This window comes from Alexandromys fortis, unplaced genomic scaffold, assembly GCF_014885135.2.
Source record: "Alexandromys fortis isolate MF-2015 unplaced genomic scaffold, M_Fortis_MF-2015_v1.1 scaffold_48, whole genome shotgun sequence".
NCBI classification, from domain to species: domain Eukaryota; kingdom Metazoa; phylum Chordata; class Mammalia; order Rodentia; family Cricetidae; genus Alexandromys; species Alexandromys fortis.
The window spans coordinates 957,500-1,090,422 of record NW_026067947.1 but is presented as its reverse complement, the minus strand read 5'-3'; the positions used below and the strand labels follow the sequence as shown (position 1 = coordinate 1,090,422).

The 132,923-nt window shown below is 41.5% G+C and overlaps 4 protein-coding genes and 1 non-coding gene across 7 annotated transcripts in view; 4 read left to right on the top strand and 1 right to left on the bottom strand.

Annotated features, from left to right (window-relative positions):
• The window catches only part of Arl6ip5 (ADP ribosylation factor like GTPase 6 interacting protein 5), a 22,697-nt gene extending 15,135 nt beyond the window's left edge, over positions 1 to 7,562 (bottom strand). Inside the window, exon 1 of the mRNA XM_050149337.1 lies at positions 7,297 to 7,562. Coding sequence (XP_050005294.1) covers positions 7,297 to 7,472 — 176 coding nt within the window. The 5' untranslated portion in view covers positions 7,473 to 7,562. The remainder of the gene's footprint in view (positions 1 to 7,296) is intronic.
• Positions 7,563 to 15,200: 7,638 nt separating this feature from the next.
• Uba3 (ubiquitin like modifier activating enzyme 3) lies at positions 15,201 to 33,593 on the top strand. Of its 2 annotated transcripts, XM_050149335.1 has the most exons (18): positions 15,201 to 15,264; positions 15,452 to 15,493; positions 17,093 to 17,213; positions 18,812 to 18,892; positions 21,270 to 21,352; positions 23,454 to 23,534; positions 24,963 to 25,006; positions 25,566 to 25,630; positions 25,930 to 26,085; positions 27,789 to 27,891; positions 27,993 to 28,106; positions 30,807 to 30,860; positions 31,275 to 31,311; positions 31,402 to 31,483; positions 31,793 to 31,893; positions 31,990 to 32,053; positions 32,136 to 32,190; positions 32,743 to 33,593. In XM_050149335.1, exons 1-18 carry the CDS (start codon positions 15,245 to 15,247, stop codon positions 32,826 to 32,828), a joined length of 1,389 nt encoding a protein of 462 aa, XP_050005292.1. In that variant the 5' UTR covers positions 15,201 to 15,244; the 3' UTR covers positions 32,829 to 33,593. The 2 variants fall into 2 exon arrangements, with proteins under 2 accessions (XP_050005292.1, XP_050005293.1); XM_050149336.1 differs by lacking the exon at positions 15,452 to 15,493 and having other exon boundaries at positions 15,229 to 15,264.
• Positions 33,594 to 36,795: 3,202 nt separating this feature from the next.
• Positions 36,796 to 63,042, top strand: Tmf1 (TATA element modulatory factor 1). Its single transcript, XM_050149323.1, has 17 exons — positions 36,796 to 37,062; positions 39,486 to 40,690; positions 42,389 to 42,492; positions 43,381 to 43,507; positions 45,553 to 45,658; positions 46,322 to 46,464; positions 46,957 to 47,123; positions 47,569 to 47,725; positions 51,116 to 51,208; positions 51,772 to 51,928; positions 55,286 to 55,478; positions 56,262 to 56,331; positions 56,538 to 56,630; positions 58,177 to 58,278; positions 58,527 to 58,679; positions 59,639 to 59,764; positions 60,720 to 63,042. Exons 1-17 carry the CDS (start codon positions 36,921 to 36,923, stop codon positions 60,861 to 60,863), a joined length of 3,282 nt encoding a protein of 1,093 aa, XP_050005280.1. The 5' UTR covers positions 36,796 to 36,920; the 3' UTR covers positions 60,864 to 63,042.
• Positions 53,222 to 53,352, top strand: LOC126506115 (small nucleolar RNA SNORA36 family). The gene has a single exon (XR_007593111.1). It is a non-coding gene; the product is annotated as a small nucleolar RNA SNORA36 family (small nucleolar RNA).
• Positions 63,043 to 66,615: 3,573 nt separating the features above from the next.
• Positions 66,616 to 103,121, top strand: Eogt (EGF domain specific O-linked N-acetylglucosamine transferase). 2 transcript variants are annotated; one of them, XM_050149332.1, is made up of 16 exons: positions 66,616 to 66,753; positions 68,883 to 69,106; positions 70,302 to 70,402; positions 71,240 to 71,348; positions 79,039 to 79,133; positions 79,769 to 79,873; positions 82,544 to 82,650; positions 86,103 to 86,206; positions 90,992 to 91,084; positions 91,663 to 91,734; positions 91,825 to 91,911; positions 92,961 to 93,029; positions 95,863 to 95,924; positions 99,257 to 99,376; positions 100,375 to 100,477; positions 100,958 to 103,121. In XM_050149332.1, the coding sequence occupies exons 2-16, from the start codon at positions 68,897 to 68,899 to the stop codon at positions 101,102 to 101,104; spliced, it is 1,584 nt and encodes a 527-aa protein (XP_050005289.1). In that variant the 5' UTR covers positions 66,616 to 66,753; positions 68,883 to 68,896; the 3' UTR covers positions 101,105 to 103,121. The 2 variants fall into 2 exon arrangements, with proteins under 2 accessions (XP_050005289.1, XP_050005290.1); XM_050149333.1 differs by lacking the exon at positions 66,616 to 66,753 and adding an exon at positions 67,011 to 67,152.
• Positions 103,122 to 132,923: the final 29,802 nt, after the last annotated feature.

Below are 132,923 nucleotides of genomic sequence, written 5' to 3'. Positions count from 1 at the left end.
CCCTTCCCTTCCCTTTCTCTCTTTCTGTTTCTTCTCTATATAGCCCTGGCTGTCTTGGAACTCACTCTGTAGACCAGGCTGGCCTCAAACTCAGAGATCCCCCTGCCTCTGCCTCCCGAGTGCAGGAATTAAAAGTGTGCACCACCACTGTTGTAGCTGTATATTTCTGGAGGCTTGGTTGTCTTGTATAAAAATTAATTCTGACCTTTTCAGCATTGTCTTACCACCCCTCTATACCTTAAACTCGGTAAAGGAATCATAATGCCCCATTGCTAAATGCTTCCCGCTCTGTGGAGTGAATGAATGACATGACCCCACAAGAATCTCATCATAAAACTGCTGACTCTGACTAATTATTTTTTTCAAATCATTTACTTTTATTTTATGCACATTGGTGTTTTGCCTGCATGTATGTCTTTGTGAAGAGGTCAGTTCTTGGAATTACAGACAGTTGTTAGCTGCCATATGGGGTGCTTGGAATTGAACCCAGGTCCTCTAGAAGAGCAGTCAGTGCTCTTAACCACTGAGCCATCTCTCCAGGTCCAAAATCTAACTAATCTTAAAGCATAAACAGACCGCCATTTATTTGACTTGCAAATGACTATGAAAAGAATTGTTATTAGTTTCCATTCCATATCATTCTTAGCATTACTTGCACAGTAGTATGAAAAGTTTTAAAAAAATCAGCAAACAAACCTGCCAACATAAACTCACAATACACACAGGGCCAGTGAACAGGTGAAATGGGGACAGGCTTGTGAAAGGCTCACGGATAAACGGCAACAGACAGTCTGAAAAAATTCCCGTCTTTGGTCTTATGGTCTGCCTTTCACAATTAAACAAAGCAAAAGAACAACAACCCGATGAGGGAGGGGGACTTGATTGGGGGAGGGGGAGAGAAATGGGCGGCGGTGGGGAAGAGACAGAAATCTTTCATAAATAAATAAATAAATAAATAAATAAATAAATAAACAACCCGAAGATGATCAGATTTACCTCTTCAAAGTCAGGGGAAAGGACAGTAGCTGAAAGGGAGCAAGAACTTAAAAAATGCACGCCAAGGGCTATTTAGAGGCCAGCAGTGGGAGGACCCAGATGTCAAGCCTTTTCTTCCCACAGATGTTTAAATATATCCCATGCAGGGCACCCAGGAATTTCTCAGCTCTTTCTTCTCTCACCAACTGGCAACCAGTTCTTTCTCCTTGCAGCATGTTAAAAGCACAAACTGCGTGAGCATTCTTAACGCCAGATGCTGACAGCCATATGCCTTAGGCATGGACAGAGTCATACTTCTTTTGAAAAGAATTACCCTAATACTTTTTTTCCAAATCTATAATTACTAGCCTTCTAGAAACTTCTACCTGACCAGCCAGCATCATAAAGTAGCAGCTGTTGATCCCACCCTCTTTTAACACTCCCACAGGCCAAACCATCAGGACACAGAGTGACTCCTGCCAAGAAAACCTAGGCTCATTCACCCAGCAGTGACACCACTCTGTTAAGGTGGGGGCGGGGAATGTGAGCAAGTGCCTTGCAAGCAAGAGGAAGCATTTATGAGTTGCAAATACAGGGTGTGGTTGGTGACTCTGAGGCCACACCAGAAAATAGAAAACATGAGTTCTGATGTCAGGAAGGAACACGGGAAGTTAGCATAGCACTAGAACTGTAATCTTCAAATGCTCAGTTAAATCTAATTAAGCAGGAACTTTACCCAATTTACCATATGGTTTGATTGAAAAGCTATTTCACCTGCTAGTAATCGACCCAGCTACTATTAGAAATTTGGGTTTCAGTTAGCTGCACGACCTCAAACTTTCATATCTTTAAACATGTGGTCACTAGCTCTCATTCAGATTTGGGGTATACATATTGCAATCACTTGGGGAGTCAGAAGGGGAAACCAACAGATTCCTGAATCTAGAAACAAACACAAACAAACAAACCCAATACAAGTAGAATCTCTAAAAGTGACATTGGCATATGATATTTGAAGTTTTAAGTCCTGTCAGTGTTTCTATTGAGTTAGACTAGACCAAATTTTAATGTGCGGATGAATCCTTTGAAACCCTTATTAAAATATCGAGCCAAGAGGTCAGAAATGGTCCAGAGGGTCTTCATTTCTGATGAGCTCCCAGGTGCAAGTTCCTATTGCTCCTTGGCTCAGTGGCTTGAATAGATTTTCCAGTTCATATCTGCAGGCACTCCACCAGGCACTCCACCAAGCACTCAGAAATCCTCACCCACAGATAGAGAACAGCACAGGCAGAACACGAAGGTTTCAAGTGTAATTAACTGTTGCCTGTGTTTTTTACTTTGAAAAAAAAAAAAAAAGCAAAGACTTCCGTGGTGGGTTTGAATGAGAGAGGCCCCTATAGGCTCAAATATTTGGGTGCTTAGCTACCAGGGAGTAGAAATCTTTGAAAGGATTAGAAGGATTTAGGGATGTGACCTTGTTATAGGAAGTATGTCAGTGGGGGTGGATTTTGACACCTCAAAGCCCGTGCCAGGCCTAGTCTTTGTCTGTCTGTCCCTCCCTTCCCCTCTTCTGCAAGCCTGTGGGGTAGGGTGCAGCTCTCAGCTACTGCTCCAGCACGATGTGTGCTTTCCGTGCCCCCACCATGATGATAATGGACTGACCCTCTGAAACTGCAAGCCAGCTCTCAATTAAATGTTTTCTTTTATAAGAGTTGCCTTGAAGTCAGGTGGTGGTGGTGAAAGCCTTTTAATCCTAGGCCTTGGGAGGCAGAGACAGGCAGATCTCTGTGAGTTTGAGGCCAACCCGGTCTACAAAGTGAGTTCCAGGACAGCCATGGCTGGTGCACAAAGAAACCCTGTCTCAAAAACCTTTAAGAGAGAAAGAGAGAGAGAGAGAGAGAGAGAGAGAGAGAGAGAGAGAGAGAGAGAGAGAGAGAGAGAGTTGCCTTGGTCAATGGTGTCTCTTCATAGCAATAGAACATTGGCTACGACAACTTCAGTTGATGTGTGTGATGTAAACACAGTATTTTAATGTATTGATGGCTCCTGTGATGGATAGGAAGATAGCTTCTGGGCTTTTATCTTTGACATTTTTCTCCTCTTGTGTGTCCATGTATACACAAAAGACTGTTGGGTAACAGGAAAGCTACAAGGACAGATGTGGGTTTCAGTCAACACAGGCAATGAGAGACACTGTGGCAGGGTTTGTCCTATAGGGTGAAACCAAAGCTGAGTCTTGCAGAAGTGGGAAAAGAGATCAGGGCTGGACTTTGACCGTGGAAGTCACTAGTCTAAAGACGCTGCCTTTCTAAGCTATCTGGTTGGTAACACCAACAGTGGTAAGAAAGGAGTAACGTTCCATTGTAGCGAAACTGAGGAAGCTGGCACTGTTCTCAAGGCAGTACCTGTATGAGACTGGTTAGTCTTCACAGCAGGCCCATGAGATGGGCACTGTTATTACTGTCATTGTGTAGTTGGTGAAGATGAGCCAGTGTGGTCATGCAGCTAGCAGCTGGCAGTTGGGATTCCAACACACTTAATTTGGCGTCTAACTACTAACTTACACTACTCAAAGAGACAGACAAAAATAAAAAGTGTAGGAAAATCTATAAAGCTGGGCGACGCACATCTGTGATCCTGACACTCCAGAGTGGGAGGATCTTGAGTTCCAAGTCAGTCAAGAGGTACACTGTGAGACCTTGTTTAAAACAAGCAAACAAACAACAACAACACCAAAAAAAAAAAACAAGAGAGGGCAGAAGGAGAAGTAAAGTGGGAGAAGGAGGGTGGAAAGAGGAGAGAGGAGGAAGAAGAAATGGAAGAAGAGAGAAAGAAGCAGGGAAAGGTAGGAGGGAAAAAGAGGAGGAGGGAGAAGACTAGCAGCCAGGAGCTCGCAGGATCTGAGGTGCACAGTGTACCCACTACATGGAAGACATGGACTGAGTAAAACCATCGTTTTAGGATGAAGACCAAACTTCCTCCTTCTTCTCCTTTTCTTTGGGGAAGTCTTGTTACCCAGCATCAAACTCACTATTTAACTCAGGCTAGCCTTGAACTCACTATCCTCCTGCCTCATCCTCTCACTGGGATTAAAAAACAAAACAAAAAACAAATAAAAAAAATCATGCACCGCCATGCCTTGCTTGAAGACCTAACTTCTATCTCCAAGGCCTTCCTGAGCAGGACCCAGTCTGGACCTGTCTCTATCTTACTTCTCTTAATCTCCATCTTGGGCTAGTGCTTCCTAGTGTTCTGGAGCTGTATCCCATCCTCCGATCTTCTCTCCCCTCATGCTGAAATCTGGAAAAAACCAGCCCTTGTCTGTCCGCAGCCAAGCAAACTTGAAACACTAGAGGACCTTAAGAGTCATCCATTGTCCCCAGGGGGACTCCTGGCCACTGGGATGGACTCTCTGAACAATCTTCACCCTAGGTAATGTGCCTTATTTGCACATTTCATCGTGAGAAACTATCACCCACTAGCAGAGGGTCCTGATAAGCATCTTCCAGCAGTGTCCAGACTCACCCATCCACTGCAGCACCCAAAGACAACAGTGTTGTTTAGAATGGGGAACGTTCCAGAATCAGCCAAGCTCTCTGACCCCAAAGGTATTGAATTTCTTCCTCCTTTCAGGCACTATAATTCTAAACCTCCTGACTCCTAGGGAAGATTCCGCAGTAGTTAAAGAGACAAGCCCAGGTCTGTGGTTGTAAGTATGTCATTCAACTTTTCTGAGCATCTGGTTTAATAACAAAAATAATAATAGTTTAGCTATGGGGCCATATGACAGAATGCAAGAAAATACATAAGAAAACTTAACACACAATACTTAGCCCTCAATATATGTTTATTATTATTAATTATAAAGAAAATAAGAATTTGTGGGGAAAGCTAGAAAGTAATTAGAGATGCACAGAAAAAAAAAAGGTTACAAGCCCAAATTTATGCTGGGATATAGAGAAAATTTTATATTTTACACACTAATGTTTTTGGTTTTTTTGGAGACAGGGTTTCTCTGTAGCTTTGGAGCCTGTCCTGGAACTAGCCCTTGTAGAGCAGGCTGGCCTCAAACTTACAGAGATCTGCCTACCTTTGCCCTGCGAGTGCTGGGATTAAAGGCTTGTACCACCACCGCCCAACATGCTCATGTTTTTGCATAGCTGTTGCAGAGTCTCATATTGTAGTCCTAGCTGGCCTGGACCTCATGGTTCAGTCTCTTGAGTGCTAGCTAGGTATGAGCTATCATGCCTTGCCTGGCTTTTTGCTAATCTTTAACGACAACAATAACAAGTACTTTTCTCTTTCCCCTTCAAAGACACCACTAACAATTGAGATTTCTGTGTGGAATGAGAAGGGTCAAGACGCCCGGACTGCCTGGGTTAGTAGTGACCTGAGATCATAATGAAAGACCTATATTTAGTTAAAGAGCTGACTATGAAAATTAAGTTCTATGAAGACGACAAGGTGACTAAGCCTGTGCTAGAGCCTGGGCACATACTGCCTTTGGGGGAGGGGGATTGTTTTCTTTGCATGTTTGATTGACCTATGTCAAAACTTTCTTTCTATTTAAGATAAGAAAATTCCTGCCTGGTGATCCTAGCACTTCGGGAGGCCGAGGCAAGTGGATCTCTGGGAGTTTGAGGTCAACCTTGTCTACAGAACTAGTTCCAGGACAGCTAGGGCGATTACACAGAGAAACCTTATCTCGAAAAACAGAACAAAACAAAAATTAAAAAAATAAAGAAGAAGAAAAAGATAAGAAAAGGAAAATTCCCCAGTAAACTATATAACCACAAAAGAGGAAGAAAAGAAAATGAAAGTAAGTCAAGATAGGTAAACCCATTGGATTCATTATTAGTTATTTTATTTTAAAAATATTTTTCCATGCAGTTTTTCGCTAGGAAGAAGCACAGAGTTTGGGGCAGGCTTAGGAACAACTGCCTCAGGCCTTCTTACTGACTAACGGTTCCTCAGCTGCCAATTTAGTCAGAGTCCACCAGTGCCCGTGTCCTCTGCACACCAGGCCATCCCTAGAGTTGGCAGTTCCTTCAGTCACACACAGCAAGGATCCCACATGGAGCTTGCTTTTGGGAACTGGTGCCCACTCTGAACCACGCCCAGGATGGGGAACCCTGCCAGTCTCCTCTGAGCCGTGCGAGTTTGCTCCTTTGGAGGCTCAGCAAATACCATGTGTCCCTGGGCTAGGGCTCAAGTCTGATTCATCTTGGTGTGCTCGGAACTTGGCACGGGGTCTGGTGCCCAGAGGTAGCTCAGTAAATAAAGCCAGCTAACCTCAGGCCAGCTTAAGCCACCACCTTCTCGCTCACCCCTTCCTATGTCCTCCAAGTGTGAGTCTCTCTTTTTCGTTTTATCTGGTAGCTTTGTCTCTCTTTGGGTTTGTTCTGAAAGAGAACCCTCAGACAAGAACTTCTTTTACGACACGCGAGTTCTTAGTAAATTCTTTTATTTAAATCCGGGTAAGAGATAATAAACAAGATGGTAAATATAACCACTTATTTTGTAAAAGGTGGGAGAATCATTTCTAAAGGGTTAAACTACAAGGAAAGGCAGCTTCTAAGGAAACAGGTGCAGAAATGTGTGTGTGCCCTCAAGACCACGTAGACCTTAGTTAACACACAGCAGTTCTTAACTATCAACCATTGAAAAGACTTTCAGAGACCTCAAGCTAAGGTGCAAAGCTAAATTGACCACATCTGCCAACTTCTAGGAAGAAAAACAAAAACAAACAAACAACAACAACAAAAAACCCACACTTGTCAGGGGCCTCATTCCCAGAGTCACCTCACAGGGGAAGATGCGCCACCAGGAGACTCGCACCCTCTGGAGCCTAAGCTCAGCTCTCCTGTACAGGGCGTTGCGGAAATTAGGCAGAGGAGTCACTTAAACACCGCCCAGGGTCCACACCCTGTCACTCCGGGCTTCTCTAGGCAGCCCCAGGACAAGGTTACAACACCACATATTTCTTATTTTTAAAACCACACAGCGTGCTACAAACATCTGACAGGCATCTGACCTCGGCACGGAGGCGGGGGAGAGGGTAACTTTTATAGCCCCAAGTTCCCAGCTCTCCCCTCATCTTGTCCCTCCCAGGGTCCTAGTCAAGTCTCAGCCTCTGGAGCAGAAAGAGAATGGGACCCCAGACAGATGCGGCCTCGCCTCGAGAACAAGTCTCCACTTGGCTACTTCCCGAGACCCAGGGCAGGCGCTCTGCGTGACCTAGTCTTGCATCTCATGGTTTTGACCCCGGAGTCCCTGCGTCCCCACCGCGGACAGGTGTCCCGGGCGGGAGACCCCACTTACCCCACGACCGAAATCATCATGGCAGCCACCACCAGGTAGTTGGTCTGGTAATAAAGCAGATTGCTCACTACACGGTTGTTCCATTTGGAAATGTCCCTGAAGTCCGGCCGGGCGAAGCGATCAGAGCCCGGGAAGAAATCGTCCCAGGCACGGAGCGGGGCGAGAGCCACGTCCATGTTCCTCTCTTTCCAGTGCTTCGCCTCCGGAATCTGGAGAAGGCGGCAGCGACAACCTAGATCGGTGAAAGAGGACAGCGGCTCCTTTGGATTGGCCCTGAGGTTAGAGCACCACAAGACGCAGGAAATTAGGTTCGGGCGGGTGGATTTGCCTGTCCGTGATTGGCTGGAAGTGGTTAGTGTCAGAAAGGGCCTTCTACTGAGCAAAGGACCAAAAAGAACAGAGTATGGACAGAAAGTAACCAGAGGAAATCCCCTGCCTGAAAGTGGTGTCAGTTCTCTCTCTGGCAGTTTGAATATACACCATCTCTTTTTAGACGCCTTTTGTAAGTGGCCAACGTAGGACTGTGTGTTCTCTGACTTGGCGGGGAAAAAAAAGACAGCTGTTCAGATGTCAATCTAAGTGGAATGGAATGGAAGACGACCTCAGAGCTACTCGAAGTCCAGTATTGCTAAGCTCTCCACATATGCATGCAATTCTCATGAGTCACTTTGCATGAAATCAGGCTGGAAAAATGGGAGCAAGGGTTAGTTAGATTGAAATCAACGGCTGACTGTGGCTTCACCTTTTGCTTGACTCTCCATTTTTGCTGTCATAAATAGACGACCGAATGGATGCTGGATGACTTCCCTTTCAGCTGAGTGTGCTCTTAGCCTCGGAGCAAACAACTGCCTGCAGTGGTCCACGTTTCTGGGTAGAATCATGGATTCCACACCAAAAAACTTTCTTAGGTTTATTCCAATATTAACCCAATAACACTTACTTAAGAAAACAGTGTCTTTTTAAAAAATTCTTTTAAAAATTATGGGCATGGATATGTACACATATGAATGGGATGCCCTTGGAGTTCAGAAAAGGCCACTGGACCCCCTGGAGTTGGAGTTATAGGTGGTGTTAGCTACCCAGTGAGGGTGTTGGGGACTGAACTCAGGTATTCTGCAGGAACCCTATAGGACCTTAACCAAGCCGTCTCTCAGCCCAAGCACACAGATCTTAATAGATAAGGAGACATTTTCATCCCACCCCAAAGCTATAATGGCGACCACTGTTTTTCTTCAAAGGCTCATTTTTTTTTTTGTTCCACTCTCCCTTGAAGGCAACATATTTGATTAGGATAACTTCCTAATCCCCACCCCATTTAAAGTAAATAAGATCTCACTTTGTAGCCCTAGCTGGCCCCTCACTCTCTATGTAGACCAGGCTGGCCTTGAATTAACAAGAGGTCCTCCTGCATCAGTCGCCCAAGTGCTGGGACTAAAGGTGTGCACTATCACTCCAATAAACCCTTTATACCAACTACACAAGAACAAGGTACGATCCTCTTCGTGTCCATTAGGAACCTCCCTAGATGCTTCAGCTCTTCTATAAATGCTATAGCGTGTACACACAGACCCCGTGCTATAGTGTGTACACACAGACACTGTGCTATAGTGTGTACACACAGACCCCGTGCTATAGTGTGTACACACCGACCCCGTGCTATAGCGTGTACACACAGACCCCGTGCTATAGCGTGTACACACAGACCCCGTGCTATAGTGTGTACACACAGACACTGTGCTTTAGAGCACCTCCAGGTTATGATATCCAATGCCACTTGAGTAAGATGCAAATAACTGTGCTGAGTTAGTTAATAATGGCAAGGAAAAAGTCTGTACAATTTTCCTAAAAGATAAAACATTAAAAAAAAACTATTTTGCCCAAGTGGTTGGTTTAATCAATGAATGGTAGTAGGTTGAAAGATAGATAATAGCTATATTTTAGTTAGTTCCAGATAATGGCTATATTTTAGTTAGTTCCTAAGGTGGAAGACAGACTTTTTAAAATTCTTCTCTCATACAATACATTCTGACCACAGCCTCCCTCCCTCCAGTCCTCTCAGCACTTCCCACACACATCTCTCCTCTCCCCCAGATCCACTCTTTCACTGTTTCCCTTCAGAAAAGAGCAGGATGCCCAGGGATATGAACCGAACGTGGTACAACAACATGCAATAGGACTGGGCACAAACCCTCATATCAAGACTGAATGAGACAACCCAGAGGGAGGAAAAGAGTCCCAAGAGCAGGCCAAAGAGGCAAAGACACCCCCATTGTTGTGAGTCTAATAAGAACACGAAGCCACACAATCATAACTTATATGCAGAGGACTTAGTTCAGACCCAGATAGGGTCTGCCTTGGTCCCTTCAGTGTCTCTGAGTCCCTGTGAGCCCTGTGTGGTTGATTCTGTGGCTGTTTTCTCATGGTTTCCTCTACCACTCTGGCTCCTACAATGGAAGGTGGATTTTAAGGTGATCATCTAAGGCAACCATGTTTCTAAATTTGCAAGTGATAATTTTTAACCAATCTCAATGTGCTCTACTAAGACCACCAACTTTCCCTAAAATAATGAGTAAGAAAAGACAGCTAATACTCAGTCAAATCTGGTTGTCCTTGCTGATTAGAAAGGCAGCTGAGGGAAATTATGGTGGTTTTTAAAGAAATTCCTGCTGCCACCGGTGTTTAGGAGAGCTTGGTAGCTGAATCCAGCCAGAGCTAGCTAAGATATACCAAGTTCTTTAATGGAGTTTAAAGTGTGAAAAATACTGAGTTCTCATAGTTTCTTGGCCCTGGAAGAGATAGGAAGCCATAAATACTGGAAAATAAAAAATTATATTTCCAGATCCTCTTTATCTGGCAAGTGACTCTGGAGAAATTTCTTTTAAAAATTATTTATTTATTGTGAATGACTATTTTGACTCTATTATGTATGCGCACCATGTATATGCCTTGTGCCTGCTGAGATCAGAAGAGGGTGTCAGATCCCGTGGAGGTGAAATTATAGATGGCTGTAAGCTGCCAATGTGGGTATTGGGACTTGAATCTGGGACCTCTGAAAGAACAGCAAGTTCTTTTAGAACTGAGTCATCTCTCCAGCCCCATGGAGAACTTATTTTTTTTTTTTTAACTTTCCCCAGCCTTACTTTCTACATAGGCAAATTGGGGCTAGTAGAAAATCTGCCACAGAGGTGAGGCTAAATGAGGGATGTTTGGGAAGTGCTTAGCATATACATAGTATACATAAGCATTCACAGATTTTACAGTTATCAATAACAATACAAACTTGGCCTGGTGAGGCAGACCTGGAAACCCAGCTACTCCAGAGACTGAGGCAGGAGGATTCCAAGTTCAGTGCTCGCTTGGGCTGCAAAGTGAATTCCAGGTCAGCCTGAGCAATTTGGTGAGACTCCATCTCAACATAAAAAGCAAGAAGAGGGCTAGATATATATAGTTCAGTGATCAACGCTTGCCTAACATGGAACAACATTGGTCCTGTATTCAGCTCCCATTATTGCAACAAAAAAAGAAAGAAAGAAAGAGAGGAGAGAGAGAGAGAGAGAGAGAGAGAGAGAGAAGAGAAGAGAAGAGAAGAGAAGAGAAGAGAAGAGAAGAGAAGAGAAGAGAAGAGAAGAGAAGAGAAAAGATAGTATAATCCATGATTTACCTGGTCGATGTCTACAGTGTTTTAACTTGTTTTCTACACTTTTATAGCAAACATCTAATGACATTTCTCCATCATGCTGCCACTGATCGTTGTGGCTGTGTCTTTACAGAGAAGGTGGGAGAAAGATGTGCGACAGCTTAGTACCCTGCCAACCGATGCTCTAAGTCCCTTCCAGGCTCCATGAAAGCACTGTGGGGAGGCAAACAGGGGAAGCGCCTGCCTGCCCTACTCTGCCTTCAGAGAACCCGCGATGCAGGAAACACTCAACTAGGAGACAGTGAGCGGAGTGCTACATGTGCCAAGCCTCCGTCCAGTCCCAGCAAGTCAGAGGGCATGGAGGAATTCCCAGAGCCAAAGACACTTAAGAGGCAGCAGTGTGGGCAAACTGAGTGAATGATCTTAGCCCACTGGCAGGGGAGGGGATACAGTGCAGCACCTGTTAGAGAAATTTGTGAGCATTGAGAACTATAAGGAAGAGCTTCCGCCTTCCAGCTTCTCAGTAGTGCGTGAACAAAGGCTGTCAAAAATGGATCAATAACATCACCACTACTCCATCACAGGCAATCCATAGTCAATAAACACTAGCTGGTTATATTTTTATTTGTTTAAGCCTCCAAAGACAGTTGAGGGCAGTGTTGTAAGCCTCCTTCCTCATCTCCTTGGAAGACTGAGGCAGGAGGATTGCTAGCATCCTGTTTGTATAACTTAGTTAGACTCTGTTTCAAAATAAAAAGAAAATGGGTATGGATGTAGCTCAATGGCAGTTTTTCTAGCATGCACAGATCCCCTGGGTTCATCACTCATTACTACAAATAAAAGAGAAAGAGAATCCAAAAGAGTCTAGTTTTTTGTTTGTTTTTCTGTTTATAGCATGAGTCAGTCCTTATCCTTCTCTCTGAAAATATTGAGTATGTTTCTATCGTTGGATTATGGGTAGGTTTTTGTTTGTTCACTTGTTTTTATTTATAAATATATATGATTTATATTTTATAATATAATTATGCTATATATCTATTTCTATATATACCATGTCATCCAACCATTTTAAATGAGAGTGGCCACACACTGAATCAACTTTGCTCCAGTAACTGTTTAAAAGCTACTTCTAGCAGCTCTTTGTCACTGTTTTTAGTGTGGGGGGAGTAGGAATGAGCAGATTCATTGTAGAAGTCTCTTACAACAAGGGCTGGAGAGACGGCTCAGTGGTTAAGAGTGCTTGCTGTGGGGCTGGAGAGATGGCTCAGCAATTAAGAGCACTGGTTGTTTTTCCAGGGGACCTGGGTTCAATTCCCAGCACCCACATGGTGTCTCACAACCATCTATAGAGGGATGTGATGCCCTCTTTTGGCACAAAGGCATACATGTAGATAGAGCACTCATATACATAAATTTAAAAAAAGAGTGCTTGCTGTTCTTTTCGAAGCCCCACATGAAATGGCTTTCAATGGCCTGAAACTCCAGCTCCAGGGTATCTGGTACTTTATTTCTGGCCTCTGTAGGCATACACATAATACATACATATACCTATACACAGGGTACATACACATAAATAACCCCCCCCCTTTTTTTTTGAAGTCTCTTGTGGCTTTTCCACAGGGACTTAAGCTTTAGTAAGTACCACCCTGAGTATTCTTCTGTCTGGCCATATACTATAGCAAATGTCTAATAGTTTATGATGATGTGCTCTGTCATAAATGCAAATGAAATGAATCCACTGAGGATTTTGCTCACATCCCACTGTTACTGTCAGCATGAGCAAATGGAGATGGCGCTTTCTTTCTTTCTTTCTTTCTTTCTTTCTTCCTTCCTTCCTTCCTTCCTTCCTTCCTTCCTTCCTTCCTTCCTTCCTTTCCTTCCTTCCTTCCTTCCTTCCTTCCTTCCTTCCTTCCTTCCTTTCTTTTTCCTTTCTTTTTTTTTGGGGGGAGTTAGAGATAGGGTTTCTCTGTGTAGCCCCAACTATCTTGGAACTCGCTTTGTAGACAAGCAAGTTAGAACTGGGCTCGAACTCATAGAGATCTGCCTGCCCTCTGCAGTGCTGGGATTAAAGGCATGAGCCACACCACTGCCTGGATAGATGACAATTTCTAATCAGCTGATCTAATAATGGGATGTCTGGTGTCAGCTGTCAACATGGTGAGTCAAGGTGTCACTCAAGACACAGCGATGCAAGACTAAGACTTTTGTAGGCTTTTTTTGGGGTGTTTTGTCTACATGAACATCTATCTGTACCACTTGTGTGCTGGTGCCCACAGAGTTATGAGCTATTGTGAAGTACTGTGTGGGTACTGGGGATCCAACCCGCGTCCTCTGGAAGAGCAACAATACTCTTAACTGTTGTCTCTCCAGACTTTTTTCTTAGATATTCCTGTCTTATTTCTAAGGCTCAGTATCTTCCTCTGGGACATAGATGGCCAATCTCTGTTAGTTTTTATTCTCTGAGGGGACCAAAATATTTGTTGTCATGAATCAAAGGCCCACCCACAGAAATCCCTTCTTGGCCAGAAATGATTTCATCTTAGTAAGGTCCATGTGTGGAATTGTCTGGGCAAGAAAAGAAAAATGTCTGAGTTGAACTTGAGATATGTGACTTAGGAAGAGGTGGGTGTCTCCTGGTGTCACCCTTGAATTCTCCTCTCCCACTTGCTGCCTGGCTCTGACTGATTTTTTAGCTCAATGAATGCTATTGATGAACATAGCCGGGGGCTCATAACAGACAAGCTTTCTCTAAGGCTCAATGAAGAAAAGGACAAAGAATAGATGAGATGCCACAAGCGGGGAACAGCCCCTACTTTAATGAGCCCCTGAAAGCTTCAGCTGGGGCACTTTATTGATTTCCAAACAACACATCCACAAAACCCCCTATTATAAAACGCAAAAAACTGGCATTTTAAACACTCAAGTGATTCTGATCAAGGACCATATTTGAGAATCACCCAGGATTTCACTTAATTTTCAATATTAATTGGTAAATATTGTATTTTTACTTTAAAAATGGGGGTCTGGAAATGTCCAAGGTCTCATAGCTAGTAGCTGGGTAGTAAGGGTTTAAATTTAGCTCAGACTCCATTTTAGATTTCTTAATCACCTCAGTAAAGGAGATAAATTTGTGTAGAGAGATATTTAAAACATATGAATATAATTTTTTTCCTTTTCTTGTCTAGTCTAGTGACTGTCACTTGCAGACAGTATGTGACTATGAAGGAAAAAGTCAATAGTTCACAATTTTTCCAGTCAGTATCCCTCCCTTTGTAAAATGTTTTATTTATTTTTTTCTGAAAGCTAAAATATTTATTCTATGTTAAAAAGTATTAAGAGCCCTATTAAGTAAAAATTATAAATTAAAACTGTTTATATGTAATTAAAATACTTTCTCTAAGAAGAAAAAAGAATCAAAACTTCATTGGCATTTATTACCATCTCTAGGTAATGGATTATACAGTACATTTCTCTATTTTTCATATCTATCACCTATCTCATCTATCAACCATTCAGTTACCTATCTAGTATATGGATATATTTATGATTAACCGAATAGTTTTTTGACAGAATGATGCGAAAGTAAAATATTAATATAGATTTTCACAAAGAAGATACGACTCTCCACCCTACTTCTTTTTAATGTTTTAAATTGCCTATAAAGACAACGATTTTGAATCTTCCTAAATTATGGAAAACGGAAATTCTTCTCACTATTTTTCCCGGAGAAGAGCACTGGCATATTAGGGTGATTCTTTTAGCTTTTAAATAGAACTTACCAACATTTTATGCAATTTTTGTTACCATACAAGTGTATAAATAAATAGCACCTAAGTTCATGCGGCGTGGCAACATTATAGATGGCATAATATTATTTAAGTAGGTACAATTAATCAAGATTTTAATTAGTGTGAAATGCTTAAAAGGCCCAAGGGAGCCTTAGTAGCCTACCCAAGGCTACCCTCGGTTCAGCTTGCGTCCCCAGACAGCCCTGGCCCTCCCTCCTTTCCCTGAAGTCGGGTCCCCTGTACTGGCCCCGCCCCTCGTTCCTCTTCCTTGCAACCTCATCTCAACGCACGGATCCGCCCCTCGGCACCTGCAAGACTTTCTCCTCCCGCCTTAAATCTCGTCCTCCAAATGCCAGCTCCGCCCTCCCTTGAAGCCACGCCCCCGACCTGCCTTCTCAATTCCTCAGCAGCAGCCTTCCTCCCGCCCTGGCTCCGCCCCCTCTCCTGCCATTTACTTGCAGTCCCGCCCCCCCCGGGCGGGTCCACCCGCCGCGAAGGCCCCTGGGAAGAGGCGGGGAACAATATGGCGGATGGCGAGGAGCCGTAAGTGTCGTGGTTTTGCCGGAGCGCCGGGTTGGGCTGGTTTGTGAGTGAGCGCGGCAGTGGGCGGTCACCGCTGCCACCCGGGGACTCCCCAACCCCCGCCCCGTCCCCTCGTCCCCCCCATACCCTTGCGGCGCCCTCTGTGGAGCTTGATGCTGACCCTTCTTTTATTCTCTCTTTCTTTTAGGGAGAAGAAAAGAAGGAGAATAGAGGAGCTGCTGGCTGAGAAGTTAGTGCTGCCGGGAGGCCGGGGTCCTCTCCGGAGACCCCCGCCTCCCTTCAACCCCAGGCCTAGGGGACCAGCCGCAGCGGGCCCGGGGTCTGGGAGGGGGGCACCCGGAGCAGGCCGCGCGGCCTCACCCCTGACCCTGTCCCCATCCCGGGCCACCGACCGGTCGCTCCCCGGTTGTGCTCCTGCAAAAGCCGCCCGGTGGCCCCCTCTTCCTCCAACCCAAATTGTTAGAGCTGGGACCTTGTGGCAAGTGAATCCAATTTAAATCTAAATGGACGCGAGGCCTGTTTTGGGTCCTTAATACACATTATAAACTTTTTATGAACACTGTGCGTCAAGAATTGTGTTAAAACGTGTCAGTTTTGCAAAGCAATTGGGTCTTACAGGGTATGTCGACCCCAGCACTTGCTCGCTCATTTATCCCACAACCTGTATCAGTTACTTATTTTCTTGATGCCACAGATTTATAGTTCTTTTCATATGACCAATCCTACATGGTTCCCCTCCCTCTGTGGCAGGGAAAAAAAATACTCCTGTAGTGGGTGTGGTGAATTCATAATTTCTGTGTCACTTCTCAGTAGTACTTTGGTCTTTCCCATGTTTCCCTCATGGTTGAATTTCAAATGCAAAAGTTCACATTTCTTTCCCACTTTCTAATTCCCCCTCCCCCCCTTTTTTGCATGAAATGGCAAAGTTTGCATGCTTGCTGTATGCCAAGAGCAGTCCTAAGTCCTCATTGTAGTTGTATCTTTATCTCATGACCATCAGAAGTAGCTGCAATCTACTGTTGAGGTCTCTGACAGTTGAGTAATGTTCTCAAGGTTAGGATGTGCTTGGTTGTGGAATGAAACCCAACTATGCAATACGTGTTGATCTTTTTTTGTAAAAATTTGATATCACTAATATATTTGAGGGTAGAAATTGCACAGTTACAGGAAAGTTATCACAACCAAACATGAATCTATAATTATAAAGTGCACGTGTTTTTAAAGAGGAGTCCACTTTATTTTGTTGCATAGTCTCAAAGATTTCTTGATGGTAATGCTATCTAACTGTGGTATAATTTTAACCTAAACATTTTGTGTATGTAGTGACAGTATTAACAGAGGACTTTAAAAAACATCCTGGAACCTCTAAGGAAAAGAAATGTTGAGAGTTGCTTTTATCCAAAATGTTTTGTAGATCGCACCTGTCCAATTTGGGAGGAGCCACAGATAGTATTAGATTTGAAGCAGCATAGTTCTCAAAGTTTCCCGCACCCTCTTCATCTGCTGACTCCCTACCCAAGTGTACTGAAGGAACAGATTGTGGACTTTCACAGTGACTGTAAATACCACACAGAGGGAAGTCCTTTTCTCACTTTGATCTTTGGGTGCTGAGGAAGCTAGGAAGAGACTGGCTTATTTAGTCAAGTAGGTAAAAAGTGCTTTTTTGTAACAGAAGAGCCAAAATTGGGAAACTATAACCACAGCTCAGTTTTCCTTTTTGTTTGAGCAGGTCTGATGTGATTATGTTTACATCTGGGGAGACCTAATAGTTGTAGGCGTGGCTTTTTCATACTGATCTTTGCAGCGGAATTTACTGTGTTCTATGCAGAATGGCTGTTGATGGTGGGTGTGGGGACACTGGAGACTGGGAAGGTCGCTGGAACCATGTAAAGAAGTTCCTCGAGCGATCTGGACCCTTCACACACCCTGATTTCGAACCCAGCACTGAAGTGAGAAACATTTATTTTTAAATAACTGCTCTAATAGTTTTATATTTCAAAAATAATAAAATGCTTCCTTTTTAATTTGCTGGAATTCAAATCACTAAAGCTGTTTTGTGAAATTAAGTTATTGTGAGTATTGAACTAAATCTTTACGATTGACTTTATGTAAATGACTAGTTATGCATTTTTACATTTTTCATGTAAGTTTAAAATTTTCAAGAGTAGAATAACTTGATGATTTCATATTCTGGTATGCTTAAAATTCTAGTTTAAAAGTATTCCTAAGATACATTTTCCCTTTTGTAGCACTACTATGGTAAATTAATTCTTATAATACTAAGGTATACTTACTTAGGTATTTTAGTTGGAAATCTTTACTTAACATTGACTATAATTAACTGAATGTTAAAAACGTGCTTTCAGTATAATATATATTTTGAACTTTGGCTTAAAGCAGATATTTAATTAGATAAAAATTTGTTTCTTACTACGAAGTAGGAAGAAAACTTACTCTATATAGTGTGTTTTATGTCTTTTGTGTCCATGAAGAGATTTTGAAATAGAAAAATTACTCATTAAGTTGTTGTGTAAACTCTTGAATTTGGCTCAGTAGCTTGTGTAAATGGATCCCTTTCATCCTTTAATGGTGAGCAGAATGCTTAGTATTAATTCTTTCTTTGGATAATACAGTTAAATCGTATTTTCTTGTACTTTGAAAGTGTTTCTGTACACTAGCTTAAGACTGTCACTTCTCTTAAGCAATTTTTCTAAGTTGTTTTTCTGCTGATTTGGAATTTCCTGAATTTCTACCATTTTATAAGTTTTATTCATTGTTCAAAGGAAACTGTAACTACTCTTACCTCGTTTTTTCTTTTTAGATCTTCAAACACTGATGTCCCTTTATCTTCTGGTTTTGACATTTACATATTTTTTTTTGTTTTGAGAAAAATTAGTTAAGTAATTGATATCTTCCCTAAAATTTAAAAATTAAAAAAACATAAAGAATGGGCGAAGGAAAATAGAAAATACTGTAGTAAGGTTGTTACATTACCTATGAAATGATAAATCAACCATTGAAAAAAAGATAAAAATAACTAGGGGTAGTTTTTAAAATTTTTCTTAGATTTATTTTTATTTTATGATCTGAGTAGTTTTGCCTTCACGTACGTATGTGCACTGTTCGCCAAGTGCTCACTCAAAGGTCAGTAGAGGGCCCTCCATACTCTGGAACTTGAGTTATGGATGGTTGTGAGCCACCACATACGTGCTGGAAACCAAACCTGGACCCTCTGCAGGAGCAACAAGTGCTCTTTTATCTGTTGAGTCGTGTAGCCCCAGAGGTACGTTTTCTGGTTAGAAGTACGCTTTTAATTTCATATAGTCAACTTTAAGTGTTAAGATCGAAACTATGAAATCATTAGGCTTTCAAAATTTGTAATTACATCTCTTTTATAATTTGAAGTAATTGATGATATGCCAGGTGTGTTTCTTATAGATAAATGCCCTTTTTATGCCTACATTAACACCTATCATGTGGCTTGTTGCCTTGTTCGTGGGTCCTGTAGTGCTCGCCTAGCGTCTAATGTGCCTTTCCTTCTTTGCAGTCGCTCCAGTTCTTGTTAGATACATGCAAAGTTCTAGTCATTGGAGCTGGTGGCTTAGGATGCGAGCTCCTGAAAAACCTGGTAATATATCACATATAACATACTGTTCTCTTAGAGATGAGTAAGTCCTCTTACTTTTTTGTCATATGAGAAATGCCTTCATATCATGATTGTTAATTTTTCCTTGTACACTTATTGGGTAAGTTTAGCAGGCCAGGTTCTATACAGTAATTAAAGTACGTAATGTTACTTTGGAACTCTGAGAGGCTTAAAGTCATTTTTTCTTCTCTGCTCTTTTTTGTTGTTGCTTCCTTTTGCCTAATGCTAATTTTATTTCATTGAAGTAAATAACAGAGTAGTTCATCTTTTAATGTGTAATCTCAAATAATTTATCATTTCTTTTGATTTTCCAAATAATCCAGTTAGGTGATATTTTGTGTCATTTTATCCAAAAGGGCATATTGAAGTGCAGCAAAATTAAAAGACTCAGTTTTTCTCCTGGATTGTAGTGAGGTTCTTAGAATCTAATTCAGGTCATCAGTTCTTTCTTTTTCACTGAAGTATTGCATGTCTTAAGAAGGTTGTTCTTGATGACCATATGATAGTGAATGCCAAGATTTGGGATAGCTGAGCCTTTACTAAATCTATTTCTTTCTACTGTTTAGAAATAAATAGTTGTGATGTAATTGCGTTCTTAGAGTTCTTATCACCATGAAGTAGCTTTGTAGAAGTTTCTGTCTGTTTAACAGCTTGAGGAAGGAGAGAATTAATGTAGGGCAGCTGTATGCCTGGCTTCTCACTGTGTAGAAGGTGGATAACTAGAAGATTAAGCAGCTTCTAGCCAGAGACAGGACACCAATAACCTGCCAAGAATTAAATTTACTTACTTACAAGGTTTATTATTTACATTTATAAGTGATTTGCATACATGTATGTATACCACATGGTACTTGCTGCCCAGGGAGGTCAGAAGAGGGTGTCACACTGAAACTGGAATTACAGAAACTTGTGATCCACCAAACCCAGGTCCTCTGCAGGAGCAGTAAGTGCTCTTAACTGCTAAGCCATGTCTTCAGCCCTGACAGCTACACTAATTTGCTAGGAAACAGTAGTATTGCTCCTACCAAAGTTTTAAAATGAAATAGCTCACTCTGTTTAGTGCCTGTGTTAGTTCTGTGGGGATTGTAGGCCACTGTGATCTCTGTCTGCAGTGAATTCGAAATTTGGGGAGATAAGTCTTACTGAAATAAATAACAGTATGTATGGAATAGTGTAGTGTTCCAAAATGGTAGCACCCTCTCAGACTTATACCAGCAGTGTGAAACTGTAAAACTTATAGAAGGGAAGAGTTTGTGGAGCTGGCCATGTTTTTTTGTTCAGGCGTTAGGCATGAACAAGTCCGTTAAAGCTTAACTTTTTCATTTTGAAACCATGATTTACTGTTGCAGTGGATACTGACTTTTAAATTACTGTCATTAAAGATTAGATCTGAGGATTATTCGTCAAGCAACATCAGGGAGTAGTTCTGTTATTAATTTGCAATATTCTGATCTTTTACGCTCATACACAGAATGTAGGCCTTTACTTTATAATTTGTTATTTTGCTTGTATTAAATGTAAGCATAGAAGACAAGGATAATTTTTTTCTTCTTCCTTTTCATTGACTGTAAGCCCCCTAAGGGCTCATTCTAAAAAGTCTAAAAGGGAGACAATGACATTTATATCACTGATTAATCAAATGCTTATTGAGCCTCTTCTTGTAAATGGCAAGCACCATTTAGGTGATTAAAAACTCAAATGGAGTGATATAGACAAGTGATTATTTATGGGAGTCATATTTTTGTTGGAGAAAATGAGAGAGAGAGAGAAAGAGAAAAATGTCAGATGGTAGTAAATGGATGGAGAAGGAAGAGTGAGTAGGCAGCTGGTGGTGAAGGGCAGCGTTTTCAGAAGGTGCAGTTTGAGTGGGGACTGAGGAGTGTGCTAGAACACTGAGAAGGAAAGGTTCTAGGCAGAGAGGGCAGCAGATGGAAAGCTATCTTTGTGAGTTTTCATAGATGTTTTAAACCTGAATGCTTGTGCATTTTTGGCCTTTGACAATATTCATGCATTCTATGCATTGTATAGACTTTATTTTAAGCCAAAGAATGCAATTATATAGAATTTATTACTGTAAATGTATGGATTTGGGACATATATATTTTTAAATATTTATTTATTTATTGTGTATACAATATTCTTTCTGTGTGTATGTCTGCAGGCCAGAAGAGGGCACCAGATCTCATTACAGATGGTTGTGAGCCACCATGTGGTTGCTGGGAATTGAACTCAGGACCTTTGGAAGAGCAGGCAATGCTCTTAATCGCTGAGCCATCTCTCCAGCCCTGGGACATATATTTTTGTTATGTTTTAAAAGAAAGGAAACCCTTGCCTAATTAGATTGTTTTTCTTTCCACAGGCATTGTCTGGTTTCAGACAGATTCATGTTATAGACATGGATACTATAGATGTTTCCAATCTAAATAGGCAGTTTTTATTTAGGTAAGTTTTGATATTTTAAAAGTTCTGATAAACATTTGAATTTTTGTACATTGCAAAACTTTCACATTTTAGGTAAATATTCGAAACTATATTCTGAGTATTTGGAGGATGATTGTTTTATAAGCACATGTATGCATTTTGTGTGCCTTTTCCATTCTGACAAGTTTTTAATATATTAATATAAAATAGACCAAGATGATTGGTTATTGATAACAAGCCACTCCTTTACTTTGTAACTACCCTGATTACAGTAACAGAGGTAACTAATTTGGGCATGGTGCCAGGAAGGGTGACTTGCCATTCTATTTATGACACTGTTTTAGTTGGCAGCAGTTGATTAGTTCCTGATCCTGTAAATTTTGTAACAGTCTTCACTAAAACCACACTGGAGTTTTTTTTGTGTGTGAGACTTGTAAAAGCACAAAAATACATTTAGAAGAATCTTGGCACTCCACTGTTTTCCTCTTCCATATGTGAAGAACTGTCTGCAGAGTGCTTGAATGTGGTACTCAAATCAAGATTTCTGATTTTTAGTCCTTTTTTATGCAAGTAAGGACAAGAATAAAATTGTTGGCAACTTCAAAAGGGAAAAGAATAATTCTCTATTGAAGAAGAGAAAAATGTCTCCTTTAAAATTCTAATTTTAAATAAAATAAAATTTTGATTTGTTATTTTTACTTTTTAAAAAATATTTGGACTGCTGGGTATGAAGGAAATTAGTAAGGGTTCAATGTCTAGGAGTACAAATGTGTTATAGGAAGTTCTAATTAAGCACTAACTCTTACATATGAAGGGTAACTCATTTCCATGAGCACTATGAGGAAATAATAAAAAGAAAATATTCATGTTTGTCCCTTTGTACTTAACATCTAGTTATTGTCAAAAAGTGATGCTTCCAGACTAGTTTCTTAAAAATGTTGATAATGTCTTTGAAATTTATTCTTTCTTTTAAAACAAGGTTAAAGGAGCTGGGCCTAATGCTGCATACCTATAATCTTAACACTCAGGAAGCTGAGATAGGAGGATCTGGGCCAGCCTGGGCTACATAGTAATATCTGTCTCAAAACAAACAGGAAATAACAAACCCCACCATGCTTTAGGGACCTCTGATTCCTATTGAAGTAGGACACGCAGGATGAAGGTGATACCTAGGGGGTTCTTCCTTTCAAAGAGTGAATCTCTTTGTGTATATTTTACTAAGACCAGCATAAAAAAACAGTAAAGCAGGCCGGTGACTTCCAATTGTAATTCCAGCATTTGGGAGGCTGGAGCAAGAGGATTAGTTGGAGTTTGTAATAACCTTGGGGCTATCCCAAGTTATAGAGTGAGATTTCTGTCCTAGAAAACCAAACCATCGAGATTCTGGGATTCAGGCAGTATACTTGGAAGGATCTGGGTCTAGGATATTTTTATATTAGGAATTGTCATGGTTGAAAGTGGCCACTAAACACACTGTTATACTTTGCCTGGGGGTCGGACCCTACTCTTCAATAGTTTATATTTTCAGTTTAGAAATACAATTAGACTTGTCATATTGGGACTATCAGCAAGGGTTTAATAACTCTGTATTTAATTTATTGCTTGTATAAAAATCCTTAGGGGTTGATGGAAAGTTGGCTTATCATTTACGAGCACATATTGTCCCTGCAGAGGACTTAGGTTCAGTTCTTAGCAACAATGTCAGGTAGTTCACATCTGCCTATAATTCCAGCTCCAGGGAGTCTGGGCCAACTGTAGCCTCCACAGACATCTGCCCTCACATATACATACTCACGTGCAGATAGAAATACATGTAATTAAAAAAAATAAAGATATGTAGTTAAAATATTTTTTCTAAGTATGTTGTAAATTGTTTATGTTTGGAAGCTAATTATGTAGACCATCTAAATTCATATTATGGATGATAAGCTAGATGATTTTTTTTTAAATTGTGACAGGGTTTCTCTGTGTAGCCCTGACTGTCCTGGAACTCCCTCTGTAGACAAGGCTGACCTCGTAGTCAAAGAGATTCCCCTCCCTCTGCCTCCTGATTATTGAGTTTAAAGGCATGAGCCCCCACTGCTTGGCTATGGATGACAATTTAATGTAATATTTTCTGTAGGCCTAAAGATGTTGGAAGACCCAAGGCTGAAGTTGCTGCAGAATTCCTAAATGACCGAGTTCCTAACTGCAATGTGGTCCCGTATCCTTTCAACAGAGAGAGTTCTTCTCTAGACTTTTATACTTAGAAATGCATGCATTAAAAAAAAAATCAACTTATTTCTAACCGTCACTCATTCAGAACTCTATTCCATTTAAATGGTGGGCAAGCAGGGACCTAATGCACACTGGAAACTAGGTTGAAGAAAAAACAGGAAGCAGTGGAGGAGTGGCAACTGGGAAACCAGGATGCGGCCCAAGATAGTCTGTCCTGGATGGATGTCTATAAAACAGATTTCCCAGGTCTCAACAGTGGGGCTACATAGAACGTAAATATCCTCCCTTGTAATTCGGTTTCCTTACAAAGAAGCCTTTATTTCCAATTTCATACAGATTTACTTCAGAATAACATTTACAGAAGCTGTAAAGGCCATACAGAGAAGCTGTACCTCTTTCGTGTTTCTGTTAAAAACATGGACATAATTTAGAGCAGTATCATTTGTATTAGAAGTTCCTTTATTAGAAAAATTAAACAAACATATTTTGTACAATGTTTGTCTTTTTTTTTTATTTTTGAGATGGTCTTTTTATGTAGCCCTGGCTGTCCTGGAATTTCCTGTGTACACCAGGCTGGCCTGCCTCCCAAGTCCTGAGATTGAAGGTGTGCAGTTCTTACGTTTTTAAAATGTTAGGTACGATGACTGACTGATTCTCACAGCTAATAGAACAGGATTCATGAGTAGCCTGCAAATACAGGATGATGACCAGTAGTTGCTGATTGGGTGAAAAAAAGACCTCCAGCTGAATTTTATGAGGGGCGGAAAATATCCGCACTTTACTTCAAGGCCCCCAGACCTCTTAAAACCCAACAAACCCATCTGTACTAACAACTAAAAAAGCTATCGGAATTCTCTGTATAGTTTTTATATAAGGCTCCAGTAGTTTGACATTTTTTGATAGTCTGTTTTTTATTGAAAAGAATTTTTTTCTCTCAATATATTTTCATCATGTTTTTCTCCTCTCCCAAGTGCTTCCCACCCCTATCCACTCAACTTTGTCTTTTTTCTCTTTAAAAAAAAGACCCCATCTAACCCCCACTAAAATATAAATCAAATAAGTAAAAGACCAATAATGCAAAAAATGCCAAAGTAAAGCAAAATGAAACAAGTTCACAAAAATGCCATAACATTGTGTGTGTGTGTGTGTGTGTGTGTGTGTGTGTGTGTGTGTGTGAAAGAGAGAGAGAGAGAGAGAAGACAGACAAACAGGAGAGACAGACCTGCCTTAATTTGTGCACTGTGGCATACAAATACATGCATAAGAATAATTTAAAATATTTTTGTCAGAAAGTAGGTTTATATTCATATCAGATTTCTTGAATTCCACATTGATAGATACTTTTTTATGGCATTGTTAACATTACTTCAGAAATTTGAAACTTGGCAACTTAAGTTCCTTTACATGGATTCAGACATTTCAACAAGATTCAAGATTTTAATGATACTTTCTACCGACGTAAGTTGTCCACTTGAAACGAAATTCTTGTTAATTCTTACAGTTTGTTGTGGTTTTTTTTTTCCCCCATTCTGGTTGCTGGAGTGTCCTTTCATAGTTGGTTTCTCTCTGTGGTGTTTTGAGTAAGCTTGTTGGCTAACTGAAATACCACTGTCCTGATTCTTAGTAGATGTCACTAGCTGTTTACTTGAATAAGAATTACTGAAGGATTAGGAGGGTGGGCAGATTCTAATAAAATTAGTTTTGTTTTTTTCTTACATAGTGAATTACTTTGCATAACTGCTTTTGTTTAAATTGATAAACTGTGTTCAAAGCAGTTTTGGAGACACAGCAAAGTTGGATGGAAGGCGGAGAGTTCTGTTGTTGTCTGGAGATGGATCAGATACAGTCCATGGGCTGGTGTCAAACCACTGTTACAGCAGTGCATTTGTAAGCACTAGACTTAGCGGATGTGGTGGGGCCAGCAGTAGGGAGGCTGAAGGAAGAGGATGTTAGACCAGCCTAGGACTATGTAGTGAGACTGGATCAAAAATTACATGGATTTTTTTTTTCCTCATAGAATTTCATATTATTGTATGTGGCCTGGACTCTATCATAGCCAGAAGATGGATCAATGGAATGCTGGTAAACTCTTCAGTGTTGGCATTGTTTAAAGATCTTTGCTGTTGCTTTTGACATAGCCCAAAGCAAAATTGTCATATATTTGTAAAATAAGAATTTGTTTAATTTTAAATTAAGTAGATATACCACTGTTATTGCCTGTCATTGGTTTTCAGTGAGAAATATTTATCCTTAGGAATAATTTCTTCATTCTGATATGTTGCTGAGTCCCAAACTGATTCCTAGAATTTGTTGGAAGCATGCTGCTGCTTTTACCCCCATTTCCTGTACCCTTCTTTAAACCCTTTAAAACCTTTTCCTAGATATCTCTTCTAAATTACGAAGATGGTGTGTTGGATCCAAGCTCCATTGTCCCTTTGATAGATGGAGGGACCGAAGGCTTTAAAGGAAATGCCCGGGTGATTTTACCTGGAATGACTGCTTGTGTTGAGTGCACCCTGGAACTTTATCCACCGCAGGTCAGCAGAAAAACTGCATTTCTTTCTTAGTATCTGGGGCTGTAATTAGTGCTGGTTATTACATTTAGTCAGTGTCTGGTGTTTGTATTGCGGATAAACATATATTTAAAGATATGCTAAGGCCTACGGGTATAGGTTAGTATTTGCCATAATGAGGGCATGGGCTTAAACTTGTGCACACCAGCATCAAAACAAAAGCAAAATCTAAACAAAATTTACTAAGAAGAATAAAGTATGACAGTCTACTGTGAGAGAAGACACTATCTATCAAGATGGTCTTATTTTTATGGTTTCATACTTGGCAGGGTTTTTTATTTTGTTTTGATTATGTCTATGTATATGTGTGAGTATGTAGGTATGTGAATGCAGTGTCCCTGAAGGTCAAAGTTGACAGATTCCTCTGTAGCTGGTAGGTTGGTATGAGCTGCCTAATGTGGGCACTGGGAACCAAGCCCAGGTCTTCAGAAAGAGGACTATACACTCTTAACTGTCTTTCTAGTCCCTTAATGTTTTGTTTAAGAGAAATTACAAAGTTATTCGGGATAAATTATATTCTGTTTTTTTCCCCTGTATACCTGCAATTAATCTGTAGTTTTATTGTCCATGGTTCTAGCTACCTGTAGACTGCAAATATCAAAGCAAAATTCCAGAAATAAATGATTTATTAGATTAAAATTGCCCTCCCCCAACTTTTTAAGTTGCATCCATTTCTGGGTAATGTGAAATTTTGAATCATCTTGCACTGTCACAATATACTTTTAGATTTAATTTTAATTGTTTATTTCGGTGAATACATGTGTACACATGGGTGCAGGTGCATTAAGAAACTGGAAGCGTTAGGTCCCCGGAGTTGTGAGTCACCTGATGTGGGTGCTCCTCTGCAAGAGGGGTTAACATTCTTTCTCTAGTCTCTGAATTCTTTTTTATTAATGTTATTTTAATCTCTTATTGTTCCTAATTTATATGCTGAACTTTATCTTAAGATATAGTGTGTGTCCCTAGGGTTCAGACATTTGTTGGGGTCTTAGGACATACCTTTCTTGAATAAGGAAGGTCTACTGTAATTATTTTAGAGAACAAAAGTACTAGGAAAAGGACTGGTGAGAGATGGCCCAGCAGATAAACGTACTGAGTTCATGGTGGAAGGGGAGAGTCGTAAGTTTCCTTCTGACCTTCACATATATATTGTAGCATGTGCTCCTACACACATACATGCAAAATAAATGTAATGAAAATTGAAAAATAGGATTAAGAGCGATCTTTTCAAGGATGGTTTCTTTAATCTACATACTCATTTTAAAAAATAGTTACAATTTGATTTATAAATGGTAGCAGCCCTGAGTATTAACTTATAATTGATTTAATTCTGATTGTGCTTTTGTGTTGATATGTATTATACCTTCATTTTAAACACAGGTAAAACAAAATCATTCACATTTCAGAATTTATTTAATATTTTTCTTCTCATTGCCAAAAGAACTTGGGTGAATATGCTCCAAAAATGTAGAATGAATGTGTCTCTTTATAGGCAGCTCAACGTAAAGGTGCTGATTCCCTCTTATTAGTATAGCAGTTTGAAGGTTTTATAGTGTTTTGTTATATAAGAGTTGAAATAAATGTTATGAACTAAAGCAGACCTGGACATTGCATTTTAAAATAACTCATTATTTAAATTTTACTAAGAAAGACAAATTGTTTTTTAGGTCAATTTCCCCATGTGCACCATTGCATCTATGCCCAGGCTCCCAGAACACTGTATTGAGTATGTAAGGATGTTGCAGTGGCCTAAAGAGCAGCCTTTTGGAGGTACTTTAACAGTCTAGACTTTAGAAAGTAATATATTATTCATTTTGACATTCATATAAAAATTGCCTTATGGTTATATATGTCTGTCTCCCCCAAAACAGATGGGGTTCCATTAGATGGAGATGACCCTGAACATATTCAGTGGATTTTCCAAAAGTCTGTAGAGAGAGCATCACAGTATAATATTAGAGGTGTTACCTATAGACTCACTCAAGGTGAGTTAGTGAACCGTCGTGATTGTGGGATTGGTGGGGATGCTCTGTGGGGAGGATGCTTGACTAGAGAGTGTTTAGAGATTGCCATCCATTTGAAGTTCATTAAGGAACTATGGAAGTGATAGTTTCCCAGTTACCCGAGGTAGGAGGGAACTGAGTTTAGCAGAATGGGTACTTCTCAGCTAGTGGGGACTGAATGGTATGACCAACAGGTACTTACACACAATTGGAAGAGACCTGGCTTCAAAGTCTGTTTACTTCATCTTTCACTAAAGGGAAAATCATTCCCTTCTGGGAGCAGTCAAAAGTTCTATATTTTAAGCAGGAATCTATGTCTTGTTTGGTTTGAGTTTTGTCCAGTATCTTACACAATCTAGTTGCTTTTTATTTTATTTTTAAATTTTTATGTTAAGAGTGTTTTGCCTGCTTGTATGTACATGCATTTTGTGCATGCTTGGTGCCCGCAGAGGACAGAAGAAGACATTGGATCCCCTGGATGAAGTTACAGAAAAATGTGGGCTTCATGTGGGTACTGAGAACTGAACTGGGGTCTTCTGGAAGAGCAGTAAGTGCTCTTAACTATGAGCCATCTCTCCAGTCCCTAATTCCTCTTCTACTCGTAGTTTCTAACTGTTGAGCACAGCAATTGCATTTTCTCCACATTTGTAATTTTTACCACTTGCAAGTCTTCCTGTTTCCTCAGTGTCACAGGATTCAAGTTTTGGTGTTCTTCCCTGACCAGCATCCAATTATCCATCCTTGGATCTTCTAGGCCTGAGTGCAGCATTTTAGGGTTAGCCTTATCTTTGAAGATGGGTACAGTCCTAAAGGAGAGCCGATGTGTTGCTATCATTTGTTGTTTGTATTGATGTTCTATTTCCATTCTTTGATGTTGCTATTCATTAAAATCTGCATATCTTTTCACCAATGCAGTTGCTAGGCCTTCTCTTCCCCTTTTCTCCATCCTCATTCCTCTTCTCTCACAGAATTCTAGAATTCTAGGATTGTTTATTGAATTTGTATATTGGTTCTGGAGATTGCCTAGGGTCTTAGCAGCCTTTTAGATTTGTCTCGATCAGTTATCAAGTCTTCTTGGGTCTCTCAGACTTCTTCCCTGTCTTTACAAGGAAGCCATGAAAGATTTTTTTAGATGCTCTACAGAAGCCTGGGTGTTCTGTCCTGAGTGCTGAATCAGTTACAGTCCCTGAATGTGTCTCCTCTAACGTGGACTCACAATGAGCAGTCTTCCTGCTCAGCCTTGGTGGCTAGTGTTCCAGCCCCATTTTAGTTCATCCCTTCTGGAGTTTTACTAAATTCTCTAGAAAGTGCTTTGTGTTCTTTTTGCAAGTTTGTCATTTCTCTTCTGTGATTATTTCCTTTTATTTACGCATATTCTAGTATTGTCACTTGAAAGTTCAGTTCATGCCTACTGCCTGTTTTCTCACCTTTCCCTCCACCAGCCTGCCTTGTGCTCCTCCTGCTGAAGCGCTGGGGACACATCTTGCAGTGCTTCTTCACCCTCCAGGATCATGTGGTTTCTTCTAGAGCAAGCAATTCAAGTGCAGTTAGAAGACAGTCTTTCTTTGTACTATAGGAGATGGTTTGTTCATTACTTAGATGACCATGGCGTGCAAATCATAGTCAAAATGAGAACTGTGTGTCGAATTTTGTGTGGTTGGGACTGTAGTGTAAAAGATACTTTTTAAAAGTTGGTTTTTTAAATTGTGGTATTTTGTGAATAGAATGACTTGAACTAGCTAACTATATCAAAAATAATTAGGCAACTTTTTCTTTACACCTATTCAGGCTTTTCAGACTCTAGTACAGTGTATCAGTATATAAGACTAATGTGGGATGGGCATGTGTGGGCCCAACCTATTCCTACATGTATACTAGGGATAGTGTGGATGTGACATTTAGTTTCTCAGCCTTGCTTTCCTTCTGTTTAGAACAAGGATGGTGTGACTAGCTTCACCATGTCAGCAACATTAAATAATATTTACTGTTCACACTTTCACGCTGTCCCTGGAGTATAAGGAAACACTGCTGTGTTACTTCTTTATCTTCATGTAAAACTACAAAGACTATTTCAATACTATTATACTTAATATTTCCAACACACTATAGAATACTGGGAATGTGAAAGAAGATAGTTTATGTTTAAGCTTTTTAGGATTTTAGGGTTTTTTTTGGGGGGGGGTTCATTTGTTTGCTTTGAGATAGCATTTTTCTGTGTAGCACAGACTGGCCTCAAACTCATGGTTCTTCTGCTCCAGCTTCCCAAGTGCTGGGAATAGGCACATGTCACTGAGACTGGCTGTGCCTAATTTCATTTCTTGATTTGAAAGCCTGAAATATCAAGTTTCAGAAAATGGGATTTAACAATCAGGCTTTAAATGATTTAATTCTATTACTTTAACTTAAGGTGACTGTTTATTTAAACAGAGCTAGAAAGATGACTTAGCTGTCAAGAATTCTTATTATCCACAACTGCTTCTACCTCTAACTTCTGGGGATCAAATAGACTCTTTTGGACTCTAAGGACCCCTACACTCACATGTTAACATACCTGCATATGCATGTATGTGTGTACATACGTGCAGACACACGTACTCATGCCCCCACACATAATTGAAAATAAATCTTGAAAGAAACAAAAAGAAAAGAAATGACCATTTTTTATTTTGTGAATTTTTTCAGGGGTAGTAAAACGAATTATTCCTGCAGTAGCTTCTACAAATGCAGTCATCGCAGGTAAAGCAAAAAAGATTTTCTCAGTTTTACTTTTTGCTTTGATATTTGACTTAATATCTAAATTGACATTTTAGTAGTTACTTGTGTTCTAGGAATTTGATATCTTCTTGGGTGTGTTACCCAAACCAAATATGTTACTGTATCCTCTGTATATCTTGTATCATTATCACAGTAAAGGGACATCTTAGCATGTCTTTTTACTCATAGGCCTAGATTTTCATTCATCTAAGAAAGATGAAGGAAAAGGTGCATTGCTGGATTATGTAAAATAAATATAAAACTTGTTCTTTCCTGTGTTTTTAAAATTATGTATTTTAACATCTATTTTTTTTCTATAGAAATTTATCTGATTTATCACTCACTTTCAAAGTATTTAATTTTTGCTGAGTTAAAATGCCTTTATTTTCTCTCTAGCTGTGTGTGCCACTGAGGTTTTTAAGATAGCCACAAGGTAAAACAAGAGTTTTATTTTTAACTTGAATATAGCTCCATGTTAAAACCTTGCTCAATTAGATAAACATCAACATTTTTTTCATTACAGTGCTTATGTTCCCCTTAATAATTACTTGGTGTTCAATGATGTAGATGGACTGTACACATACACATTTGAAGCAGAGAGAAAGGTTAGTAGTGTTAAACTAATGGAAATGTTTTCACTGTTCAGCCCTTGCTTTTATATATTATTAGCTAGGAATATGAAGGTAAATATTCATGTTCTGAGCTACTAAAGCTAATCATATGTATTTTTTGTTGGTTAGCTTAAATAAATAATGTAAAGCAAAATAATTTAGAGGGAATTCTATATTACAAAAACAGACTTTAAAGCAGAAAATATTCCAATATGCATGATGTTAAACAATTTTATTTCTATATCTTTTCTTAGAAAAAAGACTGACATTAGTTTGTGTCCCTCTATTCTTTTATGTCTGCAGGAAAATTGTCCCGCATGTAGCCAGCTTCCGCAGAACATTCAGTTTTCCCCGTCAGCTAAACTACAAGAGGTTTTAGACTATCTGACCAATAGTGCTTCTCTGTAAGTGTTCAGAGTCTTTGTTATTGTAAAAATCATTTAAATTTTAAAATGAGCAAGAATTATTTCTTTCAATAAAATGTTTGCTACTTTATTTAGGCAAATGAAGTCTCCAGCTATCACAGCCACATTAGAGGGGAAGAACAGGACACTTTACTTACAGGTCAGTAGTCTTCAGTTTTACATTTTTTAAGGAAATTGTATTTTTTTCTTAATGTGCTATACATTAAAATATTGTTTTCCAGTCAGTAACATCTATTGAAGAACGAACAAGGCCCAATCTTTCCAAGACGTTAAAAGGTATTTTAAGCAAATGTATATATTAATAGTTTCCTTTTTTAGTAGTAGCAAATGTCTGTGCGTGCTCTTGCTCTCTTTCTCTCTCTCTCCCCTTCTCTCCCTTCCTCCCTCTCTCCCTCTCTCCCCATGTATGTCTGTCTCTCCCCAGTACCAGGGTTCACAATCAGTAACACTTGACTTTTTAGGAAGGTGTCTCATTATTGCTTTCTCCTAAGCCTTTGGTGTTTGGAGATAGGATGCCTTGCTTTTGCTTTAGCTGGTGTTGAACTTGTTTGTAGCCCAAAATTGGCTTTGAAATTATATTTGCACTTAATTAAATATGACCAAGTCATTATTACTTATACTATAAAAGTAATAGAATTTATGGTTCTTTATTTTAATAGAAAAAATATAAAACTCCAAGAAATAAAATTTTATCTCTTTAAAAAAGAATTGGATTTTGAGACATATCTGAACTATACAACTATTATAATTTGTGTGTATGAATATATTCTTTTTGTTGAGGTACTTATTTATTTTTGTTTGTGCTAATGACACTCTTTCCTATTTTAGAATTGGGACTCGTTGATGGACAAGAACTGGCTGTTGCTGATGTTACCACACCACAGACTGTACTATTCAAACTTCATTTTACTTAAGGAAAATAAATCTATAAACAATAGAAAATTCATAGAAATAATATACTTTATGAATGCTAAGAAATATAATTGAAGAGTGGGGACATGAGGCCGAGGGGACATCCAAGAAAGGAAATTTAATTGATGTCATTTTTAGCATTAGTGTTGCTAGAATTTGACTTTTATATATATATAAAATGAGTGACTCTTTTTTAACTTTCTAAGTTTCTCTGGAAGACTGAACTTTGGGGTTGGGCTAGTCAGCATTCTCATTAGTCATATGGAAAACGATGCTTGGAGAGAAAGATTATGAACAAATGTATTGCTTCCTTAAAGGAGGACAAATACTGTCTTTTGTGTGAGTTTGTTATTATGGTCAAAGAACGTATTCCTCAGCTCTCATTTGAGAGTCTACATGCATAGAAATGTATCCTTGAATGGAAATGAGGAATTATGTTATAGGAACATTAAATATTACAACCTGACATCTAAGTATATTAGACATAGGCTGTTTCTTCATTACTACTCATATAATTGTGGCTATCCAAATGTGTATTATTGTAGAGTTTAACTTATCCATAATAATTTGTAAACAGTATTACAGACTAATAATACCTGTGCATGAAAATATGAAGTATTTTCATGTGTTTATTTGCAATGCCATAGAGACCACTATGCACAAACTTAAACCAAGACAATGGCTGTTCAAAGAAAATTAATGTTTAAACAGTTATCACTGATGCTTTTGCACTATTTATTAATAAAACCATACATTGTTTACTTTTTTATTGGAATTTTAAAGTATATTAATAATAAATAGTTCCATAGTGGTGTTGAATAATTTTTAAATATTTAAGTTATTACCAAATTTTTGTTGCATCTAAGTTAAAATTTTACTGATAAATGGGATGGCTAAATTTTTATAATAAATGCCTGTTTTTTTCAAAAATATTAAAATCAAAGTGGAATGCAAATACTAAAAAAAACCAAAAACCTGCTGTTGTAATATTTTAATGTGGGAACAAATAGTACCTGTTTTTTCATTCTTTGTTTTTTATTTAGTTTACGGTATTTGTTTAATTGTTTCATTGTACTTTTTTATTTGTAAGATTTGTGGAATGTTAGTGGATAAAGTCAGTCTGTTTTTCTGGTGTGGGTATGATGCAGGGATAGAACCTAGGACCTCCTGTTAATATTCAGGCATCTGTTCTGGCCTGCCCCTGGGATTCTGATAGGCTATGACCTCAGCTGTAGCCACTAGAGCACCTCCTGTTGCAGGGTCACTGTGTGTAACTGTGTTCCCTTTTTAAAGGGCCCTGACCCTCTTTCCCCCTTCTCTCTCTTCCTCTCCCTCTTCTGCTTCTCCTCCTCCTCCCCTCTCTCCTCCCTTCCTTTTCTCTCTCTCTGCCTGTCTTCTCTTTTGCTGATCCTGTCTCCAAAGGCTGGTCTCTCCTTCCCCTTCCCTCTTTTTACGTTCCCTTTTCCTTAATAAAAATCCCTCCACATGAACTCTGTTGCATGGCGTCTTTCTCTCTTGTGCTGCTTTTTTCTAAATTATAACACCTCCCACATGTTTGTCAAGTGCTCCATCACTGAGCCATACCCCATTTATTGTTCTTTCTAGCTCCATGTTGACAAATCTACTTTCATTATAAAACCATATGGAGAACTAGAGAGATGGCTCTCAGTAGTTAAGAGCACTGGCTGCTCTTCCAGAGGACCCAGGTTCAATTCCCACTACCCATATGGCAGCTCACAACATCTGTAACTCCAGTTCTAGGGGATCTGACACCCTCACACAAACAAATGTGAACATAAAATAAATAATAATGTTCTTTAAAAAACATTATATGCTTAAAAATAAAAGTAGGATCATTGGACAATAGTGGCTCAGGCCTTTTACCAGCAGTCGGGAGGCAGAGGCAGACCTGGTCCACAAAGATAGTTCCAGGACAGTCAGAGCTATTACACAGAGAAACCCTGTCCCAAAAAAACAAATAAAATAAACCACATGGTACATTTATATGTTTTATCCAAAATGTTACAGAGTCAACATAGTTTTTCTTTGTGGTTGTTTCTGGGGTCAGAATTAGGGCTGTGTACATTGCTAGGTCAATGTTCCATCACTAAACTGTATCCCCCAGCAAGTCTTTTTTTGTTTTGGTAAGATAAGGTTTCATTGCGTAATCTATATAGGCTTTGAACTTGTGTCCCTCCTCCCACTGCCCCTTTTGTGAGATGAGAGAGACGGAGGGAGATGAAAAAATAAGAGTGAAGTATCTACAACCAAGGAGAAGGGTTGCCTGCAGAGATGTGACGCTAGGAGAGGCACTCATCAAAGCAGGATGCTTCTACCTGAAGCGCTCAGAGGGCATGAACCATTTCAGACTTCAGGCTCCAAACCAGGGAAATGTTTGTGTAATGTTAAGCCGCTCCGTTGGTGATTGCTACGATAGTCTAGGGAATGTTTTGGAGAATTATAATTACATCATTTCTCCCTTCCCTTTCCTTCCCCAAACTCACTCATATACCCTTCCTTACTCTTTCAAATTACTGTCCCCCTTTCTCATTTGTTCCATACATACACATTTGTGTATACATATGTGTTTTTAGGTACATTAATTTAGCCTGATCACTGTATAATGTTGCTTGTATATGTTTTCTGGGCTGACCATCTGGTATTAGATAACCAACTGGCGTGCTCTTCCTGGGGAAGACTTGTTTCTCCCGCTCCTACTGTTATTCCTTGGAAACTACAGCTCCCAGACTTCTGGATCACCTGCGTGCGCGCTGGCCGCGCCCAGGTGAAGACCATTACTCCCAGATAACCTTGCGCCCCCAGTTAAAAGCGAGCGCTCCACGAGGTTTCGCTCTCTCTTGCTCCCTTGGTCCTTTTCCCCCTACCCTTGTGTGTCTTGCACGTCCCGCCCTTATCGTGTTCCCCTCTCCCCATTAAAGCGCACCCACGTGGGAGCCGCGTGTCTGTCTCTTCCTTTGCGTGCCGTCTATCCCGTGTTTGTCCACACACCCACGCCGCCCAGCCGCCGATTTAAAGGAATAATACCTACCATCGCCTTTCTCACTTGCCTCTAGTTCTTTGTGTAGGATTTTCACAAGGGGCTAAAACTCTGGATGTCTATGAAATTTAGCTTGTAAATGCTGGTAGAATTTTTTTCTTTAGCAGTATTAGACAAACAACTGCTAACTGGACAAGGAAGCCATCGACTTTAAATTTCATGACCAAGTGTGGGAAAAGTGCATTCAGACTATATCTTTTTTTTTTTTAGCAGTGTGCACAATATATACTGATGGGTTATAATTTATTGCTTCCCAAGTGTCTTAGCCCCACCAAACCGCTATTACAAATCTCCATAAAGTGACTGGTTCACAGACAACAAACTTGGGTGCTTACAGTTCCAAAGAGTGGGAGGTCCAAGATCAACATAGCTCTTGTCCTGATGAGGGCACGCTCCTACTTCTGATTCATGACTGGCATGGCCTTCGTACGTCGTGCTTAGAGGGCAAAGACACTCTGAGACCTTTAATTGGGCATTTATTCTTTCTGGCGTCACCTCGTGACTCGGGAAGTTTGTAAAAGACACACCCTTTGACAGAGGAGTGTGCTGATGAACGTCATTCAGATTACAGAACTCAGTTTCGAGGAAGGTTGTGTAGTTCGTAAGTGTTCAGGATTTGGAGACAGTGCCCATAAAGTCGGGCATAAAGTATTTTTCAAGTGCCAAGAGATGATATGTGAGGCCTAACCGCTGTGTTTACTGAGAGGCACGTGCGGCTCGGCTCGCCCCGGGAATTCCAGGCGCACACCGCCTTCAGTGCACAGAGAGCGAGCACAAACCTGGAAAGTCAGCCCTCAGCAACCGTCGCTAAGGTGTTCCCCGCCACTTCCACTCCCGGATGTGGCGTCACGCCACCGCCTCTGTCCTGGGCGGAACTCGGCTCCCGGATCTGGGGGTTGTGTACGTGGAAGGGCGGCGCATGCGCGCCAGCGCCGGGCTCAGCTGTGCGGGAGGCTGCGAGCGGCCGCGGGAGGCGGTGGGCCCTGGCCACCGCTGAGGCCGCCGGAGCCGGCTGAGCCGGCGCTGAGGAGGGGCCATGAGCTGGTTCAACGCCTCGCAGTTGTCCAGCTTCGCCAAGCAGGCCCTGTCTCAGGCCCAGAAGTCCATCGACAGGGTCCTGGACATCCAGGAGGAGGAGCCGAGCGCCTGGGCCGAGCCCATCCCGTACGGCGAGCCGGGTAAGCGGGTACCGGGGAGTCGTGCCTGCTCGCCGTCAGACCCCAGCCCGCCTGCCTCGGCCCCGCTGCGGGTCCTGCCGATCTCAGGTGTCAGCTCACAGCCTGCCCCTGTCCCAGGCCCTTCCTGCAGGGTCCTCAGGACAGCCTCCTCTCCCCTAATTGCTCCGCGTCTTCCGCAGTTTGCGTCCTAGATCCAAACTGTAAATTCCCGAAGTCAGGGAGTTCCGCGGGTGGCACTTAATGAACACTTCAATTCACGCTTTGAGGCACAGATTTTACAAAAACACTTCCTCGTCTTCAAAACAACCCAAGTTCAGGGCTGGTAGTATCCGTGTTCTACAGAAGAGCTAAACGAAACTCAGAATGCATAAATAGCTTGCTTCAGGTGAGGAACAGAATGTACTGGGGATAGTACCAGGGGACTGTGTACTTGCTCCAAGAGTGCCCAAGTGTAACACCTTTTCTGCAGAACAGGTCTTTCAGATTGGCGGAAATGGCTGAAATTGCTCTTTCGGGGGCCCAGTTACTTGTGTCCAAGTCTGAGGGGGTACTTGAGCAGTTTCACGTGTGTAGCAAGGGACACATGAGTACCAATCATTGGATGAAAAGAGTACTTGATCGCCTTCTGGTTTCTGGTTCTAGCTGTACTTTGTTAAAGGCTCAGAGCCCAAGTTTGAACCATTGATATCCCAGTTTATGTGTGTGTGAAGGTATGTCATGATCTTCTTTTCTGTGTGTGACATGACCTTGCTGTTGAGTAGCAGACCTTGCTTTTTGTGGTGGTACCCTATAGTCTGAGTTACTAAACTGAAGATCAAATAAGTTTCAAATATACTCTTTCCCCCTACCCCCGAAATCTGAGACATGAATAGAGCTGTATAATTTATTTCTAAGGGCAGGTTATCTAGAATGGAGTCAAGTTTACATAGATGCTATTTTCATTGATCACCAGTTGTGTTTTGGATTACAGAACGATTTTGGTCTGAAGAATGGGAGAGTTTAGGTGGGTGTGAGATAATTGCAGTTTCCTATCACAGTTTGCAAGAAACTAATTGAAATCCGAGAATCCACGAGGATGATAATTAGCTAGCTAGTAGCCCTAATCTAACTGGCAGACCTCAGCTAAATAGCACACCTAATTTTGCTTTAAGCTTTGTTTTCTCTTTTTCCCACATTGAACAAATGACTTTAAAAATCTGCCCTCAGCTCAGAGTTTCCTCAGCACGTCATTTGAGGTAGTTTTGGAGCCTTATTAAAGGACAGACTTTGTTAAGGGGCTTCTTGATGTTTTAGGAAATCCCCAGCTAATGTGTGCCCTTGGCCAGCAACCTCTAATTGCATGCAATTTTGGTGATTTTGCTGCTCTACTTTTTAATTTATGACAAAATATATAAAGAAATACTTCAGGTTTGAAAAGAGAGGAACTTGCTGACTAGTCATTAAATACATAAATGCAGTGGGACAATGATCTTTTATCCTGTTACTTGTATTTTTTAATAAAACGCTGATTAGCCAGTAGCCAAGCAGGAAGTAGAGGCAGGGTGACCAGGCAGGAAGTAGAGTCGGGGCAATAAGAATTCTGGGAAGAGGGGATTTTGAGTTTGCAGTCCTAACCCAGCCATAGAGGAAGCAAGATGTGACTGCCTCGCTGAAAAAGGTACCAAGCCACAAGAATTTTGGGCTAATGTAAGTTATAAGAATTAGTTAATGAGAAGCCTGAGCTAATGGGCCAATCAGTTTATAACTAATGTAGACCTCTGTGTGATTTATTTGGGACACAGCTATGGGACCTGTTGGGACAGAAACCTCTGTAACTGGGACTTAATGGCTGCAGGACTCGGTGGGACAGAAAACCTCAGACAATACATTAAAGTGGATTTATTCTCTAAAACTTACTGTTCACATCAGTTTAATTATGATTTTCAAGAAGGAACATCTCCACTATCCCAGGTTCAGTTTTGAGTGTTGTCTGTTTAGTTTATAATTAAGTTTTATTATTTAATGTTACAAGAATAAAATGATTGTGTGGCTAAATAGTGCTGTGACTACATGTGGCCTGTTAGTGAGGTTTTGAACTGTTTTTGTGAGATGAATCACATATCTGGGACAGGTTATGAAACCCATGTCATTACTTTAAGCATGCTGGGAGGGAAATAACATACTTGCTTTGGGTGGGCAAAGGCAGGCGTGGTCTTGTACTTGTTCATAGACCCTCTCAGGTCAGCCCACACTGGTTTTATTCTGTTAGGCCCAAGTTAACCCAGAAACTAATCAGTGATGCTGTAAGCCAAGAGTTTGGCCTCTTCAAGTTACAGGGTGTATTTTATAGGATTTTTTTTTGTCTCTCACATACAACCTGATAATGATTGAAATATTAATGCTAGATAAGTTTTATATATTGAATTAATTTATTTTTGTCAAAGGAATAAGTCTCCCAGTGAGTGGAGGATGGGATACATCAACCTGGGGATTGAACTCAAGCACTGAACCTCAGAGTCCACCAACAGCCTCTCCTAAAGCAATTACAAAGCCAGTTCGAAGGACTGTCGTCGATGAGTCTGAAAATTTCTTCAGTGCCTTTCTCTCACCATCAGATGTCCAGACCATTCAGAAGAGTCCAGTGGTATCAAAACCTCCAGCTAAATCACAGCGGCCAAAAGAAGTGAAAGGCAGTTTACAAGAATCCTCGTCCCCTGGCCCGTCCAGAACTCCTGAAACAGCTAAGTCAGAAGTGCGAGAGACTGTGTGTGTCTCAGGAGAAACCCCGGCTGTGGCTACTCCATCACCTGTACCTGAAGGCAAGCATGGAGAAACTGCTTGTGAAGAGTCTGAGGTGAAGGTGCCTGCTGTGCGGTTGAAAGCGTCTGAAGGTGTAGTTAATGTAAACACAACAACAGAAGATGTATCGACCACCTCCACCCAGTCTCTCACAGCAGAAACTAAGGATGTGACTTTGGAACCTAAGGAACAAAAACACGAGGACAGACAGAGCAATACACCTTCTCCTCCTGTTAGCTCCTTCTCATCAGGCACTTCTACCACCAGTGATATTGAGGTTTTAGATCACGAGAGCGTAATAAGCGAGAGCTCAGCTAGCTCAAGGCAAGAGACTTCAGATGCAAAATCAAGTCTTCACCTCATGCAGACGTCATTTCAGCTGCTCTCTGCATCTGCTTGTCCCGAGTATAGCCGCTTAGATGAGTTCCAAAAGCTCAATGAGAGCTGCTGTTCGTCGGATGCTTTTGAAAGGATAGACTCGTTTAGTGTGCAGTCTCTAGATAGCCGGAGCGTCAGCGAGATCAACTCAGATGATGAACTGCCAGGCAAGGGCTATGCTTTAGTGCCTATAGTAGTGAATCCTTCAACCCCAAAGACTAAAGTAGTAGAACCCACTGAAGAAAAAGCTGAAGAAGAGGAAGGAAACGGAACGTTAATTGCACCTTCTGAAGAAGCAGAATTAGAGGAGAGTGGCCGAAGTGCTACCCCTGTTAACTGTGAGCAGCCAGATACGCTGGCTTCCCCTGTGCCGGGAAATGAAGGAGATCTTGTCTCTGGACCGGCCCCCGATCAATGCGAAGCTGCTGGGAGTCAGCCGGAGGCACTGCCCGAGAAAGAAGATGTTTGCAAGGTAACTGTAGTGTTTGGGTTGGGCTGTGTCGGTGATGAAAACACTTTCGTGGATGTGTGATGCTTTGAAAAAGTAGATATCTGGTCATCTAATTGTAACAGTAAAGACCTCAATGTTAAATTGTTTGAAATGTCTGCAAGGCAGCTATGATAGAATAAGTAGATCTGAAAAAGCTTCACGTTTCCATTTCGCATCTTTATTGTTGAATCCTTATCCCTTTAAAATTCTTCTATGCTGTATATATCCTCATGTCAGTTTGCAAAGGACTGTTTACATCACAGGTGTCATGTTAAATCAAGCCGAATGTTACTATTTTTTTCTTATATCAGAATGTTTTATGTGTATATACTATTTATGGGAAATTTTAGATTTTGTCTAAATGAATACTTTATATGAATATACTGTTGATGCTTTTCTGTGATTAGTATTCTAATGTTGATGTTTTCATTGACATAACTAGTCTGCTTCTTACAGTGTTTTGGCTTGGTTTCTCCTTATGTTAGTTTTGGTATCTGCTGTTAATAGCTATCCTACATGAATGAGGAAAGGAAATACCCGGGGACCAAAAGTAAAACTTAAGACTGACAAATGACTGCTCCCTAATACATACAAGAGAAAATGGTGTCGGTTCTTTAATGTTAAATCAGAGCTTTGGTTTTCCTGATCCTTACAAATTAAACAGGAGCTGGCGTCTTAATAGGCTTCTGAAATGTACATATAACATATGTGGAGAAATATACTGCGAGTGCTCAGTTTGCCTTACCACCATTTCTGAAAGCAGCAGATTCTGTTTCCTGGGTTTAATGTTATTCAGGAACACAACGTCATGCTATCCTTCTGGATGAGTGGTAGCAACCATGGAGTATATGTTGATACCTGAATCCCTGAAAGCCAGCACTAGTTACTGTTGATGTTTTCAGTGTCTTTATGAAGGTAAGTGATGTTTAGCCTGTCCTGACTCAGACAGGGCTTTTTTGAAGCTAGAGAGGCACCCTTTCTCTCTTTACAGCTAACTTTATTACTGCTTTAGCAAGACCTAAGGAATGAGATCAGAGAATTGCTTCTGTCATCTTTGTATTGATACATCCTAGAAAATTCAAATTATATGCTTATGGGTTTTTAAAAGTATTTTCATTTTTAAGTACAGTGGATAATAATAAAGTTACATGTTTGGGTTAAAGAATAATAAGAGAGCTAATGGGCCAAGCAGTGATAAAAAAAAAAGAATAAGAATACCGAGGGCTGTCTCACTACCACTAAACCAAGATCTGAAACATTACCAGACATTTGACTTTTTTTGTTTGTTTGCTCAGTTTTACCTATTTTCCTTCCTTAGTGGCAATACAAATAAATTATCCCAGGTTTTTCTGTTAGAAACAAACTGCCTTAAATGTTCGTGTGCTTATTTTACTTAGTATGTTCACCAGGTGCTTCCTCTAAGGCATACCTAGAAGTGGCCTCTGCTGCATCCTCAGATAGGTAGCTGGTCAGCTGGCACTGCCTGACTGTTTTGTGTGCGCTCCCACCAGTTCTGTGCTCCCTGCTTTGTGCTCTCCTGACAGTTAGCTAGAGTTGTTCTGTGTCTACTGTGACCTCGGCTTTGATTTGTGAATGGCTTACTCTTACTGTTCTTTACCTGCATAACTAATGGACTTTCCAAAGTCAAATGATTGGCTTGTGTTTGTTCTCTTTATCCAGACTCTTGAATTTCTGAATGAGAAACTAGAGAAGAGGGAGGCCCAGTTATTATCTCTTAGTAAAGAAAAAGCACTTCTAGAGGAAGCTTATGATAACCTGAAGGAGTAAGTATTCAAAGTCTGTGAGTTATTCACACTGCACGTGCAGGCCAATGTACTTTGATGTTTTGAAATTAAAGTGTTTTACACTTTGGGGCTGGAGAGATGGCTTAGTAGTTAAGAACACTTGCTGCTTTGCAGAGGACCTGTGTTTGGTTCCCAGCATCCTCATAACTACAAGGGTAGCAGGCTCATATGTGGTATATGTACATAAATGCATGCAAGCACTCATTAAATAAATACAAAATGTTTTGCAGTTGAACTTGTTTATAGTCACTGAAAATTGCCTAGTGTTTCTAATATTACCATATTTAAAGATTTTTTTCTCAAATTATCTTTACCATATTACCTTTGGCATTAAAAAATGTTCCATATATTTATATTTTTTCTCCTAATTCTTCTTTTAGTATTAGAGATTTAAAATACACCTTTGCTTTCATCTTAGTTTTGTACATCTAATATTGGTGACATTTTCACCAGTGGATTTTGTTTGTGGTTTCTTAAAATTTATAGGGCTGAGGATACAGGTCTGTGGTAGAGCATTTTCCTAGCATGTGCAGCCCTGGGTTCAATCCTGAGCAACACCAATAAATATATGGAATAAATTTAGCAAGTAGTTTTTCTTTGAAAAAATAATTGGCTGCTAGGCCTGATGGCACACATCTGTAATCATAGCAGAGAAGCAGAGGCAGGCGGATGAATTAGAGAGGCCACTTGTACTTTATTGTAGAACCTTGTCTTAAAAACAAAACAGAAGAAAAGTTACTAGACACCACACAATTCTATTTTAATATAGTCTATATTGGAGAAAATGCCATCTGCATTTTGGGAATGGATCTCATTACTTCTGGAGTATATAAACAGTGTATTCTTTCTCTTGTATTTTGAATCTAGTGAAATGTTCAGAGTAAAAGAAGAAAGTAGTAGCATTTCCTCCCTGAAAGATGAATTTACCCAAAGAATTGCAGAAGCAGAAAAGAAAGTTCAACTAGCCTGCAAAGAGAGAGATGCTGCTAAGAAGGTAATTTAAACTCTGCAAAACTCCACGAATGGGGGCTGGAGAGATGGCTCAGTGGTTAAGAGCACAGGCTGCTCTTCCAGAGTTCTTGAGTTCTATTCCCAGCAACCACATGGTGGCTCACAACCATCTATAATGAGATCTGGCGCCCTCTTCTGGCGTGCGGGCATACGTGGAGGCAGAATGTTGTATACATAATAAATAAATAAACAAATAAATAAATAAATCTTTAAAAAAACCTTCATGAATGAACTCATATTTTGTTATTAGAAAAAAATAAATAGTAAAAGCATATATATATATATATATACTATGTTAACAAGTAAATTATAGATTTTTGTTCTGTTAAAATCTAGAGTTAAAGATTTCTAGAGACTGGAGACTTGGCTCAGTAGACTTTGGAATACCCATTGAGCAAACATGAGGACCTGAGTTTGGATCTCCAGAATCATGTAAAAGCCGGGAATAATGGCCTGTGTCTGCAGCCCCAGTGCTGGGACCAAGGGCTGAGAGAGAGGTGAATCCTTAAAAAGCTCATTAGCCAGCCAGCCTTGACAAATTGGTGAACTTTAGATTCAGACATGTCTCAAAATAAAATGTGAGCAGTAGTCAGTCACCTGACGTCTACTGTGTCCTCCACAGTCGAGCACACAAATGTGCACATTCATGCAAATTTTCTTTAAATGGGTATTTAATGTAATTTATGAAGATATATAGCAAAGATCATTAAGAAAACTAAAAGTGGTGATTCCATCAGAATAAGTAACAATGAAACCTGAATGATGCTATGTACATTTTAAAAAGGAATCATTAACTGGGCAGTTATGATGAATGCCTTTGCCTTTAATCCCAGCACTTGGGAGGCAGAGGCAGGCAAATCTCCATGAGTTCAAGGCCAGCCTGGTCTACAAGAGCTAGTTCCAGGACAGCTAGGACTATTACACAGAGAAACCTTTCTGGAAAATCCAAAAACCAAACCAAAACAAAAAGTAACCATTAGTCCCATAGATCATTTTCTACTACTTCAAACATTTATACTTCTCTAAATACAAATTAAAAGTGTAGTTTATAGTTAATGGATAATGATTCTCTTTTGGCATATGTAAAATTGACTTGTTCTGACAATCCTTATCTTTGATGCTGTTAGCATTTAGGAAGCTAATTCTGTTATGGCTAATCTATTTGTGTTATAGTATGCTTAGCAGTGTCCCTGGCTTCTCCATGTCGTTGTAGTGGTGTGTTCCCCCCCCCCCCACTTAATTGCTGGGGATCGCCAGATGCCCCTTGGGCGCCAAGCCTTGCCTATTCAGGAGCTGTTGTGGTGGTGTTCCCATCCGGAGCACTTACAGCCTTCCTTTGTTAACTGTGGCGTTAGTTACTGCGAAGTCCTAGCTGTTACTAGTAACTTAGTGGGTGCATTTGACTTGCTGTCCCACTTTATTACAGTTTGTCAGTGTCCTACATATTAATTTCTGTGTGTGGGCACATGTGTGGGGGCGTGTGCAGGTGCACTCACCATGCACACTACAGCCTACGTACGAAGATCTGTGGATCCTGTACATTGAGTATAGGTCATCAGGCTTGGTGGCAAGTGTTTTTAACCACCAAGCATCTCCTAGGACCCCGTCCTACTCCTGACTAATGTTAATGGTAAGGTATTGTTTTTCTGTGTGCACTCTTACAAGAAGTCTCATACCTCTACCTGCTTGGTTGCTTTAATTAGCTAGCTCACTTCAGACACTGGCAGTAACTTGAGACACTTAACAAACCTTCCTGTCCTATACTGCTGTGTTCCAGATGCAGAGCGTGGCCTAGGGAGATAGTGAAGGACAGTATAGGAAGTTATTTTACTCGTGTTTCCGTGTTTATATAACTGATGAGTGTGGGCTTTTGTGTGGTATTCAGAGCTGTTTCTGTGTCTCGGTTAACTAGGTAATAGGTGATTCAGTTGACAGACTTATTATGGGATGCAATTATGGGTGGCTGGGAAAACATCCTAGAATGAAAATAATTGTTTATGATAACCACAGTTTTTTTTTTTTAATTAGGAAGTGAAAACCATAAAGGAAGAACTTGCCACTAGATTAAATAGTAGTCAGACTGCAGACCTCTTGAAGGAGAAAGATGAGCAGATTCAAGGGTTAATGGAAGAAGGTGGGTATTGTGCTGATTATTAAAAATAGTCCAAGAAAAGGAAAAATACTATGTAATAGGTAGTATATGTTTTCTAATAACATATAGTGGTACACACCTGTAGTCCTAGCGACACAGGAGCCTGGAGGATCTGTTGAGCCCAGCCGGTGAAGATAAACTTGAGTAACACAGCAGCTGCCCTCAGAAAAGAAAGAAGGGGGGACAAGAGGGGGAGAACAGGAGGAACAAGAAAAGGAGAGGTTATGAGAAATGAAAACATGGAAGGCGTGGACTTAAACCACACAAGTGGCTTGTAACAGTTTATGGAAGAATGGGAAAGAAATACATGCTGTGTAGCTTTTAAAATATGCTGTAAGTTGGCTATGGTGGTACACACCAGTCATCCCACCATCTGGGAGGTCGAGGTTGTATCTAGGATGCTGAGTTTGAAGCTAAAGATCAAATGAAGACTGTTAGTGTCTTGTTTCCTAGAATCCTTTCACATCATAATTTTAGTATTCACTGATAATTCACGCTCAAGTGAATTTTAGCACTGAAGTTTAAAATTGTTATGGCATTAGAAAAGAACTCATGGATGCTACTGGTTAGATAAAGCTTTCTATGCAGATTCTTAAAGAATCACTGTTTTTGGCATTTGTGCTTTTTTTTTTTTATAATCACCAGGAGAAAAACTTTCAAAGCAGCAGCTGCATAATTCTAACATCATTAAGAAATTAAGAACTAAAGACAAAGACAATGAAAATGTTATTGCAAAGCTGAACAGAAAAGCAAAGGAGCTGGAAGAGGAGTTACAGCATTTAAGACAGGTGACTGACCGTTAGTGTTCTCTGGTTATGTGTTGTTACTTCCTGTAATTTACCATGGCTTGTGGGGCATTCAGAATGACTGCAAGGTTTTAGACTCATAGATAAATGAGTAGCTAACATCACTGTGACCAGACACTGGACATGTCATGAGCAGCTTGAAGGAGATTCCACCGTAGTGGGAAGGTGTGACAGGCAGCGTGGTGTGTGGTGACACAAGTGTGCGGCAGCTGTTTGTGACTGTGCCAACCAGGAAGTAGAGAGGTGGGACTGGAAGTGGGGCTGAGCTGACCCTGAAGGCTTGTTCTCCAGTGGTCTAGTTCCTCCAGCCAGAGGTTCACAGTTTTCCAAAGTACCACCACCAGCAGAACACACGTTCAGACACATGCTCTGGTGGGCAATTTCCTGTTCAACCTATAGCCAGTATTAGAGATTTTTGGCACTAGCTACCATGTTATCATTTATCCAAAAGTGTTCTTGTCTGTTTTAACATAGATCCTTGATGGCAAAGAAGAAGTTGAGAAACAACATAGAGAAAATATTAGAAAACTAAATTCTGTGGTAGAACGCCAGGAGAAGGATCTTGGCCGACTTCAGGTAGACAAGGATGAACTTGAAGAAAAGAGCCGAAGTACTCAGGCTGCTCTAGATAGTGCGTACAGGTATGAAATATGCAGTGTGTTTAGAATCTGTTACCACAGTGGGAGACTGAAGAAGTCCGTTTTCTTTATTTTTTAAAATTACTTTATATGTGCTGTATTTTGCCTGCATGCATATCTATGTACCACATGCCCAAGGAGACTAGAAGTTGTTGAGTTCAGCCGTTGTCAGCTGCCATGTGGGTGTGGCAATTCTTAACTACTAAGCAGTTTCTCCAGCTATTCTCTTTTCTATTATCTGATTGCTAGCAACATTTATAGATTTGCCCTTGAGTGAGTTAGACAAAGCAACTTTAGCATAGTCCTCATAATGGCTAGCGTTATTATAAGGTGTGCTTACTGTTATTGTGAGATTTCTGTGGTACATAGAAATTACATTAGTGTGGGTTTGTGTTTATTTTTGCATTGTTCTATTAGTAAATGAAAACTATCAATCTACTTTTACAAGAGAACTTACTGATCTTCACAAAGCCAATGCTGCTAAGGACAGTGAGGTGCAGGAAGCTGCTTTGAGGCGTGAGATGAAAGCTAAGGAAGAAGTCTCTGCGGCACTGGAGAAGGCCCAGGAAGAAGCCCGTCAGCAGCAAGAGGCATTAGCACTTCAGGTAGGCAGTGCATGGTTAAAGTTACCTTTCATGTATCTGTGCGTGTTTCTGCAAAGTAAAACAGTTCGTTAGCAACTGTGAGTCTGTTCTTATATGAGATACATCTGGTAGGCTTCTGAGATTATGTTACTGGCATTTTAGAGTACTGGATTACACAAACTTCATTTACATGTCTTTTAAAATGCCCTTAGTGCAGTAGTTCTCAACCTGTGGGCCACGAGCTCCTTGGGGGTTGAACAACCCTTTCACAGGGGTCACCTAAGACCATCAAAAAACAGATATTTGTATTATAATTCATAACAGTAGCAGTATTACAGTTATGAAGTAACAACAAAAATAATGTTATGGTTGGGGTCACCACAGAATGAGGAACTATGTTTTTTTTTAATTTTTTTTTAAAATTTATTTATTTTTAATTAAAAATTTCCACCTCCTCCCATTTCCCTCCCCCTCCCCTCTTCCTCTCCCCCTCTATCTCCAGTCCTAAGAGCAGTCAGGGTTTCCTGCCCTGTGGGAAGTCCAAGGTCCTCCCCCCTCCATCCAGGTCTAGGAAGGTGAGCATCCAAACAGACTAGGCTCCCACAAAGCCAGTACATGCAGTAAGATCAAAACCCAGTGCCATTGTCCTTGGCTTCTCAGTCAGCCCTCCTTGTCCGCCATGTTCAGAGAGTCCGGTTTGATCACATGCTCCATCAGTCCCAGTCCAGCTGACTTTGGTGAGCTCCCATTAGATCAGCCCCCCAGCGTCTCAGTGGGTGGGCGCATGTCTCGGTGGGTGCACCCCTCACAGTCCTGACTTCCTTGTTCCCAGGTGTCCATGGAGATGTCCCCAGCTAGATCCTTGGGCAGCTGAGGAGAGGGAGCCTGAAATGGCCCTATCCTATAGCCATACTGATGAATATCTTGCATATCACCATAGAACCTTCATCTGGCTATGGATTAAGCTAGAGACAGAGACCCATATTGGAGCACTGAACTGAGCTCCCAAGGTCCAAATGAGGAACAGAAGGAGGGAGAACATGAGCAAGGAACTATGTTAAAGGGTCTCAGCGTTTGAAAGGCAGAGAACAACTGCCTAAGTGGGGTGCACATACCATACCGTTATTGCTTGGTTTCCTGTGAGTTCCGTATATACCTGTGAGTATGTGCGTACATGATGTGGGGGACATAGCTCACTGGTAGAGCCTTTTCCTCCTATGTGCAGAGCGCCCAGCAATGCCAGAGGAAGGAGAATTTTATGAAACTAGGTATCCCACTGCCAGAGTAGTGTAGATGCATATAATTAAAACATACTGTTTCAAGAGACTACATTGTACAGTTGATTCTTAGATGTATTTGTAACATTTCTGGCAATTCATGAGCCTGATGAAAGAAGAAAAGAGTTTGGAACACACTGTTTTCAAAATCATCAAATATTGTTGGATGATCGTGGTGTACGCCTTTAAATTCCAGCAGTCAGGAAGCATGGGCAGGCAGATATCTGTAAGTTCGTGGCAGCTTAGTCTATAGAGCAACTTAAAGGACAGGCAGGGCTATGCAGAGAAACCCTATCTTGAAGAAAAAAAAAAGAGTTGTCAGATATTGAACATCTGAAACACACCATTTGGCTATCATTAATGATGCTGCTGTAAATATTCATTACACTTTGAGTTTTTCAGTGTAGGGGTCTGACCAGGGCCTTTTGTGTGCTGGCAAGTGCTGCCCTACTTAGCTGCAGCTCCATTCCACAACAGGTCTTATGTATATGGATATCTAGCTTACCCAGAACTGTTAAAACCAAACCAGAACACACAAGACTATCCTCAGCAACCTTTTGGTTTTGTGTTTTATGTTTTTGGTGGATAAATTAGAGTTGAAAGCTATATAACAAATACAGTCAGACAGCATTTGCTTCTAGTTTATCCTCTTTGTTGCTGCTCTGTGGCCGATGTTCCCAGTGTTTTCTGTTGGAGATGCAGGAACTGCATTATGTCTGCTTTTCAGTCAAGTCACCCAGGCACATTTGTCCCCTCCTTACATTAAAGACTACACTCCTACTCTTTTACAGCTTGCTTCATGAACTTAGTGGGGTGTTGTTATCCTTTTGTTTAGGAGCCTTGTCTTCCACAGTCTGTCCAGACTATGCTGATGGTTGTGTATTAGTGGAGCTCAAAGTTTTAGTTTTATGCCACTTCGCTATGTAATTTTCAGTTATATTTTTGATGGTTTTGTTGTTGTAAATCATGCCATAGTCTATATATCCATGTATTTCTGTCCCCCTGTCAAGAAAATGTACAGAATATTACTATTTTAAATTAGTGGACTAAAGCCATGGCTCAGCAGCTGAGCACTTACTGCACTGCAGACCCAGGTTTGGTTTCCGGGTCTCACTTATCAGCTTATAACTGCCTATAACTCCAGTTCCAGGTGGTCCAGTGACCTTTTCTGACCTCCACAGGCTCTTGTACACATGTAGCACACATGCATACATTTACACACACACACATACCAATTTTTAAAAATTCTTTAAAAATTCTCTCAAATTAAAAATACAATAATAAAGAAAAGTTGAGGGAGTAAGGAATAGAGTATGGGTCTGTCATTCTTAAAACCACCATGCTATATATGGATTGCTAATTTGTATGGCCTCTGTTAACATTAACTCCATCTAGTTTTTTCATATAATTGATAACTATAGATATTATATTCATTTAGGATGAATAATATCTTATGCATCAATTATAATTTTTACATACTTTTTTGGCTTTTTTTTGAGTAGACAGTTACAAAGTATACAAGTGTATATGAGCGGCACCTTTCTTGCTTTTGTTCTGAAACAGTGCTGAGACTTATGCAAGTGACCCTCAGTGCTCATTCTAGCCTCTCCCTAATAGCTGTGTCTGCAGGCTTACGCCGTCAGGCTCTGCTAACACTTTTCTCTTCTAGTTTTAGTTTTTTGAAAGTGTTTAGATAGGGCCTACTATATAGCATAGATCTTTGTGTAACTCTCTTCTACGTAGTCTAGGCTGGCCTGGGACTCAGAATGTTCATACTGAAATCACAGGTGTATTCCACCACATCTAGTTCAGTGCCGAGGTTTTATTTATTTACCTATTTATTTATATCTCATCTAGTTCTTATCACATCCTGTGTTTTGGCAAATGTTTATACATATGTGTTCTCCCCTCTATTTTATTGTCTGTCAGTGTTGTACATGTGTGCATGTTTTTCTCTGGCTAACAGTGCTTTCTTGAGAAGAGAGAATATATTTATAGCTCTGGCATTGCTTAAGGAGCCGGATATGTGCTCATTGTTTGGTGTGAAGTGTCATACATACAAAGTCAACATAAATGTCATCAGCATGAAGTTGCAGCCAGTGCTCTGACAATAAGAGCATTGTTTGTCTTGCAGGTGGGGGACCTTAGGCTGGCACTGCAACGGGCAGAGCAAGCGGCTGCCAGGAAGGAGGACTATTTACGCCACGAGATCAGTGAACTTCAGCAGGTATTGTCACAGCTTTCCCAAGCACAAGGTCAAACATGATCCCTGGGCTAGTTTTCATGGATTGAAAGCATTATTACCTTGCCTGCTATTGGATGTATTTTTGTAGCTTATGTGAACCAAAGTGATCCCCTTGGGGAAAAAAAAAAGAATAATTCTTAATTTTGTTTTAAAGGAAGTAATTTTATCATGATAGATTTGCTATTATATTCAGTTTATATTTTTTTAGTAAGAAAGCTAAGGGAGCTGGAGAGATGGCTCAGTGGTTAAGAGCATTGCCTGCTCTTCCAAAGGTCCTGAGTTCAATTCCCAGCAACCACATGGTGGCTCACAACCATCTGTAAAGAGGTCTGGCGCCCTCTTCTGGCCTTCAGGCATACACACAGACAAATATAAAAAAAAAAAAAATATTTAAAAAAAAAAAAAAAAAAAAAAAAAAGAAAGCTAATAATTTTTTTCTGGAAAAATTTTCTTTTTCCAGAAGTCTAACCAAAGTTTAGGTTTGCTGGCATTTTTAGTGATTTTGTTTCTGTCAGTGGTAATAATGTGAAAATTTTTTGATTCAGAGACTCCAAGAAGCAGAGAATCGAAATCAAGAGCTGAGTCAAAGTGTCTCATCAACAACAAGACCGCTGCTTCGGCAGATAGAAAACCTGCAGGCAACTCTAGGGTCTCAGACTTCGTCGTGGGAGACGCTAGAGAAGAATCTTTCTGATAGGCTTGGTAATCTCTTTAGTATTTTATGTTTGATTCAGGAGGTTTTCTGTCCTGTGTGTAGAAGTAGGATAGTGGTATGTCATTGAAATTCATCTGATCTCATGGTGACATTTGGGGTCTAACATGTATAGATTGTCTTCCCCCATTTTCCTGCTTATATTAATACCTCAATCATGACTCTTCTAAAGCAGTTAGTTTTCCTTGTGTCAGATACTTTACTGCCTGTCATTTCATTTGTGAGGGGTGGGTGTATATGTGTGTGTGCATACTCAAGTACATGTGAAAATGTATGTGCACATACTATGTGCAAGTACATGTGAAAATGTATGTGCACAAACTATGTGCATCTGTGTGGAGGCCAAAGGTTTATGTCTGGTGTCTTCCTCAATTGCTTCTCCTTATTTTTCCCCTGAACCCGGAGCTGGCTGATTTGTCTAGACTGGCTGGCTAGCAAACTACATGCATTCTCCTGTGTCTGCCTGCCTAGCTGTGGGACTGCATACACGCCTGCACTTGCCTTTTACATTTTGCTGGGACTCTCAACTTGAGTCCTTGTACTGACATAGCAAGCACTTTGCTAAGCTATCTCCCAAGTCCCAATTCTTTTACTTACTTTTATAGATGGCTAGACAAATCTTTTCCTTGTCCCTCATCCACTGCTGCATCTGACCTCTTTCTAGCTTGTCTACAAGAATGTAAGCAATAGCGATCAGATATAATTCCATATAGTAGTAGAATTCTAGGAGCAGAGGCAAGTCCGAAGAGGATCAAGATGAAATCCTAGAGAGAGGTATGATGGAGTTTTAAGACTGCATATCTGCTTTCTTATAGATACTCCTTGAGCTCTTTCTCACTCTCTTAATAAAGGAAACAATGTCAAGGTTCTCTTTAGTCACATAGGTAGTATGTGTCTATCCTGGATATCCAGAAGCTAACAGACTCAGGAAAAATTCATGCATACCTTCTGGTTCTCAAAACTCCCATGTTTGATTTGGGAGATGCCATGTTCTAGTGACAAAGCATATGAGGGAGGGCCCGGAGCTAAGGGTTTGCTGTAGTATTGTGTTTATCTTCCATCGGCAGCAAATCTTACTTTACTCCGGACTCTGTCATTGAATGTCTCCTTGTTAGTCATGGGGTGGCAGACTAGATTCTTGGCTTTCAAGTGGTATTTAGTGGACCATTGGAACCCTTTGGGACTGCTGTCTTGTTGACAGAGAAGCTCGATAAATAGGTGCAGGGCTCCTTCAGGCTGTCCTAATGCAAGCAGGGCTCCTGAAATGCACATAAAGGTTATCATTCCAAAGTGTTGAGTTCAGTTCAGGGCAGCTTCCCTGTTCTATTAATTAAACTTTGGGACATTGAAGTTGGCTGAGGGGAATGACTGAATAGAGAATATTACTCTATTCATATACTTCTAGTCTACACAACTAAGTAAAATATGTTTTTAAAGCATTATTAATGTTTTGAAACTTTATTCTTTTGGTTGTTTAGTGTTAGTATCTGAAATGTCTGTTTCTGTAGTTTGATTAACCGTTTGCTTGGGAAAGGATATCTTGGCTGGTTTCAGGTTTTGACAATTATAGATAAAGCTACTGTAAGGGTAGGTGTAAATTTTCATGTCTCTGCATGACAGACTAAATATGCAGTTTCTGGGCCATATGGACATTTGTGTTTAGTTTTCAGAGGAAATGCTGAACTGTGTCTATACCTGTGGGAGTAATCCAGTTGGCTCACAACTGTGACAGCATTTTGGGTTGCCTCTGGTTTGTAAATTTATTTATGGGCTGGAGAGATGGCTCAGAGGTTAAGAGAATTGCCTGCTCTTCCAAAGGTCCTGAGTTCAATTCCAGCAACCACATGGTGGCTCACAACCATCTGTAATGAGGTCTGGTGCCTTCTTCTGGCCTTCAGGCATACACAGAGACAGAATATTGTATACATAATAAATGAATAAATTTTAAAAAAATTATTTATTTAAATATCTATTTATTTATTTTTTTTAAAGATGTATTTATTTATTATGTATACAGTATTCTGTTTGTCTGTATGCTTGCTGGCCAGAAGAGGGCACCAGACCTCATTACATACGGATGTGGTTACTGGGAATTGAACTCAGGACCTCTGGAAAAGCAGTCAGTGCTCTTAACCTCTGAGCCATCTCTCCAGCCCTGTAAATTTATTTGTTTAATCATTTACTTACTTACTTTTCAGAAAGTTTTATCTCATAATTTTAGCTTCCATTTCCCTGGTGACAGTTGATGTTGGACATGGTTTTGTGTGCTTATTTTCTACTTGTCTATTTATAGCTTTTGTTCATTTTTTGACTCAGCTGTCTATATTTTCACTTTTGAGAGTTTTATTTATATTCTAAGCACTAAACCTACATGTGTGTTTTGCATTTAATTTTTTCTCCCAATTTGTAGCTTATTTTGTCCTTTTATTTAGAAAAGAAAAAAGACAGGGTCTCATAGCCCAGGCTGACCTCAATCTTTCTATAGCTAAGGATGGCCTTGAACTCCTGGTTTCCTGCCTTTATCACCAAGTCTTGGTATGCCACCACCTTTGGTTTATGCAGGGTTGGAAATGGCCTCATGCCAATATAGTTAACAACCAACTAAGCTATATCCCTAGCCAGCCCATTGATCTCTTCTCCTATAGCAAAAGTTGAACATTTTGAAGGGCTCCTTTAATTGATTTGTCTTTCTGTAACTCATGTTTTTGGTGTCAAGTCAAAGTAATCTTTGCCTGACCCAAGAGCTTGAAGATTTTCTTTGGTGTCTGTCAACCATTTTGAATTAATTTTCATTTATGATGTTTTGTGCATTTTCAGTTGCTCCAGAGCCATTTGTTGATTCACTACCCTGTTACTGAATAACTATTTTCAAGTAAATATTCTTGTAGACAGAAGTTTCTATCCTACCCGGTCCCATAGCCGTTCAGTCCCAAAGAAGCACACCGAGCCTTATATTAATTATAAACTATTTGGCCTGTTACTCAGGCTTATTTCTAGCCATGGTGTTACCTCCTTTTCTACATGTCTTGTTTCTTTGGTGACTGGCTAGCTGGGTCTCCTTGACTCTGCCTAATCTCTCTATATATCTCTGTTCAGATTTCCTACTTGGCTGTACTCTGCTAAACCTTTGGCTGAAACAGATTTATTCATTAACCAATAAAAGCAACAAATACAGAAGGACTTCCCACATCAAATTCTGAAGAGAAAATGTTAACATTTGGATTGCTTATCACGGTTGTCTTGTCTTAGTCTGGGAATTTGAATCTTTAGAAGTGTGAAGTTAGAACCAGCCTGGTGTCTGATCTTTCCCTGACTTATTTGTGTGATTTTTCTTTTTCCATAATCAGGGGAATCGCAGGCTTTGTTGGCTGCAGCTGTTGAAAGAGAACGCGCAGCTACAGAAGAACTCCTTGCCAACAAAACCCAGATGTCTTCGGTGGAGTCACAGAATTCTCTCTTAAGACAGGAAAACAGTAGACTTCAGGCCCAGCTAGAGTCAGGGAAAAGTAAACTAAGAAAACTGGAAGATGAAAACAGTCGGTGAGTATATTTGTGTGGTATTCTCTGTGGTTCCATGACATTTTAAATAACTGTTGGAAAGTATGTTGGTTGGGTTTTAGCTTCATTGCATTGAGAATTAAAAGTGAATACCAGTCAGGGTCCCTAGTGATATGCATTAAGCTAGTGCTAGGATCCATTGCACTTCTTTGGAAGTTACATGCTATCTTCTGTGTTTTTCTAGGGAAAGTAATTGTCCCATTAAGAATCTATGCTACCAACAGAAAAGAAGGGAGGCGGGAAGGAGAGGTGACTGTGCACGGAAGTTGTTTTTATAGTAGTCTTCAGGTTTCTCTAAATAAGTATTTGCATTCTTCTGAAACCACAGGGTATAAAGTCATTCATCTGAAATTATAGTAAGATTATAATAGGTGTGTTTCACCCTTGACATCCAAAGAAAATTTACTGTTAAGAAAAGTAGTTGGGTGAAAATGAAGTGTCAACATTTCTATAAACATTCTATAGAACCCTGCTTTTTTGTCACATTTGAGCTTGGAATGATGGTTCTTAAAATTACTGTTTAAATGTCTTATTTTAAATCTCAGAGGACTGGTAAAAACAAATGGGGAAAAGTAGAGTTTTCACTCATGCTTTAGCTGATGGGTAGAGGGAGTATCAGGGACCTGAAACAGTTAGTTGGGAAGTCTTTGATGCTGAGCTGGCGATGAAATGACTTAAAAATATGTATCTGGAGTTTACAATTTAGACAGTTTTTAATAGTCTGTACTGTCACCTTTTTTGTTTTAATTTCCTCTGATTTACTAGGTACCAGGTTGAATTAGAAAACCTAAAAGATGAATATGTAAGAACTCTTGAAGAGACAAGGAAAGAAAAGGTATTTCTCTTAGTTCGTTCCTCCGGGACTTGCATTAGAGATGCATGGGGATGGCACAAACTGCTGATGACATAAGATGGGTGATAAGGAAGCTTGTCTTTGGTGGTGAAATGGCTACTTGTATTTTGCGCTCTGAGCTCTGCAGTTGACTCAGGATGCCGTTGGGTTAGTATCTCAAACTACCTAACTGTGTCTCTCTCCATTAGACACTGTTGTGCAGTCAGTTAGAAATGGAAAAAATGAAAGTTGAACAAGAAAGGAAGAAAGCCATTTTCACTCAAGAAGCAGTGAAAGAAAAGGTACTGAATTGTGTTGGTTTGAGTTGATTTGTATAGCTAAGCTGTTGTGGGCACTAACGTCTGAAGACAGCCCCCTCCTGTCTAGAATGACTGTACTGCTAATTGTGGGAGCATCGTCAGTGCTCTCTGTAGAACAGTTGGAGTGCATTCCCACCTGTCTGTGATTGGCTTTGAATTCTTTTTCACTTTCAAATGAGTTTTGTTTCTCACTGAAACTAGTGTAGCAAATCGCCATAGGCAACTTCAGAATAGAACTGGCTTGTTCTGTCTTTGTAATTAGTAAACGTACTGAGGGTTTTGCTTTTTTAAAATTTATTTTTTGCATGTGTATGCATTTGGTGCTCATGAATATGTGTATGCATATTTGCATATGTGCAGGTGTGTCTGTGTCCACATACATGTGGAGGCCCAAAGTTGACATTGGGTGTCTTCCTTTATTATTCTCTACTTTGTTTTATTGAGGCAAGTCTGTTGCTGAACCTGGAGCTAGCTGATTCTGGCTAGTCTAACTAGCTAGCTTGCTCCAGGAATCCTGTCTCTGCCTCCTGAGTGCTGGGATTACAGGCAGCCACCACATTTGCCTGACTTTCTGTGGGTTCTAGGGATCTGAACTATGTTCTCCATGCTTTACGCACTAAGCCACCTCCTTAGTTCCTAAAGGTAATTTTTACAAAAAGTGTTTACTATACTTGAAGTATTGTAACATACTGAGAGTTAGCATAATATGTTAAAATAGTAAACAAAAATGGAAAGTACCTTTTTAGTGTATTTAGAGTTTTTGATTTTAGTTTTATTTTATTGGTATGGATGTTTGTCTGCAAGTGTGTCTGTTTCACATGCATGCAGTGTCCTTGGAAGCCATCAGAGGGCATCAGAGTCCCTAAACAAGATTGTGAGTCACTATGTTCCCGCTAGGAATTGAGCCAGTGCTCTTAACTGCTGGACCATCTCTCCAGCCCCCATGTATTTTGTTGTTTTTTTATTTCTAATACACTAAAATAAAATGAGTAAGTCGGAAATTTCAGCAAGTTTAAGGGTAATTGACAATGTTATATAATATGAAGTAGGTACCTTCTGCAGGCATTTCAACCAAAGCTTTCTTATTGTGTTAAAAATATAAACCTGACTAATTGTGTTATAATATAAATGGGGCAATGCAGGCTTTTAATTTTAATTAAAAGTGTATTTTATTTTGAGTTTTTGAATAATTTTTTGTGCGTGTATGTGTGTGTGTGTGCCTGCATCCCATGATGTATGTGTGGAGGTCAGAGGATAGCAGGCTAGAGTTGTTTCCCTCTTTATACCCATATGAGTCCTAGGATTGAACTCAGGTCAGGCTTGGCAGCAAGTGTCTTTACCTGCTGAACCATCTTACCAGCTCAGCTCTTAATTGTTAAATGCTTTTTATACTGCCAAGACTTCTGGTTTTGAGGGATTGTATTTATAACATTTTATGGAGAAATTTAATGCCTTTGTTTTTGTTCTAGAAATTTTTCTTCTCTCGTTTTTTGCTTCTCAATCTTACAGATTTTTTTTTCTCCCTAAGGACCACAAACCGTTTTCCGTTTCTAGTACTCCCACCATATCACGCTCGAGCTCTGTAAGTGGAGTAGATATGGCAGGGCTGCAGACATCTTTCCTGTCCCAGGTAAGGGCTTGTTCTTATGTGCTTAGCTCTACCTTGAGTGATGGTATGGGAACATGCAGTGTCAGACTGGCTGTCACCATGACATTGTTGGGGGCGTTCATCAGAATATGGTGCTAATTGAAGTAAAGAAATACAGATGATTTTCTGCTTTTCAGACACTCATAGACATTTCAAATCCAGAATGAACAGGATCTTCGTTTGAACTTGATAACAGAATGTATTTTGGTCTGTGTTCTTTGGCTGCATAGGATGAGTCTCATGACCATTCATTCGGGCCAATGTCTTCGTCAGCCAGTGGAAGCAATCTCTATGAAGCTGTAAGGATGGGAGCAGGATCGAGCATCATTGAAAATCTGCAGTCTCAACTAAAGCTGAGGGAAGGAGAAATTAGTCATTTACAGGTATTGGGAAAAACCAAGTCTCCTGCAGAAGCCTATGAGATGCTGGGACCCAGTGAGCCTTCATTTCCACTTGAATTCTGAGCACATTGGGAAATAAAATGACTTGGTGACATAGAAAACCAAAGTGTATCACATATGGTAATGATATAAGCTAGAACCAAGTGAGCCTCCTGACTGACTGACTGCCAGGATTAGGCAGATTTATTTGCTCTATCGTAGGAAATTCTAGGTGCCTTGTGCCATTGGCCTGCCCAGGGACATCTAAGAGCAGCCCACTCCTTCCCAGCATCTTTTCTCAACAAGAAAAAAGGAAGTGCTGAACCAGCTCACTTGCTTTATCTTAACTTCTTCAGTGCAAGTAATGAGTAAAATGAGTGAGACCTGTACATAGAAGAAACAGCACAAAAAGGAGGGAACTATAAGAATTATTGCTTATGGAGTAAGAATTAGCATTTTTTAGTTTTCAATGCTGAACGTACACATTCAAAATGAATGCCTTTTCCTTTTCCCATTTGAATAATTATAAAGCGGGTTGATGTGTATTGGTGGGTGTAGCCCAGTGTGCTGTGCTTGAGAGCCTTGGGTAGTTTCTTGAATGGTGGTGAAAGCTTTAGTGATACAACCTATATAGCTGGGAGGACAACACTGAAGTTTGTTCTCATTCCTCTGGCTTTTTCCAGTAACTTAGAATAATGGAAATGTGTGTTGTTTTCTTAGATTAGAGAAAAACATGGTTGCATTTTTTTTAGACAGATCGTTGTATTTAATTTCTTTCTTTCTTGCATAGTAATTCTATAAATGAATAACTTCTGAAGAAAGTTGGGGCCCCTTTCCCTCACTGTTCAGCACATGTTGATAGATCTTTTTCTTCAAAAATGACACAGTAAACATTTTTATGCTAGTGACGCATTAAACAAGGTATGTTTTTATTGAAATCATTTTATGGTTATATTTCTCAGCTAGAAATTAGCAATCTAGAAAAAACTCGATCCATAATGTCTGAAGAGCTAGTTAAGCTAACAAATCAGAATGATGAACTGGAGGAGAAAGTGAAAGAGATACCCAAGCTTCGAGTTCAGCTACGAGTAAGTATTCTTCACTTAAAAATACATCTAAGATATTTTAATCCAGTTATCAAATATCATGTTTTTAGTTTACATAAATGCATATGTACGACTTGGTAATTTTTTTGAAAATTAAGGAGGAAGTAGTTGAGTAGAGAATGTTAAAGATGATTCTCTATTATATTGTTACATATCTAAAGTGTTTTCACAAATGTTTAGTACTGCCAAAGAAAACAAGACTTTATGTGGCCAATACTTATTAAAGCAAGCATGTGCATTGCATGCTTTATAGCATTTGACTCAGTGTTTGCTTCATCACATTACTGTGATGTAATTGAATGTTTGGCAGACTTGTCTTGTAAATGCCAAGCAATACTTGACCAAATTAGTCATGAAGACAAAAATCTCATCAAGGGTACGTAATGGGAAGGAGACTGATTAAGTCATATTTGGAGAGAATTATAGATTGTGTATGTGTGTGTGTGTGGTGTATGTGCATGTGTGCACATGTGCCGGGATGTGTGTTAGGAGGCCATAAGAAGAAGTAGGTGCCCCCCTTTATCACTCTCCCCCCTGTTACCCCTTCAGACAGAACTCTCATTGAGCCTGGAGCTTGCTGTTTTGTGGGGAGGCTGGCTGACTGGCCACCAGCTCCAGTGAGCCTCCTAGTTCTGGGGTTACAGGCTACATGACTTTTTTTTATATGAATGTTGGGGTTAGAAGTAAGCTCCTCTTGCTTGCTCAGCAAGTGCTCTTACCCACTGAGCCATCTCCTCAGTCCTCCATTGAGGTTTCCAAAGAAGTTCCTCTTTTTGGCTCTGTATTCCTAGGTAGACTTGGTGTAAGTTTAATTTATTAAAAGGTAAGTTTAATCTTTTTAAAAATAATATTTTGTTCAACTTATGATTTTTTTCTATTGACTTGTAACAACTAGATATTTGTATGATCATTAAAAGATTATAAACATATTTTTTAGGATTTGGATCAAAGATATAACACTATTCTGCAGATGTATGGAGAAAAAGCAGAAGAAGCAGAGGAACTTCGCCTGGATCTTGAAGATGTAAAAAATATGTATAAAACTCAAATAGATGAGCTTCTAAGACAAAGGCTCAGTTAACTTGTGAAATTTGTACCCATCAAACTGAATGTAAACACTTAATATATAAATGCAGACTTCCAATAAATTCTTTTATAGAGTTAGAAAATGGAATTTGCTGTACAGTGTAAAAAACCTTTTTAAAAAATTCTTTTATAGTATGTAGTTATATTTACAGTTAAATTATTTTGTGCAATATTTGAATTTTATTTTTGAAACTATTCTTTAAATTTTTTAAGGCTTTTTTTGTGCCTTGAACAGCACAGAGAGTTATTACTTTATCCACATAGCAGTACAGCTAGGAAAGGAGATTGCTGTCTTCATATTATTGTGGATATATAATTAATTGTATCTGTAATTTATATGTGTTTGTACATATTGAGAGACTTACAGAGTAATGTTAACATTGACACTTTGAAGTCTTTCACACTGAGATCTTCAACATATTTCTTGAAAGTGTTTGGAGCGTTCAGGTGGAAGGTTATCACCCTGTGACTAAATTATAAGCAGAGATCCTACTTTCAAAGCAGAAGTCACACTGACAGGACTAAAATTTAGAGTGGGTTAAGCTTAAAAATATTTCCGTTTTGAAAAGTTATTCCATGTGGCTTCCACAATGAGTGGGAACAAATGTAGATCCTTTTTTGGTACTTATCCAAAGAAAGTTATAAATATTTAGTATTAACTAGGCAAAAATGGATAGTGGGAAATTTTGCTTGCAGTAAATTCTGATAGATAGCATTAGTAGCAGGTAATTTTGAAGTATTTTACTACACTGTGAAATGAATCTAACATAAAAATCATTGACAAATTTTACTCAAAATTTAGTCAATTTACTTTTTAAAAACTACTTGCTTAATTTTATACAGTTGTATTTTGGGACATTAAAAATGAATGTTTTAAAACAGAATCTCCATAGTAAAACAGAATCTCCATAGCAAACCAGAAACGTTATAGGAGTACATTTAAATTGGAGATTTTATAATTTTGTGTAGTTCAACATGTTTTTCTTGAAGCTTCAACAAGCAAAAAAATAACAAAAAGTAGTATAGAATAGCTTTAGAACATAGTTCTGCCCCTTTCCAAATGTAACTTTGTCTAAAAGTTAATCAGGTTGTGTTTTAGACCTGTAAAATATTTTAATTTTATTACTGAAAATTATTTAACTGCTTTCATTATAGCCCTTCTTTATCTGTTCTTTTGCTTTTTGTGGTTCTATGGTCAACAATAATTCAAAGATACATGGAAATTACAGAGTTTATAAGTACAGAGTGTATGCTGTTCAGAGTGGCCTGCTGGCATTTGTTCAGCACAGCCACACCTCCTTGTTAGTCACTGAGCTATTGACACCTCATGTCTACTGTCCTGGTTTAGAAGTGCTTGTGTTCAGGTAAGCCTCTGTAGTGGCCCCACTGTGAAGATGTCAAAGGTTAGCCAGGAGTTCTTCCATTTAATGAAAGGGTGAACATCACTGTTGGCTATCTTACTGGAGGTTGGTAGCTTCTACTATTTCAGGTGTTCAGTGAGGGTCTTAAAATCGTCTTCCCTGCAATGAGAAGGTAGGATTTCAAATAAAAACTAAGTTTTATTTACATTTTAAACAGTACTTCAGAACATGACTGTGAGTAGCCATCTTACAGAATGGAGAGTTTGGGGGTTGATTTAAATTGGCCTTATTTTTGTTCCTTTTGTTCTACACAGTGTTTCTGTCATTGGATATCTATGGTTTGTAGCATGAATAAATGTCCTTTTGGTGAAAGTCATGGTCATAAAATTAAGTTTCTGTATTGTGGTAGGAAGCTCCCTCTTAATTTTTTTCCAGCTTTAAAATGTTTACTCTGGTGGTGGTGGCCTTTAATCCCAACTCTTGGAAGGCAGAGGCAGGTGGATCTCTGTTCTAGGACAGCTTGGGCTACACAGTGAGGCCATGTCTCAAATAAACCAAACAACAACCACAAAAACAAGAAGAAAATCAACTTTTAATATTCAAGGGCAGGATGACAAGTCTTGAAGCAATAAAAAAATGTACAGTTAGAGAGACAATAAACCTCAATTTCAAAATTCTTGGCAAGCATTTGAAACTGGTAGTTTGGGAAATATGAAATAGTTTTTAAACAAATAGTTTAAAAATGTGGCAGAGAAAAGATTTTGAAATTAAAATTTCCTATATTAAACTCTAAATGTTACAATATCAACATTAAATATTTTTTTTTGGTCCTTACTAATAAAATCAGTTACACTTAAAATCTTAAAGTGTTTTCAACTTATTTACAAAATGACATACAACCATTTATATCTACCATATTGTCTGCTTCACCTACAAATTAATCGCTGGTATTCATACTGCTTTTATTTTGACTAGTATATATTTAGGCCTTTCAATACATTTCAAGTTGATAAGGGGTACTGAATAAATTTCCTGATAATCCAGTAGATGGCCGAATATTTATTAAATATTGGTTGCTCTCTCATTAAACTTATTTGCTTGTATATTATTGAAAATTCTCTAGTCATATGTTAGTAGAATATTTTAGTGCATAAAATAGTTTGCAGTTCTATGCTTCCATTCTTGAGAAACAAGAAAGATTGTAGGAATTAAGAGTGAAAGAGGCACGGACAGCTTGGTGGTATCGGATGCTCGTGCCTCTGGGAGGCTGGGTGGAGACTGCTGCTGTTTGGCCGCTCTTGAGATCACTCTATAGCATTTAGCATGTATCAAATACATAATATTACAATTCAGAATATTCTAAGTCTGGATGATTTTTTACTTACTGGAATTTGAGTTTTTATAGTAAAGTAAATGTATTTACTCTATTCCTCAATTATTTAACTAATTGAAAGTTTTATTTGAGTGCTTATTAAAAAGCACATGATTTGTAGTATTTAAAAGAAAGTCCCCAGATTAAAGAGGAGTGAGTGAAAATGTCTTATTTTTACTACCGTTTGTTCAATATTATATACATATATGTTCTTGGGAATCATTTCTCATTTTCATTTAAAAAAAAGCTGTTCCAATTTTCTTTACCTTTAGTCAGTTTGAAACTTAAAAAAGTTATCTACATATTTTGTAAAGGGCTAAAATATGATTTAAAACATAGACTGATATTATTTTAGTTCCACATGAAAGGTAATATAAATAAGCATGAATCTGATTTAAATAAGGATTTGGAAGTCTGCTCATGTATTTCATTTTAATATAATTCAGAGAGGTGCTTCTTTGCTCATAGACCTGTGTGGTGGGACACGCAGCCTCAGAGCCACCCTTGTACCCACTTCAGCTTGGCACATCGCACGGTGCCATTTGCTGAGAACAGTCTCAGTTCTTTTTGTTTGTTTGTTTTAATTCTTCCAGTCTTGAAGGTAGCTCCCACTAAGGAGGTGCAACTTGTGTTTGGAAGTTGTTTGAGGTGGTTCCTTTGTGTTACATGTAGCAGCTGGGGAGAATCTAGGTCCATTTCAGTTTTCAAGGAATGCTCTATTTTTTTTTTTAATTTTCTTCCAAAATCACTTGTCCTTGTATACCAATATTCCTTCCCTTGCGTAAACATTTAAAATGTTCTCTCACCTGTGAAGCAGTACATTCGTGTTTGTGCTGTACCCCACAGGCAAGTGACAGGTTCCTTTTCCACGCAGTGATGTGTAGTGCACAGACACCATGGATTCCTTGCTGCACTTAGGGCTGGATTTGGTTCTTTCCTTCATCGTGCAGCAAGTGCCCTCAGCCAGGAAGTGACACTTGAACTACGCTAAAAAAAAATCTAATTTTATTATTTGGGATTTGTTGTGGTAACTGAAAGTTAACACAGCACAGCTAGCTTAGACACTCACTTTCCCAATTTTCTCATGGTGGCATTTGAGTTTATCTTAATATCAGTTTGAAGAGAGTCAAAAATTAAAATTGTATGACTTATTTTGGGGAAATTGGGAATGGCTGTTAACAGTACATACAGAACTCAGTTTCATTTGTAAAATCACATAACTTGTTTCCTACAAATCTCAATGACTGCTCAGTATGTTGGTATCAAAAAGAGCACCAAGTAGATGGCTTACCAGTTTGATTAGTTTGTCTCAGATTAATCTGTTTAGAAACCTTTCGCCTATTGCAATGTGTTTTTAATTGTGTATTATTGCACTTCAAAAGAAGCTCATTTAAAGTTGGTTTAAAATGACTACACTCGTTTGTTTTGCATTTACTAACAGAAAAGTTGCATTTCCTGACACAATAATAGGCTGAAAGGAACATTTCCCAAAGTCACTGCTGCAGTAAAATACACGAGGCCCCGGGTTCAGTTGCCTTTACTAAAACGAGGTGAAGTCATGATGCTTGCTAGTGTAAATTAGTAGCTTTGAGTTCAAGTCCTAGTACCCCGCATGGCAAGTCTTGAATCAGACTTAATGGTTGTCTCTACCACGTTCTAGAAGACATGTTGGAACTGCAAGGTGCCAGGAGCAGAAAAGAATGGAAGATTCACATGCAAATGATCATGACCACATAAACAAGCAACAAGAATAGAAATAATCATGAAATAGCAAAATAAAAATTAGAGTAGCCTTTGAACTTAGGCAGTTCATGGACAAGTAAAACTCCGTGGAATCTCCCGCATCTTCAATACCCACCAGACAGTGGGCCGCTACGTTCAGTTTCATTTGAAAATCAAGGCAACGACTCTGGAGGAAAAAGCAGTAAAATTCCAGCCCTAGGTGACATGTAACAGCCTCTGCTCTCGGGTGCTAGTGACATGCCTGGAGGAACTGCCACAGATTTGTAGCTGAGTGTCCCGCATTTGGGGAGATGTAGGCGGGTGTCCTACGTTTGGAGAGATGGAGATGGGTGTCCCGAGTCTGGGGGGAATGTAGGCGTGGATAAGCTAGTCTCGGTAACCTTAGCTGATGGGTGGCCAACAGAGCCCTCCAGACAATCGGGCCGCTGGGTGTGGCTTGGGTCACTCCGGTCCGCCCTGGAGCCCCAGGCCAAGGTGTCGCGGCTGCTCCCGGGCGCCCCCTGGCCCGGTTTGGGCGCCCAAGGTTTCCGGTGCACGGCCGCCGGCGGTGACGCCTTGCTGCTTGGGAGCAGCCGCTGCTTCCTCACAACCCAGCTGCTGGTGGGCCTCACTCCGTTTTCGCCTGCTCCCCGCCAGCGCCTGCACCTCCGCAAGCCCGCAGCAGGATACCGGGGCCTCGATCCCGGTCAGCGGCCTTCAGCTCACCCCCCTGGAGCCTGCTGGTGGCCGCGGGCAAGGGCGACGTCTGGCCAGGCCTGCCCTGTTGCCCAGATCCCCATGCTGGGGCGGAGTCACTCTCCAGATCTTCCCCTCGACACACCTGGAATTCTAGCCCGCCCTGCCGGGACAGTTCGGTTTCCCAAGCAGCCCGGGCTAGGGCTGGCTGCTGCCGGACCTAGGAGGCTGACCCCTTCACACCAGGGAGGGGTTGACTTTCCGGAGACAGCCGGGGAATAACCACCTCGGGCGCCTCAGGCAGCCAATCCCTGTCTGAGCACCGTCTGCTCGCTCACCTACCTTGGGACTAGAGTCTTTGAGAGCCAGGTGCACTTTTGATCTGACCACCGCTGGCTCCGTTGCCGAGCTTTGCCCAAAGCCACTCATGTGGTTGTCTCTGGTGGTAACCCCAGGTCTCCCCTTTCACGTTGTTCAGATTTTTACCTTTTTCTGCCTCTCCTTTTAGGCCTGTGGAAATCCAATCCAGCCATACACGAGTGGAACGTGCTCGGCAGTTTTGTGGGAAAGGACGCAGTAGCCTCACCTACTAAAGCTTCCATTTGCTGGAACTGGGCATCCACCCATCCCTGCCAAGTCTTGCGAGAGGACTCAGCTCCAGGAAGACTTTCTGCCAGGCCCCGAGGTTGTACTTTCATGCTCCACAGCCACCATCACCCAGCGTGTGCAAGTGGGTACGTGCCCTCCCTTGCAAAAGTCAACTGTCTGGTCTGCCTCTTTAGATTTTCCCCATGGCCAAGGATTACATTTCTCCGCGAATGGCTGAGTTCAGCTAACCTGTAGAACTCATTGCCGGGCAGTGGATTTGGATAGCCGAAATTCAGCACTTAGTCATATCCGTGACTTTATGAGGGAAAGGGTGAGTCCAAGGACTGGGTAGCTCACTGTGATCCCGAGATTGGCACTGGCCCAGGTAGCCCTGGGAATCAGAGAGCAGGATTACTGCCCTGAGAACCGCGAACAGACTTTGGTGCTAGGAATGTTTTCTCTGCTAATTGCCCAGTTGTTCTGTACTGAGTGATGTCGGTGTGGAGTGAGCAACCTTCTTCACGCTCATCACTAGCCTCTGCTCTGTGAGTTACTGTGTCCAGGGCCTCAGTGCCCTTCTGTGACTTTGCTTTGAGAGATTTGGTATTCATTCAATAAGGAAGATCAAGCATCCTGAGCCAGGGTCTCTGGCTGAGGGCTTTCTGGTTATTTTTTCTCTCTTAGTCGTTCCTTTCCGCCAAAACAGCGCTGAATAAGGTCTCTTGTGGCGTGCTTCTAAGGCAGTGTGCTTCATTTCTTTCGGGTTTTAAGCTATCCAAAACATCAGCAGCTTCTATGTGATTCCAAGGATTAAAGAGTTACGTATTTTCATTGTTAAGGGGTTATTATTTCTACCAATATGCATTTTACATATTATAATTTTACAATATAAATTTTACAAAATCGCTAGTAATTTGCTGTTATTCGAAATTCCAACTAAGAAATTTCATTTGGATTTACAAGGGTGGCTCCCAAAGTAAGAACTCTTCCGATACTGCTCAATCCTCAAACGACTTGCTCCCAGGATCAACAGAGCAGCCTGTGTGTAATAGTGAAAGCTTATCTTAAAATGTTGTGTTGTCCTTATATCCAGGTAAAGGATATAAGTCCACTTTACTGTGGACTGGCCCAGGGTGTGATCAGTTATCTTGGAAGAGACACGTAGGGAAAAAGAAGCCTTGCTGCCAGTAAAAGGGGTAGAATGGTGTGAGGTTGTCAGGGACGTATACAGACTTGAGAGATAGGGTCTGTCCTGGGTGGGTGAGCAGAAACCCAGCAAATTCTTGACCATTGTCCTTTTTCACAGTGCTAATGCTTTGTTTAGACCTGTATAGGGAGATCTGAAATGAATTCTTTTCTTCTGAAATCTGATGATGGCTAGTTTGTGAGAGAAACTGACAGTAGACAGTTGGCGGGGGCTGGGGAAAGCTCACAAACTTTAGCGTGTGCCTAACAAACGTGAGGCTCGGAGAGGCACAGGGTGGCTGAGCCTTGTCCACAGCTTTAATGATGGAATATCTCGGCGCCTGGGTTTCTGTGGCAGGGAAGGTGGCTCAGACTAGGCAGGTTGGCACTGCAGGATCACAGCCATCTGTGGTCCTTTTTTCTGGGCACCCAAGGGGATGTGAGGTAGAGAGGCCTATGTCTGTATCCACTGTTCACTAATGTACACAGAAGAGTTCTGGGGTCTCTCTGAGTAATCAACCCTGAAATGTGCCAAGTTGGGGTGGGACATATTTCCCATACTTGTGCACCTCGCTCCTAGCACAGTGCTCGGCATGTAGCAAGTGCTCGATGAATATTTGGTGTACAAAGAAACTTGATTGGTTGACACAGTGAAGTGTATAGTAATCGTGCCTAGCCGTTTAGTGTTTCTAGGGGATTTATTTATTTCCTGTGTGGAACTGGGGGTTGAACCCAGGGCCTTGTACATGCTAGGCAATCACTCTGCGACTGAGCTATACGTCCAACCCTAAAGGGGGATTTGAAAATTTTAAACAAGGTGCTATTTTAAATTTCTTTTGTGTGTGTGAATTTCACACACGCATACAATGCATTTCAAATATATTTGCTCCCAACAGCCTCCCAACTTCATATCCTAAAAGGTGAAATGAACCTGGCTGGCTTTGAACTCACAGACATCCTTCTACCTCTGCCCATGTGTTGGGTGGGATTAACTGTGTGTCCACCCCACCTGTCTAAAGAGGCTTTCTTAGTCACAGCCGTCTGTGTCTGCCATGGCCATTAGTGATGGTGTTTACAACTGTGTCTCTAGGTCTGCAGGTTGCTATGTTAATGCTGCTTGTCTTTGGAGTATTGCTTCATGAAGTCCCACTGAGTGGCCAAGATGAGGCTCATTCTGAGGCTGACAGTGTGCCAGGCAAAGCCCTGTATGACTACTCCAGCCTCCGCCTCCCAGAGAAGCACATTCCCTTCTTCTTGCACAACAACAGGCATATTGCCTCTGTCTGCAAGGAGGATTCCCGTTGTCCATATAAGGTAGGTCTCATTTCTCCTCATTCATTTTCTCACGGTCAGCATGCTAGTTTTAGCTTTTTTTTCATTTATACTCTTTTGTATTTTTAGGTTCATTTTTGAGTTTAGCATACAAAGCAGCGTGTTTTATGATGGCATTTTTATACCTATGTTTTCTTGCATTCCTACCTTGCTCTCATTCGTACAGAGATGCAGTTTTGGCTGGCTCGTTATTCTGTTTCGTAACTCACAGCGAAAGCTGGGCTTCTAGCATTCGCCGTGACTCAATCACTGTTCTCATTTCATGTACTAGTCCTGAGGGATGCAAATGATGTTAAAACTACATCCCACTCACAAGAGAGAAATTCAGCATCAGTACCACAGTGAAAATTAACAGGCAACTAAAGCCATCTTCATATTCAGAAAAACGAAGTGCTTGAGGTTTCAGGAAGAAAAGAACATTTTGCCAAAGTAAAGAATGTCACACTTCCCCTCTCTGCACTTAGGCAGCTAGCTTCTTAGCCCTTCGTTTCAGAAGTCACACCTCTACCTTGGCTCCAAATAAGTGAGATCCTGTGAGCTTGGAAAAAGCTCAGAACCCATTAAGATGTCTCCGGAGGCTTTAGAGATCAAAGCAGGGCATTGTAAGAGACTTCCTTTCCCATGGTGCTGGCACAGGAAGCACATGGAATCCGACCAGCATGGCTCTTGGGCCTTGCAGAACAGCACTGGCCTCCAGGGCTGGAGAGCTCTGACCTTGTGCTGTTCCTGTTGCTCTTGATGGATGAGGGAAGTCACTGAGCCATCCTTTTCACGGACTCCTTTAGCAACAGAAATGCCAAAGGATATGGGAGTTTTTGTTTTTGTTTTTGCTCCCCACCCCTCCTAGTGACTGAATATAGAATCAGTTTGTTTCAGAGAAAGAAAGAAGACAGTCCCTTAAGATCACTCAGGAAATTCTAATTCAGGTTGTCTTTGGTAGTCTAACTAGAGCCTGGGCTTTGGTTATGGAGCAGATATGGAGGAGAGAGTAAGGACAATTGTGGAGATTCTGCCCATCTCAGAATGTTGCATATATGTGTTTGTGTGTGTGTGTGTGTGTGTGTGTGTGTGTGTGTATGAATGTAAGTGGGAAACATTCTGTCAAGAAAGGCCGAAAGTTACTTCTCACCATCAGAGGTTTGGAGATAATTCTAAAGGTACAAATTTTATGTTCTAGACACATCTAGGAAATCTAAACTACTGCTGGGGTTATGAAAAATCCTGCAAACCAGAGTTTAGATTTGGTTACCCGGTTTGCAGCTACGTCGACATGGGATGGTAAGTCTCCTTATTTGGAATCCCCTCCTCCCGTCTGAGTCTGTGTTCTTTGAAGTGCATGTTAGATTCTCTGGCACATAGTAATTCCTGAAGATGTTAATTTACTTACCCAGGTCCCAGGACATGAATTCAGTCCATCTCACAGTGAGAGAAATAGCTGTTATTTCTTCTGTCAGAGAGAGAAACTACATTGACATTAGAACCTCCCCCTGTATATGCTAAGAAGATGAACGGGAAGCGTCTTACGGATTGTGAAAGAATAGCTAACTATGCCCAAGGGCAAGTCAAATATAATTAGTAATCCTAAGCACATGGGTAATGAGTTGGGCAAAGGCAACATGGTAAATAACACTTGATTTTCTTTAGTTCCAGATTACCCCAACTTCATAGATTTCTGTTGTGCCTTTTTATTATAAAGGAATTGTCTGTGAATAATTTGTTTGGTATCTTTATGTACATGGTGATAATTTTAAGGGGAACAGGGGGAACTGTGATGGCTTACTTTAAAAAATAAGGTACAAATAGACTTCTAACAATTCAATTGATAAAAAGAAAATTCAAGACCAGAAAAAAGAAAGTAGATGGGATGGGGGTGGAAAGATGACGTAGCAGTTAAGAGCACTTGCTGCTCTTTGTAGAGGCCCTGGGCTCAGCTCCTAGATCCCACATGGTGCTCACAGCCTTCTATAGCTCCAGTTTCAGGGGATCTGATGCGTCTCCTTATCTCTGTAGGCATTAGGCATGCACACGGGAACACATACATGCATACAGGCAAAATACTAATAGACATAAAATAAAGCTTAAACAAAGCCCTGAGATCTCTTTCTTCGCTAATAGGACAGACACTCTGGAGTCAGCAACGGACCTGTTCTGGAAGCAAGCTGACTTTGGCTATGCCCGAGAGCGACTGGAGGAGATACGCATGCTCTGTCAGCCAGAGAGAACAGTGAGTGTCCAGCTGCTTGAGTAAGCTTGCTTAGTTTAACTGTTTATTATTTGTTTTATTGTTTCGCTTGTAATGTAAGAACAAGATGGCCCACTAATATAGCTTCTCTGTGTAGCCGAGGCTGGCCCCAGACCCACGGTCTTTCTGGTCCGTCCTTGGTACCGGACTCACAGGCAGAAACAAGAAGTGGAGCTGTTACAGTCAGAGACTGGGCCCTGAGCAGCCTGAACAAGCTAGACCCATTCCACTCATCATCTAGAGAACGAAAGCAGGCAAGGACTAGTGAAAGGCAGAGAAAGGAGGTTTATTCCGCGCGGTCACACTGGGAAAGGAAGGGCAATAAAGTGGTTTAGTGACTTTCTCCATAACATCCTCTGTAGTTGTTGGTTTTCCTTTATTCTTTGCTTTTTTTCTTTTTCCTCTTTTGACTTTTGCAGGGGAGGGGAGCAACACCCAGCTCCCAAATCCATCACATACACGGAGGTTTATTCTTAATTACAAATGCCCAGCCTTAGCTTGGCTCATTTCTAGCCAGTTTTTCTTTAATTATCTCAACTACCCCTTTTCCTCTGGTTTTTTTCCTTCTTACTTCTCTATATCTTATTTTCGCTCTTACTCCCTGGCTGGCTGGGTAGCTAACCCCTGACTCTTCCTCTTTTCTTTCTCTTCTCCATATTTCTTCTTGTATTTATACTCTCTCCCTTCCATTTAATCTCTCCCGCCTCGCTATTGGTTGTTCAGTGCTTTCTTAGACCATCAGGTGTTTTAGACAGGCAAAGAATCACAGCCTCACAGAGTCAGACAACTGCAGCATAAACAAAAGGAGCACACCTTAAAACAATATCTACAACAACCCGCCACACACAGCCCATCCTCAGGGTAGGGCATGAGCTTGAATCTTCAGTAGAGGGCAGCAGGCATGTGTCACGGAGCAGGCGCAGTAACAGTGTGGTTCTGCTGGTCACTGCCCCAAAGTCTTTCCTACTGGCCTCTCAGTGAGCCATCAACTAGAAGGAAGTTACTGCCCCTGCCCCCCCCCCCCCCCCCCCGTCCCCCCCCCCCCCCCCCCCCCCGTCCTCCCCCTCGCTTCTTCATCCCTACCCGCTTTCCCTCAACCCCTTCCCCCTCTCCCAGACTGGCACCAGGTTACAACCCTTTCTTCTCCGGACATGAAATTCCTGAGGAAATTCCAGTTCCTTGGGGACTATTGTTTCACTCCTCTGTGCTGCACAAGAAGAGAATGAATGTCTTCATTGCCGGCAGGGTGGTGGCAGCTCAGAGTTGTGCTCACTCTTCCCAAAGAGGTCACTTTGTTTCCTCTACAAGGCCCACCCTTTTTACTTCTGTATCAGAGAGTTATATTTTGAGGCAATTAAAATAGGTTTAGATTTAGACCTCCCCCCAACATGAGCCAAAGAAGGAAAGCGGACAGATCTTATCTTTACAGATTGTTTGTCAGTTGCCTGGGACAGACACCATGGCTGGACCATTACTGGTCTGTATTTGTTCAGTCTTGTGTGTAGTTCAGTTTGACTGGCATAGTGATTACAGCAGGGCAGATAGACTGATGTCACTTTTCTAGAATGACAAACAGGGCTCTCAGAGGAAGTAAGCAGCTTCTCCTAGGCTTCACAGCTGTCTTGTAGAATATGTAACTATATACTTAGAATTGAAAGGCACATCTGCACGTGTGTGTGTGTATGTGTGTGTATGCACGTGCACGCACATGCTTGTGTGTGTGTGTGTTTCTCATCATCACACTCCAGCACAGCCAGGAAGTGGTTTTAAGTAGTAGATATGAAAGTAGGTCTTTGACTACAGAGTTCAGATCCTGACTCTTGGGCAAGGTCCCCAACCTGAAATAGAAGTCTGTTCCTCAGCCTTAAAGCCATGCTAACCTTGCAGCATGCAATAGGGATAAAGTGAACTTTTGTATATAAGAAGTCTCAACATAGACTCTGGCTGAGTACCTGAGTTGACATCCCCAGCATCCCACCCAAAGTAACCTGGATATGGCCATGCAGAGGCAGGAGGATTGCTGGGAGCTTGTTGGATGGCAGCCTCACTCCAGGTTTAGTGAAAGCCCTGTCTCAAGGGTATAGAGCAGAGAATGATAGTGCAGGACATGCTGTGTCTGCCTCTGGCCCCTCAGCAAGTTTGTGCAAGGGGACATGACCTACACACATGCATGTGCCACACACACACACACACACACACACAAACACTAAAACTGAATATATGCACTGTAGTGCTACTGGAGGGTGTCATCTTCAGAGCTTTTGTCAGCTATACCAAAGGGAATGAAGGCAAGAGTTGGGAGTCATAGCCACAGGCACCTACATTTGGCTTCGGTCTAGCTGTTCCCATGGGAAGACCAGGGGAGGAGGTCTGAGTTCTCCTTGCATAGTTGTCTCATGGTGGCTTGTGCAGAGCTTTCCTGGACATGCGTTTGCCTTGGTGTGCACTATGCAATCAGCAGGTGACCGCTTGCATTCGTTCTTTGGGATACTCTGACAAAGTACCAGAGACTGGAAGAGTGGAGACTGGAGGCCCACAATCAAGGTGCCAGCCTTCCTCCAGACTGCAGACAGCTGCCTGTCTTTGGGTCACTATGGGGTGGAAAGAGGAAGGGCACTCTCTGTGGTCTCCTTTTGAAGGATCTCGTAGTGACTCTTCCTGTTACTGTAACTAAATAATCAACAAGAAGCAAGCCAGCTGATTCTGGCTCGCCGTGTGAGGGGATTCGGTTCATCACAGTCGGGAAGGTCTGGGTGCAGGAACAAGAGGCATCTCATCACATTGCATCAGCTTTCAGGAAGCAGGGAGAGGGTGTGGACAGGGCTATCAAGTCTCCAGGTGTGTCCCAGTGACCCATTCATCCAGCAAATCTTCGTCTCCTCTAGGTGCCACAGTTTTCTCAAACAGCAACGAGAGGTTCAAGCACTGAGTCTATGGGGGTCATTTCAGATTCAGACCAGAGCAGGCATGAAATATCTGTCATGACTCCCGCTCATAACCTCAGAAATATCCACCACCTACTACCATCACATTGATGACTGGGGTGGGCTGATGATTGATTTATCTTCACATTTATTTATTTAGCATGCGTGTTTATATGGCACGTGGAGGTCGGGAGACACCGTGCAGGAGTTGGTTCTCTACTTCCGCCATGGTGATTTTCTCTTTCTTTCTCTAGGGAACAGCTCAGGTCGTCAGGCTTTGGCTGTAAGCACCTTTACCCCTCGAGCCACCTCTCCATGCAAGAGTTAGGGTTTCACCATGAATTTTTCAGGGATGCAAGCATTCAGTTCATTGTGATCTTTTAGAGACTGGATTCACAAACACTAAACAGGGTGAACTTCAGGCCCCCTTTTCACTGGAAGTTCTAGGGCAAAGAGTTAAATGGCATTCAATCCATAAATGAAGCCCAGAGCAGAAATTCTTGAAGTACCCTCTCTTTCAGCACACGCTAGTTTGGTTGAAGTCGAGACAGACTGTGGTTGTTGAGTTTTCATTCAACTAGAAGAGTTCACCCTTTTCTTGCTGTTGACACAGAGTCCCCAACATTTATGGGACTGTTTGCAGAAGTGCCTCATGTTCAGATTGGCAATGTGCCTGCCCAGACTTGCATTAAAATCTCTTTTCCATGTACAGTTTCCTTGTTTCCTTTGGCTCCTCCTTAGAAAAGGTTTTATTCAGTACTTATGGGTAGAAATTGTTCTGAGGGATTGTTCTTTAGTGGGTGGGGACTGGAGGGAATATATATATATATATATATATATATATATATATTTCTTGGCTTTAAAATTTGAGGGGTGATGAAGTGGCTCAGCAGGTAAAGCTATTTGCTTCTAAGCCTGACATTCCGAGTTCAGTTCCCAGCATCCGAGTGGTAGAAGATGCCTGCAAGTTGTTTTCTCACCTGCCCCTGTATAGAGAGGCATGTGAACACATGCATAAAATAACAAATTTAACTTAAAATCATTTTTTTAATGAAGCAGCGTGTGGTGACATTTGCCTATATTCCCAGGGCTTGGGGGATATAATCAGAGACAGCATGTTTGTTTCCTGGCTGCCCAGACCCAAATAATCGCATAGAAACTATATTAATTACAACACTGCTTGGCCTATTTATGTTTCTAATTAACTAACTCTTAAATCATAAAGTAACCCATTTCTATTAATCTGTATATTGGCGTGAGGCTATGACTTACTGGTAAGGGTCCAGCATCTGTCTCCTTTGGCAGCTACATGATGTCTCTCTGACTCTGCCTACTCTCTATGTATATTTCTTCCAACTTGGCTATATTCTGCCCTGATATAGGCCAAAGCAGCTTCATTATTAACTGATGGTAATAAAACATATTTATAGCATACAGAGGGGGAGTTCCACATCATCTCCCCCTTTCTGTTTAAATAAAAAGGAAGGTTTTAACTTTAACATAGTAAAAGTACGTATAACAAAACAGGTTCAAGCAAGAATTACAGGTACAATATTTGGTCTATTTGTCTCTGGCAATATTATTATTATTATTGTTTTTTGAGACAGTGTTTCTCTGTCTTGCTTTGGCATCTGTCGTGGAACTAGCTCTTGTAGACCAGGCTAGCCTCAAACTTACAGAGATCTACCTGCCTCTGCCTCTGCTTCTCATGTGCTGGGATTAAAGGCATGTGCTATTACCACCCGGCCAGTATCTGGCAAAATTAAAGGAAATATACTATCATCTATTTTATCTTTGTGAGTCTAAAGTTTCATATTTACTTTATCTTTTATCATAACTAAGGAAAACTATAACAATCTGTCTTCAGCTTTTCACAGACCCCAGAAGGATATGATATTACCTAAATAAATAGGAAGTGCATTGTAAGCAACTTCCAAAACTTTAGAATTGACAGAGACACCTTGCTGCTTGGATGGTCATCCAAAGTTCCTCTGTAACATTGGGACATCCATCTTCAGCCTACAGGCCCATAGTATCTATCTGGCAGACTTTTCCAGGAAGCAGGAAATTTGAAAGCCTGTTTTGCCTGTCTTGGAAGTTTTATTAGCCACTTTCTTCTGTATCCTACAGAATGTCTGGCAGTTTCTTCTGTGAAGCAGGAACCCTAAAGGACCATCTTGTCTTTTGGAATGTTCAGCAGTCACTTTTCTGTGGCTCTTGCATGTCCAGTTCAAACAACATACCATTAAGCAGTTTAGACAAGAGCAGTTTCTTTCCCAGAAGGCTATAAGGATCCTCTTCGATGCCCATTATTTTCTTGAAGTTATTGGTGCTACCAGAAGCAGACATATCTCATGTTTAGAAAAGTCTAAGTTTTTAAAACATTTTAAATGCCATATTCTGTAGGTATTTGAAAGATTTGAAGAATACCTATCCATCTGAGTTCTATCTCTGTACATCTAGAAAACCTAACTAACATACAACCACATTAGCCTGGAAGGAATCCACAGGTTCTCATCTTCTGTGGAAACAAAAGCAGAATCTTTTTTCCAAAGTAATATATCCTTAAGATTCAAATTTTGAAGTCATGATACCTTTATAAGTTTGATTATTATAAATGACTACCTATTAATCTGCATTTTAATTATATATTACATTTTAAATGAGCTGCAGAAACATAATACCTTAAACAAGAGCAGAAATACATATACACAGTATAACAGAATCAACCTTAAATCTGTATCAATAGTCCAAGATTCATTCTAATGTAAAGTATTCATTTCTAGATCATACCCCCTTTAAATGAGAACAAACATTTATAAATAACCATTTTGAGAATTTGGGTGCTATTTTCTCCAAACTGCTTCCTGCTGTTTGTTGGACAGAATATTTTTAGGGATCATGGAGACCTTTTGGGAAATCTTGTTCCATCAAAACATATTAGCCTGGAAGGAATTGACAGGTTCTCATCTTCTGTGGAAACAGAAGGAGAATCTCTTTTCCTATGTAACATATCCTTAGGCTCAAATTTTGAAGTCAAGATCCCTTTAAAATATATATATGTTGGTTTAGCTTAGCAGCCCTCAGAATCAAATGTCTCTCTGCAGTCAAAAATTCAAAGAAAACACAATAATATACATAGTCCAGGCTCTGTGTGTATTTTCCATCTTTATATTTTTTTGCTATATTACTTTTTAATATTTAATTATCTTTGCCCCATTAATCTATGATTTTCTGTACTCTTTCTTCTCTCTTATAAGTCCATGTACATTTATCCAAAGCTGTGTCCCATTCAGAGGTCTTTTTTTTGTTGGAATCTGTCTTTATTATGTTTCTGTAATCATTTTCTGACCAGGAGCACCATTTTTTTTTAAATGCTAAGTGGGTGTGGCTGGGACCAACTTTACAGCCCTGCCTGTTCCTTCTGCCCCATCCAACATGGCAGAGATATGTTCACTGCCAGCTCTGTGAGCCATGCTTACCGCCCCAGCTCCAGAGATGCAGCAGGTCTATATTGCCATTCAGTAAGTTGTAGTACTCTGTTCATAAACTCCATTTAAGTGCTTCATAGCTGGACTTCCCAAAAGAGCCAGAGCTGTTCATGCCATTATGAACCAGGAAGCTGTTTTTAAAGGAGCCATGCCTCTGCTTATGGCCAAGAGTCTTTCTCAAATAATACAGCTACCAAGAAGCTGTGCTTGGCTCCTGTTTTTGTGGCTCTAGACACACTCCTTTTAAGCTTTCTTAAGTTTTATGTGGACGTACATTTCCGAATGTTCGAGAGCCATTTTGTAGGTGTACATAAGAGTTCCATGATAGCTGAAATTGAGTACAACAAAGGTTTATTTATCTGGGGATAAACTCACAGAAAGGGTAGTGATCTGCAATCCTCTGTGTGAGTTGGGAACTGGAACTGAATCCCGCAGCCAAGAGGCTCATGCACACTTTTCATCTGCATTTATAGTACATGAGACCATGTCCAAAGTGGGCTGGCGTCTTAAAGGGTATTGGCTGAAGGAGTTCCCACAACAGGGAACTGAGGCAGGAGGAAGATCCTGAATCTAAGGCTAGCCCGAGCTATAGAGTGAAACCCTGTTTTTAATATATACACACACATAAGTATATACTCACATTATATATACACACATGTGCATGTGTGTACATATGCTAGAGCATTTGGGAAATCGTCATAGAAAGATAAATGTTTGGAGACATACAGAAGTATGTAGACAGAAGTTTCTGTCGCACTAGGTTCTGCAATCATTTAGTCCCAAATAAGCACATAGAGGCTTATACTAATTATACATTGTTTGGCCTATTGCTTAGGCTTATTACTAACTAACTCTTACAATTTAAATTTTTATCTATGTTTAGCCATATTACTTGGTACCTTTTCTCAGTAAGGCATTCTCATCTTACTTCCTCTGCATCTGTCTGGTGACTCACCTCTGCCTTTCTTATTCCCAGAATTCTCCTAGTCTGGTTGTCTATACTTCCTGCCTGGTTACTGGCCAATCAGCATTTTATTAAAACAATATAAATGACAAATCTTTACAGTATAAAGAACATTATCCCACAGCAGAAGTACCGTTGACCAGACTGGAGGAAAAAAGAAGACAGTCTAGAAGCAGTGGAGAATTCCCTCTGCAGTGGGGTCACACACAACGCAAAAGCATGGGCAACCCAGTGAAGTCTCACAGTGCTAATCTTGTTCCCAGCTGACTGTTCTCATCTCAATTGTATTTCAGGGTGACTCAAGTCTGGTTTGTTCCCGGCACCTTCAGTATTGTAGAGCTACTGGCCTGTACCTGGACTTAAGAAACATAAAGAGGACCCAAGACAGGTAGGTACTTAGGTAGTGTGGCTGCAATCAAAGCTGAGGGCATTATGGAATATTCCCAGGTGCAGGGCTATGTCTTGGGTTAGTTTTGTAGTAAAATAGTTGATGGGTTAGGGAATAGGTGAGAAATGGGTGACCCAGGCCCTTTTCCTAATGATCACACTGCCCACTTGGGTCATGGGTATACTGAGTTCCTTATAGTGCCATCTTAGCCTTCAGAAGGTGGAGGCAGGAGGATCAAGAAGTTTGTGGTCCTCTTTGGCTACATGATGAGTCACCCTAGGTTACAATGAGACTCTGTTTCAAATTAAAATGAAATAAATCCAGAGACTGGAGAGATGGCTCAACTGTTAAGAGCACTGGCTGTTCTTGCAGGGGATCTGGGTTTGTTTGGCACCTATGTGGTGGCTCCCATCTAACCTAATTCTAGTTCTGGGGCATATGATGCACTCTCTTCTAGCCTCCGTGTACACCAGACTTACACGCAGGCAAAACATCCATATATAAAATAAAAATAAATAAATCTTTTATCTGTTGAAAAGGTTATTAGAAAATTAGTTTGAACCCAACAACTTGAGTAATGAGAAATTTTTCCGGCTCTTTTTTTTTTTTTTTTTTTTTTTTTTAACACTCACTAGATTCAAGGAAGATTTTCTCCAGGGTGGTGAAGTTGGTGGACACTGTAAACTGGACAGGCATGCGTTGCTGTCTGAAGGTCAGCGCAAAAGCCCTCTGCAGTCTTGGTAACATGATTTTGTTCTCTAAAAATATGTCTCTAAAGTATTATGTTTATTTGGCATTTTTAGATTTTTGGAAGGCACTCTGAAATGGAAAAGGTTACCTAATTTGTGCAGGCATGAGCTTCTAAGGAATGACAAGGGCAGATCCATATATATTCATGAAATTTTAAAAAGCAGCTGTAGAGTTTGCTGTTTGTAAATGAAAGAAAAATTAATTGTACAGTTTGATTAATGAAAAAGTGAATCCACCCATGTAACTTTCGTTCAACTTAAAAAGCAGAGCGTTTTAGGCACTGGGCACTCCCACCTTCCTCTCTCTGAAGCCAGATGCTGCCCCAGGTTTTACTATCAGTGATAAGATTTTGAGCTTTAAAACGTTTTATTTATTAACTCTTTTGAGCTCATGGGAGTGTAAACATCGTGCAGGAGTTCCCATTGTACTGTTGCTCCAGCTTCCTGGAGTGATAATGCCTCCTGTAAGCTCAACACAGTTACCAAGGCAGGAAATTGTCCCTGATACAGCCTTACTAACCACACACATGTGGGCTTCTCCCGTGCTGCCAAGTGCACTTATTTTTTACACAAGTTTTTTTAGAAAATTTATATTCCATGTCTAGGGACATGTGACCACCGCCCACGTTAGGATGCAGAATTCTCTGTCATCCACAAAAGCTCATGCACTTCCTATATGGTCATATAGGCTACTCTTATGTCAAGTTAGTTTCTCAGGTGAGCAAAATATTAGGAATAATAATCTAATCTATCTTTATATGGTAGCTGTAAGTTTGCTATAAAATTTTTCTAGGGAATGAGCAGATTGTTACAAATAGATGCTTCTTCCAGTCTACAAGGCATTTTCATTCCAATTTATTTTGATATCTGATTCTATATTTTAGTTCATCAGGGTATAATTGTATTATTTATTGCTGAATAACACATTAATCTAAACTATACTCTAGAGCATCGTTATTTATTATTTATTGCTGTTATAAATTACCCTGAAATAAAGTGGATGGCGTTTAGTATCTCACCCCGTTCTGATGTCAGAGTGGGAGCAGCTCAGCAGGGCCTCATGCGGCAGCAGACAAGCTGGTGGGCGGGCTTATTGCCATCTAGGCCCTGCTAGGCCTGAAAACTTGACTTCCAAGCTCACCCAGGCTGTTCTCAGAGCCTGGGTTTCTGTCTAGCTATGGACTGGAGGATTCAGTTTTCACTCTGTGGGTCTCTTTACTAGTACCACTCACGCACAGCATGGCAGCCAGCTTCCTCCAGAGCATGAGTGTATATGCCTAAAGATGGGAGCTGCAGTGTTGTGGGACCTCACTTCAGCAGGGACACGCTACTGTGTTCTGTGGCTTAGAACTGAGCCCTTGAGCTATGACCATATTCGGGGGTGGGGGGCATTAATTTAAATTTCTTTTCTTCTTTTTTTAAAATAATTTATTTAACTTATTTATTTTATGTATATTGGTGTGAAGATGTCAGATCCCCTGGACGTGGAGTTATAGACAGTTGTGAACTGCCATGTGGGTGCTGGGAATTGAACCCAGGTCCTCTGGAAGAGCAGCCAGTACTCTTAACTGCTGAGCCATCTCTCTAGCCCTTCTTTCTTTTTTTTTTTCTTAAAGAAAAAGTTTTTGTGGTTTTGTTTGTTTGTTTGTTTGTTTTAAATAACTCAGTATGACCAGGAACTTGTGATCTTCCTGCCTCAACTTCCCGAGTACTGAGATACTGAGATTATAGGTACCTATACCATATTTATCTCACTTCCACCTTATGAAGGGAGCAGTACCAAGGAACTCATGTGGCTGGGGAGACAGCTTAATGGGTTAAGTGCTTGCTGCGGAAGCATGAGAACCTGAGTTCTAGTTCTCAGCATCCACATAAGACAATCCAGGCACAGTGGTGCCCATCTGTGATCTTGATGGCTCACTGTCTAGTCAGTCTGCTGGGCTTGCAAGGTCCAGGTTCGGAGAGAGACTCGGGTAGAGAAGTGACTGAGGCAGACATCCTGGCATCAACCTCTGGCCTCTACATAATGCAGGAAGAGAACTCACTTGTATACAAGGAAGGAAGGGCGAGAGAGAAAGACTCATGAGCAGTTTTTAAGCCACCATGTTCTCACGTTGTGTTTTCTTTGACTCTGCTGGTGACCTTCAGTTAGCCCAAGACAGTCCGCCTCACATGCTGGTGTTTGCCATTTGCTGGGATGAAAATCCTACCCGTGGCTTCCACAGATGTTTCCCAGTCTCCAGAGAAATTTTCCTGTCTTCTGTCTTTCTGAGGCTCTAGATCATTTTAGAACATGATCTTTCTCAGACCCCCAGAAGCCTACTGTGCAAGTTTCTGTGGCCCACACGTCTTTTCATTTAAGCCCCCCAGGACGGAACGCCTTGTTGGATCTCTGTTGATACATCAGTCCTTTACATTTTGTGGTGACTTTCCAATCGGACTGTCTTGCGAGTTAGCCTGAATTTTGAAAGCATTTTTGTTTCCGTCTCAACATTAAATTTGGTGTCTGAGTCTATAATGCCAGCAAATTAGGGAAGGTGGTCCACAGGACTGCTTTATACTGGAAATCAAATCTGCCTCATGGGCAGGTCCAGGTTATGGTGTTGCAACAGGACATTTGGAAGAATCACTTTCAAATTATGTCACAATTCACAATTCCAGGTTTGCTGAGCTACAGGGCTATACTCAGCTCAATTTCAGGCCTATAGAAGATGCTAAATGTGACATCGTTGTTGAAAAACCAACATATTTCATGAAATTAGATGCAGGTGAGACGTTACTTTGTATGTTACTTGTCTATTGATTGGTGCATCTGTTTTTTTAAGAAAAAGATGTGTTTGTTTTTGTGTTGTATGTATGGGTATTTTACCTAAATGAATGCGTGTTCCATATTCATGCAGTGCCCATGGATGCCAGAAGAGGGCGCTGGATCCTCCGGAACTAGCGTTTCAGATAGTTGTGAATTACCATGTCAGTGCTAAGAACTAACCCAGATCCTGAGCAGAGCAGCCAATACTCTCAGTCACTGAGCTTTCTCTTCAGGCCCACGTCTGTTGGCATGACGGTAGTCACTCTCTTCAATTTGTTGAAAGCAGTATGATAATAAACACTAGATCTTCCTCTTCTAACACAGATGAACTGGTTTCAACTGCTATCTTATGCCTTTGGTATTCTAGAAGAAACCATCACATTATGTGAAATGATTCCATCAAAATCAAGATGAAAGAAAGTGGCCGGCATATACCTTACGCAACTAAATTTTCCCTGTGTGATTTCTCTATAATCACTTTCATTACATTTATGTTTCGGTGTGTGCATGTGTGTGTGTGCGCACACTTACACACATCTAAATTAGCAGCCACAGGTAAACTTTGGGTGAGAAAGAAATGCCCATCCCATCTCTTGCCAACTTTCCGTAACCAAATAAACGTAAACATCTTTTGGAAGTTACCACTGCAGTATATTTTTGAAAAAAAAAAAAATAAATAAACCAGTGTTATTTTCCCATCATGCCTTCAGTGCTCTGTCTTGGCCTGCAAGCGTACTTTATCTCTGGCACTTAGTGGCTGGAAAGGAGAGACACAGTACATCATGTTATATTGTCCCTCTCATTATGAGAGATGGGGATTACAGTGCTACGTAATTCAAAATTCATGAGTGGCCCGGCCTACAGTGAAATACAGGGAGCCCTCTGTCACGAATACTTGAGAATTACCATAATTTATTGGTCATAGTTTTAGTGTGCTCTGCTGTCTGAAGTCATAATTCTTATATTACAAAATATTAGATTCAGAAACTGGACAAGTTTAGCTTTTTGAAATAAAAGCAAATTTAAAATGCTTTGTTCAAGGTTCTGACTTGTTTTTTTAAATATGCAAATGAAAAAGTGGCAAAGGCGACACTGTGATCTTCCTGTAAGAGAGTTGTGTGAAGCATGAAATTTATGCAGATCATATTCAATAAAATGCATGCGCAATAAAGCATGCACAATGGGAATGAATGGGCCAAGATATATGCGTGCCATTTCTTCCCTGTGTTTGTTACTCAGCCTTTCCTTCTAACTTACACTATCATCCAGTTTTCTTTTGCTTCCCAAGTCTTACTTTGGGACAAGAAAGATTATAACAGAACGTGTGTGCCTCACTTCTCCAGCTTGAAGCCTGTGTTTACTTCCTCATTTTAAATCCTCTTGACCCCAGACACTGTCATGCGCACACTGCATTCTAGTTAGGGACTCCCTGAATGTTGTGGGACAGCTTCGGTGGTAGGCTGTAGTGCCCACCCAGGGAAAGGGGACGTTCACTAATGCAAGCTTTCCTTGTTAATTTGAAAACAGGCTCTTTGCTAAGATTTTCTGAGGCAGAAAATTATTCCTTCCAGGGCTGGCAAGATGGCTGAGTGTGTAAAGGTGCTTGCCATCAAGTATGGCAGTCTCAGTGTGGTTCCTGGGACACATACAGGGAAAGGAGAGAAATGATTCCTGCAAGTTGTCCTCTGACTCCACACACCCTCGGTGTATGTGCATGCACACACAAATAAATAAATGTAATTAAAAAAAGAAGGTATCCCTTGCAGTTGTTCCTTGTTCACAGACTGGAGTGTCTACTCCTTTCTTCCCGGCACTCGGTATTATAATTCACTGTGGGGATGAAGTCAGGCTTTGAGAGTCGCTGATTTTTATCCGAAGGCTGGTTTCACTTCACATTTTCATTTGAAAAAAATGTGTGAATGTGTGTTTTATTTGTTATTTTGTAGGAAGACATCCCATTTATATTTGTACAATTTTCAGGCTGACTCCTGGGTCCCATATGCCTAAATCAAAAGCATGCTTGCTTTTTCTTCCTCCCTCCCTCCCTTCTTTCTTTTCCTTCCTTCCCCTCCCCTTTCTCTCTTCCTCTTCCTCCTTTTCTTCTTTGTGGTTTGTTTGTCGAGGCAGGGTTTCTCTGTGTAGTCCTGGCTGTCCTGGAACTTGCTCCATAGACTAGACTAGCCTCAAACTCTGCCTCCTGAGTGTTGGGATTACAGACGTACACTACCACTGCCTGGTCATTCTTTTGTCCTTACATTTATTTATTTAGTAAGAGTGTCCTCATGTGCACAAGCATGCCATTGAACTTGTTAGGTTCAGAGGACAACTTGTAGTGGCTGGTTCTTTCCTTCTACCAAGTGGGGTCCAGGGATTGAACTCAGGTCATCAGGCAATTGCTGGCCCCTGTTTTGTGTCTTTCTAATGGTGGCATGGGGATTAAAGATAGCGATGGCTTTGGTTGCTGTTGTACTCTGACCTACTAAGTTCCTGCCTGTCTTCATGAAGTCTCACTGTGCACCAGGCACTTGGAGATGCCGTCCTGTCTGATTTCATCCCACATTCCCCACCGCTAGTGACAAAGCCCAGACTTGGAGACTTTGTCTGGAGATGCCACCCATGAGCCTCTCAGTCAGACTTCAGCACAGTTCTTTAAACTCCACCATTCATACTCTGGCAATTAGAACATGAGACACTCACCTCTTCTAAGTAACAATTGGTCAGTATTTCCCCAAGAGCAGTGTAAGCGGGGGCTAGAGAGTTAGCTCAGCCATAAAGAACACTGGCTGCTCTTCCAGGGGATCTGGGCTCCATTCCCGGCATCCACATTCCAGTTCCAGGAGATCCAGTGCCCTCCTCTGGCCTCCAAAGGTAAGGGACAAGGCATACCCGTGATGCACAGACAGACAGACATGCTGGCAAAACACCCATAAAAAACAAACTTTTAAGAAGGATAATATAAGAAGGGATTAAATAGGGAAAACCAGACAAGAATTAAAAACCACCACACTCTTAGTGTTTGTGATTATTGCCCGTGCTTCTGTGTGCAGGCGTCGTTTGATTGATTTAAAACAAACAAAACGAATAATCGGAAGGAATGTTAGTCTTTGTGGCTGCGTTTGAATAGACCTATTTGGTGCGTCGTCCCCTGCATCCCGGAACTTAATGCTCTCTTATGACTTGATATGTAGGAGAAAATGCATTCCTGATTTAAAAATAATCAATTTTAAAAGTAAGATTTTGAACTTGATGCTTTTTCAAGTTGACAAGTACCTGTGTCTAGCCCTATTTGGAAGAAACATGTTTCCTCATTGATTTTTAACTAAAAAAAAAAAAGTAAGCATAGAAAATGGGGAAAAAATTGTTCTGTTTCACGTTCTTTTTTTGACATGGCTCCCTCTTTCCCAACACTAGGTGTTAACATGTACCACCACTTCTGTGATTTTCTCAATCTCTACATCACGCAGCACGTTAACAACTCCTTCAGTACAGATGTGTACATCGTGATGTGGGACACCGTAAGTAAGCGCCGGATCTCTCCCTTTCTACTGGCTCTGCCTTGCTCTTCCACCGTGTGCCTCTGACTTTGTGAGACAGAATTTTCTAAGATGCATGATTAAATATATGCCTATGGTTATCCATAGACTCACACATGTATAGATGTGTTCAAATGTGTTTCTGTGGGTCCCCTTGCATATGTGTATGCACCCTGGCAGGCACATATGAATGAGGCCTTTGTTGCCATTACTGTTTTGCTGAATTTTGGTTTTATTTAAGGCAGGGTCTCACATAGCCCAGGCTGACCTTGAATTGACTATGTAGCTGAGGATAACCCTTTGCTCCCCTTGCATCTACTTCCAGATTGCTCAAATTACAAGTATTTTGCTAGGAATTGAACTCGGGGCTTCATGCACGCTAAGCAAACACTCCACCAACTGAACCTCATCCCATTCCATAGATATGTGTGATCCTAAGTGCTTTGAATTTCGGAATGAAGTAGTGGAGAATTTCCTTCCCTTTGGCATAGATGGAATTCCCAAATGCAGAGTTCCAGTGTCTGCTTCAGTCCTCCTCCGAGACTTGAAGCTTCTGTGAGTCAAGGTGGTAGTGCTTCTGTTTCCTTTGCCCTTTAGACTGCCCCTCCCACCCCCAGCTCTGGAGCCGGAACCCAGCGCCTCCTGCATGCTCAGCAAAAGCAAGCACTCCACCACGGAGCTACACCCCAGTCCCTATCTTTTTGCTTAGTAGCAGCTTTCCAGCCACAGCCGGCTTCATGCTAAGTGGTTTTTTTTTTTTTTTTTAGCTCACTATCTAGGGTGAATCTTACACACGTATCTAAATCGGAAGCAGCGTTGTCTGGAAACAGCTGGCACGTACCATCTGCGTTTTCAGAGAGCAAAGCACACCAGCTAATTCATAAACAGTTTTGCAGACAGGGAGAAAGCCTTTGCTGACCCTACTTCTTAGGCAGTAGGCCTCCAGTATAGCTGTTGCCATGACTGTCTCAAAGTCCTTGAAAAACTGGTTCTGCCTTCTTGGCAGGCCCTTCCTTCTTGTTCTCCTGTTCTAGGCACTTCCTTCCACTTCTGCCTCGAGGCCAGTTTACTGTCACTTCAGTGTCATTTATTGACAGTGTTTCTGTACGCAGAGGGGACGGCGTCCTTCTCTTTCATTCCTTTTGCTTAAGTGGGACACAGTTTTCTGTAAAACATCTCTCAGCAGTTCTGCAAGACTTTTTTTTTTTTTTTAAAAGCCCTGAAAAAAATCACATCCGGACAGTGGGGAATTTGGATTGGGACTTTTATTAGTGTCTTTTACAGATAGGTGAGTGTTCTAAAGCAACCTAGTGATGGGTAGAGCCAAGGATTCTAGCTGGGCTCAGACACTTTCTATATAGTCCTCTGAAGAACTTGTGGGGTAAAGAGAAACTTGTCACATACCTTCTAAAAGCTATTTTCATGCCGTCTTGCATGCCTATGTCCATCTTCCCGAAGTGGACTGAGTTTAAGCCAGGTAGTGTCTAAATGTCTACTGGGGAAGAACAGGGTAGAGGGGCACCATGAAGATCCCTGCCAACAAGACACATGATTTTCAGGCAGTGTGACTATCATTCTTTATGGATAAGTGACATGGATGTGGATGAGCAGTGTGGTTGGCCTCCCTGTGTTACCCTGTCCTTTGCTGGTCCTCTAGCTTCTCTCTTATAAACCTCCCCTGTAGGCAGACTTTTTTTTTTTTTGTCCCTCCAGCCAGTTCCCAAATAACTATATAGAGACTTATTACTAATTATAAGTACTCAGCCAATAGCTTCAGGCTTGTTGCTAGCTAACTCTTATGTTTTAAATTAATACATATTTTTTATCTACACTGTACTACGTGGCTCAGTACGTTTTCTCAGAACATCAAGTTCATCTCCTGCTTCCTCCACATCTCCTTGAGACTCCTGGGACCTTCTTCCCTTCTTCTTTGCACTCTCCTTTTGTCTACAAATCCAACCTAAATCTGTCCAGCTATTGGCCAGTCAGCTTCTTTATTAAACCAATCACAATGACAAATATTCACACACTGTAAAGAAATGTTCTACACTCCCCTCTTTCTCAAAGAAGTCCTTGCTAACTTCCCAGCCTAGTTCTTCATATGAGTAGCTCTGCCCAGTTGCTCCAGAATCCGCTGTATAGAAGCCTGTAGGTTGTATGGGGACAGTACTATATAATTATATTGTTCACAGTTGAGTTTTGGTTAGCAAATCCTTAGGTCAGTGGTTCTCAACCTGTGATTCATGACCCCTTTGAGGGTCAAATGACCCTTTCACAGGGGTCACCTATGACCAACGGAAAAGAAACAAGACATTTAAATTATGATTTGTAACAATAAGATTACAGTTTTGAAGAACTAATGAAAGTAATTTTATGGTTGGGGGTCACTACAAGATGAGGAACTGTATTAAAAGGTCACAGCATTAGGAAGGTTAAGAACCACTGCCTTAAGTTAACGAACACTGATACTGCCACAGTTGGTCCCAAGGCAAAGCCATCAGCTCCTAAATCATAGAAGGAAAGGCCCCTTCTTTTCTGGTGTTGAGGATTTGGAACATCTTTGCTATTATTATTTAATTATAGAAATAATAACTCATTATCATGACATCAAATAATATGGACGCATATGAGGTTTTCTTTTCTTTTAAAGTCTTTTCTTCCTCCTCCAATTTCATTGTCCCCTTAGAGTAGAAGTCATTAGCATATGTGAAGGCCCTTCCAGACTTTTTCTGTGAATAAATGTAACTATACCTTAAACAAAAATTTATCAGAATTTGTGTAAAGATCTCTATGCATATCATTTGTATAAAGATTTATTTATATCATTATATAAAATATGCTCTGCGATTACAAGGGCATCTTTCCATATCCTTTTCTGAGTGGTGGCAGCATTTTTTCAGTTAGATGGTTTGCCTGCATGTGTTCATCTCTCTTCACCCCACACTTCATTTGTTTCTGATTCTGAGCTCTCTACAGGATGCTATAAACATCTTTGCCACATGCAATATTCTCCCTGCATCTATAGGAGATTACAAGGCCCACTGTGTACACCCAAATCCTTGGATGCCTAAGTCCTCTGTGTTTAAGTGGCATAGAATTGCATGTGGCCATGCGTATCCGCTAGATGCTCTGAAACTACCTCTGGGTTGTTTACATAGCTAGGTACATGCACACAGTCGTTATACTATAGTGGCAAAGAGAAAGGGTCTGTATATATTCAGTAAAGATGCAGTTGCTTTTCTGACTGTTTCCTATGGGTGTGAATGAACCTTCAGATCCAGAGGGCTGACTGTGTCCTCCTTCACACACTCACCCTCAGCACTCCAGTGGGCAGAGTCCTACAAGTCGCCTTTGTGTGGCTGAGGCTCCGTGCGTGTTCAAATCTGAGACCTGCATAGCAGGATTTTCTTCTTTTTGTCCCTTTGAGGAATGTCTAAATATTCTTCAGTGTAAGTGGGAAGTCGCCCCTCTCTCCATTGTTCTAGATAATTGGAATTTGTTTCTACATGTGATTATCTCAAATAATCTACAAGTTCCTCGGGAAAGGGCAGTCAGAATCATTCTATTTTATTATTAAAAATCCTTTCAGATGTATCTTATTTTACCCAGAGTATTTTGTCTACAGCCACTGTATAATTTTACTTCTTCTTCTTCTTTTTTTTTTTTTTTCCCGAGACAGGGTTTCTCTGTGGCTTTGGAGCCTGTCCTGGAACTAGCTCTCATAGACCAGGCTGGTCTCGAAATCATAGAGATCCGCCTGCCTCTGCCTCCCAAGTGCTGGGATTAAAGGCGTGCACCACCACCGCCCGGCTATTTTACTTCTTTTAATTGTTCTTTATTTAACATTGAGCAACAACACACAGTTTGATTGGAGATGGTCTTGAAGGTCTGTATTGCACTGTCGCTGGAGAAACACTGAGGGAAAGCGTTCCTGTGGCACCACATCTAACAATTGTCCATACTGCCGAAACATCTACAATAGGAGAAGCAGGAACACTTCAAAATCTTAGAAAGGAGAAGCCTTCTATAAGCATAAAGGGACTTAGCACAATGGACCAGCGATGGCAGACTTTGAATGCAGCCTCATGGCTTGTGCTCCTTCCATCTCTAGGCTGAGTTCTTCAGTCTAAGTCACACCATTTAAAATTGTCCGAGCACCTCCCTTTACCCAGGAGAGCTCATAGTTAACTTCTGCCTTCCAGGAAGGAGATGCATTTGGCAAATACATTAGGACAGGTTCCCATTGAGAAGCAGCTGTCATGGAGTATATGAGCATGAAGTCTGAGGCCACAGACTGGGTTTGACCACATCCTTGTAACCCACCAGTTCCATAATTTAAGGAAATTATTTGAATGTGTATGTGATTTTCTTGTGTATAAAATAAGGCTGAGGACCCTTGAGTTTGGCCATTAGAGTTGCAGGGTTGTTTGCTGAATTAATAATCTATAGTGCTTAGAACAGTGCCTGGGGTATGGGAAGCATCCCAGATACTATTAGTACTGTATATTGTATAATGTGATGTTGCCAGTGACGTTATTAATGTGAATGGGGTATTGTCACATTGTTCATTATTTAATGTGGGGAATACCCATTTAGTCTTTAAGCTTTCAAGCCATTTTCCTGCTCTGAAATTTCTTTCCAAGCACAATCTACTTACTATGATGGACTTTGTTCAGTGAGCATATGATCATGTATACAAATGATGTCATATGTATGTGTCCTCTTAAGCATCCTCTTGTGACACTAACTTGTTGTTTCCGCCTTCAGAGCACTTATGGATATGGTGACCTGTTCTCGGATACCTGGAAAGCATTTACCGATTATGACGTCATACATTTGAAAACCTATGATTCCAAAAAGGTACTGGAAACGTATTGAAATGTCTTTAAGTAAGTGTCATGTGCAAATGACTCATATAATAAATATTTAATTTGAATTTCTCTTGGCTGTTATCATTGATTTCTCACTTTTTTTAAACTAGAGCTAGAATTCTTGGAAATAAACCTTCAAACCTTCTTTCTATAAACCCTCCAAAAATATAAGTTTTATTTTCTTCAACATAGTTTGCTAGTAAGGCTATATTGGTACAAGATGGAGAGTTAAAATTTACTTTCTAAAATGAGGACTGCTGTTTTGACATGAAGGGTGCACACTCACTATGCTGTCCTGGGAAGAGTGCACACTTACTGTGCTGTCCTATGAAGGGTACACACTTACTGTGCACACTCACTGTGCTGTCCTGTGAAGGGTGCACAGTTACTGTGCTATTCTGGGAAGGGTACAAATTTACTGTGCTATCCTGGGAAGGGTGCACACTTACTGTGCTGTCCTATGAAGGGTACACACTTACTGTGCACACTCACTGTGCTGTCCTGTGAAGGGTGCACACAATTATGTGTGCATTACTGTGTTGTCTTCTAAACTGTCTTCCTTCCTAGGTGTGCTTTAAAGAAGCCGTGTTTTCGTTGCTGCCCCGCATGCGGTATGGGCTGTTCTATAACACGCCTCTGGTAAGCATCTGAGATGACATTCCTGTTTTTAGAGATTATCTGAGATCCCAGGGCAGGAGTATTCAACGTGACCTGGTGCTTTTGTTTTAGATCTCTGGCTGTCAGAACACTGGGCTGTTCAGGGCCTTCTCCCAGCATGTGCTGCATAGGCTGAACATCACTCAAGAGGGACCCAAGGTAATGGATATGTTGTGGGTTCTGAGTAGGCTTGACTGTCCAGCTCTAATCAGTGCCACCTTGGAGAGAAGCACATAACCAGGAGGCAATGTTTGCTATGATGCTGCCTGATCTTGGGTCCTCTGAATTCAGGAGTCAGTAGCCACTGAAAATAAGCTAAAAGGTGCTGTAAGAGTATGCTTTATTCTCCTTGTCTTTGTCTATTTCTTTGCCCGTGGCTCCCTACCTTCTCCCATTTAATTCCTATAACCTTGCTTAAAAAAAAAAAATCTACTCTACCAACCCTGCTTAAAAAAAAATCTACTCTACCAACCCTGCTTTAAAAAATCTATTCTACCAACCAACAACCAAGTAATAATATAATGAACAGGTTTTGTCTTCCATGGCTAAAGTGGATACACTCATGTGCATTTGTAATAGACCTTTAACTGTGCACATTTCTGGGGTGCAGTGTTATATTTTGACAGAGTGTAATTATCACAACATTTGTGTTACCTCAAGCATTGATCATGTCTTTGTTGTGAAAACATTCCAAATCTTCTCCCCCAGTTTTTTGGAAATAGGCAATACATTATTGCTAAGCCCAATAACTACAGTGACATTGACAACAGACCTTGATCTGTAATGTGGTTCCAGTAACCACCTTGTGTGTTTCCTTCCCCATCCTTCCCAGTGTCCACCGCCCCCAAGTATGTTCTCTACTTCTCTGGTATTCCCCACTATTCTATTGTATGCATCTCTGAGATCAGCTCTTTTAGCTTCTGTGTCTGAGGGAGAGCATATAGTATTTGTCTTTCTGTACCTGACTTATGTGAACATAATGCCTTCCATTGCCCTCTATGCCGAAAGAAATGACAGGTTTTGTTGCTTTGCAGAGTTGAGTAATATTCCTGAGATAGCTGTTGAGGACTCAGGCTAATAGTCCCCATTTAACTAAGTATGTCCTCAGTGAGTTTTACCTCTCTGGGAAAATGCATTTGAGATTGTTCGGGGGGGGGGTTCATTTTTTTTTTTATCTGAGCACATCCAATTTTTTATTTTGCTCACAGGATGGGAAAGTTCGAGTTACCATTCTTGCACGTAGCACAGAATACCGGAAAATACTGAACCAAAACGAGGTTAGTGTTTTGGTGTGAACTTTTAAAGTTATCGTAATGACTCTGCCTTCCAAGGCTAATTACTGTATTTTTCATATTGCAATAAAAGTGTTTAATTTGTAACTATTGGTTTCTAGAGATACCTAATGGCCTATGCTTACTACAACTACTGTCTTTAGCTTTTTCTCCAAACTCCTTCCCCATCCAGACCAGCTTTACTGTAAATGTACACCTGCAGCAGCTCGATGTAGAATACCAAGAGCAAACAAAACCATGAGTCTTGTCTGGACTGCAACAGGAGGCTGAACATTCTCCAGGCAAACTAGTAACAACATGCAAGCATTCCTTTTAGGAGATGATTTATATATAAATCACTTGGTATTTCTGTAGCATCCGGCAACACATACAGTTGGAAGAGAGTGCACTCATTTAAATGGCTGGGTGTCTTGGAAACTGCTCCTGGGCATCCAGTTCCTTTCAGCAGCGCAAGGTCATAGACTGGAACCTGTCTCAGACTGGGCAGATAATCAAGGGAACCTGGACCCGAGGCTGTTCTTCACTGGTGTCCCACTGTCACAGCAGAGACACGCAAGAGGAGGCTGAGTGTGCCTGTGAGTCCAGGCCATCAGGAAAGGGCAGGTCAGGGAATAGCATCAAGCCAGTGGCACTGACACTTTCAGACTCTCTAGGCAGACTGCACAAATGTTTTGAGGTGAGATTAGCAATTCTGCTCTAAAACGCAAACCCAGGAGTAAGTACCCAGGCTGCTGCTCTTCCTCCAAGACAAGTTATGGGTCCCAAAGGGTATGCCTGACAAGGACAACAGTACTTTGACTAGATGGATTAGTGAACAGGGAGTAAGACTCAGGCTTGGGTAGCTCAGCCTGACCTTGAACCCAGTATGTAGGCTTGACTGCTCTCAAACTCACAATCCTACTGACTCGGCCTCATAAGTGCTAGGACTACAGCCTGGCTCCCAGGTGGTCTGGTTAAATGATGGTTACTGCAAACTTGGCCCAGTGCAAGGTTTGTTGAGATAATTGTGTGTGGTTGGAAATTAGAGAAACGACTCTCAGACACATGGAATTCCTTTGATGTGAGTCCACCTTGCTAAATGACTAAATCTCATGCTTCCTAATTAATTCTTTCCTGGGGGTAGAGTGGCTGTTTGTAACTTCGTCTTGTGGCTGCATGTGTGTTGTGCAGTTGTGCATACATATATATAACATGGAGCCACTAATTAGATGCATTCGACCACTCATAGGCATTGCTGAAGAACTGAGATTGTGTGGTGAGCAGAGCAGGATTAGGTTCCCTCCCTCTCTTCCTCTCTCCTGCTCTCTTTCCTTCTGTGCCAGGGATTGAACCAAGGGCCCTTCTTCATCTTGGTCAGACTCCCTACCACTGCCCAGATTAATGCTTTCTGTGACCGTTGATGTTGCTACTGTTGTGCAGGACCACTTGGTAGAGATGCAATCCCTTACAGGGTCAGTTACAGTGTTGTGATCACTACATCAGCAGAATCATGATGCTGCTTCGACAGGACATTACTCTGCCCTGTTGCAGTATGTCGACCAGAACAACAGCCAAAAGTGATTTGAGAAATTACATAGAAAGAGTATTTTTTTTTCTGCCAATACTTCAGTATTTCCAGAAAATGGGGTTCAAACTTTTTGTGGTTTGTTTGGAAAGAGGCATTGGCTGGAAAGAGCCATCTCAGCATAGTGTCTGGAGCATTGTCCCCTCATCCTTAAAGCACCCAGTAGCTGTGAAATTATAGGAAAACAGGGTCATCAATTCCAGAGATAGGCTAAATGTTTGAATTCAAATACGGTCTAAAATGATAGGGACAAGTGATGCTTAATGCAAACAAATTTTTATCTGCAAAAATGAATAAACTTTAGAAGTTGGGAAGATGGCTCAGTGGGTAAAGTGCTTACCATACAAGCATGAAAATCTGAGTTTGACCCTAGAACCCATATATAGTATCCTGGCTTTTTTTATTTGAACCTAAGTTCAAATGCCCAGCACGGATGTAAAAGCCAGGGTGCATGTAACTATAACCCCAATATTGGGGAACAGCAGCATGCAGATGCTGGAGCTCACTGACCAGCTAGCTGAGCCAAAACAGTGAGCTTCAGGTTCAGTGAGAGACCCTGCCTCAGAATATTAAAGAGAAGAAGGGACAAGAAAAATGGCTCAGTCTATAAAGTACCTGCTCTGCAGGCATGAGAACCTGAGTCTAGATCCCTAGAACCCACATACAAAAGCCAAGAGTGGTGACATCTTCCACCATGGGATCAGGAGGTGGGGTGGGCAGGTGGATACCCAAAGCTCACACTGAGCAGTCTAAATCAGTGGGCTTCTGGTTCAGGGAGAGAATCTCAGAAAATATAGTTGAAGAATCATGAAGGAACAACAGCTGGTGTTGCGCTTGGGTCTCCAAATACATACACACCTGTAGACACACGTTTGCACACCCACACAGACATGTGTAGCACACACATACCACAAAATAAAAACATTGTGACGTGGAAAGCAATGGAGGAAGACATCGATGTCCTCTGGCTTCTTTAAAACACAGGTGAATGCACTCCCACACGAGTGCGCACGCACACACACACACACACACACACACACACACACACACACACACACGGCAGGTGTAGCTGGCTTCAGGGCAAATGAAATGCATAGTATTTCTGAGGAGCAAGACGTGAGGATGTCCTCTATACACACGGCACTCTATGAACACAGAACACACACACAAAACCAGTCTTAATTAAAAGCAAACTTTAGGATGCACAAAGGAAAGCAGGAAGGAGTAATTCTGCATGTTCTTCTGTTTTTCCAGCTGGTGAATGCGCTGAAAACAGTATCCACATTTGAGGTCCGGATTGTTGATTACAAGTACAGGTGAGCCTTGGGCCGGGCAGACGTTCTTACCTCTAGATTGAGACACTCCCTGGTGGGTGCATAGCACGTCTGCAGTGGGCATTCTTGGCCCTTGTCGTCCAAGAAGTGATACTCAGACACTATCACTAAGCCAAATGGGGGTGACAAGGGACTTAGGTTTAGGGGTGCTGCTGAGTTTTCTGAGGTCTCCTGTTCAGGTACAATCTTATTTTTCTGGAGAAATAATGAGTCCAGATTTTTACTTGAAATTTCTGAATTTTTAAAAGTTACCAACCAGTATTAAATTTTAATATACATACACATATATACTCATATTCACATTTATAGACATTTACACATGCACACCTATACAAATATATATATATACAAATATATATATATATGTATAGTCTAATTTACCATGCTAGCTAATAGATTTCAACATCGAAGACCATTAATTAAAAAACATTTATGAAATATTTATATTTCTTTTTAAATTCTGGTGGAACCAAAAGGCTTAGAATGAGAGCATGCTTCTTACTGCTGTCTAGGAATTTCTGCTGATTTGAGGACAATCATACTGTAATGGCAGCGCATCCTCCAGGTAGCAGAAGTCTATCAGTGTAAGAGAGATGAAACGGGGCTGGAGAGATGGTCAGTGGTCAAGAGCACTTGCCGCTCTTGCAGAAAACCCAGGCTTGATTCCCAGCACTCACATGGTGGTGAACCAGCTGTTTACTCAAGTTCCAAAGACACCAATGCCCTGTTCTGATCTCCGGGGGACACCAAACACACACATGATACACAGACATACATGCAGGCCAAACACACACATACAATAAAATGAATAAATCTAATTTTAAAAATTCAAAAAAAAGCCCCAAAGGAAAGGCCCAAAGAAGAAGCGAAATTTTCTCTATTCCTCATCTTCCCATGATCACAACCCACAACCCAAATTTATGACAGTTGCTAGTTTTTTTTTCTATATTAAACACACACACACACACACACCCTGCAGACGATACCTGCCATAGATGTACTTCCTTTCGCTACATAAGCTTGGGAGTGCTACACCACATTCATCAGCTCCTACTTCCTAAAGTGATGATGAGTCCTTAAGGATGTGACCATGAACTGTCCACTGGGCTTCTAAACTGGGGTGCAAGTATGGCGGACAGTGTGCCTCTTGTGTTGAGGACCTCAGCCCCCGAGTGGAGACCTGTGAGGCTGTCAGGCAGTCCTTGCATGTGAAGGCTTCCTGTTAGGTTCCACTGGCTTTCTCTCAGCTTCCACCTGCAGCTGTGCTCTGAGGATGTAACGCTCCTCTGTGTCACAGAGTACACTCTGCTGTGGTGGCTTCTTCCATTGGCATGCAGGACTTGTGTGACCATGATGGAGGTCTGGCATCAACCTGAAGGAGCCAGAGAGGCATCTCTGATGCTGGGCCATTGCCTGCTTTCAAGGCTGTCTGAACATTTTCCTGGTAAAGCAAGGGAAACAAATCCATACCTTGTCAGTCATTAATAACTGATTAGCATTGACCTCTGTGACTGCCAGTCCAAGATGGTTCTCCAGCTGGCAAGTCCAAGGGCTTTACCTGTGTTTACCTGTGCAAACACATCTGTCTTGGCTTCCTTTTCTACTGCTGGGATAAAAATACCTTGACACAAACAACCGAAGAGAAGAAGGTTTATTTGCCTCCTAATTCCAGCTACAGCCCATCATGTCCAGGTGCAGGAACTTGAAGTAGCTAGTCACATACATTCACAGTCTCCAGGCAGAGAGCAGTGAGTTCATGCCTACATGCCAGAGAATAGTTGCTCTCCCCTTTTCATTCATTTCTGGACCTGGCCATGAAATGGCCCCGCCCATATTCAGGATGGGTCTTCCCACCACAATTAACCCACTTAAGAAAACCCCTCACAGTATTCCTGCAGGCCCACCTAATTTAGACAGTTCTTCATGGAGACGCCCTTCCTGTGTGAGTCTACAATGGGTCAAACCAATCAGCATTCACCATCACACTGTCCTTACTTTAGTACCAGTTCACATTTCTAGGCAAACAGAGACACCTTTCCCCGGTATAAGACACAGAGAGTGTCTTCCTTTGCTGTTTCCTTGGTATGTTTTTGGATTGTTTTAAAAACCTGATTTAAGAAAGAATTTACCTTTCCTTCTGAGACCTTTATCATTCTCGACTTTGGATACCTATTCCTCTGTGACTGTTCAGTGCCCCTGTCCCAACACCATATGCCAGTTCTTGTTCCCAGCCTCACTCCAGTACATTTGTGTGGACTGATTTCCAGAGGGCATGTCTGCATCTGCTGATGTTACAGGCACAGACCAGAGTCTGCCTGGCTCTGAGTCAGCAAGAAGGGAAGCGAGGGATGGGGTATGCAGTGACCGTTTATGGGTTGTTGGCATATACACCTGCCTCTCCAGTTTTGTAATGTGCCTTTGAGAACATGCTCTCCTGGCAGAACAAAGCACACATAGGCCAAAGGGCGCCTTTGCTGTTGCCTTTCCTATGTTCATCTCTGGTCCCTACCCCTCCACGCACACGGTTTTCTATTCTTACACTCCACTGATACCTTGACTTTAAAGGACAACTGTGAAATCTTAGTCTCCTGCAAACACAGACAATGGTTTGTTGCATCTGAGATCATCTTAGGTATGTGGCATTGAGGAACACACATCACATAATTTATTCTCTTTTTCACATTATTTTCTTTTATGTGTATATGCGCTTTGCCTGCATGTATGCATGCCTGTGTGCAGCATGTCTGCTGTGACGGAGGGGGCCAGGAGAGTGTTTCTAATCCCTTGGAACTGAAGTAACGGATGGTTGTGAACTGTCGTGTGGTTGCTGGGAATTGTCAGACCCTCTGGAAGAGCAGCCAGAGCTCTGAACTGCTGAGCCATCTCTCCGGCACCCTCATTCTCATTTTTAAAAAGTTCTTTTATTGCTTAATGAGAGTAGTTTTCAGCTTGGGATATCCTGGTATCTCGTTAGCACTTGCTCGCTTCCCTTTTCCAGGAAGAGGGAAGAGTAGGGCTTCCTGCTAGGAGCTGTGCCCTGCAGTATTATCTTTCTGCATACATCCTTTTATTTGAATTATATCTATTTCTGTAATGATGTTGATATTGTGTAATTTTTTTTATTAACGTTCCCTTGAAAAACAGAAAGTTTGTGTTATCAAAAGAATGAATTAAATTATTAAGTATTGGAGTACATTTGGAGTTATCCTAAAGGCACGGATGTAGAATATGACACAAATGTACCAATACTGTCACTGTGGGTCATGAACTCACTCACCCTTTGTCTCCCTCTCTTGTGCTGTCCCATGTTGCAGAGAGCTCGGGTTTTTAGATCAGCTGAGGATCACGCACAACACGGACATATTTATCGGCATGCATGGAGCCGGCCTGACCCACTTACTTTTCCTTCCAGACTGGGCTGCTGTATTCGAGCTGTGAGTACAGGGTGGATCTGTCCATGGGAAACTTACGAGCCAGGTTCTGAGCTAAGGGTTCTCATCTGGGCATTAGCTGGCCTAGCAGACTCCCGTCAAGCTACATCATGGTGGTATCTGGAAAAGGAAAGCAACCTCTAGCTAAAAGGTCTGAGGTCTGCCAGCACTGTTAGGAAGCAGCTACTCCCTCCTTCCCTGTAGCCTCAGCACCGTTCCCAGGATGTAGTCTTGTGGTTTCCCAACACCTAGTTCACTACCATCTGCCTCTTCCACTGTGAGCCCTTCCCTCTCTGTGACCAGTATCATTACTCTGCCGAGAGAGAACAGGGTGGTGATGGCAGGGATAGCAGAGGCACCATCTCCAAAGGTGGATTGCTTACCCAGCATGTATGAGGCAGAGCCGGGGAGGGGTTGGATCCATAAGAAGACTATTGAACGGAAGCTGGTTACAAACTTCCAATATTCTGCTTGACATTTTCGAGCAGTTAGTGAGGTAGAAGGTGAATGGGAATTCTGTCTTAATTCATTTGTCCTAGAGGAAGAGAGGGGAGGATGGAAGACAGGAGAAAGGGAAGGGGAAGCAAGTGAGATACTGGAGCCCAGCAGACCTGGGGTGGGAATTTGCTTCCTTCATTAAACAGCTGTCTAACCTTGAATGTGCTACCTCCCTAACTCCATTTTCCATGTATATAAAGATAATATCTTACAAGATAATCTCCAGTCCATAGGCAGTAGAACCTATTGAATAAGGTGCCCACTCCTTGCCCTTACTCTATCCTCTTAAAATTAAGGTAAGGTTCTGAGAATACCAATTTAAATTGTTTTTGCAGTGTTGGGGATCATACCGAGTGCCTATGCATGCCACCACAGACCACAGACCACAGACCTATGTCTCCTCACCCTGAGCCTGTTTATAAAAATATCTCACTTACTAGACTGTTACACACTGGGCAACCCCCTAGACAAAAGCATCATTTTGTGACACCCTCGTGTCTTAGGTACAACTGTGAAGATGAACGCTGTTACTTAGACTTGGCCAGGCTCAGAGGCGTCCATTACATCACCTGGCGGAAGCCCAGCAAAGTGTTTCCTCAAGATAAGGTAACATCCAGTCAAATGGTTTGGAATCTAGTAATTAACATGAGAGCCACCACCGAGTCTCAAAGATACAGTGTTCTTCTCCTGAAAACTGAGGTGTATTTTATGTTTGCAAATTGGAGAAAACCTCCATATTGTTACAATAGCTTACATCAGATGATATATAGCAGCCACCAGCAAACTGTAGCTCTGTGGTATAAATCTGGCCTATCTATTGCTTTTGTAAATAAAGTTTTATTGGGAGCAGCCACATTTGTCTGCATATTGTCTGGTTTTGCTTGTGCATTTCCTTGGCAGAGCATCTGTGTCTGAGAGCAGATGTTGACAGCGTTGAATATATTATTGGGACCTCTGTGGAAAAAGCTTGCCTCTGTTGAATAGCATAAGTTAAAATAGTTTCTTTAGCTAAAGTAAAATGAATTCATTTCTGTAGAAAAGACACACCCTCAGTGACTTTGGATTTGTTCTGGCTTGTCTCTGCAGGGGCACCATCCAACGCTGGGAGAACATCCAAAGTTTACCAATTACTCTTTTGATGTAGAAGAGTTCATGCACCTTGTCCTTCAGGCTGCAGAGCACGTTCTGGGACATCCACAGTGGCCATTTAAGAAGAAGCATGATGAACTGTAGAAACATTACGTTCGTTTATAAGAAGAGAGTGTTTAAACAGCCTCACATCTAGACTCACGATCAAAGGAGCAAACAACCCGTCATAGCCTACTGCAAGAGGAAACATGACGTTTTACTTTTGAATATAGCTCAGGCTGGCCTTGAACTAACAAGCCTCTGGACCTCCTGTGTGCTGGGATTACAGGTGTATACCACCATGCCTGTCTACAAAATTTACTTTTTCTGTATGAAAACGTACTTTCACGATATTTTGTCTTTAAGTGTTTCATGTGTGTATTGTGTCATTGCTATTTACTGATAGCAATAGTATTTTTGCACTGAAAAACGTTACTTTTATAGTTCAAAGCTGGGCAGGTGCCCCTGGTGTTGCAGAGCTTTCCTGTTGGGACCAAAGTTGTCAACCTAAGCAGCTTTAGAATCTCTAAGTGTGTTTGTTAACTAATGTGATTGCATAGTTTCAGAATCTTCCACCTTGTTGTTTATCTACTCGGGTTGGTATTTTCATTGTCTGTTCATAACTATGGTTGTAGACCAGTGTTTGGTAGGCTTCAGGTTATGTGCATCAAGAACCTGAATCAATCATGCCGTCGTATCGATTTGTGCTCACGTATCTCCTATCAATCATGCTGTCCCCTAATGTAATGGCCGTGCTAATAAGAACCCATCAGGACATTCTGCAGCACCATCTCTGTAGACCCATCAGCCGTGAGAACCTCATGTTGACATGGCATGAAGTCATTGTTTCCATCGGGCAAGCATTTGTAAGCACATACAGCTGTGTGCATCTACCTCCGGCAGGGGAAAAGCAGCCCTAACAGTTGCAAAAATGCAAATATTACAAAATGGCCACATGAAAAAAAATAGAACCATAAAACAAAACAAAACAAACAGCAGAGCTGTGAAAGACCCAATTGAAATGAAAAGGCTCAGAAAGTGGCACTGTTTAAATGGGATGCCCGAGTAGCGGGCTTGTCCTTGAAGGGCTTCACGTCCTACTGTTGATGAGCATCCGGCTCTGCAGCCAGAAACCATGGGTTTGTACTACTGTACAGTGTGATGTTTGCATCTTATTAACATTTGAGTTGTCTCGCAGAGAAGCTGCTTTTCGTTTTTACAGTGGACTAAACAAATCACAGCCAAGGATTTTATTTTTAAGTTTTAGAGAAGTGATCTCCTCTCCCCGAAAAACCCCACAATATTGGTAACTGTGCCTCCTCAGAAGCTTTCTGCCTTTTGCTTTCAGGGCTCGGTAACCGAGTTGTAAACTTTATTTATTAAAATATCGTTAAAGAAAATAGTGACCCACTATAGGTGAGACTTCTGTTTGGGTTTTAAGATTGCTTGGAAAGAATTGTAACTTTAGAAACTGGTAAATGACAGGGTTGCTGCTGTTGTTTGTGTGGTGGCATACTAAATGATCAGTAGGAGGGGGCGTGGAGGGGGCGTTTTCTACGGGAAAGGGTCTCTAAGGAGGAGCATGTTGTCCAAGTCATGGAGGGTAAACATCCAAAGACTGCCTCTGGAAAGTCATTTGAATTTTCATCCTCTTACCTCATTTCAAGCAATACAGGGACCCATGCTTCCACAGACTACCAGGAACTTCGGGAACTGAGAACAATTTCTTAGTAAAACTATATTTAGTGGGGTTGCAATGTCACATGCCTTTAATCCCAGCCTTTGGGAGGCAGAGGCAGGTGGATCTCTGTGATCTCGAGGCCAGGCTGGTCTAAAAAGTGAGTTCCAGAACAGCCAGGGCTACACAGAGAAACCCTGTCTCAAAAAACCAAAAAACAAACAAACAAAACAAAAAAACCTATATTTTAAGATTTTGCAAAGACAGAATATATGTTATATAAATAAGAAAGTTGTTTAAAATTTTAATTATGGGACTAACTCTTATCACATTTTTTGTGGGAGCAGAAGATCTTCGAATTGTAAAATGTAGACATAACTCTTTATTATGTCTGTAAGGACATGTATGGCTGTGGAATAAAACTTCCTATATTTTATTTAAGTATCTGAACATCTTCAGGGTTTTCTGTGTCTGAATGTCATATCATTTGCTTTAAAAAAAAACCTGATAGCTTGTACATGATTTTAAAAAGTAATTAGCTCACTGATGAAGGATTCAGCGTAATCAAAACTTATCTTACATTTATTTAGCAGTTATTTTTATCTGATGCTTCCACAAATGTGGACCTGAACAAACCTTACCAAAATGATGGGAGGATGATGGCTCCTGATTTCAAGAGCAGGTCAGCTGCTATTCAGTGATGTCCCTGAAGGTCCCAGGTCTTGTCATTCCGCAGCCAGATCTCCATTGCTTCCCTTGCTTACTCATGTGGTCAACAGTGATCCAGCTGCTACTGTGTATCAGTTACTCTCAAGGAAGACAGCCTAGGACCAAGGAACTTAGGTTGTGCTAGAGAAGATGGGCATTAAGCTACATTGATATAGAAGAACACAGTGTTCCAGACCCTGGTACTATCGTGGAGAAAGGCAAAGTAAGAAAGAGGTGTGGACTCTGGAGTTCAGTGGAGTCTTGTGTGGTTAAGTATGGGGTTTTAACTGAGGGGGTGGCACTTGAGTCTCAAAGATGAGAAGGAGGTGAGGGATGGAGGTTGACTGATGATCTGGCGAAGAGCGTGCCAAGAATACAGAACAGTAAGTGCTGAAGTCCTGAGGCGGAAGCATGTGTGTTGAGTTTGAGGAACAGCCAGTGTAGCTGGTATGGTAGAGGAGACAGAGTTTCTTAAAGGACGATGCCACATGTAGATGGCAAGGCTCTTGGCTTTCCACTCTGACGAGGCATAGATCATTGATGGATCTACATAGAGGAGTAAAGACCCGGCTTTCCCTAGGCTGTTGTGCTGAGAGCAGGTAGCAGACAGATGTCTTAGGTCACGTTCTCTGGGTACCAGACTCTGGGATGAAGGACTGCAAGTTGGTGGCTTATTGTGGGTGGATTCTCATGGTCAACACAGGTGAGGAAGCATGGGGTCCCGAAAAAACCAGGACTGGGCAGGAAAGACATCACCTGGAGTTAAGTAGAAGGTCCTCAAGGGCATTATAGAACCCAGAATCTGTTGCTGGGCAGTGGTGGTGCTTGCCTTTAATCTCAGCACTCGGGAGGCAGAAGCATGGTGATTTTTGTGACTTTGAAGCCAGCCTGGTCTACAGACCAAGTTCCAGGACAGGCTCCAAAGCTACACAGAGAAACCCTGTCTCAGAAAACCAAAACATGGCAAACAAAAAGAATATAGGATCTTTCAGAGAAGTCCCAATGGAGGGAGGTGGTGTCATCATCCAGGTTGGGGCCATAGAGGTGGAGAATAGGGAAACCTTGACCAGGGTAATTTCCTCCAGCTGGAAGAGTTATTAGAACATGCTAATCCACCCTCCCCACAACCTGGAGGCTGAGAGCCTGTCCGCAGGGAGAAGGAACGGCACGCCGTGCAGCTTCCCCTGCCAGCGAGGGCAGCATGTGGGCTGGTTCCGTCCTCCTGTCAACTTTCTGCCAACCGGAAGTTTGATTTGAGAGTCTTCATTACATGCCAGATTTTATTTTTATTTTTTTTTTAAACAGAACATGTGTAGAAAACTGTAGTGATTGGAGTGGCGGGCTGCATCCTGCCACCCAGCTAGCTTTACACCTGAAATAATGACATGGAAACTGTATTCTTTTAAACACTGCCTGGCCCATTAGTTCCAGCCTCTTATTGGCTAATTCTCACATCTTGCTTTAACCCATATTTAGTAATCTGTGTAGCACCACGAGGTGGTAGCTTACCAGAAAGGATCTTAACCTGCGTCCATCTTGGAGAGGAGAGCTATGGCGTCTGCCTCATTGCCTTCTTCCCAGCATTCTGTTCTGTCTTCCCCACCTACCTATGTTCTGACCTATCAGGCCAAGCAGTTTTCTTTATTAATTAACCAATGAAACAACAGATAGATAGAAGACCCTTCCACATCAGAAAACACCATGAACTTCAAACTGTAGATTGTCAAGGGTAAGGACAGTTCTTATTTTAGGGTATAATTATCATTTCTAGGGTGGGGGCCATACTTGAGCTCTGTTGATTAATTAATCAATTAGTTAGTTTGTTAATTCCCCATTCCTACAATCTTTCTAAAGCCCCAAAGATCATTCTTCTATATGTTTAAACAGAGCAGGGCAGAACTGTGCCCAAAGTCACCAGGCCAGCAACAGACACTTGAATGCAGAGGTTTTCTTGCGAAGGGATTAACTGGGGATGCTTATACGGAAGCTAGGTAAGGAGGGAGGGTGGGCAGAAAAGTTAATGGGGAACAAAGAGAATGGAAAATGTCCTAACGTTTCTTACAATTGCCAAGCAGTTTTCTTTGAAGTACAGACAAGGCAGAGAAAATAGAAAACTGTTTTTCAACTGGAACTATGTCAGTCAGCTCAGGTGTGATCGCTGATTTAGCCGCTTTTCTCATGACTGTGTCAAAATGCGCTACAAAGACAACTTAAGGAAGAGATGAAGAAAAGGCTTACTTTGACCCAGAGTTCAAGGATGCCTCCATCATGGCTGGAAAGTCACAGCCTCAGGAGTCTGAGGCAGCTGGTTGCGTTGTCTCACTACTCATGAAACAGACATTCATGAGGGCTGGGTGCTCAGTTCTCAGTATCCTTTATACTCTGTCCAGGAAGGACCCCAAGTCTATAGAATGGTAGTGCCCACTTTCATGATGGGCCTTCACAGCTCACTTGAACCTGCCTAGAAACACCTGCCTAGACGCAACCACAGGTGCATTGTCACGGTTATTCTACATCCAGACACGGTAATGATGGGGAGCCGTCACAATTGTCCTGGACTGGAACCAGTGATTTAAAACAACCTTCTGGGGAAAGGGGAGTCATTCAGTTGGTAGAGGTTTTGTCTCCGGTGTGGTGATGCACATCTATACTGTCAGAAGTTGTAGGCAAGAGGCTCAGAAGTTTAGAGTCAACCTCAGCTGCTGAATTTGAGGCCAATCTCAGCTACATGAGACTCTGTCCTAAGGGGGGGGGGGGGTGGAACACCACTAGTAAATTTTGATAATGTGATAATCCTAAAGTTCAACTTAGTTTTAAAAGGTTATGGGTCTATTTAACATTGCTGAAAAATTTTCTCCTAAACACACTTGTTTGTCTTTTAAATTAACGAAAGCTAGTACATGTACATATTGACTTCATCTATAGGTTGTGAAGTAAGTTAAATGCATCCCATCAGGGGTACTTTTCAGATTTACTAGTTGTCATTGGATGCTAACTGTCCCTGAGCTAAGGAAAAAACTATTTATCATGGAAAACTTTACACTGTAGAATACAAATTAAAGGTATGTTACATTTGTAAAAAAAGAAAAAAAAAAAAAAGAACACCACTAACAAGCAAACATGCCAACCTCTCTCAAGCATGGGATGCTGCCGGAACACTTGAAGACCACTCTTCTCTGGGATATATGAAAAGATGCAGCCATCATTCTGAGAGAGAGAGAGAGAGAGAGAGAGAGAGAGAGAGAGAGAGAGAGAGAGAGAGACTTATCTGATTTGAGCAATTTGCTCCGGCTGCTTTTATTGTCTGTGGGCTGGTGTATCTAGTGACCACAAGGTGGCAGCCAAACCCTTCCAAATGGCCATGGCCTCTGGGGCCTGTGCTAGCTGTGAGGTTCTTCACTATAGGCTTCTGAGTCTGGAGCAAGGCCTGATTCCCACTATGGGGTGGTGGTGCTGGTGCGGGTGGTGGATTTCATTCCTTAAGTGAGCGAGCCTGCATCACTGGGACAGCTTACAGGATGACAGGGGAGGTACCGGAGATACCTTTGCTGCAGCCAACATTTGCATATTGGTGATATCTCCTCATCTAGTGAAGGGACTAGTGCTTGGTGGTCTGGAAGATGATTCTAGTGACAGAAGCTGTAGGTCAGGATGCAGGCTGGAAAGCCTGGGAGTTTAACTGGCATCTGAGCTCTGCTGAAAGCCCATATGCAGTATGTTAATATTTCAGTTCCACTTAGAACTGAAATTCTTTCTTGTGTGATCTTCTCGTGGGCCTCACTGCTATTTGTTTGAACAGAATTCTGATGAGTTCACTGATGGCCATAAATCCAAGAATTATAGAACATAAATTGCTGTTTAGTGAGGTGGGGTGCTAATATTGAGCCCACATGGGTATGACCTAGTGCAGTTCTCTTCAAGTATGTGTTAGTTATTTGTGTCATTGCTGTGACAAGCTATCGGACAACAGAAAATTATGGAAGGAAGGAAGGAAAAAAGGAAGGAAGGAAAGAAGGAAGAAGAAAGGAAGTAAGGACCTGTTTGTGTGATAGTTTGAGAACACACTTCATCACAGCAGAGAAGGCAGAACAAGAGGTGGCTCCTGGTCCCAGTTGGGAAGGAGCAACACTCAACTGCTTTCTCCCGTTTATTAAGTTTGGACTCTACCCACATGCAGGCCAGTTCCCTCCTCAGGCAAACCTTGTAGACATATCCACATATGAGTTTCTGCCGTGGCCCTGAATCCCATCGAGTTGACAGGAACTGGAAACCCCTTCAAAGCGTTCACTTCATTTAATCCTCACAACTTCATGCTCCAGACTGGGGGGCTGAAAGACATGGCAGTGGCCTTTCACGGTGTTTCCTCTTACATGATTTTGAGCCATGTTCGTATCATGGTTTTGTTTCCGATCTGATTCCAAGATGCACCTCAGGAGCATATTTATCCATCATTTATGTGGATACTCAAGTCAGAGGCTTTCAGGCTTCTAGAAGACGAGGCACTCTGTGACCTTGGTTGTCTAACCCTATGGAGCTTTTGATAAAAAAAATTCTAAATATGTGTCTTCTAGTTTGCTTTCTGTTGCTGTGGAAGAAACAAAACAAAACACATACACAGACACACACAATCCTACAATCAAAAGCAACTTGGGGAAGATAGGGTCTACTTATATTTATGCTTCCAGATCACAATCCATCATTGAAATTAATCAGGGCAGAAACCTCTGACAGAAACTCAGGGACAAGAACCATGGAGGAACTCTGCTTGTTGGCAAACTCGCTGTTTCATGCTCAGCCAGCTTACATATACGGCCCATGCCTACCTACCTCCGGCCGATGCTACCCACAGTGCGCCTTCTCCCATCCACTATTAATCCAGACATGGCCACAGGCCAATCGAATCTGGGAAAACCCCTCATCTGAGACTCCCTCAGATGACCCTAGACAGTTCAAGTTGACAGCTGATACTACCAATGAGGGGAGGGAGGTTGTGCTTGTGAGTGCAGTGCCTGTGGAGGCCAGACGAGGGCATTGTACCTCCTGGAACTGGGGTTACAAGTCCCTGTGAACTGTAGGACATGGGTCTGGGAACCTAGGGTTCTCCCCAAGAGTAGTAGTACATGTTCTTAACCACTGGGCCATCTTGCTGTCCCTGGAACTTCAATTTTCCTGTAAACCAGTGATGATGAATATTAGACAAGATGGATTTAAGGAGGTAAAAAGGAAATAAATCTGTGTTTGTTGCTGCTGCTCAGCCTGGTTCAGCGAATGCTGTTATCATGTCGTGGCGCACGAATTTATTGCTATTTAGAGGAAAGACACCTGCGGACCATTTTAGTTCCGCTCTTAGGGCCTCTTGCAGGCCCGGCCAAACAATATTTCTAGGGCACAGACTAACTGTGTAGTTTGTTAAATGTCCCCAGGTGTTTCTGATTTAGAGCGAGCTGGGGCTGCTGGCCTAGGAGAGATTGGCCAGCTCCTGGGAACAGATCAGCCCATGCCGAGGTACCTTCCACTGGGTGTCAACCGGGTGATGCCTGGGAAATGTTACCTCAAGTCAAGTTAAAAAGACGTCCTCTCGGCACCTTTGACATACTAGTTGTATGTAGAACTGTGAGCAGGAAGATGCACTATAGACTCCACACATTATTTAACATGGAATCCTTGTCATAAGGTACATGGAGGGTGATGTGCAGATTGCACAGGCAACACAACTTCCTTCTGGGGAAGAGGACATCAGGTAGTGCCATCAGCATGAAGTTGCTCCAGTCAGTTGTATGTTAGTATATGCAAATATGTTTGCATGTGTATGTGCATATATATGCATATGCGTGGGTGTGTGTGCACATGTGCATGTATGTGGAAGCCAGAGCACTTTAGATGCTGTTCCTCAGCAATGCCTTTCCCCTTTTGAGATAGGGTGTCTCTCTGAACTTGGAGGGCATCAGCTAGGCGAGGCTAGCTACCTGGTGAGCACCAGCCATCTACTTGTCTCGTCTTTTCAGGGTAGGGATTACAAGTGTGCTGCCCTGCTTGTTCAGCTTTTATGTGGGTTCCTAGCATTGAATTCCAGTCTTCACGTTTTCAAGGCTTTGCTGACTGACCTGTCTCCCGACCCTCTGCTGCGTGGTGCTGGTTGAATTAACTCAGTTGTGTTATCTGATCCGTGTTGATAGGGTGCAGATAAATAGTTGAACCAAGACCTGGCTAATATGGAGACTGTAGGATGAAAGAGTCATATGTGGCTTCTGCTGGGTGTGGTTTTCATTTGACGAGGAGATTGATAAAGTCCTTCGGCAAAGTCCAGAATCCATGCACCCCTTTTGTATGGGGTCAATTATAAGCCACTTGTCAAGGACCCACGAGGCCATTGGTATGTTCAGACTATGAACTGGGCAATCCAAACCAACCAAACAAACAAAAAACCACCCACTGATAACAGCATCATCGGCCCTGGAAGTGTTACTATCCAAGCACACCGTGAAATAGACACGGACTGAAATTGAGGGTGTAGGATATGAGTTGTCACACTCCATATTTAATGTCATCGAGACTGATGTAGCTGCAGTGACATCAGGTGATTCAATCAGTAAGGCTAGCATGGGTGAACAGGACTTGGTAGTATCCTGAGAAATCCGCAAACTAAATTGCAAGGGCCCCGAAATGAATTTGAATTGTGCACAGTTTGGGGCAGAGATCTAAGCTGGCTGCAGTGTTAGCCAGTGACACTCGGCTGATTTGATGAGTGTCCACTGGAAGACAATCAGTCCATAGTTAAAGGTGACTCCTGCCAGTCCCAGAAGCAACCCAAAGCTAAAGTGGTATAGACATGTAAATAGGGCAGATGACAGGCTGGAAAGAGAGAAGACAGGGGCTGTGTGCAACAGACCTGAGGCAAGGCAGCCAAAGGCCAGTATTAGCATCTGAAAGCCGGTGGAGAAGGAAAGGGGAGAGGGAAGAGAAGGCCTTGCTCCGCCCCTTGAAACCCGCGCACTGGCAAGGCAGGTGGGAAATGGCTGAAAAAGGAAAGCTAGTCCTAATTCACAGTAGGAGCACTTCCTCAATGATAGAAAAATGTAAATGCTGCAGAAAAATATCTTTGCCCATGGGTCATTTTTCAAAATTCTGGGTAATAGTCTACAACATTCGAAGAGGGAATTGACACGAGGCACTTTGAGAACTGTTTATGGACGGGCTCCTGGAAGCGGGACTGAGGGTTTCCTCCTTCAGTTTATGAGGGTGTCATGACTTCTGCTTTCCTGTGAGACTAGAGGATGCAGTGATGGAGCACCTGTGGTCTTCGCTTTGTCCTGTCAGGCATCTCTATGCAAATCAATTCCCCGCAGAAGCTGCTTTGTAACCCTCTCATATTTACCTTTTACTTGATGCTATGCTCTGGTTTGCCTTGCTTTTGCAATTCAAATAACAGAGTAAGTATCAGAAAGAAAAGTTTTATAGTGGATGCTTCTTCGTGCAAATAATAAATCGGGACGGCAAAGGAATAAAATAACACCAAGAAAGAGATGCCCACTTTTCCACAGCTGTGAAAGAGACCATAGTCTGTGAAAAGTTTTTGCACCACTATAAACCTCCCCACCGATGCAATAATCTGAATCAGACCAAGCAAACTGAATTAGAGAAAGCCCAAGTTTAATGGATGCCAGCACTCCCGGGTGGCATTCCAGCTCTCAGAGAGGAGATGGGGAAGGAAGACCGGGAAACCACATGTTTGTTCTCTGGGTTACTGTCTAAACACCCTGTGGAAGCAATCTTGAATATCTCTGAGAAGGGGTTACCGTCTCGCAGGCTTTCTCGGAGATAAAGTCTGGACTGAGGCAACTCCTAGGTGAGGGGCCTTGGGATGGAACTTTCCACCCAAACATTCCAGACTCTTTGGGTATAGGGTGCCAGGGACTGAGGTTGACACTTCCAACCAATCATCCCAGACTCTTTGGGTTTATGGATGCCAGGGGCTGAGGTGAAGCTTTCACCCAAACAGTCTGCCTCCCTTCCTTCCTCTTCCTCCACCCACTATGGTGCAACTGTTGGCTGGTGGAACAACACCCATCCCTCAGGAATTCTGCAAAAAGGTACTGACTGTGGGGAGCCATGGTGAGGCAGAAAAGACAAGGGAATGTGAGAAAAATAACTACCATGCCTTTTGAGCATGATAGACTCAGCCCTTAAGGTCATGACGTCTCTACCCAGGGTCAGAAGTAGATCCCGTTCTTTTGACCAGGAAGAAATAGACTTCCCTTAATGGATCTCAAGAGACCCCATCCTCAGTGGCCTCCAGAACTACTGTACAAATTTCCATTCAAGGGACACTCGCCCTCCCCCCGCCCCAAGCCTGTGCAAGCTGTTTAAGAGATAGGCTGTTGGGATTAGGTACATTTCTGGTATGAAAATCCAGAGATCTAATTCCCAAACTGCTCACAGAAGGGATTGTTGTTTGGACAGAAGTTACAAGCATAGCTTCTTAAACAGAGGCCAGGCAGCAGCATTCACTTAAGAGAAGTGTTATGAGCTGGGGGACTTCAGCTTCAGGTTCTTTTCGAGTAATATCTATAAGGACTCTGTGCCCTTCTCCCCAGAGAGCGATGAGTGACCAGATCAAGCAAGAGAATTGTTTTTATAATGATTCTTTACTAGCAACTTCAATATCCAATGCAACAATCTTAATAGGCATGGGGGATTGATAATGGGCAACACACAGGCATTTCAATATCACAATTATTGATCCTACTAAACCTAATACATAAAACCAATTCATAACCTAATCTAACTTATCACTTATCCATAAAACACTTCTTAACCTTAATACAACTTATCCATTACTTATCCATAAAACACTTCTTAACCTTAACTTATCCATTAACATTTCCTAATCTTATCAATTATACATAAGATATCTCTTAACATTTCACACACTAAACATATGTATTAACACGTCTATGCTTTTCTCTTAACATCTCATATACGCATGAAATAGCATCATACAACCTGGTATTCCCCAGCTTAAAAAGGGCTTTTTGAATTTCTTCAGGCTGGACACCTGACCGCACTGGGTCAACTCTTGACCCCGTAGTCTGCGCTCGGGAGATAAGGTTCCGATGTCCTGTTCCAGGCTGGTATCAGGTGCTGGATCATAGACTGTGTAGTCTATGGCCTGGTGCTAGTCTATCTCAGAATGTAGGGCCTTTGGACTCGGCTTTTCGGGTGACCGAGTCTCGGGAGACAAGGCTTTTAGTTCTCTACTCTCGAAGATGAGGCTTTGCTCTCGGGATGGCAAAGCGTTCTGAAAGGCAGAGTATCTTTTCTGTTCTCGGGAGATAGACCGTCAATGTCCACTCTCAGGGAATGAGGCTTTGCATTTGGGATGCAAGGCATTAAATGTCTGTTTTCGGGAGATGAAGCTCTGTACTTGGGAGACAGAGCATTAAATGTTTAGGCAAGGTGTTTAATATTGCTGCTTTTCGGGAGTCAGGCTTGGAGGATCTCTCTTTCCACGGAGGCCTGATGCCAGAGCCATTGTGAAAAGTGAGATAACTGTCCTGCTTCAGCCCTCTCTTTTATGCCAGTTCGAAACTGCCCCTCGTTTGATCCTTCCGATAACCAGACGTCCTAGGTTATCAGTATCGACTGGCCACAGAAGGGGGGGGTCCCTCTTGTGTGGCAAGATTACTTCGTTACCACGGTTGCTGGGTGCAGCCCCCCCCCATCTGGCCGTGTGTGTGTGTGTGTGTGTGTGTGTGTGTGTGTGTGTGTGTGGCAGTCTTCAAGCGGGCAAATATTCTCTTAATATTTCACCTTAGTAATTTTCCACACCACACACAAAAAGAAATGCTTTTACATTATACCAAGTTGCATACATTCTTATTCTATAAATTTCCTGCTCTATCTACACTACAGATTCCCCTTTATTTATTCATTCAGAGGAATCTGTTTTCATGCTCATTAAAAGAGAGGAAGGATGGGGTTCAGAGCTCCAGCCTGGCCTCTGGACAGGTCAAAACCAAGGACATATTGCAATTCTATTGAGGGACACTATGCCCAAACTGCCTTTCCAGTTTCTATTGTCTGTCTTCATCACGACCTTAGGGGCTCCTGGTTTTACTTTATCACATTACAATTTCATCCACAGCTTCTCTGGAGCCAGACTACAGTCTCACGTGTCAAAAGAAAAGAGAAAAGGGGGAAGCTGCAGGTTGGGAGAATATTTCAGAAGCTTTGGGGGATGTAACTTTAAAGTCACCAAAATACCAACCCACCTATTTATGACTCTCTCTTGGAAGCCCACACTGGCATGTGGGTATATCCCATCTTCCTGAATGCCTCTGTGTTTAACCCTGATGCTTGAAGGATACCAAAAAAAGGCTGTTAATAAAACCCAACTAACTCTGTTTTATACAAGCTAGTACCGAAATCCTTCTCTGTGTCAATGTCACAAATCCTGGGTTGACCTAAGTTCAGGTCTCTAAAAGATTTAGGGAAAGCCTAAGGCTGCGAGGGGGGACAGTGTGGAACCCTGTTTCACTACTACCAGTGGGAGTAGACTGAGACTTCACGTTTTAGTTCGGAGAACCCAAATTAGCCTGTGGATAATGCCTCTTGTACCCTCAGAAGTTTCTTGACACTGACCCAGGATATTCTTCAGTCTGATGATGCTTGGTGACACTTAGTAAAAATCTGAAGATCTTGGCAGAACTCAGGGAGTCACAGGATAGTGGGGTGGTGCAAGAGTCAGCTCAGTACTACTGCTTATAGCTGGGTCCCTTCATGGAACATGCAGGCTCATGGACCCCCCTGCTCTCCCCTGTACCTGGGCACTGTGAAGAGAGTCACCTCACAGGGTTGCTGGCAGGATTGACTGGTTCATTCTCTGAATGAGTCACTTTTCTGGGAAGACAATGGTGAGCAAATAGGGAACATACACAAGTTAGATAGTTCTAGAAGTAAGGGTTTGGAAAGATAAATGGCCGAGTGCTGTGCAGGGAAAAAAAAAGATATCATAACCATGAGAAGTGCTCCAGAGTCTGGGGTAGAGAACACTCAGAAGGTGACTCCAGCACTTAGGAGCTAAAGTAATGAATGTTAAGACTTCACGGCTAGCTTGGGCTACCTGAATATCTCAAACGAATGTTGGAGAATGGATGGCTTGTTTGTCCCAGCCACCCAGAACCAAAATAATCACATGAAACTGTATTAATTAAATCACTACTTGGCCCATTAGCTCTAATTTCTTATTGGCTAACTCTTACATCTTAATTTAACCCATTTCTATTAATCTGTATATTGCCACATGGCAGTGGCTTACTGGCAAAGATTTGACATGTCTGACTCTGGTGGCTCCATGGCATCTCTCTGACTCGACCTTCTTCCTCCCAGCATTCAGCTTAGTCTTTCCCGCCTACCTCAGTTCTACCCTATCAGGCTAAGGTAGTTTATTTATTCAAAAGCAACATATAGACAGAAGGACCCCCCACACCAAACAAACAATATACCAACCAACCAACCAACCAACCAACCAACCAACCAACCAACCAACCAACAAATCAATCAAACAAATGGAAAACAATGAGTAGAAACTGGTATTTAGGTTATATTTAGGCTTATTGAGCTTATGGATTAAGTGACAAATTGTAAATATATATAGATATCACATGTATGTAAATTCACAACTGAGATATATAAAATAGTCACCAGGTAACACTGATGGGTAGGTTTTTCTTCTGGGAAATATTCCAAAATCTTTAAAGAAACAAATATCTATATCTATCTATCTATCTATCTATCTATCTATCTATCTATCTATCATCTATTCTTTTAAAAAATATTTATTTTCATGTGTATGTTTGTGTGTTTTTGACTGAGTTCTTGTGCACCAAGAGGCAGCCCTTGGCGACCAGAAGAGGACGCTGGACATTGGATTCCTGGAACCAAAGTTACAGATGGTTATGAAATTCTATGTGAGAGCCAATAATCACACTGAAGTCCTCTGCAAGAGTAGCGAGTGCTTTTCATCACACAGCCATTTCTCCAGCCCACATAATTATAGATGTAGGCATAGACATAGATGTAGAGATGGGGATATAGACATAGACAGACATAGATTCTTATTCTTGGGGTAATGAAGGGGTCATCGATCAACCGAAGTATTTAGAAGTGAGCTGAGACATGAAAGGATACTGACAGAACCCCATCAAGAGAGGGAGAAAAGGGAAAACCAAAGCTTTTCCCCCCATTCTGGTTATTCTGTTTTTTTTTTTTCTTTTTTCTTTTTGGCAAACAAGTAAATAGCTAGGAGGTGAGGGCGAGTCCTCCTGAAAGAGCTGTTCTTACCATGGTATTGATGACTCAGAATCATGGGCAGAGACAGCTGTTAAGTGGAACTTGATGAGCCATGCTGTAATGGTCTGAAACTGCCTTGGAAATGCAAGGAGAGTGTTCTTTACTCAGAGGGTGAGTGCCATATGCATTAATCCCTGTCCCTGTGCTCTGTGACTTTGTTTTTGCACCAAATGTTACTGATGGCTCCTGATGAGTTTGCTCTGTGGGACTTCAAGTCCTCACAGGCCACTCCCTGACCTGGCATGGTAGAGATGTGTCCCACCCAGGATGCACGGATGGTAAAGATGTCTTGGGAGCAAAATGAAACCTGGTACATGAAAGTTCTACAGGAGTTGTGAGGACAATGCTCCTGAGGCTTTGGTTTGGGTGACTTCTTTTTTCTCTGAGCCAGAACACTTGGGTGCCTAAGTTATACAGGTATAGGATTTATCTCTCAAGTCAGAAAGCAAAGCAAAAATAACAGCTACCACCCCATAAGAAACAAACAGGAAGCCCAAATACATCACATTTCCAAGCAAGAAAGCAGAAAACTTGGGCGGAATTGTTTCGGACAGTCATGTCTAAATATGTATCTCAATATTTTAAATTATGACATGTTATAAAATGCAGCGCAGTCGGGTCTGACCTTGGCTGGGCTTGCAGTCACTTCCCATTCTTCTCTCAGGCCCCATTGTCTTCCTCAGCAACTCCCGGAGCCTGACTTTATCCTTCGCTCACGGGGGAAAGAGCAGCAGTGTTATTCATCATGCCTGAAAAATGCTGCCCTGAGCCCAAGGGTTGTGTGCGACAGTGATGTCAATGGGAACAATTCATTATTCCATCAAGCACTTGGCATGTCCGTCAATGAAAAAATATGTGCTTTAGAACTGACAGCTCAAAATAGTCTTTTCAGCAATTGGCATGCCAAGATCTTGATAGTATAATGAATTATTCTTTGAACCTATCATTTCATCACATCAATTTGGTCAGATAGACTATTCTATGGGGGAACTTGGGGGGGGGGTGGAGAGAATTAAATTACAGAAGTTTTCTCAAATAGCAAGCAAAACAACTTTGCGACCTGGGAAGGAAAGATGAGAGCTCGGAGAAGCCAGAGGAGCTGGCTCGTTTTATGTCAACTTGACACAAGCTAAAATCATCTGAGAGGAGGGAATTTCAGTTAAGAAGATGCCTTACAAGGGCGTTTTCTTAATTAGTGATTGGCGGGGGAGAGCCCAGGCATTGCGATGATGGCCCTGGGTTCTATAGGAACAAGCCAGTAAGCAGCACCTTTCATGGTCTCTGCAGCAGCTCCTACTTCCACATTCCTACCCAGTTTGATTGAGTTCCAGCCTTGGTTTTCCTTGGTGGATGGTGATTCTGAATATTTAAACTAAATAAACCTTTCCTTCCCCAAGTTGCTTTTGGCCATGGTGTTTCATCACAGCAATAATAACCCCAAGACACTGGGTCAAAAAATTATTCCTCTGAGCAGGCATTGAGATGGATATAAGATTCACAACGTGTAAGAAAGTATCCTTATTTCCTATGACTCTTGTGTCTGAAATAAAAATTATTTCCATTGGCCACTTACATCCTCATCTTGGCATGGGAAATTCTGGAACAATTTATTACTCTGTTATGCAAGCTTAGTGGACAATAGAGTCCCTGCTAATCTAGGGCACCCACATGTAGGGCAGCCTTTGGGATCAGACTTTAGGTTGGGTGGAAGACAAGCTTTCCCCGAGTCAACCTCCAAATGGAGATTGTTGCCCAAATGCTGGATATATGACTTTTCTTACCTTTATGAAACTTATTAACTCCCTCCATTCTGACTCTGACTTCTCAAAAACCCTGCACCTGTTCTTCTGCCATATTATGAGGGACATTTAGTACACTGGCATGCATTTTTGGGTGACTTCTTTACATGGCGCAAAGCATGCTCAGGTTACAGCTGGTCCTATTGCTTTCTCCTAAAATGTCAGCTTTATCTCTAGGAATAGCAGCTGCCACATCCCATCCCCAGAATGTGTCTGCACCAAATTGCTTGATGTAAATGGTTATTTTCACTCCTGTTAAATAATGCCTCTCGGTTACAGCAATGGTCATTTGGAGTACCATCAAAATAGCAGCAACGCTAATTTGTTCTTCGGATTGGCTCTTAATTGTTCACCCGTTGTTTGAAAATAGTGAACTGCCTCATTAATCCACACCAGAATATTAAACATTCCATTAAAATATTGCCAAGAAAGGGGCATTACTTCAAATCCCCTTTATGTGTCCTTCACAGGCAGCTGTATTAGCTAGTCTACATTTTTTAACTATCAACCTGGAGAAAAATCTGGGCATGCATGACCTTTTTAATTTGGGCTTCAAAGAAAACATTTCTTAATGTTATGTAATAAATCAATCATTACTTGCTTAATAATCTTAATGCATGTCTTTGAAGTCAGAAAGCCACAAGAGAGGCTGGGATTTTTAAAAATTGACAACTCTCTGGTCATTTGATGTAAACTGTGTTTTATTGATTAGCTGTGAAACCATATTTGATATTAGCTGCGTGTAATGGTATGAGATCATAGGGAACAATAGAAAATGAAGAATAGATAGTCGCACACATACACATTCATATAGAGCTTCTACGGTACACAGGGGCATAGAAAATATGACTTTAGCATTTCAGTAATTGAAGTTTATCAAGTAAAGTGAACTTTTCTTTAACTCTGACTTCTTAAATAAAATTTGCATTTGTATTTACTGTTATTACATTATATAAGTGTATTATTTAAAAGGCACATTTATCCAAGTTCTTGCAGTAATTTTTGTCTTTTTGCCTTGGTTTCTTTGATCTGAAGAACTTTTCAGTATAGACATATTTTTGCCCTAAAACAATATTTTTGTTTCTTATTATTAATGCTCTGTTTATTATATAGATAAAGGAGGCTCTGGGCTTTTATTTCATTTGGAAGATGAGCTTCAGATAACTCAGTTGCAGATTCAGGGCTTACTTTAATGACTGACTGCTGAATTACAGGTTTCCTGATTTGAAGTGTATTTAGAAAAAGCAACAAAATGCAATTAATCTGATAGTAATAGGAACGGAAGTTAATATTGGTCTGAAGCTAAATTGCTCATTATAAGCATCTAGCCTGAATCATTCACTATCACAAAAGCTTGCTTCTGCTTCCTAAAAATGTCTCCCGGTGTTGCTTGTGCAAGCTCAGCTTTATCTCCTTCTTCTTCCAAGAACTTTACCCAGACTCTGCTAAAGTCTAGCCTTGGTTAATAGCACAGAAGCATCACTGTCCGCCTTTGAGTTTTCTATGTCCCTCTGTCATGGAGAATCACCGAAGCCATTGTTAACAGGCATCTGAGAGGCCAGTCCTGTGACTCTGACATGACATTGAACTCCCCAGGGTCACTGCTTAGTAAGACCTACTTTGAAGGGTCCATAATACCTGGCACACTGTAGTTCAAGTAAGTGGCCCATTGAAAAAGACGAGACAACAGATGTGCTTTTGTTGTCCCCTGGTTTTGAGGACCATTTCACTCATCTCCTGACTCCAGGTGGACTATTACAAACACTGGCAGAATAACGTTCTGCTCCTTCCTCCACTTCTTTTGCTGATACCTTTACATGCTTCCTGCTCAATAATTAATACTGAAAGGCTTTTCTTTGTTGGAAAGGGCTCCCCAAAGGTTTTGGATGTTGTTTTCTGAGTTTTTTCACTTTCCTTTTATCTGGACCCTGGAAACACATTTAGACAGAGTAGGCTTTGCATGTTACTTTTCCCCCAAGGATATTTATGTGGTTACTGCATACAGTGAGATTTCACTGCAGATATTTATGAAAATATAGATTGGGGAAAATGACTTCATAAAAATAAGTGTTTATCCGCTCAGATTTAGGATGTGCAGTCCTCCCCAATAGTTCCTCAAACATATATGCATAAATTTCACAAGCATGGATGCTCTTCTCATGCTAGGCTATTCATATGTGTACATACATGAAATCTATATCATATGGTCACCATATACATAGTTCCTGGTAACTTGATGTTTATGAATTGGACTTAATAGTAACACCTCACTTCCCATCACCACAACCATATTTACATCAATAGTTTTAATGTCTGATGATGATATTGTGCCAATATCATATGAAGGCGGTAACTCATAAATAGTATTTTAAATTCCCACTGCCTTGAATATCCTTGCATACTATATAGTATACTTCTGTGCATCTTTCCAGTCATACCGTTATGGTGATGACCTCCAGAACATGCATGTGTATAGAGTTTTGATTACATACTAATAAACTAGAATGTGGCACTCTTTGTTTTCAGCCTGAAGCAGAGATATAAGGATTCAGCTACTCTCCATATTGCAGCCCCGAATATTGTGAGCTGGTGGGAGGTTTTGCAGTGCAGTTGCAGGATGACATTCACCCAGAAGCATTGCAAGAAGACCATGTGTAGGTGGAGTTTGTGTTTTACACAGGGAAACAATCCTAAGTGCTTTGGTCAGGCACAGTTGCAGCATCAAGGGTCGTGACAAGTATCACAACTGATCCAAAGTATACCAGGCTCTAGAGAGCTGTGCCCCACAGCATGAAACTGTTGTTCTTGACTGAATAAGCCCAATAAAAGAGCAGTGGCATACATTATTTAGATGGCTCAAGTGGCTGCCACTTCTCAAACTAGGTTAAGTGAGAGAGGCTGTACGGGTTAATTAAAAGATAACACCATCCAGTGGTTTACAGTGCCTGGGTAATTGTTTCTCCCGCTAAGATGAGTGTTCAATGTTAGAAAAAATACACTTGGGTGACACAAGTGAGACCTTTGTGTTAAAGCTGGAGGGCCTGTCCTTCCCGGGTCACATGTACATAAACCTGGATGTAAAATGAAGCAGCTCCAGAGTTATCTGCAAACACTGGTTAGAAGTGCTTAGTAGACTTGGGTTGTTCCTAACTGTACTAGAAGATGACACTAACAAGCTCTTTATATTGTGAGTTCTGGACCTATTACACAGATGCAGCGAATAAAATAGTTGATTTCTAGGTGCCCATTTCCATCTTATAAGCGGACACCAGTCCTTGGGCACTCTCGTTGCATCTACAATCTGATCATTTCTTCACTGGGTTGTTTTGAAATACATCCTCAGCGTCATAATTGCTTTACTCATCAGTATTTTATTAGTGGGTAAGGTGGTTATGACTGATTGATCAACTTTGTTTTCTGATTGTGTATTAAATCTTCCAATATAGTGGTTAAGTATGAAGTTTTCACAAATGATATGACTTAAAGTGTCAGTTTTCTATTCCATTAAAAAAAATACTCAGATCCACAGTAATACCTTGAAGATTATAGTTTCCAAATGGTATGATATCAAAGTGATAAAAAGTTTAAGTAATTATCATTACTAGATTTAGTTTTTGTATGTATATGACCTATCGAAGCATTAGAAAGCCTAGGATTAATGTACAGGGACATAAAGTACTGGGGAGGAAAATGGAAGATGTTGCAGGTGTATTAGTAAAAGATGTAGCCGGGTACAGGCAGAGATGTAGGTTTTCTGATGGTCCTACCCACATGTTGGTGTTCTACTTCTAGCGACAGGATAGAAACCTGGAGAAATTAGTGGAATATAGAAGAGGAATAGACAGAGAACTTGAGTTTCAACTGTTAAGTTCCGTTAAAGGTCAAATCCCAGAGTGGTAAATAATACCACATTGGAGAAGCTGAGCTATGAATGGAGACAATTTTCAAGTCTGGTCTGATGAGCCCTTCATCTCCAGAGATGATGGGTATTACAGATTCATATGTGATTGATTCACTGATGTCATCCCTCAGAATTTATTTTTTGGGGGATATTTGGTTGGTTTCCCACCTATCTGATCTTATCAAATAAAGCTGATTAAATGATTCTGACAGTTTAGTTTTTACTGTATTCTGTTTACTGAATACCTTATACCTTAGTTATGCTTCTATTGCCGTGACAAAACACTATGACTAAGACAACTTACTAAAGAATATGTCTAATCGGGCTTATGGTTTCAGACGGTTAGAGTCCACGACGGTGGCAGGAACAGCAGAAAGTTCACAACTTGAGCAATAGCCTGGAGGCACTGGGAGTGACAGGAGCCTTTTGAAATATCAAAGCTGGACCAGTGATACACCTTCTCCAAAAAGACTACATCCCCTAACTGTTCCCAAATAATTCTACCTATTGGGGGCCAAGTGTTCAAACATATGAACCTATGGGGACCATTCCATTCAAACAACCACTATCAATTCATTTACATCATCTTCCAGAATTTATTTTTTTGGGGGGAGATTTGATTAGTTTTGTAGTTACTGGATGTTATCAAGTGAAGATAAGTAGATGATTTTGACATTTGGTTTTAACTGTTCTATTCACTGGGCATTTCCTTTGTTTGTTTTTTTGAGATATCACTTGTTACGAACTATTTCTTTACACTGTAAAGATGTGTCTCTGGTAGGTGCCTTCTGATTTGTTTAATAAGGAGCTACATGGCAAATAGCTAGGCGAGAGAGAATAGGTGGGGTAGAGAAAGAAACTGAGAGGAGGAATCTAGGCATGCGATTCTGACAGCCAACTCAGAACAAGTCAGATATGCTCTATTAAGAAGAGGTAACTGAGCAACGTGGCAGAAGATAGAATTCAAAAGTATGGGAAAATTAAACTATAAGAGCTAGTTGGGAAAAAGCCTAACCTAAGGCCAAGCTTTCATAATTAATAATAAGTCTCTAGGTTGCTATTTGTGGGCTGGCCATGTAAAGATAGTCCAAACAAGAAAGCTTACTCCAATCATTAGTTACCTGATTCCAGCAACAACAACAACAACAAAAAAGGAACAAAAAATTCAAAACCTGGTATTGGCATATTTCACATTCAACTGTAAATTACTTTGGTTGCCATGCATTCAAAATGGCTATCGACATTGACTTATACAATCTTTCTCAAAACTTATCTCCTATGACTCATCCCTCCCAAAATCAAATAGCCACAAAGATGCTTTGATGAATGTTCTTAAGTAAAGAAGTTAATGGCTGATAAGATGTTAATTGGGTTGACTCCTCTTAGATACCATTTGCAATTAACAAGCGCTTCAGCAGTCTTACCTGGAAGAAACGAATACAATGGACATGATATTGGCAGAGCTGGTGAGAGAAATGGGGAGGGGTAGTGAGAGGGCATCTGGTGTCTTCAAATCAAATCACACAAGGGCAAAATTTATAAATCATTTTAAAGAGTTCAGATTTTGTCCTCAACAGCATGTCTTCCAACTAAAATGGTAAGTGACGTAATTTTATTTGGGTTTTAAAAAGGTCACTCTGGATTACAGGCGAGTGAGACAAGAGGCAGGGAATGGTAAGGAGGGGCTTTAAGTCTAAGGTGGAGAAGGGCAGTGAGGGTGGTCTGAGGTGGGTGGAGGTTATCATTGACAATCTGTCAAGTGTGCTTGTTACTTTAGTGTAGAAGGTGAAGGTACAGAAGGCAAGGGAGGTATTCAGATGGATGCTGATTTGGAAAATGGAGTAGTTGACTATGTCACTTGATAGTAAGGATGTCACAAGGATGAGGAGAAAGGACAGCTTGGAAGGAATGATGGCAGGATCCACCTTGGATTTGTTGACTCTGAGGTACCATGGGGTGGGTCTCTAGTGGAAATACAGGTAAATCTCTGACTAGGAGGATAGATGTTGCAGGGAGCCAAGCGTTGAGCAGGACTGGAGATAGTTGTAAAACAAGAGAAAAGAGGTGGACACATAGGTCCTGAGGTCTGCTTGTACTCTTTCCAGTTTGTAGTTTCCCCCCATCTTTAGTTTTTCTGTCTATGGTTACTCTTACTTATAGCTAACTGAAAATATTAAATGGAAAATTCAATAAATGAAAAGTTTACATGCCGGGATCTCGGGCAGACAGGGTGAAGGCAGAGCTGGTCCAGCTCTTCCTGGGGCTGAGTGGGATGGTAAATGTGGATGACCCAGACCTCCTCCTAGCCACCACAGAGAACCATACCAAGTTGGAAGTCTTGTCAAAGCAGGATCTCATTTTATTGCATCAGACAGGAACTTATATAGGGCTGAGATAAGGGGTGGGAGTCTTCGGATGGGTTGAGGTGGAGTACGGATTAAGGGTCAATAATATTCTATCACATTAGCAGTGGCTAGGTAGAGGTGGATTTAAGTCAGGCTGTGCTGAGTCACTCATGTATGGAAGTCATGGCCAAAGACAGGTCACCATACTCAAGTTAGGCTCAGGACGTTACATTGGGCCTCACACCCAGCTCAACATTTACATATTTTCTATCACAGGCCCATATTTTCTATTACGATGTATTGTTATATTGTTGTATTTCATTATTTTTTTAATCTCCTACTGTGACCACCTTTGTAGTGGGTGTGTTGTATTAGTTATTCCCATTTTGATATTGGCCAAGTATCCAATAGAAGTAATTTAAGGAAGGAAGAGTTTATTTTGACCTGCGGTTCAGAAAATATAATCTATTATGCGGGGAAGGCATTGTGACTGAAGCAACTTGGTCTGTAGTCTCTGGGTGTGCAACGGTTGAATTTTACATGGTACAAGCAAGGAAGCAGAGAGAGCTCTGGGTGAAAGAGAGGCTAGGCTATAGCCCTTAAGTCCTGCTCCCTAAGGACCCAATTCCTACAGTTAGACTCTATTTCCTAAAGGTTCCATAACCTCTTAGAACAGAGTCACCAACTAGGGTGAGTGTTCAAACTATATGAGCTATTGGGGACATTTCATATTCAAATCATAAGACTTTGCCCATGGTCCCTAGAGATTCGAAACACAAAATTAATCCAATTCAACCTAAAAGTCCTCACAATCTTCACAGCACCAACACTGCTTGCTCAAAAGTCCAAGGTGATCTCTTAACTCTGAGTCTCTTTAAAACAAAAATCCAAGTTATATACCTCCTATCTTTAAGACACAGAGGAAACGTATCAGATCAAAAAGGGAACACCAGGATTGGAAGGAAAGATTGGACTAGTGTCATACTGAAACCCAGGAGGACAAACACCCAACTCTGCAGTTCCATGTGTGACATTTGGGGCTCATAGTATCATCTGGGGTATGATGGGCTTGACTAGCCCCGCCCTTACAGTCTTGTGGTCTGTAGCTTTCCATATTCCTGGTAGTCTCCAAAATTCTGGGGTCTCCATTGTAACATAGGTTTCACTTTCATAGTTTTATATATCACCTTCTCAGGGAATGTCTGAGCTCCATCCCTGGGTTCTCTTTAAGACATTTGTGCAAGCTTATGAATGATATTCTTCATGCCTATAAAACCACCATTATGTACATGATGCCACCAAGTTCTACCAGCTCAAGATGTAGCCTTGGCCCAATGGGCTGTGGTTACAAAAACCTTCTTTTGAGAGTCTGGGTACTGGAACCTGGAAAAACATTTCATTAGGCAGTCCCAATCCAGAGCTTTCTCTGCTGCAGACTCCTTTCTAGGCACGCTTATCTCATGCTTTTGATTTAAACGACAGTTCTTCAGATAGGTCACATTTTTAGGTCCTGGATCCTTGGGTGGGAGGATCTTTCCTTCCAGATGCTGTTCCTAATGTCCCAGAACATACTTTGTCCGCACCAGTCTTATCCATAGCTTTCCTTGTCAAACTGTACATTTTTATATCTTTCTTCTCAGATTCTCACTATCAATCTGTTAAAAAATTCAGTGAGCAGCCAGGCGATGGTGGCGCACGCCTTTAGTCCCAGCACTCGGGAGGCAGAGGCAGGCGGATCTCTGTGAGTTCGAGACCAGCCTGGTCTACAGAGCTAGTTCCAGGACAGGCTCCAAAGCCACAGAGAAACCCTGTCTCGAAAAACAAAAAACAAAACAAAACAAAACAAAACAAAACAAAAATTCAGCGAGCAATAAGCATGTCGTGGGCTGAATGCTATGCTGTCTTGAAATTTCCACTGTAAAACAAATTAGTCCATTACTTTTTAATTGAACCTTAATCAGTTTGCCAGGATCCAAGTAAAACAGAGCCAGGTTATTTTTCAAAATGCAACATGAATTTTCTTTATCGCAGTTCTTTCCAAAACTTCATAGTTCAGGCCTTCACAGACTACATTTCTTTTGCATTTTAGTCTTCCTCACTCCCACTTACCTTTGCTTATAACAACTTGGGAATTTTTTTCCTTAAAGCTCCAAACTCTTTCACATTCCTTTGCAAACCAAGTCCAAAAACCTTAGAATCACATGGTCTGATGGATCATAACAACAACCCCACTCCTGGTATCATTTTTTCTATGCTAGTTATTTTTATATGGTTGTGACCAAATGCCTAATAGCAATTTAAGAGAGAGGATGGGTTTATTTTGGCTCATGGTTCAGAGGACGTACAGTCCATCATGTTTGGAAAGGCATGGTGGCTGAAGGATCCAGGTCTGTGGTGACAGGACTGTGGCATCTGATTTTTATATGAAGCTGAACAGTAAGCAGACAGAGCTCCAGTGGGAAGCAGGGATGGCATATAATAAGCCTTAAAGTTCACCCCCATCACCCATTTCCTCTGGCTCAGCCCCACACCCTAAAAATTTCTCTCTAAGCAGCCAGCAGCTGCTTAGGACCAAGTATTCAAACACATGAACCTATGGGAGGCCATTTCACACCTAAATCACAACATATATGATACATAGAAAGAAAAAAAATATATCTATGTAGTCCAGTTCTACACACAATTATAGGCATTTACTGAGGGTCTTGGAATATATCCAACCCTTGCAGATGAGGGAATTCACAATAATTATTCTTTTTGTTTGTTTATTTGTTTTTGAGAGAATTGCTTCCATGCCAAAGAAGGACTCAGAGTCACTGTCATGCTAAGTATTTAAGATAGAAGAGATTCTCAAGATGACATGGCAGCTTAAAGATGACCAAGAATTCTTTGACATCCTTCTTGTTTGTAGCTCTGCCTCTTAAGCCTGAGTGAGCTCTATGATGCTGCCACCCCTGCAATATGGTCCACGTGGCCCCGTGCCAGTGTTCAGGCTGGGACACGAAAGACTGTCATTTTTCCTCATTCATGTCTGCTGGAGTATTTCCTTTTAGAGCTTGTGTTGCCATTAAGCACATCTGAGGCTGTGAGATGGCTCTGTAGGTAAAGGCACTTGCCACCTGGTCTGTCAGCTTGACCTTGATCCCCAGAACCCAAGTGCCTCTTAACGAGTTGTTCTCGGACTTCCGCGTGAGTTCAGTGGCACACAGAAACACCTCCCCAGATGTAATGCAGTAAGTTGTTTTAAAAGAGGAAGAAATCTGAGTGAGTACCTTGCTGGAGAAGCCCCAAGCTAGGGTGGAGAGAAGATGTCTACTGATCCTGACCTTTCTACTGTCCCCAGATGCCATCACCAGCGAAGCGATCTTGGCACTTCCACCCACCTGCCAGGGGAAGGCCACAGAGTACCTCCTGGGGTCCCAGGCTACAAGATCAGAACTGTTGCTCCAGTGAACCTCATCTCTACTCCAGTCTCACCAAATGATGAGACTCCATGAAACATCCATTCTTTTAAGTCTCCAAATACTTGGATGTTCGTTGAGTGACAGAAAAACGAGACAGTGTTTGGGGTCCCATTCCCTTTTGACCCAGCTTTCTAAGACATCTGATTATCTTCTGTGAGACTCCAAAAACCCTATCTGTTGTGTTAAGTAAATGTGTAAATGGCGGGTAGCAATACTGGCCATCTCTTCTGGGAATTATTTTAGGGCTCAAGTGAGATGATAGAAACGGATGCACTTGATTCTACACATTAGATGGACTTAAATAAAATTGCACAGCACTGTATAATATGATTTAATTTAAATGGAATTTTATTGTTAAATTGAAGCCTACAAGTGACATAAATATTTTAAATAGTGTTAAATATACAGCGTTAATGAGTATGCTTATGATTCTAAGTTACCTTAAGATGAATCAGAATTTCTTTGACTTTCCATGCTTCAATCCAAATGCTTTTCTCTGCATATTTAGTTTTTTTTTTTTTTTTTTTGTGCTAAAGGGATGGATGTTCACTCTCCTCCTTCTTCCACCTTATGTTGGTCTAAAGAGCCTTATTTACATAAGGAAACTGAGCAGCTCCACTGCTGTGGAGAAACAGAAGGAATCCTATCCAAACTGAAACACAGCAGGCACAGCCTTCCTTGAATGGTTTGTTTTAGCCACAGCTGACTGGCTCTTAAACATGTGTCAAGTTACCTCGTTAGTAAATTGAATTACAAAATTAGCATCTGTTGCTTGGCAGTCTGGTGATCTGGTACCAGTTTCCTTCAGGGTAATTGAATTAATTTGTGCAATTTAAATGAACACCAATCTTGCATTTTTTTTTCTTTTTTCCACCGTGATGGTTTTAAAGTGGGTGGACGCAGAGTCCAAGTGCAGTTGCAGTCCTTAGCAGAAATGTAAGCGTTGGAATGCTTCCTTGTGTTTATCTTGAGTTCCACTCAAGTCTGAAAGAGTCACTTTCAAGTAGAAGCAAAATGAAAGGCTGTTGTGAGGCAGGCCCTGGGAGGGGTTTTTCCAGTTATTGTCGCTGACCATTCGGAGCCACGTGGCCCTTGGTTCTGGGGGACTATGCAGCATCAGTAGTTGTGGTCTTAGTTTATTTTCCCATTGTTGTGATAAAATATTCAGATGCAGGCAATTTAAGGGAGAAAGGGATTGTTTTAGCTTATAGTTTTTGGGCACAATCCACAGGTCCATCAGGTCCTTTGACATAGGGGGAAGTTGAGGCAGCAGAAGTTGAAACACCTGGTCACATCATACCCATCATCATCAGAAGAGAGCAATGGATGCACACACGCTGGCCAGTTCCCCATCTCCACTTAAACCGTTTGGGGCCCTCACAAAATTAAGATGAATTTTCCCACCTCAATTAGCCTGATGAACAACATTTTCCACAGGCATGCTGAGTCCTAGGTCCTCCTGGATTTTGTCACTTTGACAACTGTTATTGGCTATCGTAGGATGATGGCAGTCATCATGAACTATCACAGGAAGTTTGGCAAAACCTCTGGCTTCTGCCATTAGGGACCAAACAGACCTTATTGCTGCCTAGCTACGACAACTAAAAATGCCCCTAGACATTGCTAACTGTCTCCTGTGGGCTAGAGTTTCCCTCTGTCAAAACCCATTGCTGCAGGCAATAAAGAGTATTTCTCATGTTAAGGAGCAAACAAATCTCCCCTCATTTTCCACCCCCACTTCCAGACCCACTGCTCTGCTTTTCTGATTACATATGTTCCTGCTTAATCAGCTTATCTTTGGTGCTGTCTTCCAGGGCAAAGGTCTCTTGTTTATCCCCTTGATATTTACTCTTCCTTAGACCCAGTTGGAAACTCGCATCCCCACTTGAAGGTGATTTTTAAAAGAAGCCATCCTTTAAAAGGTCATAAAGCACTTGGCATTAGGTTCTTAGAGTGTGTGATGAATATTTTAATAGTTAAAAATGTAGCCGGGCAGCACAAAGAAATGATTTAATGTTGTAAATAAATCTCTTTGTGGGATTTAATGTGCAAAAGTGGACAGCGATGGCTTTAAAAAAAATCACTGGCCAAATGATCATATCTATACGATCAGGCACTCTGTGTGTTGGATCCATATCTGGGGAGAGTGTTCACTATATCTTTCCTAGGTAATAAAGGGAGGCATGGAGACCAGTGCGTCTCTTAGGACCTCCAACTGATATTCTCAAAACTAAATGCCCATAAGGCCGACTTGCTGGGAAGAATAGTCAGCAGACCCCCTCCCCCAAGAGAGAGGCCTTCATCACTTTCCACTAAATAATAATGATGACCAGCAGCTCAGGGGTAGTGCCTATGGTATGCAGGCAGGACAAGGGTCTAAGAGCTTCATCCATGTTACCACTCAATGCTTTGAACTAAGTTGGTTTACAAGCCAGGGCTTTAAGGCCACATTTCACTCCAGTCTGTTTTGTAAGCAGCCTGAAAACAAAAACAGTTATTTACATTTTTTAAGAGGTGGGAGAAAAAGATCAAAAGAACAACCTTCCTTGATCTGTGAAAGTTTTCCAAGATTCAAATGTATTCAAATTCAGATCTATAACTGAGTTTGTTTCTTTGTATTCAATTGCTGTGAAGAGAAGAGACCCCATGATCATGGCAACTCTTATAAAAGAAAGCATTTAATTGGGGCTTGCTCACAGTTTCAGAGGGTCAGAACATTAGCATGGAGGCGAGCTTGGTGGCATGCTGGCCGATTCAGTGCTGAAGAAGTACCTGGGAGTTCTGCATTTGACCCACAGGCAGCAGGAAGGGAGTGACTCTAAGATTGGGTTGGGCTTTTCAAATCCCCAAACCCCCAAGAATCACACTTCCTCCAATAAGGCCACACCTCCCAATCCTTCTCAAGTAATGCCACTGCCTGATGACCAAGCATCCAAATTTATGAGCTTATGGGGACCATTCTTATTCAAACCACACAGCTTGTTTTCTTTTTGAAATAATAATAATAATAATAAAAAGAATAAAATACAGAGGCCATGAGAGGACGATTGTTGTCTTCCTTTATTGCTCTCTACCGTATTGTCCTGAGACAGAGTGTATCATTAAATCAGAAACTCAGAATTTTGGCTGATGGCTGATCAGGGAACTTCTGGGGTCTTCCTGTCTCCGTTCCACAGTGCTGGGGGTACACAGCGCTCCACAGCTGAAATGAACCACTGTGCCTGGCTTCTTACATGGGTGCTGGGCATTTGAACTGAGGTCCTTGGGCTTGCACAGCAGGTACTCTTACCTGCTGAGCCATCTCTCCAGCTCCTTGTTTTTGCTTTTAGAGCCAAGATCTCATTACATACCTCAGACTGGCCTCAACTCTCCATCCTCCTGCCTCAGCCTCCCAAGAGCTAGGATTGCAGACGTAGTGTTTTGTCATCAGGATTTATTGGAACACAGCAACACCTTTTTATTCTGTTGCCTAGGTCAGTGTTTACACTGCAGCAAAGGAACTGGAAGCTTGGGGCAGAGGTCCACTCACCCACCAAGTGAAAAGTGCTTAGTATCTGGCTCTTTATCCAAGAGGGTGCTGAGCTGAGTGCTCTCGTTGTTCCCATTTTGCAGAGAAGCAATCGATTTAATGAGTCTCTTACTAGATCGGTGGCAGAGTTATTTGAACCCCAGCAGCCAGGCGGCCTTGGTCCACAGCTTCACTGTGATGTCCTATTATGGTGATAAGAGAATTTGCCAGTACAAAATTCCCTGCTTTAAAAACAACCCAGTGGAAAGAACTTCTTGGGACCTAGCTCCTTTGCTCTATTCCTTGTATTTGTTCATCATTTAGTTTTGTATTTAGCATCTTGAACAGCGGATGCTGAAGGAAGTGGAGAACACTTTGTCCTCCTTGGGCTGTGTATATATACCCTTGAACACTTCTAAAGACGGGTGTTTATAATTCTGCCTTTGTCCGGGGGATCCCGGCACAGAAGGAAGCACCCCCGGGGTGCGGTGAACCAAGGGTGGGGAGTCGTGGGTGGAGAGCAGCCTCACTTACAAAGAAGCCGGTGGGGAGGGAGAAAATGTCAAGGGCACAAGGACAGTTTCTGGGTCTGCCGTAACTGATGTTTTAATGTCTATGTAGAACAGTTAGGAATAAAAAAAAATCTCCCACAAAACCTCAGCCAGCAGCCTGGCCCAGAATTGGCCCTGCTTCATTCAATTTATCCATTTCAGAAGCTCAAAGGCTGCCCTGGTCTGCAGGGATTTGGAGTCAGGTCCTAGGGAATTGCTATGTGTCTAACCTAATGTATGGGTCATGATGCCCATCCCCAGGGCTGCTGGTCAAGAGCCACCCCCATCCCCCACCCTCGCTCCCATTTCTTGTTCTTGCATTGTTAAAAAGACATGGGCTGACATGGGCTGGTCTCGAATAGCGCTTAACTCCTTTAGGAACCAACTTGCCTGTGTGACTACACTCCTTCTGGAATTGAGAGGGGTGTTGACTTTTAGTAGCAGAGGGTATAATGATGCTTAGTTTTGAAAATGGCGAAAAGAAAACTGAGAGTGGGAATGGCTGGATCTACGGTCTATGCGTTTGTCAAAGCCTATCCAACTGTGCACTTAAGATATCAGCACTTTGCCTCAATTAGAAGGGCATTAAAGGGGGGAAAAACGCCGGGAAAGCATATATTAAAGAAAAAAAAAAGAAGAGAGAGAGCAGTTAATTACAGCACTTGTGTGAAGCTGGGTGAGCCCAGTATTACTCTCTTGTAATCACTTCTAATTCTTTAGCTTTCTGGAATCAAGATCAAGGTATTCCCTAGAGGGAGGCTTCAACTCACTCCCCCTGTTTGCTGTTCTGCATTCCTTTGAAAGCAGCCATTCTAAGGCCACATAAGGATAACTGGTATTTATCCCTGTAAATAGTCTGTGTCAGGAAGGTAATCTTTCCCTGCACGTCTCTTTATTATGCCCCGCTAGATTGACAATTAAGGAAAGGTACCCTCGTGAGCCGTTCAGACCAACCTATTTCATCACACACTGGGGAAAGCGAAACTGTGAAGATAAGAAACGCGATGTTAAGGTCTTCAGCTGCAGCCCGGTCAACCTGCCGAAGATACAGATTTCCAGTCTTCCTTCGATATAAATATTTCAGGATTGAGAGCCTTTCATCTTTCTGTGCTTTGCAAGAGAAGAAGATTGGAAACAATCTTCCTTAAAATAAGAAGCTTTTATCATTGTTTCTAAATCAACTGAACTGGGAGTAGGGGTGGCGGTGGATGGGGGGGGGGAGAGCGGGGGGAGATGTAAGAATCCTGTAATCTCAGGTTTAGTTGTAATGAAATTGTCCAGGCTGAGAAGGGAACAGATGGATTTTGATTAATTTCTACTAAAACTACCAAGTATCAGACTCAATATTCTTTATCAGCTCGTCAGGGTGAATGTTAAGAGTCATAAGTGGATGAGGGAGAAATGCTATAAAATAAACATGAATTTAGAACTGGGTTATGAATACTTAAGAGAAACGTACTTTAAAAAATGTGACCCTCAGTGACTTGACAGAAGGGCACATTCTTTGAATCAGGGCAAACAGAAGCATTTTTTATTGGCCACTTAGTAGTTGAACATATTTATAACTGTGGTGTGATAATTTGACAGGTTTGTGTTAGACGATGATCAGGTTAGAGTGA

What these genes read in the sequence shown, in the direction of transcription:
- Uba3 (XM_050149335.1), top strand. Translation starts at nt 15,245, where the DNA reads ATGGCGGATGGCGAGGAGCC. An exon ending in ATTTCGAACCCAGCACTGAA is followed by an intron (nt 17,214 to 18,811) that starts GTGAGAAACATT and finishes CCTTCTTTGCAG; the next exon opens with TCGCTCCAGTTCTTGTTAGA. An exon ending in ACAGGACACTTTACTTACAG is followed by an intron (nt 32,054 to 32,135) that starts GTCAGTAGTCTT and finishes ATTGTTTTCCAG; the next exon opens with TCAGTAACATCTATTGAAGA.
- Tmf1 (XM_050149323.1), top strand. Translation starts at nt 36,921, where the DNA reads ATGAGCTGGTTCAACGCCTCGCAGTTGTCCAGCTTCGCCAAGCAGGCC. An exon ending in GCTTATGATAACCTGAAGGA is followed by an intron (nt 42,493 to 43,380) that starts GTAAGTATTCAA and finishes TTTTGAATCTAG; the next exon opens with TGAAATGTTCAGAGTAAAAG. An exon ending in AGTTACAGCATTTAAGACAG is followed by an intron (nt 46,465 to 46,956) that starts GTGACTGACCGT and finishes GTTTTAACATAG; the next exon opens with ATCCTTGATGGCAAAGAAGA.
- Eogt (XM_050149332.1), top strand. Translation starts at nt 68,897, where the DNA reads ATGTTAATGCTGCTTGTCTTTGGAGTATTGCTTCATGAAGTCCCACTG. An exon ending in AGCTACGTCGACATGGGATG is followed by an intron (nt 70,403 to 71,239) that starts GTAAGTCTCCTT and finishes CTTCGCTAATAG; the next exon opens with GACAGACACTCTGGAGTCAG. An exon ending in ATTGTTGATTACAAGTACAG is followed by an intron (nt 95,925 to 99,256) that starts GTGAGCCTTGGG and finishes CCCATGTTGCAG; the next exon opens with AGAGCTCGGGTTTTTAGATC.